This window comes from Salvelinus alpinus, chromosome 9 (genome assembly GCF_045679555.1).
Source record: "Salvelinus alpinus chromosome 9, SLU_Salpinus.1, whole genome shotgun sequence".
Lineage (NCBI taxonomy): Eukaryota > Metazoa > Chordata > Actinopteri > Salmoniformes > Salmonidae > Salvelinus > Salvelinus alpinus.
In genome coordinates, this window is record NC_092094.1 from 4767773 (window position 1) to 4886258 (window position 118486).

General features: G+C 45.6%; 3 protein-coding genes across 3 annotated transcripts; all 3 read right to left on the minus strand.

Moving 5' to 3' along the window:
• Positions 1-8089: 8089 nt before the first annotated feature.
• arpp19b (cAMP-regulated phosphoprotein 19b) lies at positions 8090-10668 on the minus strand. The gene is made up of 3 exons (XM_071415745.1): positions 10419-10668; positions 9705-9827; positions 8090-9442 (listed from the first exon to the last, which is right to left on the minus strand). Exons 1-3 carry the CDS (start codon positions 10479-10481, stop codon positions 9266-9268), a joined length of 363 nt encoding a protein of 120 aa, XP_071271846.1. The 5' UTR covers positions 10482-10668; the 3' UTR covers positions 8090-9265.
• Positions 10669-17460: 6792 nt separating this feature from the next.
• On the minus strand, positions 17461-56100 carry LOC139584189 (protogenin B-like). The gene is made up of 20 exons (XM_071415746.1): positions 55970-56100; positions 54943-55242; positions 45453-45597; positions 44423-44559; positions 43833-44013; positions 43402-43517; positions 42349-42508; positions 41809-42056; positions 38221-38385; positions 37518-37823; positions 35422-35610; positions 31851-31946; positions 31476-31662; positions 29877-30004; positions 27693-27863; positions 26664-26855; positions 25800-25923; positions 25152-25299; positions 22417-22524; positions 17461-22277 (listed from the first exon to the last, which is right to left on the minus strand). Exons 1-20 carry the CDS (start codon positions 56037-56039, stop codon positions 21414-21416), a joined length of 4035 nt encoding a protein of 1344 aa, XP_071271847.1. The 5' UTR covers positions 56040-56100; the 3' UTR covers positions 17461-21413.
• A 15990-nt stretch (positions 56101-72090) lies between these two features.
• On the minus strand, positions 72091-101084 carry LOC139584190 (DNA-binding protein RFX7-like). The gene is made up of 12 exons (XM_071415747.1): positions 100598-101084; positions 99227-99260; positions 95384-95469; positions 91932-91967; positions 91581-91703; positions 89505-89706; positions 86388-86598; positions 85209-85516; positions 81641-81822; positions 77595-79929; positions 75453-77341; positions 72091-74558 (listed from the first exon to the last, which is right to left on the minus strand). Exons 1-12 carry the CDS (start codon positions 100732-100734, stop codon positions 74072-74074), a joined length of 6030 nt encoding a protein of 2009 aa, XP_071271848.1. The 5' UTR covers positions 100735-101084; the 3' UTR covers positions 72091-74071.
• Between the last annotated feature and the right edge of the window lie 17402 nt (positions 101085-118486).

Sequence of the window (118486 nt, forward strand, 5' to 3'; positions counted from 1 at the left end):
TGGTGAGAGCACGTGGTGCGGAGACAGATTCTCGCCACGCCACCTGGTAGGAGCGACCTGTCAGGTAGGACGCAATCCAAGCGTGGGCCGCGCCGGAGATGCCCAACTCGGAGAGGGTGGAGAGGAGGATCTGATGGTTCACAGTATCAAAGGCAGCCGATAGGTCTAGAAGGATGAGAGCAGAGGAGAGAGAGTTAGCTTTAGCAGTGCGGAGCGCCTCCGTGACACAGAGAAGAGCAGTCTCAGTTGAATGACTAGTCTTGAAACCTGACTGATTTGGATCAAGAAGGTCATTCTGAGAGAGATAGCAGGAGAGCTGGCCAAGGACGGCACGTTCAAGAGTTTTGGAGAGAAAAGAAAGAAGGGATACTGGTCTGTAGTTGTTGACATCAGAGGGATCGAGTGTAGGTTTTTTCAGAAGGGGTGCAACTCTCGCTCTCTTGAAGGCGGAAGGGACGTAGCCAGCGGTCAAGGATGAGTTGATGAGCGAGGTGAGGTAAGGGAGAAGGTCTCCGGAAATGGTCTGGAGAAGAGAGGAGGGGATAGGGTCAAGCGGGCAGGTTGTTGGGCGGCCGGCCGTCACAAGACGCGAGATTTCATCTGGAGAGAGAGGGGAGAAAGAGGTCAAAGCACAGGGTAGGACAGTGTGAGCAGAACCAGCTGTGTCGTTTGACTTAGCAAACGAGGATCGGATGTCGTCGACCTTCTTTTCAAAATGGTTGACGAAGTCATCCGCAGAGAGGGAGGAGGGGGGGGGGGGGGAGGAGGATTCAGGAGGGAGGAGAAGGCTGCAAAGAGCTTCCTAGGGTTAGAGGCAGATGCTTGGAATTTAGAGTGGTAGAAAGTGGCTTTAGCAGCAGAGACAGAAGAGGAGAATGTAGAGAGGAGGGAGTGAAAGGATGCCAGGTCCGCAGGGAGGCGAGTTTTCCTCCATTTCCGCTCGGCTGCCCGGAGCCCTGTTCTGTGAGCTCGCAATGAGTCGTCGAGCCACGGAGCAGGAGGGGAGGACCGAGCCGGCCTGGAGGATAGGGGACATAGAGAGTCAAAGGATGCAGAAAGGGAGGAGAGGAGGGTTGAGGAGGCAGAATCAGGAGATAGGTTGGAGAAGGTTTGAGCAGAGGGAAGAGATGATAGGATGGAAGAGGAGAGAGTAGCGGGGGAGAGAGAGCGAAGGTTGGGACGGCGCGATACCATCCGAGTAGGGGCAGTGTGGGAAGTGTTGGATGAGAGCGAGAGGGAAAAGGATACAAGGTAGTGGTCGGAGACTTGGAGGGGAGTTGCAATGACATTAGTGGAAGAACAGCATCTAGTAAAGATGAGGTCAAGCGTATTGCCTGCCTTGTGAGTAGGGGGGGAAGGTGAGAGGGTGAGGTCAAAAGAGGAGAGGAGTGGAAAGAAGGAGGCAGAGAGGAATGAGTCAAAGGTAGACGTGGGGAGGTTAAAGTCACCCAGAACTGTGAGAGGTGAGCCATCCTCAGGAAAGGAACTTATCAAGGCGTCAAGCTCATTGATGAACTCTCCAAGGGAACCTGGGGGGCGATAAATGATAAGGATGTTAAGCTTGAAAGGGCTGGTAACTGTGACAGCATGGAATTCAAAGGAGGCAGGGGAGAAAGAGAGAATGTCCACTTGGGAGGGCAGGGGTGTGTGGTGAAGATATAGGCCAGTCTCTATCCAGAATGGCTCAGCAGGGCAGGGGTGTGTGGTGGAGATATAGGCCTGTCTCTCTCCAGAATGGCTCAGCAGGGCAGGGGTGTGTGGTGGAGATATAGGCCAGTCTCTCTCCAGAATGGCTCAGCAGGGCAGGGGTGTGTGGTGGAGATATAGGCCAGTCTCTCTCCAGAATGGCTCAGCAGGCCAGGGGTGTGTGGTGGGGATATAGGTCAGTCTCTCCAGAATGGCTCAGCAGGCCAGGGGTGTGTGGTGGAGATATAGGCCAGTCTCTCTCCAGAATGGCTTAGCAGGCCAGGGGTGTGTGGTGGGGATATAGGCCAGTCTCTCCAGAATGGCTCAGCAGGCCAGGGGTGTGTGGTGGGGATATAGGCCAGTCTCTCTCCAGAATGGCTCAGCAGGGCAGGGGTGTGTGGTGGAGATATAGGCCAGTCTCTCCAGAATGGCTCAGCAGGGCAGGGGTGTGTGGTGGAGATATAGGCCAGTCTCTCTCCAGAATGGCTCAGCAGAGCAGGGGTGTGTGGGGAAGATATAGGCCAGTCTCTCCAGAATGGCTCAGCAGGGCAGGGGTGTGTGGTGGGGATATAGGCCAGTCTCTCTCCAGAATGGCTCAGCAGGCCAGGGGTGTGTGGTGGGGATATAGGCCAGTCTCTCCAGAATGGCTCAGCAGGCCAGGGGTGTGTGGTGGGGATATAGGCCAGTCTCTCTCCAGAATGGCTCAGCAGGGCAGGGGTGTGTGGTGGAGATATAGGCCAGTCTCTCCAGAATGGCTCAGCAGGCCAGGGGTGTGTGGTGGAGATATAGGCCAGTCTCTCTCCAGAATATCTCAGCAGGGCAGGGGTGTGTGGTGGAGATATAGGCCAGTCTCTCTCCAGAATGGCTCAGCAGGGCAGGGGTGTGTGGGGAAGATATAGGCCAGTCTCTCTCCAGAATGGCTCAGCAGAACAGGGGTGTGTGGTGGAGATATAGGCCAGTCTCTATCCAGAATGGCTCAGCAGGCCAGGGGTGTGTGGTGGAGATATAGGTCAGTCTCAGATGTCTCCCCCCAGTTCTTCTTCATTGTTTCATCGTGTGAATTGTTTTCCCTTTTATTTTTTATTTTGATCAATTCACCATATGTCGCCACTCGCCTGTAGTAAACGTACCGTTAATCTCCCGTCATTTGTTTACATTAATTTCTGTTAATGCATGCATTAATTACAGTAATTTACCCTTCTCATTCTCAGAGTGGAAACGTTGTTTGCAGAGTTCACGGCCCGCTACACTTGTGAGAAACAAGTTTTGGTTTATTTCATGAACATAATTTTTTTACATTGTCTTTTGTTTGGAGTGTGAGCAATGAGCACGTGTCTGGTTTCTCTGTCCTGATAATGTTGAGGGAACATGTGTTTGGTTTCTCTGTCCTGATAATGTTGAGGGAGCATGTGTCTGGTTTCTCTGTCCTGATAATGTTGAGGGAGCATGTGTCTGGTTTCTCTGTCCTGATAATGTTGAGGGAACATGTGTCTGGTTTCTCTATCCTGATAATGTTGGGGGAACGCACGGACCCGAGCACATATAGATAGATGTACCTGGTCTGCTGCTCAGAAATGTAAGACATAGCTTTTTGAACATCCATTGTGAATGATAATATATTAAAACTATTTGAAAAAAATCTTTACAACAATCTGCAACCTCGATAATCACCAATCCTCGGTGTGAAAGCGCAATGGTGACAGCTGACTCATACCAGACCCAGAAACCTGGATAGACGTGCTCAGCGGAAGAGGCATTGAAGCGGTAGATGAGAGACATGGTACCCCTCATGGTGTAGAAGGAGGGGGTGCCTGCCAGTAGGTCCAAGAAGACCCCTATCCTCGATGAATAGGGTGCGTTGATCTCCACCTGGTCTTTACTATGCCGGGCAGAGTAGCTAGATCTCCCGTCAGCAGAAGAGGTTTGCTGTTGTAGCCGATGCTACAGCTGTCCCCGTAGCCTGTCCTCTTGAGGTCCTTGTAGGTGACTCCTATGCAGGCCCCCTTTTCCGCTCCACCTCCCAGTAGTAGGCACCTCCGGACAAGGGATTCTTGCAGAGGACCTGGGGCAGGCAGTCGAACGTTGAGGTACTGTCGGTGTGGTGCTGGGCCACCTCCTTGTTACCTCTAGACTGGTACAGCTGGCAGTAGGTTGTGGTGGTGGGTCACCTCCTTGTTACCTCTAGACTGGTACAGCTGGCAGTAGGTTGTGGTGGTGGGCCACCTCCTTGTTACCTCTAGACTGGTACAGCTGGCAGTAGGTTGTGGTGGTGGGCCACCTCCTTGTTACCTCTAGACTGGTACAGCTGGCAGTAGGTTGTGGTGGTGGGCCACCTCCTTGTTACCTCTAGACTGGTACAGCTGGCAGTAGGTTGTGGTGGTGGGCCACCTCCTTGTTACCTCTAGACTGGTACAGCTGGCAGTAGGCTGTGGTGGTGCTGGGCCTCCTCCTTGTTACCTCTAGACTGGTACAGCTGGCAGTAGGTTGTGGTGGTGCTGGGCCTCCTCCTTGTTACCTCTAGACTGGTAAAGCTGGCAGTAGGTTGTGGTGGTGGGCCTCCTCCTTGTTACCTCTAGACTGGTACAGCTGGCAGTAGGTTGTGGTGGTGGGCCTCCTCCTTGTTACCTCTAGACTGGTACAGCTGGCAGTAGGTTGTGGTGGTGGGCCTCCTTGTTACCTCTAGACTGGTACAGCTGGCAGTAGGTTGTGGTGGTGGGCCACCTCCTTGTTACCTCTAGACTGGTACAGCTGGCAGTAGGTTGTGGTGCTGGGCCTCCTCCTTGTTACCTCTAGACTGGTACAGCTGGCAGTAGGTTGTGGTGGTGGGCCTCCTTGTTACCTCTAGACTGGTACAGCTGGCAGTAGGTTGTGGTGGTGCTGGGCCTCCTCCTTGTTACCTCTAGACTGGTACAGCTGGCAGTAGGTTGTGGTGGTGGGCCTCCTCCTTGTTACCTCTAGACTGGTACAGCTGGCAGTAGGCTGTGGTGGTGCTGGGCCACCTCCTTGTTACCTCTAGACTGGTACAGCTGGCAGTAGGCTGTGGTGGTGCTGGGCCACCTCCTTGTTACCTCTAGACTGGTACAGCTGGCAGTAGGTTGTGGTGGTGGGCCACCTCCTTGTTACCTCTAGACTGGTACAGCTGGCAGTAGGCTGTGGTGGTGCTGGGCCTCCTCCTTGTTACCTCTAGACTGGTACAGCTGGCAGTAGGCTGTGGTGGTGCTGGGCCTCCTCCTTGTTACCTCTAGACTGGTACAGCTGGCAGTAGGCTGTGGTGGTGGTGGGCCTCCTCCTTGTTACCTCTAGACTGGTACAGCTGGCAGTAGGTTGTGGTGGTGGGCCACCTCCTTGTTACCTCTAGACTGGTACAGCTGGCAGTAGGTTGTGGTGGTGGGCCTCCTTGTTACCTCTAGACTGGTACGGCTGGCAGTAGGTTGTGGTGGTGCTGGGCCTCCTCCTTGTTACCTCTAGACTGGTACAGCTGGCAGTAGACTGTGGTGGTGGGCCACCTCCTTGTTACCTCTAGACTGGTACAGCTGGCAGTAGGTTGTGGTGCTGGGCCTCCTCCTTGTTACCTCTAGACTGGTACAGCTGGCAGTAAGCTGTGGTGGTGGGCCACCTCCTTGTTACCTCTAGACTGGTACAGCTGGCAGTAGGCTGTGGTGGTGCTGCGCCACCTCCTTGTTGCCTCTAGACTGGTACAGCTGGCAGTAAGCTGTGGTGGTGGGCCACCTCCTTGTTACCTCTAGACTGGTACAGCTGGCAGTAGGCTGTGTTGGTGGGCCTCCTCCTTGTTACCTCTAGACTGGTACAGCTGGCAGTAGGTTGTGGTGGTGGGCCACCTCCTTGTTACCTCTAGACTGGTACAGCTGGCAGTAGGTTGTGGTGGTGGGCCACCTCCTTGTTACCTCTAGACTGGTACAGCTGGCAGTAGGTTGTGGTGGTGGGCCACCTCCTTGTTACCTCTAGACTGGTACAGCTGGCAGTAGGCTGTGGTGGTGGGCCACCTCCTTGTTACCTCTAGACTGGTACAGCTGGCAGTAGGCTGTGGTGGTGCTGCGCCACCTCCTTGTTACCTCTAGACTGGTACAGCTGGCAGTAGGTTGTGGTGCTGGGCCTCCTTGTTACCTCTAGACTGGTACAGCTGGCAGTAGGTTGTGGTGGTGGGCCACCTCCTTGTTACCTCTAGACTGGTACAGCTGGCAGTAAGCTGTGGTGGTGCTGGGCCACCTCCTTGTTACCTCTAGACTGGTACAGCTGGCAGTAGGCTGTGGTGGTGGGCCACCTCCTTGTTACCTCTAGACTGGTACAGCTGGCAGTAGGCTGTGGTGGTGCTGCGCCACCTCCTTGTTACCTCTAGACTGGTACAGCTGGCAGTAGGTTGTGGTGCTGGGCCTCCTTGTTACCTCTAGACTGGTACAGCTGGCAGTAGGTTGTGGTGGTGGGCCACCTCCTTGTTACCTCTAGACTGGTACAGCTGGCAGTAAGCTGTGGTGGTGCTGGGCCACCTCCTTGTTACCTCTAGACTGGTACAGCTGGCAGTAGGCTGTGGTGGTGGGCCACCTCCTTGTTACCTCTAGACTGGTACAGCTGGCAGTAGGCTGTGGTGGTGCTGCGCCACCTCCTTGTTACCTCTAGACTGGTACAGCTGGCAGTAGGTTGTGGTGCTGGGCCTCCTTGTTACCTCTAGACTGGTACAGCTGGCAGTAGGTTGTGGTGGTGGGCCACCTCCTTGTTACCTCTAGACTGGTACAGCTGGCAGTAAGCTGTGGTGGTGCTGGGCCACCTCCTTGTTACCTCTAGACTGGTACAGCTGGCAGTAGGCTGTGGTGGTGGGCCACCTCCTTGTTACCTCTAGACTGGTACAGCTGGCAGTAGGCTGTGGTGGTGGGTCAACTCCTTGTTACCTCTAGACTGGTACAGCTGGCAGTAGGTTGTGGTGGTCGGCCACCTCCTTGTTACCTCTAGACTGGTACAGCTGGCAGTAGGCTGTGGTGGTGCTGGGTCACCTCCTTGTTACCTCTAGACTGGTACAGCTGGCAGTAGACTGTGGTGGTGGGCCTCCTCGTTACCTCTAGACTGGTACAGCTGTCTAGTACAGCTGTCAAGTAAGTAAAAATAAATAACCACTTTTAGGTTATGAAGATTCCAATAGTCATTTAAAATTAGAAATTGAAAAATAATTGGAAATGTATTATTATTAGAAATAAACTCTGTTTCAACAGTTCGCGGTTCTATTTTGGGAAAAAAATAAGCCAAACATGTGGGATACTGGATTAATCAATATGAAATATTAAAAGAATATTAAAAGAATACATCAATTGTGTTTCGTTCCCCAGTTTCTGTCTTGTGATTTTGTTTGTATGTGTGTGTTTCAGGATGGCTTCCTGAAATTCCCCCAAGCAGCTGATTGGTCGGCCCCATTGCGAATTGGAGCTGACCCCGCCCCCTTCGTCAGGATACAGCTGTATCCCATTAGTCTCCTTCTCCAGCTATAAAAGCCAGTGTTCTGTTGCTCAGATAGAATTGAGGGTTATATTCTATGTTGGTTGAAGCAGAGAGATGATGAGTGTGTTCTGTCTTGGTTGTGGCTGAGAGACAGGTTTTGTTAAGTATTTTTTGTAGCTGCTGATTTGAGGTATGTGTGTGCCAATAGAACTGTGTTTTTGATTCTTGAAATTGTATAATTACTTTTGGATTATTCTGTTTAATTTGTTCCCAGTGGATGAAGGGGAAGGCACCTAGGGAGTGCTTAGGCAAGAGGCCCGCGGGCATACATAACCCGTATTATTCACTGTCTATGCACACTAGGTAAGACCTGGGCGGACCACCCCCTGTATTTTGGTTAGCGCACCGGGTGGTGGGTAGGCAGGTAAGGTAGGAGAGGGGACTTTGACATTTACTTTGGTTCCGTTCAGCCCCTTTTCCCCAAATTTACCATCTGAAGGAATAAATTCCCAGTAAATGGTAAATTCTCTGCCTCTTGTCATCCTTACTCGCACCTACAGTCCCATACCTCTCTCGCTCCACAGGGAGTTGTTGTAGCAGGGTGTTGCGTTCCCTCTTCCTGGAGGTGTGCGTAACAGATGAGCTCATAGAGCCAACCTGGTTCCAGATCAGTGTGTTCTTGCCAGCTCCACTGCGGTCATTTGGCATGACATTTCCATAAGAAGGTGGCAAGAGAGCAAACAGACCAGCACACAGGCTACAGACAGTCACCCAGACTAATAAATAGATGGATTTTGAAGGTAAATGGGCCTGCTTTATTCTCCTCCACGTTCATTGTGTTCTTTGCCAGTGTTGGTCAACTTATACAGACACTACAGCTGTAGTATTACAGCTACTGTGAAATCAGAAAACAAGTAAAACGTCAGCCAAGAGAACAAAGTTAAGTCAAAAACAAAGCTATTGTGCAAAACTATTTTATTTACAAATGGCACAACGTGACTGCACACAGTCAATGCACATGCACACCCTTCAAACCGACACTTCATTTAAAGCGAGTTGCTCGACTACTAAATTACCTGAGTCTCAGATATAGAGGCAGGCAGGCATTCCTAGGCTAGATTCACAGAGGCTGAGTCATCAAAAATGGCATCCTATCCCCTATATATACACCGTGCACTACTTTTGACCAGAGCCTCACAGGTAGTGCACTATATAGGGATCCATTTCAGACAAGCAGAGATTCTCTCACTGGAGTGAGTGAGCAAATATTGCCCAAGAGAAAACAGCGGCTCAAACTGTTAAAGGCCATTCAAGAGGTTTAGATGAGATTCATAATATACAGATGACAGCTACTGTACGATACAGGCTATTTTCAATCAATGCATCAAAAAACAAACATAGCTTTTGGACAGTGGAAGAGGGCATTAGACGGACGGTACCAGATAATTTTGTGTTGTCTAGACGATGACTAAGGTCAAGAAGTTGTCCAGACAGCAGAAATAGATCTGGAACCTGAACAGGAGAGGATTCTAGGACTGATCAAGAATTCTCATCGGTTGGTTCTAGAATATTACCTCATAATTTAAATATCAATGGAAGCTATAGAAGGTAAAACATGTCTAAGATATTGACCTGGCCTCTCCCATACATGGTGATCGGCTATGTACAGTTTACATCAGTCACTACAGTAGATACAGGACACTTTGCAAACATGTGTCCCTTTAAACCAATCATTTCCATCACTATCCAAAGACAGTCATCCTCTGGCAGCAATATTTCTCAGGAGTTTTTCTGCTTGATTCTCAAAAATATTATTTTTCAGAATTCATATAGAGAAGGTGGTGACGGTAATGGGGAAAAAAAGGCGGGCAGAAGACAGTTGTCTAGGAAAGAAGAGAGATGGAGGGAGGGAGAAAGAGAGAGAGGCCCTAACCATTCAATGTTTGCAAATCTGTAAGGTGTAGGTACTGTGGTGGAAGCGACAGCAAGATATATCAAACAATGAGGGGTTAGGGCCAAGAGGTAAAGGAAGTAGGGATTGAATTGGGACTGGCTTGAGAGAGAGAGGAGAGAGAGAGAACGATGGAATGGTAACACCAGAACAGGTCAAATTTCCAAAGCTTCCCTAGTTCCATCAGCCAGCCAGTTTGCTGGCCACGATGGAGGGCTTCCTCTGGGGGATGTCCTGGGGTGTGGGGATGTGGTCCCCGGTAATCTCTGCCTTCTCAGCCGGTGTCACTGCAGGGAGCTGCTGCTTGTTCTTCACCTTAGCCTTGGCCATGTTGTAGTCCCCAGAGTCAAAGAACTTTTGCTGCACAGAGAAAAAATAAATATATAAATAAATCACAGATCAGATATGTTACAGCCTTTACCAAGATGTTTGTCTTGTCCAAGAAAATGAAAACCAATGCTTATATAAAGCATGACAATTATTCCATAACAAAAAATGCATTGCTGTGAAAGTAAGTGAACGTAAAGTGTAAATAACCTAGTTTGCATGTTCAGCCTAACTAGAAGCATCTACAGCTACCAAAGTGTTGTGTTTGTAGGGCACAACCATAGGGCCACATTACCCCTTTCTGAAGCCGTTTCCGGAGCAGGTCAGAGCCCCCAGGCTTGGCACCAAGATGAGGGAACCTGGCCTTCAGTTTCACCTCCTCTGCCTTTTCCGGGCTGAGGACTGTGTCGCCCATCTCCTGTGTTGACAGAACAACACACAATACAGAGTTTAAACACAAATTAATGGGGTTGGGGTGACATGCTATGATGTAATGCCATGTTACCATCATCACAGTTCAGACAGCAACAAAATGTTTTTTGTTTTTTTTCAAACTCGAGGTTGACAAGTCGATTAGCTAAGCTACTGGTTATGATTCTATCAGATCAATGATGGACTTTGATTTGATTCTCCAATGAGTGGGGTTAGGTTACTAGCTGACAACATAGCCTTCTGCTTATCTGCAATGTGGCCCCAAAAAACGTAGCTTTGAGGCATGCATGAACGCAGGCAGACACAATTGTGGAAAACATCTAGCTCAGCTAGATAGCTAGCTACCGGTAAATTGATAAAGCTATCACTGTGTTGCTAACTAGCTAACCACTCATCGTGTAGGTAAAATAATGGTTATGTGCACAGTTCAATGCACGTTGATGATACATTTGAAATAAGTTAAGTTACTAACGTTAACTTAACTAAACTGCTGCTTTGATAGCCAGATTTGACATAACCGTCATGGCTACTAGCAATGTATCATTAACCTAGCTTGTTAGCATCAAAATAATCAAACCTGCTGTTCCTCATGGGATGCCTCCCCGATGGCAGGCCTTGTTCCTTCAATCTCCTCGGACATGGCGAACTATGTAAATATCCAGTTTCCTACAAAAACTGAAGTTTACACCAACAACACTACAGACACACAGCTACTAGCCAGACCGCCTACACAAAAAAAGGCCGTGTGTTTGGACGCTCCCTCCCTTTCTCTCGTGGTGCAGCAGATTGTATGTCGACAGTTTTCTCTCTCTCTCTCTCTCTCCCCCTCATTCTTCTTCTTTAGGGTTTTATTGGCGGACTACATCCCAAAAGGTGTATTTTTACCGCCACCTATTGGGTGGGGTAAGAACTGAGATGCATACTTTTTGGGGCCGTTAGAATATGGAACCAATAAGGGGCCTCCCAAGTGGCGCAGCGGTCTAAGGTACTGCATCACAGTACTTGAGGTATCACTACAGACCCAGGTTAGATCACAGCCAGATGTCACCGGGAGACCCATGAGGCAGAGCACAATTGGCCCATCATCATAGAGGTTTTTAACAATTTTTATTTAACCTTTATTTGACCAGGTAGGATAGTTGAGAACAAGTTCTCATTTACAACTGCGACCTGGCCAAGATAAAGCATAGCAGTGTGAACAGACAACAACACAGAGTTACACATGGAGTAAACAATAAACAAGTCAATAACACAGTAGGAAAAAAAACAAAATGAGTCTATATATATTGTGTGCAAAAGGCATGAGGTAGGCAAAAAATAGGCCATAGGAGTGTAACAGTATAACTTTAAACCGTCCCCTCGCCCTGACACGGGCGCGAACCAGGGACCCTCTGCACACATCAACAACGGTCACCCACGAAGCATCGTTACCCATCGCTCCACAAAGGCCGCGGCCCTTGCAGAGCAAGGGGAAACCCTACTTCAGGTCTCAGAGCAAGTGACGTAACCGATTGAAATCCTATTAGCGCGTACCCGCTAACTAGCTAGCCATTTCACATCCGTTACACTCACCCCCCTTTCAACCTCCTCCTTTTCCGCAGCAACCAGTGATCCGGGTCAACAGCATCAATGTAACAGTACAACTTTACGTCCGTCCCCTCGCCCCGACACGGGCGCGAACCAGGGACCCTCTGCACACATCAACAACTGACACCCACGAAGCGTCGTTACCCATCGCTCCACAAAAGCCGCGGCCCTTGCAGAGCAAGGTGCAACACTACTTCTAGGTTTCAGAGCAAGTGACGTAACTGATTGAAACGCTAATAGCGCGTACCCGCTAACTAGCTAGCCATTTCACATCCGTTACACTCACCCCCCCCTTTCAACCTCCTCCTTTTCCGCAGCAACCAGTGATCCGGGTCAACAGCATCAATGTAACAGTATAACTTTAAACCGTCCCCTCGCCCCGACACGGGCGCGAACCAGGGACCTTCTGCACACATCAACAACGGTCGCCCACGAAGCATCGTTACCCATCGCTCCACAAAGGCCACGGCCCTTGCAGAGCAAGGGGAAACCCTACTTCTAGGTCTCAGAGCAAGTGACGTAACTGATTGAAACGCTAGTAGCGCGTACCCGCTAACTAGCTAGCCATTTCACATCCGTTACACTCACCCCCCCTTTCAACCTCCTCCTTTTCCGCAGCAACCAGTGATCCGGGTCAACAGCATCAATGTAACAGTATAACTTTAAACCGTCCCCTCGCCCCGACACGGGCGCGAACCAGGGACCTTCTGCACACATCAACAACGGTCGCCCACGAAGCATCGTTACCCATCGCTCCACAAAGGCCACGGCCCTTGCAGAGCAAGGGGAAACCCTACTTCAGGTCTCAGAGCAAGTGACGTAACCGATTGAAATGCTATTAGCGCGTACCCGCTAACTAGCTAGCCATTTCACATCCGTTACAGGAGCAAATATTTACAATTTAGCAGATTAACACTGGAGTGATAAATCATCAGATGATCATGTGCAAGTAGAGATACTGGTGTGCAAAAGAGCAGAAAAGTAAATACATAAAAACAGTAAGGGGATGAGGTAGGTAAATTGGGTGGGCTGTTTACAGATGGAATATGTACAGCTGCAGCGATCGGATAGCTGCTCAGATAGCAGATGTTTAAAGTTGGTGAGGGAAATAAAAGTCTCCAACTTCAGAGATTTTTGCAATTCGTTCCAGTCACAGGCAGCAGAGAACTGGAAGGAAAGGCGGCCAAATGAGGTGTTGGCTTTTGGGATGATCAGTGAGATATACCTGCTGGAGCGCGTGCTACGGGTGGGTGTTGTTATCGTGACCAGTGAACTGAGATAAGGCGGAGCTTTACCTAGCATGGACTTATAGATGACCTGGAGCCAGTGGGTCTGGCGACGAATATGTAGCGAGGGCCAGCCGACTAGAGCATACAGGTCGCAGTGGTGGGTGGTATAAGGTGTTTTAGTAACAAAACGGATGGCACTATGAGAAACTGCATCTAGTTTGCTGAGTAGAGTATTGGAAGCTATTTTGTAGATGACATCGCCAAAGTCGAGGATCGGTAGGATAGTCAGTTTTACTAGGGTGAGTTTGGCGGCGTGAGTGAAGGAGGCTTTGTTGCGAAATAGAAAGACGATTCTTGATTTGATTTTGGATTGGAGATGTTTAATATGAGTCTGGAAGGAGAGTTTACAGTCTAGCCAGACACCTAGGTATTTATAGATGTCCACATATTCTAGGTCGGAACCGTCCAGGGTGGTGATGCTAGTCGGGCGGGCGGGTGCAGGCAGCGAACGGTTGAAAAGCATGCATTTGGTTTTACTAGCGTTTAAGAGCAGTTGGAGGCCACGGAAGGAGTGTTGTATGGCATTGAAGCTCGTTTGGAGGTTAGATAGCACAGTGTCCAAGGAAGGGCTAGAAGTATACAGAATGGTGTCGTCTGCGTAGAGGTGGATCAGGGAATCGCCCGCAGCAAGAGCAACATCATTGATATATACAGAGAAAAGAGTCGGCCCGAGAATTGAACCCTGTGGTACCCCCATAGAGACTGCCAGAGGACCGGACAACATGCCCTCCGATTTGACACACTGAACTCTGTCTGCAAAGTAGTTGGTGAACCAGACAAGGCAGTCATCAGAAAAACCGAGGCTACTGAGTCTGCCGATAAGAATATGGTGATTGACAGAGTCGAAAGCCTTGGCCAGGTCGATGAAGACGGCTGCACAGTACTGTCTTTTATCGGTGGCGGTTATGATATCGTTTAGTACCTTGAGCGTGGATTGTACAGCGGAGAAGGTACGGTGGGATTCGAGATGGTCAGTGATCTGTTTATTAACTTGGCTTTCGAAGACCTTAGATAGGCAGGGCAGGATGGATATAGGTCTGTAACAGTTTGGGTCCAGGGTGTCTCCCCCTTTGAAGAGGGGGATGACCGCGGCAGCTTTCCAATCCTTGGGGATCTCAGACGATATGAAAGACAGGTTGAACAGGCTGGTAATAGGGGTTGCGACAATGGCGTCAGAAATAGAGGGTCTAGATTGTCAAGCCCGGCTGATTTGTATGGGTCCAGGTTTTGCAGCTCTTTCAGGACATCTGCTATCTGGATTTGGGTAAAGGAAAAGCTGGGGACGCTTGGGCGAGTACCTGCGGGGGGGGGGGGGTGGAGCTGTTGGCCGAGGTTGGAGTAGCCAGGTGGAAGGCATGGCCAGCCGTTGAGAAATGCTTGTTGAAGTTTTCGATTATCATGGATTTATCGGTGGTGACCGTGTTACCTAGCCTCAGTGCAGTGGGCAGCTGGGAGGAGGTGCTCTTGTTCTCCATGGACTTTACAGTGTCCCATAACTTTTTGGAGTTAGAGCTACAGGATGCAAATTTCTGCTTGAAAAAGCTGGCCTTTGCTTTCCTGACTGACTGCGTGTATTGGTTCCTGACTTCCCTGAACAGTTGCATATCGCGGGGACTATTCGATGCTATTGCAGTCCGCCACAGGATGTTTTTGTGCTGGTCGAGGGCAGTCAGGTCTGGAGTGAACCAAGGGCTATATCTGTTCTTAGTTCTGCGTTTTTTGAACGGTGCATGCTTATCTAAGATGGTGAGGAAGTTACATTTAAAGAATGACCAGGCATCCTCAACTGACGGGATGAGGTCAATATCTTTCCAGGATACCCGGGCCAGGTCAATTAGAAAGGCCTGCTCGCAGAAGTGTTTTAGGGAGCAGTGATGAGGGGTGGTCGTTTGACCGCAGACCCGTAGCGGATACAGGCAATGAGGCAGTGATCGCTGAGATCCTGGTTGAAAACAGCAGAGGTGTATTTGGAGGGCAAGTTGGTCAGGATAATGTCTATGAGGGTGCCCATGTTTACGGATTTAGGGTTGTACCTGGTGGGTTCCTTGATGATTTGTGTGAGATTGAGGGCATCTAGCTTAGATTGTAGGACTGCCGGGGTGTTAAGCATATCCCAGTTTCGGTCACCTAACAGAACAAACTCTGAAGCTAGATGGGGGGCGATCAATTCACAAATGGTGTCCAGGGCACAGCTGGGAGCTGAGGGGAGTCGGTAGCTGGCGGCAACAGTGAGAGACTTATTTCTCGAGAGTTTAATTTTTAAAATTAGAAGTTCGCACTGTTTGAGAATGGACCTGGAAAGTATGACATTACTTTGCAGGCTATCTCTGCAGTAGATTGCAACTCCTCCCCCTTTGGTAGTTCTATCTTGACGGAAAATGTTATAGTTGGGTATGGAAATCTCAGAATTTTTGGTGGCCTTCCTAAGCCAGGATTCAGACACGGCAAGGACATCAGGGTTGGCAGAGTGTGCTAAAGCAGTGAGTAAAACAAACTTAGGGAGGAGGCTTCTGATGTTGACATGCATGAAACCAAGGCTTTTTCGATCACAGAAGTCAACAAATGAGGGTGCCTGGGGACATGCAGGGCCTGGGTTTACCTCCACATCACCCGAGGAACAGAGGAGTAGGATGAGGGTGCGGCTAAAGGCTATCAAAACTGGTCGCCTAGAGCGTTGGGGACAAAGAATAAAAGGAGCAGATTTCTGGGCGTGGTAGAATAGATTCAGGGCATAATGTGCAGACAGGGGTATGGTGGGGTGCGGGTACAGCGGAGGTAAGCCCAGGCACCGGGTGATGATAAGAGAGATTGTATCTCTGGACATGCTGGTTATAATGGGTGAGGTCACCGCATGTGTGGGAGGTGGGACAAAGGTGGTGTCAGAGGTATGAAGAGTGGAACTAGGGGCTCCATTGTAAACTAAAACCATGATAACTAACCTGAACAACATATTGACATTTGAGAGAGACATACAGCGAGGCATAAAGTAATCGCAGGTATTGATTGGGAGAGCTAGCTAAAACAACAGGACACCGGACTACAGCAGTAGCCATAAAACCCCACTCAGACACAGTCCAGGGAAAAACCACCTGTTAAACACGAACTAGCGAAAACGAAAACAATCCCGCACAAAAATCCAAAGGAAATGTCGAGATGAAATACCCCCCCCCCCCCCCCCCCCTAATGTGTTCCCCCCCTAATTAACCAAAATGAAACCAGGTGAAACACAAAACAGACATAACCAAAAGAAAAGGGAAAAGGATCGGTGGCAGCTAGTAGACCGGTGACGACGACCGCCGACCGCCGCCCGAACAGGGAGAGGAGCCACCTTCGGTGGGAGTCGCGACAGTTTCAAACCCCACATGTGCAGATTGTCAACATACAGTATAAACAGTAAAATAAATATGTTTGTGTGTTTATGATTAAATGCTATTCAAATGTCCTGTGAGTCTATATCAGCTTGTAGTGGTCCTACAATACAGTCCTCAAATCCGTATTCAATCTGGAGAGAAACATAGTGGGGATGTATTCCAATGTGCTTTAAAGAGCTACACACCGCCTTAAAGAATTTGGCAGTACGTCCAACCGGCCTCACAACCGCAGACCACGTGTTACCACGCCAGCCCAGGACCTCTACATCCGGCCTCTTCACCTGCGGGATGGTCTGAGACCAGCCACCTGCACAGCTGATGAAACTCTGGGTTTGCACAACCAAAGATATTCTGCACAAACTGTCATAAACCGTCTCATCGAGCTCATCTGCATACTCGCCGTCCTCACCAGGGTCTTGACCTGACTGCAGTTTGGTGTCATAACAGACTTCAGTGGGCAAATGCTCACCTTCGATGGCCACTGGCACGTTGGAGAAGTGTGTTCTTCATGGATTAATCCCGGTTTCAACTGTACCGGGTAGGTGGCAAACAATGTGTATGGCGTTGTGTGGGAGAGCGGTTTGCTGATGTCAACGTTGTGAACAGAGTGCCCCATGGTGGCGGTGGGATTATGGTATGGGCAGGAATAAGCAACAGACAACCAACACAATTGCATTTTATCGATGGCAGAGATACTGTGGCGAGATCCTGAGGCCTGATGTCGTGCCATTCATCCGCCGCCATCACCTCATCTTTCAGCATAATGCACCGCCCCATATCACAAGGATCTGTACACAATTCCTGGAAGGTGAAAATGTCCCAGTTCTTCCATGGCCTGCATACTCACCAGACATGTCACCCATTGAGCATGTTCGGGATGCTCTGGATCGACGTGTATGACAGCATGTTCCAGTTCCAGCCAATATCCAGCAACTTCACACAGCCATTGAAGAGGAGTGGGGACAACATTCCACAGGACACAATCAACAGCCTGATCAACTCTATGTGAAGGAGATGTGTCTCACTGCATGAGACAAATGGTGGTCACACCAGATACTGACTGGTTTTCTGATCCACGCCCCTACTTTTCTTCAGGGAATGTCCTTGCAACATCAGGCAAATGTTTTATTCAAACATTCTATAATCATCAGTACGACTAGAGAGTTTGAGTTATGAAAACATTTGCTGAGAAAGTTTAATTTTCACACAGAACCATTTTTGGTTTGCTGGACAGACTTAGATCCACACATACCAACCAATCCTGTATCTATTGACACTGTATAGTGTATTTTGGTGACATTGAGGTAAAACTATGTCCTCATCTCATCCATATGAACTGAGAATGTTTTTTTTTTAAACACTATCACTGGAATACTTTTTCAGGAAACATTTTTATTCAAATGATGAGACCATCTTGAGAGGATAAAATAATGTGGTTTGTAACACAGAAACACTGTTTGCTTTAATACTTGGGAGAAAGAAATACATGATATGGTAAATATGCATTACAAAAGCAGGAAATTACAACAAAAACATACGTTAAATAGTAGCAATAAAAGGACACATTCAAATTGGTGTCCGACAGGCAGCAAGCTCCCCTAGCCACAAAACCTGTCACCGACGCAGGCTCTGAGAACACAGAGGGGGAAAATAGCCCAGTCTTTTCTTATATCCATCTAAGGCCGTGTCTAGACTTGACAGTTCACGCAGCTTTAGTATTCTGATCATGGAATTCCGAACGGGTCTAAACCAACATTTAAATGTGTCTACCACAGTGTGTCCGGATTCCCCTTTTTCCTGCGCTATATTCAAATGCCAGTCTGCATTCTACAAACGGTGGAATAGGCAGAATATGATAACAACACAACAACTGATGGCAATAGCTAACCTCTCTAGCTGGCCAGCGAGCAACACTAAAGGGATTGCAAAAGGGTTTGCATTACTCTAGCCAAAAAAAAAAGCTTTTCTAAATATTAGCTTGTTGGCTAGCATTTCCGAGGCCAGCAAACACGTTCCTCACACACTAACAATGTATGTTCTCCAACGTTATAATGAAAAAGGCGCCTCTCGATTTCAAAACAAGCTTTCTGGAGACTTATGGGAGGAGTGCTGATGACGTCGCCCACTGTATGCACTTTCGGTAGCCTGATTGTGTCCAGACTGAGGAGAAATCCGCACGCAACGCATCCCTGACCACCTTCTGAAGTGGTCAGCCAGAACTGAACACAATCAGACAACAAAGCGACTTTTGTGCGTCTAGACCCGTCTTTTCAATGCGACGTTCGTATTCTGATAGCAGAAGTCGCATGCAAGTGTCAAGTGTAGACACGACCTAAGAAAAATATGCTTTAACACGAAATAAAACTATCCTAAAATAAACAAAACCATAACAACATGTTTAAAAAGTCCCAAAAGTAAACTTTTAACATCTTTCAGGTGAAATCTCATGAACACGATCCAACTGACAACTGAACACTCTTTGACCTCTCAAGCCACTCAAAACAAAATGGAACTTGGCATCACAATGATTCGACTTTAAAAATGCCTTTTCTAGTTTATCAAAATCCTAGAAACTTATAACACATTATGCAAATACTGTTATGTAAAAAAAATAAAAAAATAAAAAAAAGTAAAACCAAATAACTCATTATTAAACAACATCTTCTTTGGTCAAGATTATTTGCTTTTCAAAGATATAAAACTTGATTATGTTGCTCTTCACACATAGGGGTTATTGATTTGATAGTCAGAATCTTGTGGTATTGTCAAACTGGGGTGTGTAATATAGTAGTAGCCTGCTCCCAGATCTGTTTGTACTGTATAGCCAACTCCTATGGTCATTGTCATGGGTGGCATGCTATACAGCACAAACAAATCCGATACCAGGCTAGAAATATAGTGGATACAAATATACATTTGTCCATCATACAACATTCATAAAAAACGGTATTCATGTGAATTGTGACCACAGGTGATATCAGCTTGATGAATGCATATTCAAAAAGCGAAATGCTTCACCATCCATCCACTATCACTGTCAATACACTTTGTTTGTACAATCTGGTGTGAGACAAACTCCTGTCAGTGTTGGGCTTAATTCCATTCCAATTCAGTAAATTCTGTAAGTTAACTGAAATGTGAAAATTCCCAAATTTCCGCATTGGAATTTCAGTTTACTCCCAGAACTGACTGAATTGAAATGGAACTAGCCCCAACCCTGGAATCTCCTGTGACATCATCCCAAGGATCTATCTGGAGGACCCATCAGTCCTCCCGTCTGATCCATCTGGAGGACCCATCAGTCCTCCCGTCTGATCCATCTGGAGGACCCATCATTCCTTCCATCTGAACTATCTGGAGGACCCATCAGTCCTCCCATCTGATCCATCTGGAGGACCCATCAGTCCTCCCATCTGATCCATCTGGAGGACCCATCAGTCCTCCCGTCTGATCCATCTGGAGGACCCATCAGTCCTCCCATCTGATCCATCTGGAGGACCCATCAGTCCTCCCATCTGATCCATCTGGAGGACCCATCAGTCCTCCCATCTTATCTATCTGGAGGACCCATCAGTCCTCCCATCTGATCTATCTGGAGGACCCATCAGTCCTCCCATCTATCTGAATCCCCCCATCTGAGGAAGTAGACAACTCTTTGGCATCTAATAGCACAGTGTCAACACTGTATTTAGCATCAATGATCTGCTGTACATAGAAGGCAAATGGAGAACACTCGTCTGAAAGACAGAGCACTAAAGCTTTCAACCAGATATAAAAACGTGTCTTGAAAATGTACAATAAGAATTGTATTCAACTCGATAATTCAACGAGAAATATACACACTTGATACGGCAGCAAAATGATTCAGAGGACACTTACAATACTGTACGGCTGTTATGTCACGTGTTCCTACTCTTTCTTTGGTTCTCTGTATCTACAATCATCTGCAAAGCCCTTTTCCACGTAATAAGGACATTTTAAAGCTTTTAAGGTCCGCTGCACTGGAAATGCCAGTTCAACGTTGAATTTTTAGTTACTTGATCTTACTCAAATGGAGACTGGTGATACAGTATCTAATGCACTTCAATGTTAGAACTATACTGAAGATGTTCATCGTTAAAATAACGTAAAAGCTTTTCCGACCTTATAAAAACAACAAATAATTCCAAAAGGAATTTTCACAAATCTTCAAACAAAATTCAGCCTAGTGGTTAGAGCGTTGGACTAGTAACCGAAAGGTTGCAAGATCGAATCCCAGAGCTGACAAGGTACAAAATCCGTTGTTCCGCCCCTGAACAAGGCAGTTAACCCACTGTTCCTAGGCCGTCATTGAAAATAAGAATTTGTTCTTAACTGACTTAACTAGTTAAATAAAGGTAAAATAAAATATTTTAAAAACTCCTGCAGGTAAGACGACATGGCTTTGAAATGTTTTTCAACCTCATTCCCTGAGTTAGGGAAAATAATACTGCACAATATACTCTTAAAATGAGGTAGTAGTATAATACAGTACTGCACAATATATTGTTAAAATGAGGTAGTACTGACAGTGTCAGAGTAACTGAGGTAGACAATCAGCAATGAGGGGGTCACCAACTAAACCCTCTGCTTCAATGGAAGAAAACAATCTACTTAATTATAGAAGTAAATGTATCATAAAGCAATATATTTTTTACATTCTTTTGAACATTCATTGTTGGGTGAGCTTTGGTTTAGGACAGACATTAAGGACTGGTTTCCCAGACAAAGATTAAGCTTAGTTTTGTAAAAAAAAAATTGGGGAAAAAAACACTTCCAATGTCCAATCTTCACTGAATATGCTTTTCAGGATCCCATAACATCCCTTTCACCATTTCATGACAAAGCTTCATCTGTGTGGTGTTTTTTTCTTTGTTGTGCTAACGGGGGGGTTCTCTTCTACACTGTTCAACCAATCCTGTAAATGTGGAGGAGGAGTTAAGATGGAATGTCGACTTGTTAACGTCGAAAAGCGGAAGCCTTCTCTTTCCAGTTCTCCTGAAAACCGGATGCATCCGGTTTCTACCAACCCCGCTTAGGTTGGTGTCTAAGAAATAATCCCTAAAACACAAAGACAAAAACCAGACAGACTGAAAATAAGAATGAAACAGGAAAACAACAACATTCATTACAAATATCTTGAGGTAGACCTGAAGCGAACACCCATTTCCTCCTTAAATCTTCAACTTCCTGATCCCTCTACGTAACAGTATGTTCCTTGCCCAAGGACTTATTTCAGGAGGCAAAGAAGCGAGAAAGGCGGGCTGCTTCAACTGAAAATAAGCCACATTCAGGTTGGGTAACCTATCACCAGGACGGGCCTGCTGACTGGACCAAGGCCTGGGCAGGATAAGCAGCTTCCTCAGCCGAGAGGGAACAGGGATGTGAGGGATGCTGGACGGTGGCCTGGGCAGGATAAGCAGCTTCCTCAGCCGAGAGGGAACAGGGACGTGAGGGATGTTGGACGGTGGCCTGGGCAGGATAAGCAGCTTCCTCAGCCGAGAGGGAACAGGGACATGAGGGATGTTGGACCGTGGCCTGGCCAGGATAAGCAGCTTCCTCAGCTGAGAGGGAACAGGGACGTGAGGGATGTTGGACGGTGGCCTGGGCAGGATAAGCAGCTTCCTTAGCCGAGAGGGAACAGGGACGTGAGGGATGTTGGACGGTGGCCTCGGCAGGATAATCAGCTTCCTCAGCCGAGAGGGAACAGGGACGTGAGGGATGCTGAACGGTGTCATGACCAGGCTGGTGGAGACCATGGTGGTGACGGTAGAGACGTCTCGGTGGCGTCACCTCAGATTCCACTTTAAAACCAGGAAGAAGAATAAGCTTTTCTTCTTCTACCTTCTCTGGAGTTGGGCTGTCATCCAACGCCGACCCGAAGGACGGAGGCCGGGAGTTACGGCCTGAGGTGGCGGTGGACGGGTTGCTCATCTCATTGCTTATCTCTTCGTTGGAGTAGTGACCAGAGTCTCCTGTCTCCTGACTCCCGTCGCTGGTCTCAGTAGTCCCAGAGCTGTTTCCCTCACTAAAGCCCCCGGAGCTCTGTAAGCCCCCTAGTGGACCGAACAGGATATGCAGGCTGGAGGGCTGGAGGGGGGGCGCGCCCTCCTTCTCCTCGTAACACAGAACGGTCTTCCCTGCCTCGTACAGACATGCTCTGTTCTCAGCCTAGAGATAAGGGAGAGGAGAGATATTTGTTAGTTTTGTCATTGTATAACAAATAACCAATAATCAATACTGTAAACTCCATGTTGAAGACTGGTATTGTAATAGCAGCAACATGATTGGTTCATGTCTGAAGACCTACCTGGCTTGTATTTCTATTGTCTCTCTCCGTCTTAAAAAACTGCCATCTCTTACTGCGGTTGATACCGCAGACTGGACCAGCTTCTGTAATCACCAGGTTTGTCCCACCCTGAAACAGAGAGAGAACCAGATTAGAAACAGATAAAGGGGTAGAGTACATTCAGAAAGTATTCAGACCTCTTTGACTTTTTCACACATTTTGTTACGTTACAGCCTTATTCTAAACTGGATTCAATAAATAAAAATCCTCAGCAATCTACACACAATACCACATAATGACCAAGCGAAAACAGATTTATTTATTTTTCTTTCAGATTTACATAAGTATTCAGACCCTTTGCTGTGAGACACGAAATTGAGGTCAGGTGCATCCTGTATCCATTGATCATCCTTGAGATGTTTCTACAACTTGATTGGAGTCCACCGGTGGTAAATTCAATTGATTGGACATGATTTGGAAAGGCACACACCTGTCTATATAAGGTCCCACAATTAACAGTGCATGTCAGAGCAAAAAATAAAGCCATGAGGTTGAAGGAATTGTCCGTAGAGCTCCGAGACAGGATTGTGTCAATGCACAGATCTGGGGAAGGGTACCAAAAATATTTTGCAGCATTGAAGGTCCCCAAGAACACAGTGCTCTCCATCATTCTTGAATGGAAGAAGTTTAGAACCACCAAGACTCTTCTTAGAGCTGGCCGCCCAGCCAAACTGAGAAATCGGGGGAGAAGGGCCTTGGTCAGGGAGGTGACCAGGAACCCAATGGTCACTCTGACGCCGCTCTAGAGTTCATCTGTGGAGATGGTTGTCCTTCTGGAAGTTTCTCCCATCTCTGCAGAACCCCACTAAGCAGGTCTTTATGGTAGAGTGGCCAGATGGAAGCCACTCCTCAGTAAAAGGCACATGACAGGCCGGTTGGAGTTTGCCAAAAGGCACCTAAAGGGCTCTCAGACCATGAGAAACAAAATTGAAACCAAAATTGAACTCTTTGGCCTGAATGCCAAGCGTCGCATCTGGAGGAAACCTAACACCATCTCTACGGTGAAGCATGGTGGTGGCAGCATCATGCTGTGGGGATGTTTTTCAGTGGCAGGGACTGGGAGACTAATCACTAATATGGCTCTGTCATATCCTCACATGGTCTCTCCTATCATTGCTATGCAGACGACACACAATTAATCTTCTCCTTTCCCCCCTCTGATAACCAGGTGGTGAATCGCATCTCTGCATGTCTGGCAGACATATCAGTGTGGATGACGGATCACCACCTCAAGCTGAACCTCGGCAAGACGGAGCTGCTCTTCCTCCCGGGGAAGGACTGCCCGTTCCATGATCTCGCCATCACGGTTGACAACTCCATTGTGTCCTCCTCCCAGAGTGCTAAGAACCTTGGCGTGATCCTGGACAACACCCTGTCGTTCTCAACTAACATCAAGGCGGTGACCCGTTCCTGTAGGTTCATGCTCTACAACATTCGCAGAGTACGACCCTGCCTCACGCAGGAAGCGGCGCAGGTCCTAATCCAGGCACTTGTCATCTCCCGTCTGGATTACTGCAACTCGCTGTTGGCTGGGCTCCCTGCCTGTGCCATTAAACCCCTACAACTCATCCAGAACGCCGCAGCCCGTCTGGTGTTCAACTTTCCCAAGTTCTCTCACGTCACCCCGCTCCTCCGCTCTCTCCACTGGCTTCCAGTTGAAGCTCGCATCCGCTACAAGACCATGGTGCTTGCCTACGGAGCTGTGAGGGGAACGGCACCTCCGTACCTTCAGGCTCTGATCAGGCCCTACACCCAAACAAGGGCACTGCGTTCATCCACCTCTGGCCTGCTCGCCTCCCTACCTCTGAGGAAGTACAGTTCCCGCTCAGCCCAGTCAAAACTGTTCGCTGCTCTGGCACCCCAATGGTGGAACAAACTCCCTCACGACGCCAGGTCAGCGGAGTCAATCACCACCTTCCGGAGACACCTGAAACCCCACCTCTTTAAGGAATACCTAGGATAGGATAAAGTAATCCTTCTAACCCCCCCCCCCTTAAAAGAGTTAGATGCACTATTGTAAAGTGGTTGTTCCACTGGATATCATAAGGTGAATGCACCAATTTGTAAGTCGCTCTGGATAAGAGCGTCTGCTAAATGACTTAAATGTAAATGTGAAATGTGAAATGTAATCAGGATTGAGAGAAAGATGAATGGGAAAAAAGTACAAATCAAATCAAGTTTATTTTATATAGGCCTTCGTACATCAGCTAATATCTCGAAGTGCTGTACAGAAACCCAGCCTAAAACCCCAAACAGCAAGCAATGCAGGCGTAGAAGCACGTACAGAGAGATCCTTGATGAAAACCTGCTGCAGAGCGCTCAGGACCTCAGACTGGGGCGAAGGTTCACCTTCCAACAGGACAACAACCCGAAGCACACAGCCAAGACAACGCAGGAGTGGCTTCGGGACAAGTCTCTGAAGGTCCGTGAGTGACACAGCCAGAACCCGGACTTGAACCCGATTTAATACATTTGCAAAAAACTCTAAAAAAATGTATTTTTCTTTGTCATTATGGGGTATTGTGTGTAGGTTGATGAGGTTGAGAAAATGTAATCAATTTTAGAATAACGCTGTAACCTAACAAAATGTTGAAAAAGTCAAAGGGTCTGAATACTTTCCGAAGGCAAGGTATATGACATAAATACAGTCTCATACATAGACACTCACAGCCTGTGTCTGTGGAGTCATGTCTCACCTCGGCATCAATGAAGTGTGGTGCCATCATGGGCATCAGGGCCTCTATGTTCTCAGCCTGGTGTTCATTGGCCAGGGCCAAACCAGTATGTGGACCATGGGTTCCCTCACCATTCACTATGTCAATTATCTTACAGATGGAAGATTTCCTATTGGAGCAAAGAGTAGAAGTTAAGGGAACAATATGAAAGAACATATTTGAAGAGAGGTCTTTCAAAAATGGCTGATGCATTAGAATGAGTAAATGGAGTATAGTCTGAGAAGAAGAAGAAGAAGAAACAGAAGAAGAAGGAGAAGAAACAGAAGAAGAAACAGAAGAAGGACGAGAAGAAACAGAAGAAGAAACAGAAGAAGGACGAGAAGAAACAGAAGAAGGAGAAGAAGAAGAAACAGAAGAAGAAACAGAAGAAGGAGAAGAAGAAACAGAAGAAGGAGAAGAAGAAGGAGGAGAAGAAGAAACAGAAGAAGAAGAAACAGAAGAAGGAGAAGAAGAAACAAAAGAAGAAACAGAAGAAGGAGGAGAAGAAGAAACAAAAGAAGGAGGAGAAGAAGAAACAGAAGAATGAGGAGAAGAAGAAACAGAAGAAGGAGAAGAAGAAGAAACAGAAGAAGGAGAAGACTATTACTTAGATGGATATTGTGTAAATACCTGGATCTGCCTTTGCTGATGAGGATGATGGTACACATCACTATACAGGCCAGAGCGATGCAGACCCCCACGATGATCCCTGTCATGGAATTCTGCTCTGTGTGGTACAGGTCGTCCGAGAACACTGGAAGACGAGAAATCAGGGCACACTGAGTTATCACATCAATTTAATAACTCTACCTACATGTACATATTACCTCAAATCATTTAATAACTCTACCTACATGTACATATTACCTCAAATAATTTAATAACTCTACCTACATGTACATATTACCTCAAATAATTTAATAACTCTACCTACATGTACATATTACCTCAAATCATTTAATAACTCTACCTACATGTACATATTACCTCAAATCATTTAATAACTCTACCTACATGTACATATTACCTCAATTACCTCGACACCGGTGCCCCCCACATTGACTCTGTACCGGTACCCCCTGTATATAGTCTCCACATTGACTCTGTACCGGTACCCCCTGTATATAGCCTCCAATTTGACTCTGTACCGTAACACCCTGTATATTGCCTCCACATTGACTCTGTACCGTAACACCCTGTATATAGCCTCCACATTGACTCTGTACCGTAACACCCTGTATATAGCCTCCACATTGACTCTGTACCGTAACACCCTGTATATAGCCTCCACATTGACTCTGTACCGTAACACCCTGTATATAGCCTCCACATTGACTCTGTACCGGTAAAGTAAGAGACTATATTCTGTTTAGGGTCATGTTGTCTCCAACTGCAGTATGTTCAAAGTCCAAGACATGACAGGTCCTATGTCTCTCCAGTCCAACAACACTACGACAGTACTCTCCAGTCCAACAACACTACGACATAACTAACCTGTGGTGTCTGAGGAGGAGGAGCCGCTGCCCGAGTGCCTGGGGCTCTTCCCTCTGTGTCTAGAGCCAGGCCCCAGGGCCAGCTCCACAGTAGTAGAGAAGGGCCCGTCTCCCACCTGGTTGGAGGCAGAGATCTTCACCAGGTAGACGTTACCAGGCTCCAGAAGCTCCAGCAGGGCCATGGTGTTACTTCCTGTAGGGGAAAGACAGGACTGGTGTTACTTCCTGTAGGGACAGCAGACAGGTTTTTAGAGCGGACTGGAGGAGAACGCATCATAACACAGCCATTCCCAAAACCCCAGACCCAAATCTTGGATGCACACTGGTCAGATACTCAGAATTTTTTTAATCTGCACTCAACGGACTCAAACAGTAGCTACAACACTCTGCTCTCAAAGCTTTTGCCCAGGCCTGTCTCCAGACCCCCCCCCCCCCCCCCTCCAAAATGTCCACCTGTGTTTACAATTCCTCTATAATATCTGGCTGTCTAACCATCTCACTCATCCCCCCTCTGCAGTATCTGTCAGTATCTATCTGTTCCACTCACCCTCCCTCTGCAGTATCTGGCTGTCTAACCATCGCATTCATCCCCCCCTCTGCAGTATCTGTCAGTATCTAGCTGTTCCACTCACCCTCCCTCTGCAGTATCTGTCTGTCTAACCATAGCATTCATCCCCCCTCTGCAGTATCTTCCAGTATCTAGCTGTTCCACGCATCCTCCCTCTGCAGTATCTGGCTGTTCCACTCACCTTCCCTCTGTAGTATCTTCCAGTATCTAGCTGTTCCACTCACCCTCCCTCTGCAGTATCTGGCTGATCCACTCACCCGCCCTCTGCAGTGTCTGGCTGTTCCACTCACCCTCCCTCTGCAGTCTCTGCCAGTATCTAGCTGTTCCACTCACCCTCCCTCTGCAGTGTCTGCCAGTATCTAGCTGTTCCACTCACCCTCCCTCTGCAGTGTCTGCCAGTATCTAGCTGTTCCACTCACCCTCCCTCTGCAGTGTCTGCCAGTATCTAGCTGTTCCACTCACCCTCCCTCTGCAGTGTCTGCCAGTATCCGGCCAGCCAGGCCCTCTGTGAGGCGTACAGGATGGTGTAGTGCGTCACGGCCAGGTTGTTCTCCGCTGGTTCTCTCCAGGAAACCAGGGCTGTACCGTCCTCAATCAGACTCACCCTCACACCTTCAGGAGGGTGGCTGGGCGCTGATGAACAGAAAAGGGTAATTTGAGTCTCTTAAGCTTAAATGTATCTTGTTCCGTCATCTAGTACAGTTGGCTTTGATTGGTGAGTGTTATTGTGTGCACACGGGTCACTGGTTCTCGGCCCATCTCAAATAAAATAAAATAAAAAGTTTATTGTCGCGTACACAAAGTTATAGCAGGTGTTATAGCAGGTGTTATAGCAGGTGTTATACCAGGTGTTATACCAGGTGTTACAGCAGGTGTTACAGCAGGTGTTATAGCAGGTGTTACAGCAGGTGTTATAGCAGGTGTTATAGCAGGTGTTATACCAGGTGTTACAGCAGGTGTTACAGCAGGTGTTACAGCAGGTGTTACAGCAGGTGTTACAGCAGGTGTTACAGCAGGTGTTATAGCAGGTGTTACAGCAGGTGTTACAGCAGGTGTTACAGCAGGTGTTACAGCAGGTGTTATAGCAGGTGTTATAGCAGGTGTTATAGCAGGTGTTACAGCAGGTGTTACAGCAGGTGTTACAGCAGGTGTTACAGCAGGTGTTATACCAGGTGTTATACCAGGTGTTACAGCAGGTGTTACAGCAGGTGTTACAGCAGGTGTTATAGCAGGTGTTATAGCAGGTGTTACAGCAGGTGTTACAGCAGGTGTTATAGCAGGTGTTATACCAGGTGTTATACCAGGTGTTATACCAGGTGTTATACCAGGTGTTACAGCAGGTGTTACAGCAGGTGTTACAGCAGGTGTTATAGCAGGTGTTACAGCAGGTGTTACAGCAGGTGTTATAGCAGGTGTTATAGCAGGTGTTACAGCAGGTGTTATAGCAGGTGTTATAGCAGGTGTTATACCAGGTGTTATAGCAGGTGTTATACCAGGTGTTATAGCAGGTGTTACAGCAGGTGTTATAGCAGGTGAAGCATAATGCTTATGTTACTAGCTCCAACAGCGCCTGTGAGAATGTCTAGCAAATACAATACAAATACAGAAATAATCAAAATACAAACAAATTTTTTTTCAGAATGAGTCCAACATTCATCTACCCTGATGAAGACAGCTTGGCTGTCGAAACGTTGGATATAATTTTTTTTGCATCTGAGCTCCTAGAGTGTGCGGCTCTCCTTTATATTTTAAGAATGAGTCCGACAACCTAGAGTAGATATATCAGTGTGAACATTGTCTGAATACACAATACAAATACGTGCTGTGTTTAGACAGTAGATCATTTGGAAGAAAATGGTAAATACAGTAGTAGGTATATTAGGATGAGCTATGTTGAGAATACAGTTTATACATAAATGTAACAGTTTTTAACTTTAGTCCGTCCCCTCGCCCCGACTCGGGCGCGAACCAGGGACCCTCTGCACACATCAACAGTCACCCACGAAGCATCGTTACCCATCGCTCCACAAAAGCCGCGGCCCTTTGCAGAGCAAGGGGGACCACTACTTCAAGGTCTCAGAGCAAGTGACGTCACCGTTTGAAAGGCTATTAGAGCGCACCACCGCTAACTAGCTAGCCATTTCACATCGGTTACATAAACACTGAGTCAACAACAGTATATACACAGAATATGAGGTGACCAGTGTGCAATGTAAATGTAATGTAAAGTTTTCACAGTAGTGTAACGACCCTGGATTTATAAGCGCGGAAATCGACTCTGCCGTTCGAGCATGCTTTTGCGGCACAGTACCAGGCCAGAGTACCAGAGCGCACTGGACTTCGGGCTAGAAGGTTGAGGGTTCGAGACCTGCTCCCTGCCTGTTTCATTACAGTATATACACAGAATATGAGGTGACCAGTGTTCAATGACTCTATCTATATTACATGGTGCATTAGTCTCAAGGTGCAGGCCAGAGTACCGGCCGGGTACATCTCAGAGTAGACTGGGAAAGGAAGCTATACTGTTGATGTCACTTAAAGTTAAATAGACTCCTTCATAATGTATAGATCATGAAGGAATCTTTATCCTTGTTTTCCTTGGGAAACGTGACATGATAGTCAGAAGAGAATAAGAGGATTGCTTACCTGCTGGTAGAGTCCTCTGAAAGACAACCATGCTCCAGGGACTGGCCAGTTGGTCGACATGGAGACGCACCACGAACTCATAGCGAGTGTTGGAGTCCAGGCTCTGTATCTGCACACTCTGGTTGGTACTGACGAGGACAAACAGACATCCCAGAATAAATATTAGCAATCATGACAGGTTCAATCAAAAACACTCAGTGTCCATAACAATGTTGCACTTCAGTCTCTTGTCAGAAGTAAAGTGTAAAACTAAATCACCACATGCAATATCAATTTCCATGATCTGAAAAATGACAATGGGATGGGACAATAGCATAGTAGTAAAGTACACTGCAACATGTAAAGTGTTGGTCCCATGTTTCATGAGCTGAAATAAAAGATCCCAGAAATGTACCATATTATTTCTCTAAAATGTTGTGCACAAATTTGTTTAAATTCCTGTTACTGAGCATTTCTCATTTGCCAAGATAATCCATTCACCTGACCGGTGTGGCATATCAAGAAGCTGATTAAACAGCAAGATTATTACACAGGTGCACCTTGTGCTGGGGAAAATAAAAGGCCACTCTAAAATGTGCAGTTTTGTCACACAACACAATGCCACAGATGTCTCAAGTTTTGAGGGAGCGTGCAATTGGCATGCTGACTGTAGGAATGTCCACCAGAGCTATTGCCAGATAATTGAATGTTCATTTCTCTACCATAAGCCACCTCCAACGTAATTTTAGAGAATTTGGCAGTACGTCCAACCGGTCTCACAACCACGTGTTTGGCGTCAAGTGGGCGAGCGGTTTGCTGATGTCAACTTTGTGAATAGAGTTCCCCGTGGTGGCGGTGGGGTTATGGCATGGGCAGGAATAAGCTACAGAAAACAAACACAATTTAATTTTATCAATGGCAATTTTAATGCACAAAAACTACCGTGACGAGATCCTGTGCCCTCATTTATTTTAAGGTTTCTGTGACCAACAGATGCATATCTGTATTCCCAGTCATGTGAAATCCATAGATTAGGGCCTAATGAATTTATTTCAATGGACCGATTTCCTCATGTGAACTGTAACTTGGTAAAATCAATTAAATTGTTGCATTTATATTTTTGTTCAGTATAATAATCTTAGTATTAAAATAGTAGTAAAGTATTCTTCTTCTTCTTCAACAGACCCCAGGATACAGGTATAAACATCCTAAGTATCTTGTAGAAAGAGGAGGAAGGGAACCGTTACTAAGGTACACAATAGTACATTTTGGTAGACAGAAGGTGCTCTTTGGTAAAAGGGGTAAATTGGTCATCAAAAAGAAAGGAGGACCAAGGCACTCCTCATAAAATTAATTATTATAATTATTAAATTTATTAATTAGTATAATTATTATTTATTATAATTATTTATTAATTATTATAATTATTCATTACTATATTTATTAATTAGTATATTTATTAATTAGTATAATTATTACTTAATTATTAATAATTATTATAATTATTAAATATTATTTATTAATTATTAATTAATAATTGGTCCTCTTTTCTTTTTGATGATCCTAAGTATCTTCTTGAACTCGAGCGGTTCTGTTGCAGAACACTGGTCATGAACTCACGTCTGTATGTAGCGTACGGCTGATGCGTTCATCAGGCCCACAGGTGTACAGCGCGCTGTGTAGCTGACAACGTTCCTAGAGGCGAAGGCGGGACGGCTCCACCGCAGGTACACCGCTGACGAGCTGTTAGCCACCGCACTCACGTGGTCCGGGGCTGGAGGGGAGGCCACCGGGTGATCTCGTACAGCTACAAGACACACCCACACACAGATGAAAATAACATTTCCTGTAGAAAATGCGTACGATTGCTTCAGCTGTCGAGAAATATTTTTATGGTAGTGGGAGGTGTGTTAGAGGCCCATGTAGAATTCAGGATGAACAGAAGCTGAAGCAGATCAATAGTAAAGAATTGCTCAGATTTTTCTGTTTACTTACACACACATCCTGGGGTGCTGAGTGTCTGGTCGGCCTGGTAACCATCTCCTACCAGGCTTAATGCCAACAGTTTCACATGGTATTTCCTCCTTGGGTCTGGAAAACAATAAAATGGAATATTAAAAAGTAATTTCTGTTGAAATAAATATTATATTTTCTGCCTATTGTCAACTGACCCACATACGCGTTAAAAACATCGGTGCAAACAAAAGGCACATCTGAAATGGCCATTATCAGTCAAAACATAAGAAATAAATGAAAAGTTAACAAAGTTTGCTTTTTCAGTTAAAGTACGAGCCCCTAAGAGCTGGAGGGCAGACGACCCCTTGGTCTTAGCTGACCGTTCCCTATTCACACAGAGTTCAGTGTCTCCCCCCTTTTTTGACTTCAGAACAGCCTTAATTCGTCAGGGCGTGGGACTCTACAAGGTGTCCAAAGTGTTCCAAAGGGATGCTGGCCCATGTTGACTCCACAGGGATGCTGGCCCATGTTGACTCCACAGGGATGCTGGCCCATGTTGACTCCACAGGGATGCTGGCCCATGTTGACTCCACAGGGATGCTGGCCCATGTTGACTCCACAGGGATGCTGGCCCATGTTGACTCCACAGGGATGCTGGCCCATGTTGACTCCACAGGAATGCTGGCCCATGTTGACTCCACAGGGATGCTGGCCCATGTTGACTCCACAGGGATGCTGGCCCATGTTGACTCCACAGGGATGCTGGCCCATGTTGACTCCACAGGGATGCTGGCCCATGTTGACTCCAAAGGGATGCTGGCCCATGTTGACTCCAAAGGGATGCTGGCCCATGTTGACTCCACAGGGTTGCTGGCCCATGTTGACTCCACAGGGTTGCTGGCCCATGTTGACTCCACAGGGATGCTGGTCCATGTTGACTCCAAAGGGATGCTGGCCCATGTTGACTCCACAGGGATGCTGGCCCATGTTGACTCCACAGGGATGCTGGCCCATGTTGACTCCACAGGGTTGCTGGCCCATGTTGACTCCACAGGGATGCTGGTCCATGTTGACTCCAAAGGGATGCTGGCCCATGTTGACTCCACAGGGATGCTGGCCCATGTTGACTCCAAAGGGATGCTGGACCATGTTGACTCCAAAGGGATGCTGGCCCGTGTTGACTCCAAAGGGATGCTGGACCATGTTGACTCCAAAGGGATGCTGGTCCATGTTGACTACAAAGGGATGCTGGACCATGTTGACTCCACAGGGATGCTGGACCATGTTGACTCCAAAGGGATGCTGGTCCATGTTGACTACAAATGGATGCTGGCCCATGTTGACTCCACAGGGATGCTGGTCCATGTTGACTCCACAGGGATGCTGGCCCATGTTGACTCCACAGGGATGTTGGCCCATGTTGACTCCACTCCTTCCCACAGTTGTGTCAAGTTGGCTGGATGTCCTTTGGGTGGTGGACCATTCTTGATACACACGGGAAACTGTTAAGCGTGGAAAAACCCAGCAGCGTTGCAGTTCTTGACACAAAATGGTGCGCCTGGCACCTACTTTTGCGCTTGCTAGATACTTTATGTCCAAAATTATTCTATATACATTTTGTCCATTTTGACACTGGAATCAATGTTTCTGACTCATATCGATGCCATATCGGCCGTTTTCAAAATGAGAAGTTGATTTTTAGGGCCAATCGCTCTTTAAAAATGCTGCAATTCAATTCAGTGTCTTTCAGTTTAAAACGCACCACACGCTAACCATCTCCTAAATCATGTCGTATTTTAGGGGACCGTTAAGGATTTGTTTTATATCTTGGTGTGAAAGGTTAGGTTCTGGGTATTGACCAGTGGAAAGGGGAGGGGTGTGTGTGTGTGTCCAGGCCTGTTGTTGTGGTGGTGGGGGATGGGGCCAGGAGGCTTGGTGGGAGGCCTGGGGGGCTAAGGGCTGGGGTGCGGGGGCCAGAGGCAGCATTCAGCTGCTAGGATCCAGGGCCCCTGGGACAAGGGTGGGTTGACTAGGGTCAGGCCAAGATAGAACAGAAGGAATCTGGGCTTCAGGACTGTGGGAGAGGAGAGAGTAGACCATTCTATGACATTTGAAATGTCTTTATTCTTTTGGAACTTCTGTATCTATACCCGCCTATACCCAATCTATACCCAATCTATACCTATACCCACCTGTACCCAATCTATAGTTATACCCACCTGTACCCCATCTATAGTTATACCCACCTGTACCCAATCTATATCTATATAGATTTGGTATAGGCGGGTATAGATTTAGATTGGGTATAAGTATAGATTGGGTATAGATCGGGTATAGATTTAGATTGGGTACAGGTGGGTATAGGTATACATATACCCAATCTATACCCAATCAATACCTACACCCACCTGTACCCAATCTATATCTATACCTACACCCACCTGTACCCCATCTATATCTACACCTATACCTATACCCAATCTATACCTATACCCACCTGTACCAAATCTATACCTATACCACCTATACCCAATCTATATCTATACCCAATCTATATCTATACCCACCTGTACCCAATCTATATCTATACCACCTATACCCAATCTATATCTATACCTATACCCAATCTATATCTATACCTATACCCAATCTATATCTATACCTATACCCAATCTATATCTATACCCACCTGTACCCAATCTATACCTATACCCACCTGTACCCAATCTATATCTATAACCGCCGATACCTAATCTATACCCACTTATATCCAATCTATACCTATAACCGCCTAAATCCAATCTATACCTATAACCGCTATATCCAATCTATACCTATACCTGCCTATACCCAATCTATATCTATACCAGCCTATACCCAATCTATACCCAGCCTATACCCAATCTATACCCAATCTATACCCACTTGTACCCAATCTATACCTATACCCGCGTGTACCCAATCTATACCCACGTGTACCCAATCTATACCCACTTGTACCCAATCTATACCCACTTGTACCCAATCTATACCCACTTGTACCCAATCTATACCCACTTGTACCCAATCTATACCTATACCCGCCTATACCCAATCTATACCCACTTAAACCCAATCTATACCCAATCTATATCTATACCCGCCTATACCCAATCTATACCCACTTATACCAAATCTATAGCCAATCTATATCTATACCCGCCTATACCCAATCGATATCTATACCCGCCTATACCCAATCTATACCCAATCTATACCTATACCCAATCTATCTCCAATCTATACCTATACCCGCCTATACCCAATCTATACCCAATCTATATCTATACCCGCCTATACCCAATCTATACCTATACCCAATCTATCTCCAATCTATACCTATACCCACCTATACCCAATCTATACCTATACCCACCTATACCCAATCTATACCCAATCTATACCTATACCCACCTATACCCAATCTATACCCAATCTATACCTATACCCAATCTATCTCCAATCTATACCTATACCCACCTATACCCAATCTATACCCAATCTATACCTATACCCGCCTATACCTATACCTGCCTATACCCAATCTATACCTACTGTAACTATCACTCACCCAGGCCACTGATGGTGTATTCTGTGTCCTCAGGCTGGAGCTGGATGGAGGGCTGTTCTGGTTGGCCCTCCTCATGGTAACAGAGCCGGTAACCCTGGACGACCACGGAGCCTGGAGATGGCTGCCATCGAACCAAGATGGAGGTGCAGTTGAGAGGCTCCAGTTGCTGCAGCAGTGGGGCTGGTGGCACTGTGGGGACACAGGAAGGAGAGTCGGTATGAAGGGGATGATGAAGGACACATACTGGCACCGCTTCAGGCCAGGGCACGTAGAGGCCGATTCAGATTTTAGGAGTTCACGTCTGTCCTACGGACATCTTGTAACGTCTGCTTCCAACTCACACCCTCAAAACACATAGATCCCCTGAACGCAGCTCACTCTCCAGATCCCAATCACCTGAATTCTGATCACCTGTTCACACACCTGTATGTCATTATCACCCACTATTTAGTTCAGTTCTTTGCACCCCATCACTGTGAGGTATTGTTTGTTTTGTGACACACGTCTTTCAGAGCTCTGTTTTTCCCGTAATTTACTCCTCCCGTGTATGATAGTTTTTGCCTGCCTCACTAACGATGTCTTTTTGCCTATTCCCTGCCTGTACTTTAGCCTATCGGATTTCCTGTTATCTACATATTGCCTGATCTCCCGGACTACGTTACTAGCCTTTTCCCTGCCTGTACTGTTGCCTTTGGACCCCCTGTGTATGACCTTCTGCCTGCCCCTGGACCCAGCTACCTGCCTCCCCCTGTTGTATGACCTGCTGCCTGCCCCTGGACCCAGATACCTGCCTCCTCCTGTGTATGACCTTCTGCCTGCCCCTGGACCCAGATACCTGCCTCCTCCTGTGTATGACCTTCTGTCTGCCCCTGGACCCAGATACCTGCCTCCTCCTGTGTATGACCTTCTGCCTGCCCCTGGACCCAGATACCTGCCTCCTCCTGTGTATGACCTGCTGCCTGCCCCTGGACCCAGATACCTGCCTCCTCCTGTGTATGACCTTCTGCCTGCCCCTGGACCCAGCTACCTGCCTCCTCCTGTGTATGACCTGCTACCTGCCCCTGGACCCAGCTACCTGCCTCCTCCTGTGTATGACCTGCTACCTGCCCCTGGACCCAGCTACCTGCCGCCTCCTGTGTATGACCTTCTGCCTGCCCCTGGACCCAGATACCTGCCTCCTCCTGTGTATGACCTTCTGCCTGCCCCTGGACCCAGCTACCTGCCTCCTCCTGTGTATGACCTTCTGCCTGCCCCTGGACCCAGATACCTGCCTCCTCCTGTGTATGACCTTCTGCCTGCCCCTGGACCCAGCTACCTGCCTCCTCCTGTGTATGACCTTCTGCCTGCCCCTGGACCCAGCTACCTGCCTCCTCCTGTGTATGACCTTCTGCCTGCCCCTGGACCCAGCTACCTGCCTCCTCCTGTGTATGACCTTCTGCCTGCCCCTGGACCCAGCTACCCGCCTCCTCCTGTGTATGACCTTCTGCCTGCCCCTGGACCCAGCTACCCGCCTCCTCCTGTGTATGACCTTCTGCCTGCCCCTGGACCCAGCTACCTGCCTCCTCCTGTGTATGACCTTCTGCCTGCCCCTGGACCCAGCTACCTGCCTCCTCCTGTGTATGACCTTCTGCCTGCCCCTGGACCCAGCTACCTGCCTCCTCCTGTGTATGACCTTCTGCCTGCCCCTGGACCCAGGTACCTGCCTCCTCCTGTGTATGACCTTCTGCCTGCCCCTGGACCAGGTACCTGCCTCCTCCTGTGGTCCTATACATTAAACACCTGCTGCGAGTTGCGCTTGAAAACAGCTCTCTGTCTCCCTTCATGTTCACATCATTACAGTAGCCTGACCAAGCAGATGTGGACCGGACTACATCATTACAGTAGCCTGACCAAGCAGATGTGGACCTGACTACATCATTACAGTAGCCTGACCAAGCAGATGTGGACCTGACTACATCAATACAGTAGCCTGACCAAGCAGATGTGGACCTGACTACATCATTACAGTAGCCTGACCAAGCAGATGTGGACCTGACTACATCAATACAGTAGCCTGACCAAGCTGGATCACCCTATCAGGCTGTGATGTTAGTTACCTTTATTACTGGAGGTTTTGGGAGTGCGGTGGGAGGTCCAGGAGGAGGGTTTACACCACCCCACCCTGGTGGCTGCAGCGATCCGGAGAAGGTAGATGGTATCAGGCTGAAGGTCACCGAGGAGGTACTGGGTGTTGTTCTGGGCCAGCTCCACAGACAGAACCGTGGCGTCTGCAGCCGTGCGGTAGGAGAGGCGGTAGGCCCAGATGTTACCACGGGACAGTTTGGTGGACAGGGGTTGCCACGACACCTGGATGTCTGTAGGGCTGTAGCTGGTCAGACTGAGCTCTGGGCTACGCAAGGGCACTGAGGGAACAGGAAGAGCGAAATCATATACATCATTATATTTTAGTCATTTAACAGATTCTCTTTTCCAAAGCGACTTCCAATCAGTGCATCAACTAAACTAGATAAAACAATCACATAATATGTTTAACATCATTACAAAGGTAAAAACCTTCTTCAGAAGAGCCACTATCTGAAAAATCATGCGAGTGAAAATGTATATTCAATATAATAAATAGTAACATAATAATACATTGACTCACATCGTTTACCTGAATATTAGCTCAATATTATCTCAAATGAAGTGAGTTAGTGACAGGAATCATTAAGTCCCTGTCCTCTACTGCTCAATTCAATTCAATTCAAGTATATTTTATTGGTGTGAAGAAAGTATACAAATGTGTATGGCCCTACTCACCGTCCTCCAGAGTGTGTTGACAGACCTGGTCAGACATGCGGCTAGCTCCCATCGGCATATAAGCCACAATGTAGAAAGAGTAGTTCCAGGCTGGCTCCAAGTCATCTATGATGTAGCTGGTCGTGTCGTTGCCAATCACTGCCTGATACTCCTCATTGTTTAGTCCTGGAACGGATAGGGAGCAGATGAAAAGCATAGATTTAACGTAACGTGTAAGATGCCTCAAATGTAGGGCTCCCTTTAAAAGAGGAATTACCTCAATGGGACCTGGTTAAATAAAAGAGAATTAAAATGAATTAAAATAGATATAAAAAGACCAGAGATCTTCATAACCCTGTTGTATATAAACAAATTGGATTCACTGTTTGGGGTAAACTACCCAGCAAACCAAAATTGGTTCTGTGAACGTTGCTCTCACATTTTGTTTGCGACAGTATGCTCAACATATGTGTTATTACATTACCTGGAAACCTAATTGGAACATTTGGGGAATGTTCTGTGGGTGGTTGATACAGAAGTTGTGCACAATATTATAGTTAATGTTAGGATAAAATTCTACGGATATTTCATTTAAAAACATTGTTTGAATGTTTTTTGGGGATGTTATCATCCTAACGTTAGATAAAACCTTAACTATAACTTGTAGTCAAAGGGCTACCCACCACCCTTGAAACAGAACTGGAAAATGGCAACATCATTTTGTAGATAATTGTAATTAAGTTGAAGAATTTGTGATCTACAACTTGTAAAAATTGCAAATTAATTAAATATTATATATCAAAAGGGTACAATTTCGAAATCATAGCCCATTTTGGGTAATTTCCCCTAGCAACATTATGAGGTTGCCATGTTAAATCTTGGTTACCATCGTTACACACATTCCATTGTCCATGTTTGCAAAAAGAACGTATGTACCGGACCGGAGGAATCCCAAAATAATGCGAGATAAGAAGCTGTTGAAACACGCTAAATAGCAACAACAAAACAATCTCAGATGCCAGAACAGTATTTTATTTAGTTGTCGGGACCCTTGCATGTTTTGAGAGCAGTGTAAGCTAGCAAACGTTGACCTGTCTTTAGTTTGGCTAGCAGGAAAGAGCAATGATGGCCCTTGTAGGCGAAGTACAGCTGCCCAAAGGGCCTTATATTAACCGAGACGTTCTGTGAGCCAGTGTGCAACAAAAGTAACCAAAGTGAAACTGTGTTTTTGATGCTAAATATCATAACTTTGATTAAAGAAAAAAAATGTATGTGCAACTTTTACAAGTTTTGAATCATTCATCCTCATAACACTATATACATAATGTTGCAGTTCAGTTTTCTGGGTCACGAAAAACACATTTTTGGTAGGTGGCCCTTGGACTGTTACAGGGAATCTTAGCTAATGTTCCGGGAATGTTTCTGGTTTGCTGGGTAGTCTTTCTGCTAATAGTCTCTCTTGCCCCTCAGATTTTCTGTAAACATTGACCTAATGCAGAGCAGAGTCACATTCCCTGTGACATGTCTTTTCTGCCCACAGGCCTCAAACAGTCCTAACCTGTGACATGTCTTTCCTGCCCACAGGCCTCAAACAGTCCTAACCTACGACATGTATTTCCTGCCCACAGGCCTCAAACAGTCCTAACCTGTGACAATTATTTCCTGCCCACAGGCCTCAAACAGTCCTAACCTGTGACATGTCTTTCCTGCCCACAGGCCTCAAACAGTCCTAACCTGTGACATGTATTTCCTGCCCACAGGCCTCAAACAGTCCTAACCTGTGACATGTATTTCCTGCCCACAGGCCTCAAACAGTCCTAACCTGTGACATGTATTTCCTGCCCACAGGCCTCAAACAGTCCTAACCTGTGACATGTCTTTCCTGCCCACAGGCCTCAAACAGTCCTAACCTGTGACATGTATTTCCTGCCCACAGGCCTCAAACAGTCCTAACCTGTGACATGTATTTCCTGCCCACAGGCCTCAAACAGTCCTAACCTGTGACATGTATTTCCTGCCCACAGGCCTCAAACAGTCCTAACCTGTGACATGTATTTCCTGCCCACAGGCCTCAAACAGTCCTAACCTGTGACATGTCTTTCCTGCCCACAGGCCTCAAACAGTCCTAACCTGCGAGTTAAAGAAAAACATTTTGTTTACTTTTGTCTGTATCCACTTTTTAAGAGTGTTTTTTTTTTTAGCAACTGTCAGCAATTATTGTTGTTTAAAATGTCAGTTAACTAATGTTTGTAGATGATCTTTTGATTAAAAAAACATGAGCTGGCGCACACTCAGAAAAATTCGTTTGTGTGGAGGTGCTGACTAATGCTTCGGGGCATCACGTTTCTGCATCACTGTGACTTCCTGTCTCCTTGTGGACCCTTGTAGACGGTCTCCTTGTGGATCCTTGTAGACGGTCTCCTTGTGGACCCTGAGGAAGGCACAGTGATGTCGAAATGTTGGTAAATACCCATTAAATTGCTGGGAGTTTATATATTGAGTGTGTGACTTTATTTTGATAGTTTGTAGATTATCTTCTAACATTACAAGTGTTTGGAGGTCTGTTTGGTCTGAAGTAGTAGACAGAGTAAGTCCTATTTCAAAACCATTATATCAGGCTTAAAGAAAATGGTGTCCTGTCCCTTTAAGAGCGAGAGCGGTGTGGTTGAGAAGGTTGAGGGTGGACAATGGCACGCCGTGGCTGTTGTTATTTTGGAGCGTTGGCCATTCTTCCTGTTTAAACCTCGACCTCGCCGTGGCGACAACAGATGGCCTCCAAGTAAAGCTGGTCACACATTAGACTACTAGAGGTGTAGAGGTTAGAGCCCTGCCTGCCTCCATCACCTATTGAGGTGGACTGGACTCCCTTTCACTCCTTTCAATAGCTTCTTAGTGAAGTTCAACAAGTTCAACCACAATTTGCAACACTTCTCGGTGATCTTTGGCGCATGTAATATATTGGTACAAAATAAAACATGTTTAAATGTAATTATTTTCTGAACAGAAAAGATGAATGTATGAAGAAGAAAAAAAACTTTTCCACACCTCTGTTATTCTCGCCAGTGATTTCTTTAGAACGCCCACATATCAAACAATATTTGAATTGTCATCATGTTTTAACCAGGAAGTCCCTTCAGATAAATCATCTCTTTTCCTAGAGAGATCAGATAGCTGTGGCTTGTGGACATTCCTTTTTGTCATCTATCCTTGTAAGACTACATGCTAATTTCTCCCTCTGTCTTTACTCCTGCCTTCAGCCTTCATGTAGTGTACAGAGTATGTGATGACTTATGTCAGCATTATACAGATGTGGGATCTTAATTTGATCACTATTTTGTTGCTGAGAAGGAAATGCAAACTTGCAATGTTTTTGAGGTTTAAAAAGGCTTCTAAAGTTTGTAATTTCCACTTTGAAACTTCAGACTTGATTTGCCCTAACAAAATATATTTCAACCCTTACAAAAATGTCCATTAATTAGAATCCACATAATAATAATTATTGTTGCTGCAAGATTATTTTCCTGCTGTAGCAAACTTGCTCAAATTAAGATCGTACATCTATAATAGGACATTATAAAGGCTCATACACGCTTATAACAAGTCATTTACCCTCAGCCTTCATGTAGTGTACAGAGTAAGCAATGACTTTATCAGCGTTGTAGATGGGTCTCTCCCAGGCCAGTAGGATGGCTGAGGAGGAGATGGTTTCAGCGTGGATGTTCCTGGGCGCGCTGGGCCGGTCCTCAGACATCACCACGATGAGGCGTGCCAGGGACAGAACACTGCCCTGGTCGTTCTCCGCCACACACTGATAGATGGCATCATCCTCCGGGGTGATCTGAGTGATCACCAGTTTACTGTGGAGGGAAACACAGACTTAGTGAACATCGAGTACAATCAGGAAATGGGGGGGGGGGGGGGGGTTCTCCCAATTCCCCTTTATACAGTTTTTATTATGTATACATTGTGATTAGGTTTCTTCAAATTTATTGTAGGGCACTAGTACTACAATCTCTTCTTGTTATACTGAAACTGTGAAGTTTTGTAATCCAAAAGAAAATGAAATAGCTAAATCTATTTTGATTTGTTTAGGGATAAGTGGTGAATTGTCTAATAAGTTTAATAAGGTGGAATAAGTTAAGGTTCTACCTGTTGTACATCTTGATTCTGCCGTTCAGGTGCACCTCCTCTCCATTTTTCAGCCAGGTGATGCGAGGTGGGGGCACACCCTGAGCCTGGCACATGAAACGGGCAGTGCCAGCTCTGGGACGAGTCTGGCTCTCTGGCCTCTCCACCATGGACGGAGGCTCTGGAGGGACATAACAGGTAGATGAGGTTAGTTTCCCCCTATAACGTGTAGATGAGGTTAGTTTTCCCCTGTTAACGGGTAGATGAGACTAGTTTCCCCCTTTAATGGGTAGATTATGTTAATTTTCTCTTTAGTTTCCGCCTTTAAAGTGTAGATGAGGTTAGTTTCCCCTTTTAATGGGTAGATGAGGTTAGTTTCCCCCTTTAACGGGTAGATGAGGTTAGTTTCCCCATTTACCGGGTAGATAAGGATAGTTTCCTGCTTTAGTTTCCACATTTAATGGGTAGATGAGGTTAGTTTCCCCCTTTAGTTTCCCCATTTAACGGGTAGATGAGGTTAGTTTCCACCTTTAACGGGTAGATGAGGTTAGTTTCCCCCTTTAACGGGTAGATAAGGATAGTTTCCTGCTTTTAACGGGTAGATGAGGTTAGTTTCCCCCTTTAACGGGTAGATGAGGTTAGTTTCCCCCTTTAGTTTCCCCCTTTAACGGGTAGATGAGGTTAGTTTCCCCCTTTAGTTTCCCCATTTAACGGGTAGATGAGGTTAGTTTCCCCCTTTAACGGGTATATGAGGTTAGTTTCCCCCTTACTTAATAAATCTCTTTGAGCGTCTGGAAAAACGCTATTCAATTCCATCCAAAACATACACGGATGATGGTTGAGGTCAAAGACAATATAACAGTGTGATGTCTGTGGGTCCAGTACTCTACATTGTAGTCTGAAATCACATATATTGGAGCAATGAATAAGGGCATACGATTCTGGAATCCGAGACATAGATTTAAGCCAGTACTGGACAACAACAACAACAAAAAACACTTTCAATGAAGATTATCGACTGAGCAGGCTTATTCTGTTGTGCAGGAAGGAAATGTACCCAAGTATTGTACCCACCTAGCACGGTGAGGTTGGCAGCAGCGATGGTGTAGTTGCGTGTTCCTGGTGTGGTGGCTCTACAGAGGTAGACTCCATTGTGCTGAGGCTTCACATTACTGATCAAGAGGTTCCCACTGACAAAACCACATCAAACTTGACTTGACACATTTGAAACACATTTTTACCGTTAAACACACTTCTACCGTTAAACACACTTTTACCGTTAAAACAAACACCGTAGTAAAAACAAAAGAACATAAAACACAACAAATGTCTTAAAAAATTACTAATACAACCACTGATTAAAGGCCAAGCTAAATAGGACAGTCCATTAAGGTACAGTCAGCCACGAACGAAGTAAACAGCAGTATTGGGGGGGCGAAACGTCAGATCGCTGATTCTCAGTCTAAGCGTGATTCAAAAACATCCATGGTGTATATCTGTCATACCTGCCCAGCACCCTGGCATTGTACACATCAATGGGTTTACTGTCGACTCGGCTCCAGGATATGATGGGTCTGGGGTTGCCCGTAGCAATACACTCCAGAACCACAGTGTGGTGGAGGGACACCGTCACGTTCTGGGGGCCCGCTATGATTTGGGGCCTCTGACGGGGCTTAGGGCCAACACCTGAAACAGATAGGACGACCAAGACACATGTCAAGTAAGCATTAAAGCAATAAACAACGTTTCTATGTACAGTAGTATAAAAATATACCAGGAAATGGAGGGGTGATACAGTCGTCCATAGGAGAAATACACAGATTCAAATCAAATCAAATTTATTTATATAGCCCTTCGTACATCAGCTGATATCTCAAAGTGCTGTACAGAAACCCAGCCTAAAACCCCAAACAGCAAGCAATGCAGGTGTAGAAGCACGGTGGCTAGGAAAAACTCCCTAGAAAGGCCAAAACCTAGGAAGAAACCTAGAGAGGAACCAGGCTACGAGGGCTGGCCAGTCCTCTTCTGGCTGTGCCGGGTGGAGATTGCTTCCTTTATTGAATAAATGTGGTGTTGACAGTTTATTCTCAATCACCTGGTTCGATAACGGAGAGCGTTGCCTCGCTGCTCTTGACGCGGTTGCCGATATTGGTGGCCACACAGCGGTACTTCCCAGCATCCTCTAGCTGGACATTGTGGATCTGGAGAACTCCGTTGGGCAGAACTGTGATTCTATAGAGACATGGTACAGTCAGTGATAGTTAGTACCAGGACGTGATAGAACAGTATAATAGATAGTGATGGTCAGGACCTGATAGAACAGTATAGTGGATAGTGATGGTCAGGACCTGATAGAACAGTATAATGGATAGTGATGGTCAGGACCTGATAGAACAGTATAGTGGATAGTGATGGTCAGGACCTGATAGAACAGTATAATAGATAGTGATGGTCAGGACCTGATAGAACAGTATAGTGGATAGTGATGGTCAGGACCTGATAGAACAGTATAGTGGATAGTGATGGTCAGGACCTGATAGAACAGTATAATAGATAGTGATGGTCAGGACCTGATAGAACAGTATAGTGGATAGTGATGGTCAGGACCTGATAGAACAGTATAATAGATAGTGATGGTCAGGACCTGATAGAACAGTATAGTGGATAGTGATGGTCAGGACGTGATAGAACAGTATAATAGATAGTGATGGTCAGGACCTGATAGAACAGTATAATGGATAGTGATGGTCAGGACCTGATAGAACAGTATAATGGATAGTGATGGTCAGGACCTGATAGAACAGTATAATGGATAGTGATGGTCAGGACGTGATAGAACAGTATTAACACAAACCCCAAAAAGCGATGAGATTCATGTAAAATCAAGAGACAAATGCAGTCTTGTATATTGAATTGTACCATAACATAAACAACAGGTAACATATCAATACCATACTGGTATGATTTGATTTGATTTGTTAAAACTATACAGCTATGAGTGGAATGACAAATGCTTCTTGACCACAGCTCGTGTAAGTAAGCATGGTCCAGCTGCAGACCCTAAACATCGCTTGTAGAACCTTTCACGTGAAAACACATTTTGCCCCGATATTCAAACACTGTACCTGTCTGTCTCCAGCGGTAGTGTGCTTTGGTCTAGCTCCCAGGTCACGCTGGCAGGAGGGTTAGAGGTCACCTGACAGGTGAACCTGGCCACGGAACCCTCAGTCACCTCCAAAAGCACGGGATGCACCACGAACGGTGAGATATCTGGAAGGCACAATGAAAGACCAATTAGCTACGGGACACAGCACACAGTCTGGCCAAAGGAAGCAGTGGTTACTCCGTCTAGTATTGACTCTCCACAACACACAGTCTGGCCAAAGGAAGCAGTGGTTACTCCGTCTAGTATTGACTCTCCACAACACACAGTCTGGCCAAAGGAAGCAGTGGTTACTCCGTCTAGTATTGACTCTCCACAACACAGTCTGGCCAAAGGAAGCAGTGGTTACTCCGTCTAGTATTGACTCTCCACAACACAGTCTGGCCAAAGGAAGCAGGGGTTACTCCGTCTAGTATTGACTCTCCACAACACACAGTCTGGCCAAAGGAAGCAGGGGTTACTCCGTCTAGTATTGACTCTCCACAACACAGTCTGGCCAAAGGAAGCAGGGGTTACTCCGTCTAGTATTGACTCTCCACAACACACAGTCTGGCCAAAGGAAGCAGTGGTTACTCCGTCTAGTATTGACTCTCCACAACACAGTCTGGCCAAAGGAAGCAGTGGTTACTCCGTCTAGTATTGACTCTCCACAACACAGTCTGGCCAAAGGAAGCAGGGGTTACTCCGTCTAGTATTGACTCTCCACAACACACAGTCTGGCCAAAGGAAGCAGGGGTTACTCCGTCTAGTATTGACTCTCCACAACACAGTCTGGCCAAAGGAAGCAGTGGTTACTCCGTCTAGTATTGACTCTCCACAACACAGTCTGGCCAAAGGAAGCAGGGGTTACTCCGTCTAGTATTGACTCTCCACAACACAGTCTGGCCAAAGGAAGCAGGGGTTACTCCGTCTAGTATTGACTCTCCACAACACAGTCTGGCCAAAGGAAGCAGGGGTTACTCCGTCTAGTATTGACTCTCCACAACACAGTCTGGCCAAAGGAAGCAGGGGTTACTCCGTCTAGTATTGACTCTCCACAACACAGTCTGGCCAAAGGAAGCAGGGGTTACTCAATGTAAGACTCAATGTATTTCTACCAACGAGGCTCAATGTATTTCTTCCCACGAGGCTCAATGTATTTCTGCCCACGAGGCTCAATGTATTTCTACCAACGAGGCTCAACGTATTTCTGCCCACGAGGCTCAATGTTCTAAACTGCCCTTAGAACACACAGACTGCCCTTAGAACACACAGACTGCCCTTAGAACACACAGACTGCCCTTAGAACACACAGACTGCCCTTAGAACACACAGACTGCCCTTAGAACACACAGACTGCCCTTAGAACACACAGACTGCCCTGAGAACACACAGACTGCCCTGAGAACACACAGACTGCCCTGAGAACACACAGACTGCCCTGAGAACACACAGACTGCCCTGAGAACACACAGACTGCCCTGAGAACACACAGACTGCCCTTAGAACACACAGACTGCCCTGAGAACACAGAGACTGCCCTGAGAACACAGAGACTGCCCTGAGAACACAGAGACTGCCCTTAGAACACACAGACTGCCCATAGAACACACAGACTGCCCATAGAACACACAGACTGCCCATAGAACACACAGACTGCCCATAGAACACACAGACTGCCCATAGAACACACAGACTGCCCTTAGAACACACAGACTGCCCATAGAACACAGAGACTGCCCATAGAACACAGAGACTGCCCATAGAACACAGAGACTGCCCTTAGAACACACAGACTGCCCTTAGAACACACAGACTGCCCTTAGAACACACAGACTGCCCTTAGAACACACAGACTGCCCTTAGAACACACAGACTGCCCTTAGAACACACATAGAATAACCAGGGAGTTGATGAGTTCTAGAAGCAAATTGGTGCAACATATTCAAATGTATTTATTTACTTTACCATTAAGTCCAGGTGAGGCAGTTAAGAACAAATGACTGACTGGAAGGTCTGTAGGACCTAACCATTTAAAAACGTTTCTCTGATGAACTTGTTATCAAGTGTTTCACAAAACGACTACATTGATTTCAACAACTTTGCTTGGGAATTTGAATATTCAGCTTTCAGTCTAATTGTTTGAAGATATGAGGTCAAGTCTGTCAAATCCTGACGTTGATAAATATGATCTGAACCCACGAGGGAGTTTGATACATCTCAGTCATCACGATCTTGTCTTTGAGCCAATCAGCTGTGCAGCTGGTCAGATCAATAGACCAATCAATAGATCAATGGGAGAATGGCATTGAATGATGATTGGTCATAAATTAACACGAATCAATGGGCTGGCTCTCAGGAGATAAGGCTTTAGGACTGCTGATAGATGAAGAAGGAGGCGGAGGAAGAGGAGGACGAAGAGGAGAAATATAAATAATAAAAGTATGATAATGATTCATCACAGAGATCTTCAATAACGAATACTAGAAGGTTCTGTCTGTCTGACCATTGAGTACGTAATACAAACACAATGTGTCATCGGAAACAACAGAAACTGATGTAGTGTCCATTTGAGTCAGGATGGCTGAGTGATGAGCTCAGCCACGTCCTGCAATTAACTAGGAATCTTTCCATGCGCATACCCTAAAACTCACAAATCCACTGTAAACATATAGGTACCATAGGCAATGTGTTCACCCTTCAATATGTGTGTTTTTAGTGATAACACATCTGACCCTTCCCCCCTCAGTCACAGGACCAATATCATGTTAAAGACCCCAGTCACAGGACCAGGCCAATACCATGTTAAAGACCTCAGTCACAGGACCAGGCCAATACCATGTCAAAGACCCCAGTCACAGGACCAGGTAAACACCATGTTAAAGACCACAGTCACAGGACCAGGTCAATACCATGTTAAAGACCCCAGTCACAGGACCAGGCCAATACCATGTTAAAGACCTCAGTCACAGGACCAGGCCAATACCATGTCAAAGACCCCAGTCACAGGACCAGGTAAACACCATGTTAAAGACCCCAGTCACAGGACCAGGTCAATACCATGTCAAAGACCCCAGTCACAGGACCAGGTAAACACCATGTTAAAGACCACAGTCACAGGACCAGGTAAATACCATGTTAAAGACCACAGTCACAGGACCAGGTAAATACCATGTTAAAGACCACAGTCACAGGTCAATACCATGTTAAAGACCACAGTCACAGGTCAATACCATGTTAAAGACCCCAGTCACAGGACCAGGTCAATACCATGTTAAAGACCACAGTCACAGGACCAGGTCAATACCATGTCAAAGACCCCAGTCACAGGACCAGGTAAACACCATGTTAAAGACCACAGTCACAGGACCAGGTCAATACCATGTTAAAGAACACAGTCACAGGTCAAAACCATGTCAAAGACCCCAGTCACAGGACCAGGTAAACACCATGTCAAAGACCCCAGTCACATGACCAGGTCAATACCATGTCAAAGACCCCAGTCACAGGACCAGGTTAATACCATGTTAAAGACCACAGTCACAGGACCAGGTCAATACCATGTTAAAGACCACAGTCACAGGACCAGGTCAATACCATGTCAAAGACCCCAGTCACAGGACCAGGTCAATACCATGTTAAAGACCCCAGTCACAGGACCAGGCCAATACCATGTTAAAGACCCCAGTCACAGGACCAGGTCAATACCATGTTAAAGACCCCAGTCACAGGACCAGGTCAATACCATGTTAAAGACTCCAGTCACAGGACCAGGACCAGGTCAACACCATGTTAAAGACCCCAGTCACAGGACCAGGTCAATACCATGTCAAAGACCCCAGTCACAGGACCAGGTCAATACCATGTTAAAGACCCCAGTCACAGGACCAGGTCAATACCATGTTAAAGACCCCAGTCACAGGACCAGGACCAGGTCAAAACCATGTTAAAGAACACAGTCACAGGACCAGGTCAATACCATGTCAAAGACCCCAGTCACAGGACCAGGTAAACACCATGTTAAAGACCACAGTCACAGGACCAGGTCAATACCATGTTAAAGACCCCAGTCACAGGACCAGGTAAATACCATGTTAAAGACCACAGTCACAGGACCAGGTCAATACCATGTTAAAGACCACAGTCACAGGTCAATACCATGTTAAAGACCCCAGTCACAGGACCAGGTCAATACCATGTTAAAGACCACAGTCACAGGACCAGGTCAATACCATGTCAAAGACCCCAGTCACAGGACCAGGTAAACACCATGTTAAAGACCACAGTCACAGGACCAGGTCAATACCATGTTAAAGAACACAGTCACAGGTCAAAACCATGTCAAAGACCCCAGTCACAGGACCAGGTAAACACCATGTCAAAGACCCCAGTCACAGGACCAGGTTAATACCATGTTAAAGACCACAGTCACAGGACCAGGTCAATACCATGTTAAAGACCACAGTCACAGGACCAGGTCAATACCATGTCAAAGACCCCAGTCACAGGACCAGGTCAATACCATGTTAAAGACCCCAGTCACAGGACCAGGCCAATACCATGTTAAAGACCCCAGTCACAGGACCAGGTCAATACCATGTTAAAGACCCCAGTCACAGGACCAGGTCAATACCATGTTAAAGACTCCAGTCACAGGACCAGGACCAGGTCAACACCATGTTAAAGACCCCAGTCACAGGACCAGGTCAATACCATGTCAAAGACCCCAGTCACAGGACCAGGTCAATACCATGTTAAAGACCCCAGTCACAGGACCAGGTCAATACCATGTTAAAGACCCCAGTCACAGGACCAGGACCAGGTCAAAACCATGTTAAAGAACACAGTCACAGGACCAGATCAATACCATGTTAAAGACCCCAGTCACAGGACCAGGTCAATACCATGTTAAAGACCTCAGTCACAGGACCAGGTCAATACCATGTTAAAGACCCCAGTCACAGGACCAGGTCAATATCGTGTTAAAGACCCCAGTTACAGGACCAGGTCAATACCATGTTAAAGACCCCAGTCACAGGACCAGGTCAATACCATGTTAAAGACCTCAGTCACAGGACCAGGTCAATACCATGTTAAAGACCACAGTCACAGGACCTTGTTGCGGGCCGGGCTCCTGCAAGCTGACTTCGGTCATCAGTGTTAAGAAGCGCGGTTTGGCGGGTCATGTTTCGGGGGACGCATGACTCGACCTTCCCCTCTCCCGAGCACTTTGGGGAGTTGCAGCGATGAGACAAGATCGTAATTGGATCGAAATTGGGAAGAAAAAGGGGGGTGTAAAAAAAATATATATATACAGTGGGGAGAACAAGTATTTGATACACTGCCGATTTTGCAGGTTTTCCTACTTACAAAGCATGTAGAGGTCTGTAATTTTTATCATAGGTACACTTCAACTGTGAGAGACGGAATCTAAAACAAAAATCCAGAAAATCACATTGTATGATTTTTAAGTAATTAATTTGCATTTTATTGCATGACATAAGTATTTGATCACCTACCAACCAGTAAGAATTCCGGCTCTCACAGACCTGTTAGTTTTTCTTTAAGAAGCCCTCCTGTTCTCCACTCATTACCTGTATTAACTGCACCTGTTTGAACTCGTTACCTGTATAAAAGACACCTGTCCACAACCTCAATCAAACAGACTCCAACCTCTCCACAATGGCCAAGACCAGAGAGCTGTGTAAGGATATCAGGGTTAAATTGTAGACCTGCACAAGGCTGGGATGGGCTACAGGACAATAGGCAAGCAGCTTGGTGAGAAGGCAACAACTGTTGGCGCAATTATTAGAAAATGGAAGAAGTTCAAGATGATGGTCAATCACCCTCGGTCTGGGGCTCCATGCAAGATCTCACCTCGTGGGGCATCAATGATCATGAGGAAGGTGAGGGATCAGCCAGAACTACACGGCAGGACCTGGTCAATGACCTGAAGAGAGCTGGGACCACAGTCTCAAAGAAAACCATTAGTAACACACTACGCCGTCATGGATTAAAATCCTGCAGCGCACGCAAGGTCCCCCTGCTCAAGCCAGCGCATGTCCAGGCCCGTCTGAAGTTTGCCAATGACCATCTGGATGATCCAGAGGAGGAATGGGAGAAGGTCATGTGGTCTGTTGAGACAAAAATAGAGCTTTTTGGTCTAAACTCCACTCGCCGTGTTTGGAGGAAGAAGAAGGATGAGTACAACCCCAAGATCACCATCCCAACCGTGAAGCATGGAGGTGGAAACATCATTCTTTGGGGATGCTTTTCTGTAAAGGGGACAGGACGACTGCACCGTATTGAGGGGAGGATGGATGGGGCCATGTATCGCGAGATCTTGGCCAACAACCTCCTTCCCTCAGTAAGAGCATTGAAGATGGGTCGTGGCTGGGTCTTCCAGCATGACAACGACCCGAAACACACAGCCAGGGCAACTAAGGAGTGGCTCCATAAGAAGCATCTCAAGGTCCTGGAGTGGCCTAGCCAGTCTCCAGACCTGAACCCAATAGAAAATCTTTGGAGGGAGCTGAAAGTCCGTATTGCCCAGCGACAGCCCCGAAACCTGAAGGATCTGGAGAAGGTCTGTATGGAGGAGTGGGCCAAAATCCCTGCTGCAGTGTGTGCAAACCTGGTCAAGAACTACAGGAAACGTATGATCTCTGTAATTGCAAACAAAGGTTTCTGTACCAAATATTAAGTTCTGCTTTTCTGATGTATCAAATACTTATGTCATGCAATAAAATGCAAATTAATTACTTAAAAATCATACAATGTGATTTTCTGGATTTTTGTTTTAGATTCCGTCTCTCACAGTTGAAGTGTACCTATGATAAAAATTACAGACCTCTACATGCTTTGTAAGTAGGAAAACCTGCAAAATCGGCAGTGTATCAAATACTTGTTCTCCCCACTGTATGTTTTTTTTTGTAACATGAGAAACATCTTGAAAACAATGGAACCATGGAATGTAGGCCTAGGTCCTCACCACCCAGAGCCAACTACCCTGGGGTCTGCTAAGATTATCTAAATGCCCACCCATAGATAAGAGCCCAGGCCATCCTCTCTGGCGGGGGTTTCTGCCGGTGGTTGGGGTCAGCCATGTTGAGGGGTGTGGCCTGGGCAGCAGACTACTCCACTAATATGGTCAGCCCAGCCTAGCTTTGTCGTAAACAGCAGATCAATGGACAGGTCAGACTGCACAAAGGTTCCCTTAAAGAGGGCAGGGTTCAAACCCAGCCCCCCCCCTGTCCATCCAATTTCAGCTCAAATTGGGGGGGGGAGACCCGGTCGGATCGAAGACTGTTATCGGTCTGGTCATCTATTGTCTACCAAAAAAGAAATGGGACTTGTTGGGACTTGTTTTTATGTTAGTTGTTTTGTATTCGAATATGAAACAATGTTGCTGCAGTATGACTGTAAAGATGAGGACGTAGTGTGATGTCATAGAGCATGTTGCTCTATGACATCAGTGGTATAGCGATGACTGTTATCAAACTGAAATCAGACGTAATAATAATAAACATCACAGAACTATTGTAGCTTTCCTTTCCTGAGCTTTTTTTCAGACGTTTGATAATATAACCTAGTCACCCGCATGACAGATCGGGCATAGTCTATACATACATAGAACAATAGAGTTTCCCTTGACAATGATAGTGAGTGTGGGAGAGGTCAGCGACTGGAGAGCCACTGAAAGGACCAACGGACTAGTGAAAGGACAGAGGACAGCAGGACAGGGCAACCCCCAGGCCCAGCACAGAGCTCAGAGCAGGCCAGGCCAGGCGGTGACATCACAAAGCCTTTCCCATGCAACCCTTGACCTCTCTGGGCCTCTGGGACCGATGGGGAGCAGCAGAGAGAAAGAGAGATGCCCCTCCTCCAACCTTTGCCTCCCCAACCTCCATACAGCTGGCCAAAACCTTTAACCCTTTAGGAGCCACGCTCATCATTGCCAGATCTAACAACTATTATCAAAACTTACAATAAACTGAGAAACATTGATATTGGTGTTGCTTTTGATAAACAAGGAATATGTGAAACTTATAATATCGCCCCATCCCTAAATTATGTCCTACAGGAAAATATTTAAAAAAATATCCTTCCCAAAAGATAAACCAGACTAAACTAAAGCCAACCCCTGTGGTTGTGTGTCTAAGAACTGGCCTGGTGATGCTAAATAGACCATAGATCTGGACAGATGTCCTGTCCACTGAGATGTGGACAAACTAATGCCCTGCAACAGAGTATTTTATTTAAGGCCAGTCAGGAACAGTCAGGGCGAGTCAGGAACAGTCAGGGCCAGTCAGGGCCAGTCAGAGCCAGTCAGGAACAGTCAGAGCCAGTCAGAAACAGTCAGGGCCAGTCAGAAACAGTCAGGGCCAGTCAGGAACAGTCAGGGCCAGTCAGAAACAGTCAGGAACAGTCAGGAACAGTCAGGAACAGTCAGGGCCAGTCAGGAACAGTCAGGAACAGTCAGAGCCAGTCAGGAACAGTCAGGAACAGTCAGGGCCAGTCAGGAACAGTCAGGAACAGTCAGGGCCAGTCAGGAACAGTCAGAAACAGTCAGGAACAGTCAGGAACAGTCAGGGCCAGTCAGGAACAGTCAGGAACAGTCAGGGCCAGTCAGGAACAGTCAGGAACAGTCAGGAACAGTCAGGAACAGTCAGGGCCAGTCAGGAACAGTCAGGAACAGTCAGGGCCAGTCAGGAACAGTCAGGGCCAGTCAGGAACAGTCAGGAACAGTCAGAAACAGTCAGAAACAGTCAGGGCGAGTCAGGAACCGTCATGGTCAGTCAGGAACAGTCTGGAACAGTCAGGGACAGTCAGAAACAGTCAGGGCGAGTCAGGAACAGTCAGGGCCAGTCAGGAACAGTCAGGGCCAGTCAGGAACAGTCAGGACAGGCCAGACAGAGGGCTAAAAGTGACAGACAATCACACAGAGAGAGCACTGGTCTACACTGACAATGAACCAACACAAGAACACGGCAGACTGACTGATCCCATTTTCCAGGAAATTGTGTGTGTGTGAAAGTGTGTAGGCCTGTGTGTGTGTGTGTGTGTGTGCGCGTGTTTCCATATTACTTTTCCTAAATTACACATATAACCTATTAACCTGAGTATTTAATTATCTTTCAGACTGTCCATCAGTACTTAATTGATCTTTCAAAGTAGTAAAAAAAACAAAAAACAAGTCTATAACTCCACAAGAAGCTTTTACCACCAATAAGGAGAGGCCTGTCCACTTCCTGAAACACTGGACAGCTTCTAATGACATGGAAACTTTACCGAGGAAAGCTTTAGAGGACTTTTCTCAATAACATGTTTGTGTGTATTACAAAAGCTGTTGTTGTTGTTCTAGAGCATTCTACATACAACCTGCAATGATGTGTTTGATATACCTTTAAGCGGTATATACAATGTATGCTTTTCCAATGACACATTGTATTTACCTCATGATCCATACTTACTTGTGATAGTCAGTCGTGATCTTTGGCTTAATATGGCTCCATATCTATTCTGAGAGAGGCATTGATAGAACCCTTTGTCTGACTCCGGTCCGTCTCTCCTGACCTCGGGTATGTACAGTGATCCGTTGGCCAGGATCTGGAGCCGGGTGCTCTCCGTAACCCTGACTCCATTCCTCAGCCATCTGATGGTGATGGGAGGCTGTCCGTGGGCCACACAGTCCAGGATCACTGGATCCCTGGTTATTACTACAACATCACTGGGTTCTGTGATGAAGGAGAGCTCACTGAAACAAAAAACACCTGGAAATGGAAAGGAGAGGGGACCGTTAATGAGATGGAAGGAGGAGGAGGAAGGATGGAGGGATGGATGGAGAGGAAGGCATTGATATGTTAGGCCTGTCCTGTCAGGTATGTGGGACTCTATCGGGCCCTTATGTAATTGCACAATACTTGCTTGGTTATCATAGCAGTGTATTATAGTAGTGTATAGCTTTTAGTGTAACGTTCTCTACCTATTCATGTATTCCCTGATAAATACATCATAAATAGAAAGAAAAATAAATAACTCAGATACAGTGCATAGCCTAGTTTTTGCTCAGGCTTCTTGGTATACAATATAGTGTTGATGAGACCAAAAACAATATACTAAATTGTCGTTTTGAATTGGGAAAAATCAGTTAATTTGAATATTTGAATGCATGGTTCTGGTCCATGAAGGAAAACAATCACAGCCACTCAAGTCAGTCACTCTAATCCTCTAAACGTAATGTAATCATAGCATTTTACACAGAATATTAACTTTTTTTTCCCCTTTTAAATTATAAACTATATTATTTTTCTCGTGCATCCTTTTTTCCCCCGGTATATTATCCGCCCAAAAGGTTGTGGCTACATCCTGTGGTCATCCGGTCTGGTACGGTTTATGTCTGGTCACACACACACACACACACACGGACCTCAAACTCTCTTGCAGTTGCAAAGAATTACTGACACAGAAAAGATACAGGAAGAAAACAAATTACTTAACCTGATAGTTGAATAAACAAAACAAAACACAGCAAACAATGCTGGTATCGATTCCTTTTGAAAATCGCCATTTATTCCGATTGTCCTGTCATTCTATAAAGGAGGACCGCCGTTCCCCATCGTGCTGCGAGCCTCCCCAAATAACGAATGACACCGGCGCTGCAACAACTCCTGAGACTGACTCCGGCTGAGACCCCTCCCCCCTGACGGCGCATGCGCTACTTGAGCCAAGCTTTAATCGAGGGGCGCATGTAGTGGGTTTCCACCAGTGGTTCCCAAACTGTGTGGCGAGGGGTCGGCGGGTGGGCCGCGAGGGTGGGCATGTACAGTACCAGTCAAAAGTTTGAACACACATTCCAGGGTTTTTCAGTATTTGTACTATTTTCTACTACATTGTAGAATAATAGTGAAGACATCACAACTATGAAATAACACATATGGAATCATGTAGTAACCAAAAAAGTGTTAAACAATTAAAAATATATTTTATATTTGAGATTCTTCAAAGTAGCCACCATTTGCCTTGAAAGGTTAAATAACATTTCAAAAAGTTAAAACAATTGCTTTGCTTTGCACACTCTTGGCATTCACTCAACCAGCTTCATGAGGTAGTCACCTGGAATGCATTCCAATTAACAGGTGTGCCTTCTTAGAAGTTAATTTGTGGAATGTATTTCCTTCTTAATGTGTTTGAGCCAATCAGTTGTGTTGTGACAAGGTAGGGCTGGTATACAGAGGATAGCCCTATTTGGTAAAATACCAAGTCAATATTATGGCAAGAACAGCTCAAATAAGCAAAGAGAAACAACAGTCCATCATTACTTTAAGACATGAAGGTCAGTCAATATGGAAAATTTCAAGAACTTTAAAAGTTTCTTCAGTTGCAGTCACAAAAACCAGCAAGCGCTCTGATGAAACTGTCTCTCATGAGGACCGCCACAGGAAAGGAAGACCCAGAGTTACCTCTGCTGCAGACGATATGTTCATTAGAGTTAATTGCACCTCAGATTGCAGCCCAAATAAATGCTTCACAGAGTTCAAGTAACAGACGCATCTCAACATCAACTGTTTAGAGGAGACTGCGTGAATCAGGCCTTCATGGTCAAATTGCTGCAAAGAAACCACTACTAAAGGACACCAATAATAAGAAGAGACTTGCTTGGGCCAAGAAACACGAGCAATGGACATTAGACCGGGGGAAATCTGTCCTTGGTCTGATGAGTCCAAATTGGAGATTTTTGGTTCCAACCGCCGTGTCTTTGTGAGACGCAGAGTATGATCTCCGCATGTGTGGTTCCCACCGTGAAGCATGGAGGAGGAGGTGTGATGGTGTAGGGGTGTTTTGCTGGTGACACTGTCTGTGATTTATTTAGAATTCAAGGCACACTTAACCAGCATAGCTACCACAGCATTCTGCAGCGATACGCCATCCCATCTGGTTTGAGCTTAGTTCCACTATCATTTGTTTTCCTACAAGACAATAACTCAACACACCAACAGGCTGTGGAACCAAGGAGAGTGATGGAGTGCTGCATCAGATGACCTGGCCTTTACAATCACCGACCTCAACCCAATTGAGATGGTTAAGGATGAGTTGGACCGCAGAGTGAAGAAAAAGCAGCCAACAAGTGCTCAGCATTTGTGGGAACTCCTTCAAGACTGTTGGAAAAGCATTCCAGGTGAAGCTGGTTGAGAGAATGCTAAGAGTGTGCAAAGCTGTCATCAAGGCAAAGGGTGGCTACTTTAAAGAACATAAAATATGTTTTGATTTGTTTAACACTTTTTTGGTTCCTACATGATTACATGTGTTATTTCATAGTGTTGATGTCTTCTCTATATTGTACAGTCATGGCCAAAAGATTTGAGAATGACACAAGTATTAATTTTCACAAAGTCTGCTGCCTCAGTTTGTATGATGGCAATTTGCATATACTCCAGAATCTTATGAAGAGTGATCAGATGAATTGCAATTAATTGCAAAGTCCCTCTTTGCGATGCAAATGAACTTAATCCTCCCAAAACATTTCCACTGCATTTCAGCCCTTCCACAAAAGGACCAGCTGACATCATGTCAGTGATTCTCTCGTTAACACAGGTGTGAGTGTTGACGAGGACAAGGCTGGAGATCACTCTGTCATGCTAATTGAGTTGAAATAAAAGACTGGAAGCTTCAAAAGGAGTGTGCTGCTTGGAATCATTGTTCTTCCTCTGTCAATCATGGTTTCCTGGGCTTCACAGGCAAGGATATTGCTGCCAGTAAGATTGCACCTAAATCAACCATTTACCGGATCATCAAGAACTTCAAGAAGAGCAGTTCAATTGTTGTGAAGAAGGCTTCAGGGCGCCCAAGAAAGTCCAGCACGCTCCAGGACCGTCTCCTAAAGTTGATTCAGCTGCGGGATCGGGGCACCACCAGTACAGAGCTTGCTCAGGAATGGCAGCAGGCAGGTGTGAGTGCATCTGCACGCACAGTGAGGCGAAGACCTCAGACTGGGGCGAAGATTCACCTTCCAACAGGACAACGACCCTAAGCACACAGTCAAGACAACGCAGGAGTGGCTTCGGGACAAGTCTCTGAATGTCACTGAGTGGTCCAGCCGGAGCCCAGACTTCAACCCGATCGAACATCTCTGGAGAGACCTGAAAATAGCTGTGCAGCAACGCTCCCCATCCAACCTGACAGAGCTTGAGAGAATTTGCAGAGAAGAATGGGAGAAATTCCCCCAAAATAGGTGTGCCAAGCTTTTAGCATCATACCCAAGAAGACTCCAGGCTGTAATCGCTGTCAAAGGTGCTTCAACAAAGTATTGAGTAAAGGGTCAGAATACTTACGTAAATGTGATATTTCAGTTTTTTTTTTTTTATACATTTGTACATAATTCTAAAAATCTGTTTTTCTTTGTCATTATGGGGTATTGTGTGTAGATTGATGAAAAAAACTAACAATTTAATCAATTTTATAATGAGGCTGTAACGTAACAACATTTGGAAATTGTCAAGGGGTCTGAATAATTTCCGAATGCACTGTACGTTCAGATTTTTAATACATTGTAATGCTGCATGATGCGATTCTAATGATCATTTGAAAAAATCCGCTTGAAAGGCATTAGCTCTGCTTTGTTATTTGCGCAGGCTGTACACTCTTCACTAGTCTCTCATTCACAATTTGACAAGCACTTGATAATGCCTCGAATTTCACTGCCACATCTCCTTTGTTGACGTAGAATAATCCATGCCTTTTGCAGCCAGTGGCCGTGTTGTACCCTTGTCCCGGAGTACTGCTTTTTGGCCTTCTCCCTGAGTGCTGCACGCTCCTAAGCACCTCTCATTCACATGGCTCTCCATCATATGATTGGGTCTTTCTCACAGGCTACAAGTGAAGACAGACACATCGGAGACCCAACTGCGTGTGTGTCCTTATCCAATTCCGAGGTGCAAATTGAAGATATTGAAAGAACTGTCCACATTTACTTTTTGTCAGCCAAACAAAATGAGTAGGCCGAACGAAGAGCAAAAGCATTAGCCTATGTCAATATACTATCCCCCATAGTACAAAAGTCGACCTATTCTATTCTTTGCGAGAAATAAGTATTCCAAACATATTCTGGGACAGTTGTAGGATGCAATAGATCCCAAATTAATACAACCACTAGCATCAAAACAACTTTATTACGCAATGTGGCTGACTCAACAAATCAGAACGTTTAGCTCAAAATGTTGATAAACTATTAGGCTATTTCTTCACATTATAAGCACAGCAATGCGCACACGGCAGTAGGCTATAAGCGCAAACCCGCAAATGTGATTATGCACGTAATGCTTTTATTATAAAGGTGCATCTTAATGGTGAAAAGTATCTTCCCCAAACTTGAAACTCACGCGTTGCTTATGTATCCCAGTTAGGCTCTACACCCCTTGTAAAGAGGATTAATGTGCTTAATTTGTGCTTAAAGGTATTTGGCCACTTTAGTTGTGATACAAACCTTATCAAAACATATAGCCCTATGGGCTAGGCTACATGAGGTGTGACACTAACCTTATTAAAACATATAGGACTATGGGCTAGGCTACATGAGGTGTGCGACTATGATTTGAAAAAGTCGCCCAAAAAAAGGAAGTTTCTTATGCTGGGCATCATTCACGAGTGATAATATATAATTCACAAGTGATAGGCTAATATTGTCACCCATCACACTATTATTGATTTAATCTTGTCTTTATTTACTCAATAAATTATGTGTGACATTTGTTTAGATTTAGAATGGACCATTATCATGCACCTGTATCAAAACAGGGGGGGGGATGCATTTAAATAGCGAATGGAGGATGCTTTTCCCGTGGTTTATTTTCATGCCAGCCAGGAAGGTAGGCTATACTCCTGTTGTAAAGATAAGCAATGTGCTTAATATTAGGAAAGTTGAGAAATAAATATAGTAGGCCTAGCCTATAGAAATCTGATGGGATCCTCCTCTTTTTAGTAGTGGCCGCAATTGCATAGCCTAGAGAAATGTTGCGCAACATGAGCTCATAGGCTCTCATGAAGAGTTTGATTAGATTTTCGACTTACATTAGTCATGGTAACTAGGCTTCTCCAAGTTCTGATGCTGCTGATGGCATCAGAGCTTGGAGAAGCCTAATTACCATGACTAAATGGTCACATGGAATTTGACTGCCTTCACGACTTGTGACCGTCAGTGTGGCTGAAATACGTTCACCGCAACAGCCCTACTTGTGCCCATAGAAATAGACTTGGTGCGTGCGTGTAGTTGGTGACCCGGGATGTTCCCCAATGCTGCACCATATGATATACAACAATTGCTGGCATCACCATATATTTGTTAGATGTGGTTTATGGATTTAGCAAGCAGTTACCAAAGACCAATGCGTTGATAAAAAAAACCCTGGTGATCAGGTCCCTATATGAAACAGCTCTGAAACAGCTCTGCTCTGTTTGACCGTAGAACTTGGTAATTGTGAGGAGATATTGACGGTGGTAGCCAGTCAGCTGGCTTCCTACATTAATTCAGCTGTTGATCCAACCCGGCCACCATGGACCTGGAGTGGCTATGACTTTTGCCAATGACCCTCCTCCCTCCTATCCCCTTAACCCTTTCATCCCTCCACCCTCATTCGATGACCACACAATAGGCTCCAGCTGTGAGGTTGAAATCAGCTGTGATGTGGTCAGCTAACAAAATCCAATCTCTCTTTCTCTCTCTACTCTCTACATAGGCAAAGATTAAATCTAGACATTTTGTCTTACCTTACACTTGAGAAAAATACTTTATTCATTGGTTTATTTATGTGTTTTGTCCCCTTTTTACCATATCATTACAAAAAAAAAGCTATAGCCTGCCTAGTTACAAGAAATATCCTCTCTATGCAAATGAAACATTAGGACAGAAAACCAAGAGGGATTAGGCTATAGTAGAATTAACACAAATATTTGTATGTATTTATTTATTTTGTTCACTACAAACATTTGCAAAAGCTACCCAATGGGCACAGATGTTGATGTACATTTGGTTAAGTTATCAACTAACCTGAATTCAATGTGAAAATACCCCCAAAAAATTCACCATGTGATTGGATTTAGGTTAAAGTGGATTTAGGTTAACGTGGATTTAGGTTAAAAGTTGATTTAGGTTGAAAGTTGATTTAGGTTAAAAGTTGATTTAGGTTAAAAGTTGGATGAAAAAAATAAGTAATTCTCTTGCGTGGATTATTTATTTCAAATACAATCAGTTTTCCACGTTCATTCAACGTCGTCATGACAACTAATTTCTTTTTTGAAATGACATGGAAACAACGTTGATGCTATCCAGTGACCCAATTATTACTGAACAAAAATATAGACGCAACATGTAAAAGTGTTGGTCCCATGTTTCATGAGCTGAAATAAAATGTCCCAGAAATCTTCCATATGCACAATTTTTTTCTTCTCTCTAACCTTTAAGGGCACAAATGTGTTTAGATCCCTGTTAGTGGGCATTTCTCCTTTGTCAAGATAATCCATCCACCTGACAGGTATACCATATAAAGAAGCTGATTAAACAGCATGATCATTACACAGGTGCACCTTGTGCTGGGGACAATAAAAGGCCACTCTAAAATGTGCAGTTTTGTCACACAACACAATGCCACATATGTCTCATGTTTTGAGGGAGCGTGCTATTGGCATGCTGATTGCAGGAAGGTCCACCAGAGCTGTTGACAGAAAATGTCATGTTAATTTCTCTACCATAAGCCGCCTCAACGTAATTTTAGAGAATTTGGCAGTACGTCCAACTGGCCTCACAACCACAGACCACGTGTAACCACGCCAGCCTTGATCTGACTGCAGTTGGTAGTTGTAACCGACGATGGCAATTTGAATGCACTGAGATACTGTGACGAGATCCTGAGGTCCATTGTCATGCTATTCATCTGCCGCCATCACCTCCTGTTTCAGCATGATAAAGTACAGCCCCATTTCTCAAGGATTTGTAAACAATTTCTGGAAGTTGAAAATGTCCCAGTTCTTCCATGGCCTGCATACTCACCAGACATGTCACCCATTGAGCATGTTTGGGATGCTCTGGATCGACTTGTACGACAGCATGTTCCAGTTCCCACCAATATCCAGCAACTTCGCACAGCCATTGAAGAAGAATGGGACAACCTTCCACAGGCCACAATCAACAGCCTTTAAATATAACCTTTATTGAACAAATTCTTATTTACAATGACGGCCTACCGGGGAACAGTGGTTTGATCAGGGTGCTTTGATCGGGGTCAGAACGACAGATTTTTACCTTGTCAGCTCGGGGATTCGATCCAGCAACCTTTCGGTCCAGCAACCATACTGGCCCAACGCTCTAAAGGAGATGTGTCACGCTGCAAGAGGCAAATGGTGGTCACACCAGATACTGACTGGTTTTCTGATCCAAGCCCCTACTTTTTATTAAAGGTATCTGTTACCAACAGATGCATATCTGTATTCCCAGTCATGTGAAGTCCATAGATTTAAGGCCTAATTTATTTATTTCAATTGACTGATTTCTTTATATGAACTGTAACTCAGTAAAATCGTTGAAATTGTTGCACGTTGCGTTTTATATTTTTGTTCAGTGTATATGAAATGTTGGCCTAGATAAAGTGCATCATTAAGAGGGGACGGCAGGCAGCTTAGTGGTGAGAGCGTTGGACTAGTAACTGTAAAGGTTGCAAGATCAAATCCCCCGAGCTGACAAGGTAAAAATCTGTCTTTCTGCCCCCTGAACAAGGCAGTTAAACCCACTGTTCCCCGGTAGGCCGTCAATGAAAATAAGAATTTGTTCTTAACTGACTTGCCTTGTTATTTAAAAAAAGATTGCTTGTGAGCTTGAACTGTCAGTAAAGGAAATTTCTAATATGGTCTTAAACACCCGGACATAATGAGATGGAGTGTGCAGTGTAATTATATATTGATTAGAGAGCTGACCATTGATTGATTTAATCATATCTGCCCCCACTTCAGTCAAAGCTCAAGACCAATAGTCAGGATAACGCTGTTCGATAATCTCTTCTGTATTCATTCATTTACAAATATGCTCTGTTTCATTTAAAGGTTTCGTAATGCAAGTGAAATCAGTACAGCCCATCTGTTAAGGTTTTTGAATCAGAACCTCAACATCTCCCCTTTACTTGATGTTTTAATGCTGTCTAGAAACAGTTAAAGGGGTATTTTACTTTAAAAAATAAATAAATTCATATTCAAAAGGAGTGCCTACATTATTCACCACCCTGGACAGGTGTGTGTTGTTAAACTACATCTGTTATCATAATCCTCATTCGTAGAGTGCCTGCCCTCTCCACCACCCTGCACAGTCCCTGGTAAAAGCATACAGACCTAAAGGTGCTGTTTATATACCTGTTTGTAGTATTGTATCATTCATTCCCTGTTCAAATCGGGCCACTTATGTGCCTAAAATGGCAGTGTTGGGGAAAATACTCGGACAATATAGTTTACTAAGTCACCCACTACCTCACACCAGAAGAATTTTAAGCTACACTAAAGCTACCCTTAAGAAAAATATAGTTTACTTAACTAAAGTTACTTTGATAAAGTAGTTTACTACTTTGTGAAACTACTTTGTGAAAAAGTATCATATCTCAATCTGAAAATGTCATAGAATACAAATTGCAAGAACAGATCTGGAGTCAGATGTTAACAGAATGTGTAATTTAGCCTATTAGAGAAAGGGAAAGGGGGATACCTAGTTAGTTGTCCAACTGAATGTATTCAACTGAAATGTGTCTACCGCATTTAAACCAACCCCTCTGAATCAGAGAGATGCGGGGGGCTGCCATAATCGACATCCACGTAGTTAGCTACACCGCTACATGGTAAAACAGTAGTGTGTAGTTCCAGTAGTTAGCTACACCGCTACATGGTAAAACAGTAGTGTGTAGTTCCAGTAGTTAGCTACACCGCTACATGGTAAAACAGTAGTGTGTAGTTCCAGTAGTTAGCTACACCGCTACATGGTAAAACAGTAGTGTGTAGTTCCAGTAGTTAGCTACACCGCTACATGGTAATAAAAAATTAAAAAACTACTGAAAACACGACCTAGATTTTGAATTCAGTTCAACTACCACCAAGCTACATCAAAACATAATTAAATTACTAGTTAAACTTTATGTAGTTCACTACTCCCCAACACTGCTAAATGGCACTGTGTGGAATTCATATAGAATTGACCAATATCGAGAGCAAGGAGAGATGAGTGTGCAACTTTTTTCTTCATGTGTATAGTTAATTTTCCTTCAGTCAGCATCTCAGCTAAGGGGTGTGTTCTATATTGCTCTAAGTCATTGATTGGAATACATGCTGCTTGAACAACACTGTCACTGTGTGGAGGCACAGCACAGTGACAAGGCTCCTCACTCTCAGGGTCAAGAGTCAGAGGTCAGGGGTCAGGCTGGGCGAGGTCATGATCAATAGGAGTAAAGGTCATTAACATGTCATAAATACGGTGGAGGGCCTGGGAACGGAGAGACAAGACCAACAGACTTCTTCCTGATTGGTCGAGGGGATTTGTGTGGGGGAAGAGGGAGGCCCCTCCCCCCCAGTTAACCCAGGAGCCATCCAATGGGCTGACTTGACCTCTAACCTTTTTAGGGGTAGGGGCTTGAGGTTGACCCCCAGCTCTGCCATATTGTCAATGCAAAAGAACAATCGGATACAACATCTACAGAGCATTCAGGAAAGTATTCAGACCCCTTTACTTTTTTCCACATTTTGTTACGTTACAGCCTTATTCTAAAATTGATTAAAGAAAAATGTTTCCTCATCAATCTACTCACAATACCCCATAATGACAAAGCACATTTTTGCAAATGTATGAAAAATAAAAAACTTAAATATCTTATTTACATAAGTATTCAGACCCTTTGCTATGAGACTCTGAGAAACTGAGCTCAGGTGCATCCTGTTTCCATTGATCATCCTTGAGATGTTTCTACAACTGGATTGGAGTCCACCTGTGGTAAATTCAGTTGATTGGACAGGATTTGGAAAAGTACACACCTGTCCCACAGTTGAAAGTGCATGTCAGAGCAAAAACCAAAGCCATGAGGTCGAAGGTATTGTCCGTAAAGCTCAGAGACAGGATTGTGTCAAGGCACAGATCTGGGGAAGGGTACCAAAACATTTCTACAGCATTTATGGTCCCCAAGAACACAGTGGCCTCCATCATTCTTAAATGGAAGACGTTTGGTACCAGCAAGACTCTTCCTAGAAATGGCCGCTCGGCCAGAGTTCCTCTGTGGAGATGGGAGAACCTTCCAGAAGGACAACCATCTCTGCAGCACTTCACCAATCAGGCCTTTATGGTAGAGTAGCCAGACGGAAGCCACTCATCAGTAAAAGGTACATGACAGCCCACTTGGAGTCTCAGACCATGAGAAACAAGATTGAACTCTTTGACCTGAGTGCCAAGCGTCACGTCTGGAGGAAACCTGGCACCATCTCTACAGTGAAGCATGGTGGTGGCAGCATCATGCTGTGGGGATGTTTTTCAGCGGCAGGGACTGGGAGACTATTCAGGATCAAGGGAAAGATGGAAGGAGCAAAGTACAGAGATCCTTGATGAAAACCTGCTCCAGAGTGCTCAGGACCTCAGACTGGGGTGAAGGTTCACCTTCCAACAGGTCAACGACCCTAAGCACACAGCCAAGACAACGCAGGAGTGGCTTCGGGACAAGTCTCTGAATGTCTTTGAGTGGCCCAGCCAGAGCTCGGACTTGAACCCAACCGAACATCTCTGGAGACCTGAAAATATCTGTGCAGCGACGCTCCCCATCCAACCTGGCAGAGCGTGAGAGGATCTGCAGAGAAGAATGGGAGAAATTCCCCAAATACAGATGTGCCAAGCTTCATACCCAAGAAGACTCAAGGCTGTAATCGCTACCAAAGGTGCTTCAACAAAGTACAGAGTAAAGGGTTTGAATGCTTAAGTAAATGTGACAATTCAGTTGTTTAAAAAAAAATAAAAAAGCCAAAATTTCTAAAAACCTGTTTTCACTTTGTCATTATGGGGTATTGTGTGTAGATTGATGAGGGGGGGGAAAACGATTTAATCCATTTTGGAATAAGTCTGTAACGTAACAAAATGTGGAAAACGTCAAGGGGTCTGAATACTTTACAAATGCACTGTATAAAGAAAGTGGGAGAAATGTTTAAAACTTCGGATAAAACTCATTACAAAAAAAGATAACACAGAGAACCTTCTCAGTAGGCTATCATATATAGTGTTGTCACTAGAGGCCAGTATTTCATCAGTACTATATCTATGAGTTTGAAATAGAATACAGTGGATCTTCAAATTTACCATTTAAAAATGAAGCAAACACGACGAAGAGCAACATTCTATAAAAAAGTTTATTGGCTTTACAAAACCACTTTAAAAATCTCACCGGTGAGCACTTTCCATTGAAAAAGAAACATGAACGCTTTTGTTTTGCCATATTAACAAGCTACTTGTACATATGACGCAGTACACCACACAACAACAGAGAGAGAGAGAGGAGCTTCTTCTACTGGTAGGAATGAACAGGATAGACAAGAGTCAAACTGAGTTTGGTTCTGGCTCAGGGTCAGTCGGAACTCACAACGAGTCACTGCTAGATGGAACCTTAGAATCAGAACAATTCATTCTAATTCTATAGTTGGAACTCGTCTAAAGATGGAGGAGAATTTTCCTTCATTCAAAGATTAAATTCAAATATCAGTGCCTTATAATATAATGCCACAAAATCAATTAAAAAAAAATCTTTCCAAATGCTACATTTTTTAAAAAGTATGCAAAAAAAATAAAAAAATAACAGTCAGTCATTAACGAAACATAGAGAATTATCTTAACTTATATTAAGTAAACAGCCCACAATGTAAAGTAATGTAACTTACTGTAATTAAGTTAACTACAGTAGCACTGCCAGTCAGGTACACAGAACCAGCCCAACTTACTGTAATTAAGTGAACTACAATAGCATTGCTAGTCAGGTACACAGAACCTGCCCAACTTACTGTAATTAAGTTAACTACAATAGCACTGCCAGTCAGGTACACAGAAGCTTCCCTTACCATAACAGACAGCGGTTACCTTACTGAATGTGCATCTGAAATGGAACCCTATTCCCTATATAGTGCACTACTACTGTCCGGACCCGGTCAAAAGTAGTGCGCCATATAGGGAATAGGGTTCTATAGGGCTCTGGTCTAAAGTAGTGCGCCATATAGGGAATAGGGTTCTATAGGGCTCTGGTCTAAAGTAGTGCACTATATAGGGAATAGGGTTCTATAGGGCTCTGGTCAAAAGTAGTGCACTACATAGGGAATAGGGTGCCATTTTGGTAAGCACTTTTAGAATAGAAAGTAGTCAAATAGAACTGATCAACACATGCACGCCTACGTATTACAGTCACCCATCAACATAATGAAGCACGTCGGTGTTTAAAAGGTTTTTTAAACATGACATTTTTCCTCAAAACTTGGATTATATTCTCGTGGATGAGAATGATTAAATCTCACTGAGATTATTATTATTAATGCACATATTTGCTACAAGACAATTATAGTGGAGTCATTTTCTACATGACAATTCTTAAAATGTTTACTTTTTTTACAGTAAGGACGAACGAAGGCCCGTAGCAACAACAACAACAACAACAACAACAAAATATACAAAATATTTTTTATGATCTTAAGGTAATTAAGATCATAAAAAATATTTTGTATATTTTGTTGTTGTTGTTGTTGTTGTTGCTACGGGCCTTCGTTCGTCCTTCCATCGTTACATTTGTCCGTTATGAGGTTTATGTGACAAAGCTATGTTTCATATCATAAACATGTAGTGAAATAAAATGGAACCTCATTGACACGTCTTTCCTCATAGACACGTCTTTCCTCATAGACACGTCTTTCCTCATAGACACGTCTTTCCTCATAGACACGTCTTTCCTCATTGACACGTCTTTCCTCATAGACACGTCTTTCCTCATAGACACGTCTTTCCTCATAGACACGTCTTTCCTCATTGACACGTCTTTCCTCATAGACACGTCTTTCCTCATAGACACGTCTTTCCTCATTGACACGTCTTTCCTCATAGACACGTCTTTCCTCATAGACACGTCTTTCCTCATTGACACGTCTTTCCTCATTGACACGTCTTTCCTCATAGACACGTCTTTCCTCATAGACACGTCTTTCCTCATAGACACGTCTTTCCTCATAGACACGTCTTTCCTCATAGACACGTCTTTCCTCATTGACACGTCTTTCCTCATAGACACGTCTTTCCTCATAGACACGTCTTTCCTCATAGACACGTCTTTCCTCATAGACACGTCTTTCCTCATTGACACGTCTTTCCTCATTGACACGTCTTTCCTCATAGACACGTCTTTCCTCATTGACACGTCTTTCCTCATTGACACGTCTTTCCTCATAGACACGTCTTTCCTCATAGACACGTCTTTCCTCATTGACACGTCTTTCCTCATTGACACGTCTTTCCTCATAGACACGTCTTTCCTCATTGACACGTCTTTCCTCATAGACACGTCTTTCCTCATTGACACGTCTTTCCTCATTGACACGTCTTTCCTCATAGACACGTCTTTCCTCATTGACACGTCTTTCCTCATAGACACGTCTTTCCTCATTGACACGTCTTTCCTCATTGACACGTCTTTCCTCATAGACACGTCTTTCCAGTGTTTCCCCTTAAAAGGTTCTGAGCACAACGCCTATAGAATCGATGACGTCACAGAAATGTATGCAACCGGCTAATATCTCATACCACTACTCATCTGTTTTGTTCTTGTCAATAAAACCATGCGATTGTTCTCTTTCAAAGCACACATCAGAGACCTATTATTATAATTATCTTTTTGAAAAGAAAAGTCAAAACACAGCAGCAAACCAGAGACCAAACGGACAGCGTTACTTTTACAAATACATCGATGAGCCAGAAATTCCAACACACAATATCTTCCCCATTATCTTCACTATTATAGATCTGTTTAAACTTTCTATTTTTTCTCTCTCTCAAATGGAACATAGATTTTATTAACTAGAATGATGGACATAAAAGTGCGTTTTTCATCGTGATACAACACATTTCTATGTATCTATCCTATTTACAAAATTAATGAGGCTTTAGTTTGATTATGACTTTTACAACAATAGCCAAAATTCAAGCAAATCATCCTACTGTTATAAATTGCATTCGGGAAAGTATTCAGACCTCTTGACTTTTTTTAAACATTTTGTTTTACGTTACAGCTTTATTCAAAAATGTATTTAATTGTTCCCCCCCCCCCCCCCCCCCCTCGTCAATCTACACACAATATCCCATAATGACAAAGCAAAAACAGTAAAAAAAATATATAAAAAAGTTTGCTAATTTATACAAAATTAAAAAACTGAAATATCACATTTACATAAGTATTCAGACCCTTTACTCAGTATTTTGTTAAAGCTCCTTTGACAGCGATTACAGCATCAAGCATTCATGGGTATGACGCTACAAGCTTGGCACCCCTGTATTTGGGGAGTTTCTCCCATTCTTCTCTGCAGATTCTCTCAAGCTCTGTCAGGTTGCATGGTGAGCATTGCTGCACAGATATTTTCAGGTCTCTCCAGAGATGTTCGATCGGGTTCAAGTCCGGGCTCTGGCTGGGTCACTCAAGGACATTCAGAGACTTGTCCCGAAGCCACTCCTGCGTTGTGTTGGAAGGTGAACCTTTTCCCCAGTCTGAGGTCTTGAGCGCTCTGGAGAAGGTTTTCACCAATGATCTCTCTATACTTTTCTCCGTTCATCTTTCCCTCGGTCCTGAATAGTCTCCCGGTTGTTGAGCAACTTCGAGCGTCTGAATACTTATGTAAATACTTGCAAAAATGTTTAAACACCTGTTTTCGCTTTGCCATTATGGAGTATTGTGATGTCATTATGGGGTATTGTGATGTCATTATGGGGTATTGTGATGTCATTATGGGGTATTGTGTGTAGATTGCTGTGGATGTGTTTAAAAAAAAAATTTTTTTTAGAATAAGGCTGTAATGTAACAAAATGTGGAAAAAGTCAAGGGGTCTGAATACATTCCGAAGGCACTGTAACTGGCTGGCTAGCAGTGATTGTTTCAACAACATGCTCTTTGGCCCAGTGTTGCCTAAGCAACAACAAGGACCTCAGCCATTTACATACTTCACATAGATTTTTGCAGCTTTTCGTCTTTTATACGTATGCGTCCCAAATGGCATTCTATAATCAGTGGTTCCCAACTGCGATCCTCCAGTATCCCCGCCAGTACATCTTTTTATTGTGGCCCCCAGGACAAGCCAAACTAATCATCAAGCCACTTGACGAGTTGAATCAGGTGATTTTTGTCCTGGGCTACAATAACAATGTGTTGATGTTGGGAGTGCTGGAGGACCGTAGTTGGGTCACACTGGGCTATACAGTGCACTGCTTTTGACCAGAGCCCTATGGAACCCTATTCCCTATATATACAGTGCACTGCTTTTGACCAGAGCCCTATGGAACCCCTCCACTATAAAGGGAATGGAGTGCCAATTGGGACGTAGACCCCAGTTATATTTGTTTTCTCTTCACTGATAACATAGTCACTAATAGTGAATGGATGATTTTAAATCCCATGTATAACAACCTCTTATACAAACCTTATATAACTTCTACTAACGTAAAAGTACGTTCATTTAAACAACAGCTCTTCTTTGGTATGGAAATAAGGCTGGATCTCCGGAAAGGCAATAACCAAACACGACTCGTAACTAGATCTCATGTTGACATCATCAAAATCCAGAAACCAAATCTTACAGCTACGGTATCTATGCAGCCTCTGTGTTGCCTTCAGTTACACATTTAACCATCACCATACCATTTATATGGGATACATCACAGATGGTACCCTGTTCCCTATACAGATGGGCTCTGGTCTAAAGTAGTGCACTATATAGGGAATAGGGTTCTATAGGGCTCTGGTCTAAAGTAGTGCACTATATAGGGAATAGGGTTCTATAGGGCTCTGGTCTAAAGTAGTGCACTATATAGGGAATAGGGTTCTATAGGGCTCTGGTCTAAAGTAGTGCACTATATATATAGGGAATAGGGTTCTATAGGGCTCTGGTCTAAAGTAGTGCACTATATAGGGAATAGGGTTCTATAGGGCTCTGGTCTAAAGTAGTGCACTATATAGGGAATAGGGTTCTATAGGGCTCTGGTCTAAAGTAGTGCACTATATAGGGAATAGGGTTCTATAGGGCTCTGGTCTAAAGTAGTGCACTATATATATAGGGAATAGGGTTCTATAGGGCTCTGGTCTAAAGTAGTGCACTATATAGGGAATAGGGTTCTATAGGGCTCTGGTCTAAAGTAGTGCACTATATAGGGAATAGGGTTCTATAGGGCTCTGGTCTAAAGTAGTGCACTATATAGGGAATAGGGTTCCATTTAGGACACAGCTGTAATATATTTTTTTCAACCCTGGGAGTAACACTCTGTTCACTGAAACGTGTGACCGCCTGTCCAACATTATTCTCCATCTACAACTGATAATAAGTAAGGGCACACAGCATGTGGTTTGTTTTTATACAGTATGGATGCCTCAAGTGACACTGCAAATAACAAGAGAATCATAAGAAAAAGTATTGAAAACATTATCACAGTTTAATTAGCTGCCTTGATATGAATGGTGAAGCTCTGGATGGTTCTAGAATTATAGAATCGGTTTCTAGAATTATAGAATCGGTTCTAGAATCGGTTCTAGATTCTATGCACTACTGAATAGTATTATGCACAGTCTGTCTGTAGAGATGGCGTAAGGCCTTGGAGATTGGAAAATAAGGCAGCCAATGTTTGTTGTTGCTTCCCTTTCCAGGAGTGTCACATTGGTTCTTCACCAATCCAGCTCATCTTCCTCATCTTCAAAATTCCTCTCATCTCTTCCTAATTGAACAGTACAAGTAGTATTTATAGACTTTGACATTTAAACTGTTCAGATATGAACTAGTATGCCATTGATTTGGTATCAATATGATGCATGATGGAGATGTCTTAAATTCAGCACCTGGTAGCTTCTGGATGCTACCTGTTTAGTATTCGGACTTGGTAGGCAAATTTACTGCTAAAATGTCATGTGTATGTTATTAAGTTGTCTTCTAATGTTGTATTTTTCTGTTTGGATTCACCTTTGAAACACACTAAAACAGGATACTACATCCTACAGCAAATATGTGCGATTGTGTGATTGTGTGATTTTGCGCCAGATGTCCTATTCGTTAGATGATTTCTGAATAAAACTATTGCATTATTGAATGAGTACACACAACATAGGAAGATATGGTTTTACTGTGTGGTGTTCAGTATACTGTACCTTGGGAAATCTACCCCTTATAACAAGGACCCCTACTCCATATAGTGCAGGACTCTTGATCAGAGTCCTGGGGTAGCATGTCAGACACAGTCCACGTCTCACTGACCACGTCTCACTGACCACGTCTCACCGACCACGTCTCACAGTCCACGTCTCACTGGCCACGTCTCACTGACCACGTCTCACTGAACACGTCTCACTGACCACGTCTCACTGGCCACGTCTCACTGGCCACGTCTCACTGACCACGTCTCACTGGCCACGTCTCACTGGCCACGTCTCACTGACCACGTCTCACAGACCACGTCTCACTGACCACGTCTCACAGACCACGTCTCACTGACCACGTCTCACTGGCCACGTCTCACTGACCACGTCTCACTGAACACGTCTCACTGACCACGTCTCACTGGCCACGTCTCACTGACCACGTCTCACAGTCCACGTCTCACTGGCCACGTCTCACAGACCACGTCTCACTGACCACGTCTCACTGACCACGTCTCACTGACCACGTCTCACTGTCCACGTCTCACAGACCGCGTCTCACTGACCACGTCTCACAGACCGCGTCTCACTGACCACGTCTCACAGACCGCGTCTCACTGACCACGTCTCACTGACCGCGTCTCACAGGCCACGTCTCACTGTCCACGTCTCACTGTCCACGTCTCACTGACCACGTCTCACTGACCACGTCTCACAGTCCACGTCTCACAGACCACGTCTCACAGACCACGTCTCACTGACCACGTCTCACAGTCCACGTCTCACAGACCACGTCTCACAGACCACGTCTCACAGACCATATCTTCACTCACTTGAAATGTACTCATTGATGATTTCATAGGAAGATGAAATTAAGTGGTAATGTATTGTGATTCAGATATTTTAACAATAAAAGTGATATAAAAACAAGAAAAATTAGGAGAGATTTCCAGGTTAGGCTGGCACTTTTCACTGGACAAACGGCCGAGAGTCCAGAAGTTTTTTTCTCTCCTGACAAAACAATAAAATTAAAATAAAACATAAATAAATGTATTTTTTTTTAAGCCAGTCTGTATCTGAATTGATACCCTAGTCCCTATATTGTACACTGCTTCCGACTAGGGCCAATAGACAAAGAACCGTAGTAAACTACATAAGGGAAAAAGCTTCCATTCGTTCACACACAATAACAACATTAGCCCAACATCTCTACGGTAGTAGGCTGGTCTTGGCTCTCCAGCCAGTCGAACGAGGAGTTCACAGTATCACTACATATCTGCTGAAACAGAGGGTCGTTCTTCAGCTCTTCCAGTGTGGCGTCTTCGTACTGTTCTTGCTGCTGATTGGACGGATCGAACAGCAGGTCGGCGTCCAACGTGTTCAGGTCTGTGATGCTACTGGAGAGGTCGGAGGTCAGCCTGATGTCGTTGGTGAAGTCGGACGCCACAGCCGCGTTGAGTTCCGAGGCCACCTGACCAACCAGCTGAGAGCTAGGGTTGAGGCCTTCAGCGTGGACGTTGAGACCGTCGTCACCTAACAGGTCTTTAACAGTGTTGTTGAAGTCTAGCTGTTGTTGTGCCTTGTCTTCTTCATCCTGTTGTTGTTGCTGCTGCTGGGTGGTGATGGGCTGGAGGAGTTGGAACCCGGCATGGGCCTGGGGAATCTGGAGCTGGGCCTGAGGACTCTGGAGCTGGGGGTGGGGACTCTGGAGCTGTGGACTCTGGAGCTGGGCCTGGGGAATGTGGAGCTGGGAGTGGGGACTCTGGAGCTGGGAGTGGGGATTCTGGAGCTGGGGGTAGGGACTCTGGAGCTGGGGGTGGGGACTCTGGAGCTGGGGGTGGGGACTCTGGAGCTGGGGGTGGGGACTCTGGAGCTGGGGTTGGGGACTCTGGAGCTGGGGGTGGGGACTCTGGAGCTGGGGGTGGGGACTCTGGAGCTGGGGACTCTGGAGCTGGGGGTGGGGACTCTGGAGCTGGGGGTGGGGACTCTGGAGCTGGGAGTGGGGACTCTGGAGCTGGGGGTGGGGACTCTGGAGCTGGGGGTGGGGACTCTGGAGCTGGGGGTTGGGACTCTGGAGCTGGGGGTGGGGACTCTGGAGCTGTTGACTCTGGAGCTGGGGGTGGGGACTCTGGAGCTGGGAGTGGGGACTCTGGAGCTGGGGACTCTGGAGTTGGGGGTGGGGACTCTGGAGCTGGGGGTGGGGACTCTGGGGCTGGGGACTCTGGAGCTGGGGACTCTGGAGCTGGGGACTCTGGAGCTGGGGGTGGGGACTCTGGAGCTGTTGACTCTGGAGCTGGGGGTGGGGACTCTGGAGCTTGGAGTGGGGACTCTGGAGCTGGGGACTCTGGAGTTGGGGGTGGGGACTCTGGAGCTGGGGGTGGGGACTCTGGAGCTGGGGGTGGGGACTCTGGAGCTGGGGGTGGGGACTCTGGAGCTGGGAGTGGGGACCCTGGAGCTGGGGGTGGGGACTCTGGAGCTGGGGGTGGGGACTCTGGAGCTGGGGGCGGGGACTCCGGAGCTGGGGGTGGGGACTCTGGAGCTGGGGGTGGGGACTCCGGAGCTGGGGACTCTGGAGCTGGGGACTCCGGAGCTGGGGGTGGGGACTCTGGAGCTGGGAGTGGGGACTCCGGAGTAGCCTAGCCTGGGTTTGTAGTAGCTGGGGATGGAGCTGTCCTGAGGCCTCCTGAAGCTCCTGGATCTGCTGTAGCTCCAGGTCCACATCCTCACCGCCAGGGCCTGATTGTGCTTGGTTGAAGCTCATCTCCCCCCCGCCTCCTCCGGTACTGGTGAGGTAGCCCCCGTGCTGCTGGAGCTCGAAAGAGGCATGGTTGGAGCTGACAGTCTGCAGCTGAGACTGATGGGCGTTCCCTCCTCCATCTCCTCCAGCGGTGAAGCCCCCAGGGGCAGTCTGACTCTGAGACTGGGTCTCCAGCATCTGGGTGAGGTTCATGCGGGCGGTATAGTTGGAAGGGAGGTTGTTGATGCCCAGGCCCCTCACAGCGTCGTTCACGTCAGAGTCCATCTTACTCAGGAGGACGTTGGTGATCTTAGTGGCATTACTCTGGTTCTGTCCCTGGATGCCCTGCATCTCCACAACGCTCTGCATCATGATGTTTAAGGGCACCGATTGGCTGCGCTGGGCCATGCTGTGGAGGTTGCCGCCCACCGATTGGCTGTCGGACAGGATGCTGAGTATTTCCTGTGAGGTCATGGGGGAACTAAACTGCGAGACAACCAATCGAGTGGTAGTGCCGGTGCCGGAGGTTGTGACGGTACCAATGGTTGTGTCGGTACCGCTGAAGGTCATCTGACGCACGGCGGGGCTGACGCTGCGACAACGGAACGTCCCGCCCCCTGATGACAAGGCTCCACCCTTGCTGTCCAGAGGGGCGGGCACAGCGAAGCTCTCGTCCTGTTTGGTTGCCGTGTTGGTGGGTGTGGTCGATACGCTGGTCAACTGCTGTCGCACCGGAGAGATGAGTGTGAGATGCTCAAAATGGCTACCGTCCTGCTGTCTGGACTGGGCCTGGAAAGATTGGCCGCTGTGGCCCGGGACAGCGAAGGCGTGCGGCTTACGGAAGTGATCGTCCACTAGATCCTGGTAACTAGGCAGGAGTCCACCAAGGCTGTGGTTCGAGATGGATAACCCAGACCCTGGCCCTGCTCCGACTTCTCCAGTAGCTTCAGTACCACTACTGTTGTAGCGGTTGTTGATCCACTCCAGTTTAGCCTTGTCTGGGTGCGTGGCCATGGGTCTCTGCATGGGCTTGATGGGACTGGAGGAGACAGACATCACGGAGGCATCGTGGTAACCCCCTGTCATGCTGGAGTTGATAGGGGTGAAGGCAAACGGGTTCCTGCACTCCACCGGGCTGGGCGGGATGCCGCTAGAACAGTTAGACAGAGCGCTTATAGGGGTGTGTCGGCCTCCTAGAGGCCCCTCCACGGGCGTGATAGGGGCCATGCTGTGATGGCAGCAGGGGCTCTCTCTGGTCAGCCCGTACCCGCCGAGAGTCATCTCCGTGGGGGTAGGAGTTGGAGTCAGGGTGGGGGTTGGGGTGGGGGTCTGGATGGGGGTTGTGCTGCTATGGGCAGACTGGTAGAAAGAGGAGCTACCCCCCTGGTGGTGGGTGTTGAGGATGGGCCCCTGAGGGCCCCCAGGCAGGCCCTGGAGAGACATATTATCCACACAGCTACTGAACAGCGGCTGGAGGCCCTTCAGCTTCATCTGTTCTTCCATCTGTACCAGTTCCTCTACTATGCTGTCCTGGGTCATATCATCATCGTTAAATGAGAAGTAGTCCATGGTGGAGCCGTGCTGGGAGGCTGAGGAGGTAAAGTCCACCATCTCCTGGTGAAGGCCAGATAACTGATCAGAGGAGGCTGAGGTCTGGGACATGATGTTGGAGAGTTGGTGTTGGTCGGTAGAACCCAGGGGCTGCTGCTTGGTGTGGTCTGCTGCTATCTAGAATAGAGTGAAATAGAACAGAACTTTATTGACAATCAGAGGAGGAGGGACAATGTTTTATTGGTATCACCCTACAAGGATGATTTCAAAAACATCAAATGACATTTTAATAAGCAATGTGTCCGATCAATTGTTATAATATTGTGGAATGACACTTTAACAAACTTTTGTAAACTAAACAAATGAAAAATAGTTCGCCTGATATACTGTACTAAAGACCGGCACATAGTGGGTCATAATAAGTACTCACAGTCTGAGTGAAGACCTGTTTCTGCAGCTCTTCCAGATGTCCTAAGGCTGACTCTTCCAACATTGTGCTATTCATGTTCCCCATCACAGAGACAGAGTGTTGTTGTGCCCCTACCGCCATCGCAGAGACAGAGGCCTCAGAGTGTTGCTGTGCTCCTACCGCCATCGCAGAGACAGAGTGTTGTTGTGCTCCTACCGCCATCGCAGAGACAGAGGCCTCAGAGTGTTGTTGTGCTCCTACCGCCATCGCAGAGACAGAGTGTTGCTGTGCTCCTACCGCCATCGCAGAGACAGAGGTCTCAGAGTGTTGCTGTGCCCCTACCGCCATCGCAGAGACAGAGTGTTGCTGTGCTCCTACCGCCATCGCAGAGACAGAGGTCTCAGAGTGTTGCTGTGCTCCTACCGCCATCGCAGAGACAGAGGCCTCAGAGTGTTGCTGTGCTCCTACCGCCATCGCAGAGACAGAGGCCTCAGAGTGTTGCTGTGCCCCTACCGCCATCGCAGAGACAGAGGTCTCAGAGTGTTGCTGTGCCCCTACCGCCATCGCAGAGACAGAGGCCTCAGAGTGTTGCTGTGCTCCTACCGCCATCGCAGAGACAGAGGCCTCAGAGTGTTGCTGTGCTCCTACCGCCATCGCAGAGACAGAGGCCTCAGAGTGTTGTTGTGCTCCTACCGCCATCGCAGAGACAGAGTGTTGCTGTGCTCCTACCGCCATCGCAGAGACAGAGGCCTCAGAGTGTTGTTGTGCTCCTACCGCCATCACAGAGACAGAGTGTTGCTGTGCCCCTACCGCCATCACAGAGACAGAGGCCTCAGAGTGTTGTTGTGCTCCTACCGCCATCGCAGAGACAGAGTGTTGTTGTGCTCCTACCGCCATCGCAGAGACAGAGTGTTGCTGTGCTCCTACCGCCATCGCAGAGACAGAGTGTTGTTGTGCTCCTACCGCCATCGCAGAGACAGAGGCCTCAGAGTGTTGCTGTGCTCCTACTGTCCCTGCTGTGATCTGCTGTAGTAAGGCCTGTTGCTGCTGTTGTTGCTGCTGTTGTTGCTGCTGTTGTTGTTGTTGTTGTTGCTGTTGTTGTTGCTGCTGTTCAGACACTGTGGTGGTGGTTGTACCAGAGGCTTCAGTGGTGGTGGTGTGACTGCTGACAGTGCTGAGACGTAGAGTTAGAGAGGACTGGTCTTCCTGTTTCACTAGCAGCAACGAGGAGGACGTGGGCTTCACACTGCCAGTCTGAGAGGAGAAGGAGGAGATCTCTGCGTTTGTGACGGGCGAGTCGGACAGCGCCAGGATCTGCGTGGGCACTAGGTGTTGTTTCACCGTCACTCGACAGGGGGCGCTCTCTGGTCGGGCGGGGGTGCCTTGTCTGGCTGGGACCCTCTTGGCGGCGGCGGGAACCCCTGGTTTGGGGTCAAAGGTCACACCTAAAGGTTGCTGGGAGATGAAAACACGCTTCACAGGGATCACGTGGGTGGAATCCAGACCAGGGCCGGTTCGCTTCCGGGGACTCTTAGAACCTGACGCACAGGAGGAGGAGTCTTTAGCAGACAATAGGGTAACAGCCGATAAGCCATTGGACGAGGAGGACTTTCCGCTGACGTTAGGAGCGTTCTGATTGGCCGAGGGCACAACAGTCAGATAAAAAGTACTTTCTTGGTGACAGGTGGTGGCAGTGCTGCTGTTATTATTGCTGTCCTGCTTGGTCTCTACCCTAATAGTCGCTGCATTGGTGGCAGAGGTGGGAGGGGAGCTAGAGGAGGGGTAGCTTTTGGTCCTGTCGGCCACTCTGTCAGGTCCCGGTGAGCATATGACCAGGAGCGAGGGTTCGCTGGACGCTCGGTACTTAGTGGCCCTCTCTGGACCCTTGGACCCACCGGGGGACTTCTGTATGGTGCTCCGTTTATCAGAGTTAGAGCCCGGGGTATTGTCAGTGATGATGGCCTCAGGAGCCACTGTGGGAGTAGGGGTGGAGGCTGGGGCGCCAGGCCGTACTACAGGGCACTGTGGGATGGCTGGGGCTGGGGGGCCTCCCTGGCTCTGTCCCTGTTGCCGGACCTCCTCTAGGGCAGCGATGGTGGTAAAGGTGGTGGTGGTGGTGGTTCCCACCCCGGCCGAGGCTGAAGCCGGCCTGAGGACCATACTGTTACTGCTGGTACTGATAGTGTTGCTAGGGGTCAGGGAGACGGCGGTCATCTTGACCACGTTGACGTGGGAGCTGAACTGGGGCTGGATCACGTGGTGGGTCTTCATGGGGCTGTTGGTGATGAGTAGGGTGGGGGGCGAACGCAGGGTGATGCCCCCCGTGGCAGAGGGCTTGGGGAGGATCTGGGGGTACCTGTGGCGTCAGGAGATGGAAATAAATTATTAACACAAACAAAGACAACTGAACTTTATAGGGCTGGTTTCTTGGACTAAAAAACATGATCAATGGAGAATGTTCCTTGAATTAGCTTTTTAGCTACAAGGGCTATGATGGTAGGGATGCTACTGTATTAAAGGGTTCTTCGGCTGTCCACATAGGAGAACCCTTTGAAGAACCCTTTTTGGTCCCAGTTAGAACCCTTTTGGGTTCCATGTAGAACCCTTTTGGTTCTAGATAGAACCATTTTGGTTCCAGTTAGAAGTTAGAACCCTTTGGTTCCAGTTAGAACCCTTTTGGTTCCATGTAGAACCCTTTTGGTTCCAGTTAGAAGTTAGAATCCTTTGGTTCCAGTTAGAACCCTTTTGGATTCCATGCAGAACCCTTTCCACGGAGGGTTGTAAGAATTTTTTGAAGATAAATACACAACGCAGAGGACGAGAGGTCAATACAGTACTAAAGGTCAAGAGGACGAGAGGTCAATACAGTACTAAAGGTCAAGAGGACGAGAGGTCAATACAGTACTAAAGGTCAGGAGGACGAGAGGTCAATACAGTACTAAAGGTCAAGAGGACGAGAGGTCAATACAGTACTAACGATCATTGGAAATAGTTTTTTTTTTCTGTAATAGGGGATTAATGATCAATGGGTCAGAGACATGTGAGGAATTTCAGTCTGGGACTCATAGCTACATGGTAAGTTCTCATTGGTCCAAATTGTTAATACGTTGAGCCTGAAATAGGATACTTGTTATTTGGCTATTGGCCCAGTTTTATTACAAGGAATTCTAATTGGTCAACCACAGGCTAGGGTTGGGTTATAAAACTACATCCTGTCACTTTGTTCACTGGAGATAATCACTGAGGAGAGAATCACTGAGGAGAGAATCACTGAAGAGAATCACTGCAGAGAATCACTGAGGAGAGAATCACTGAAGAGAATCACTGAAGAGAATCACTGAGGAGAGAATCACTGAGGAGAGAATCACTGAGGAGAGAATCACTGAGGAGAGAATCACTGAAGAGAATCACTGAAGAGAATCACTGAGGAGAGAATCACTGAGGAGAGAATCACTGAGGAGAGAATCAACGAAGAGAATCACTGAGGAGAGAATCACTGAATAGAATCACTGAAGGAAATCACAGAGGAGAGAATCACTGAGGAGAGAATCACTGAAGAGAGAATCCCTGAAGAGAATCACTGAAGAGAATCACTGAGGAAAGAATCACTGAAGAGAGAATCACTGAGGAAAGAATCACTGAAGAGAGAATCACTGAAGAGAATCACTGAGGAAAGAATCACTGAGGAGAGAATCACTGAAGAGAGTCACTGAAGAGAATCACTGTGGACAGGGGAGAATCAACATCTACCTCTCAGCATAACATCCATGATTTGTCCTCTTTGAATGAACCTATTTTTCTCCCCCTGATTTGCTTTGGGGTCTGTGTTATTGAAGAGTAACATCAACTGCTAACAGGGTTCTACCAGGAACCAAAAAGGGTTCTACCAGGAACCAAAAAGGGTTCTCATATGGGGACAGCTGAGGAACCCTTTAGGAACCCTTTTTACTAAGAGGGTGGGCTTAATCTGTGTCCGGAAAACCGGCCCATAGTGTATTTAAAAGTATCCTATAGAAATAAAATCTATTATTATGATAAATGGTGATGATGATGATTCTCATTATTACCTGTGCCTAGCCAGGCGGTCTCCCACGGGGCTGGCTGAGATGTTCTGGGGCGTTTTAGGGGACTGTCTGTGGGTCAGAGACTGGGTGTGGGTGACCACTTGGAAGTTGACCGTCGGCAGGACCTTCCCCTCGGCGGACCCCACCGGGCTAGGGGATGTCATCAGCTGCCTGCTCCTCTGGACCTGCCGGGGGACACGCACAGTGGGAACATGTTAGACAACGGCCGCTTGTAACGCCAAAGGGTCGGGGGTTCGATTCCCGAGGCCACCCATACGTAAAATGCATGCAGTGTGACTGTAAGTCGCTTTGGATAAAAGCATCTGTTAAAAGATCTAGATTATTGTTATTATTACTGGTGAAGAAGGAAGTAACACTCCTCAGGCATGAAATATGGGCCCAAGGTCATGTAGTTCTGGGCCCAAGGTCATGTAGATCTGGGCCCAAGGTCATGTAGATCTGGGTCCAAGGCCATGTAGATCTGGGCCCAAGGTCATGTAGATCTGGTCCCAAGGTCATGTAGATCTGGGCCCAAGGCCATGTAGATCTGGGCCCAAGGTCATGTAGATCTGGTCCCAAGGTCATGTAGATCTGGGCCCAAGGTCATGTAGATCTGGGCCCAAGGTCATGTAGATCTGGTCCCAAGGTCATGTAGATCTGGGCCACTATTCAGAAAGCCTCTCAGAGTAGGAGTGCAGATCTAGGATCAGTTTAGCCTTTTATATCATAATAAATAAGAGGACAGATCCTAGACCAGGACTCCTACTCTGAGACGCTTGATACATACTGCCCCGGTCTCAGAGGAGGAATGCAGATCTAGGATCAGTGTTGCCTGGAGCCCTTTACACTCTTACCCTTATAGGGGTTGAAAATGGCAGATACATACCGCACAGGACAAGAAGTTGCCCCCATCTCTCCCGCTAATTGAGCAATTTTTGCAACTTTTTTGTTGTCTAAGTGAGGGAAATGCTGTAAATTAAGAGAGGGTTTAGTCTCTGGGATTAGGGCCCCGTCTAGTTTCTGGGATTAGGGCCCGGTTTAGTCTCTGGGATTAGGGCCCGGTTTAGTCTCTGGGATTAGGGCCCGGTCTAGACTCTGGGATTAGGGCCCGGTCTAGTCTCTGGGATTAGGGCCTGGTCTACTCTCTGGGATTAGGGCCAGGTCTAGTCTCTGGGATTAGGGCCCGGTCTCTGGGATTAGGGCCCGGTCTAGACTCTGGGATTAGGGCCCGATCTAGTCTCTGGGATTAGGGCCTGGTCTCTGGGATTAGGGCCCGGTTTAGTCTCTGGGATTAGGGCCCGGTTTAGTCTCTGGGATTAGGGCACGGTCTAGTTTCTGGGATTAGGGCCCGGTCTCTGGGATTAGGGCCCGGTCTAGTCTCTGGGATTAGGGCCCGGTTTAGTCTCTGGGATTAGGGCCTGGTCTAGTCTCTGGGATTAGGGCCCGGTCTCTGGGATTAGGGCCCGGTCTAGACTCTGGGATTAGGGCCCGATCTAGTCTCTGGGATTAGGGCCCGGTTTAGTCTCTGGGATTAGGGCCTGGTCTAGACTCTGGGATTAGGGCCTGGTCTAGTCTCTGGGATTAGGGCACGGTCTAGACTCTGGGATTAGGGCCTGGTCTAGTTTCTGGGATTAGGGCCTGGTCTAGTCTCTGGGATTAGGGCCCGGTTTAGTCTCTGGGATTAGGGCCTGGTCTAGTTTCTGGGATTAGGGCCCGGTCTAGTCTCTGGGATTAGGGCCAGGTCTAGTCTCTGGGATTAGGGCCCGGTCTCTGGGATTAGGGCCCGATCTAGTCTCTGGGATTAGGGCCTGGTCTCTGGGATTAGGGCCCGGTCTAGTCTCTGGGATTAGGGCCCGGTCTAGTTTCTGGGATTAGGGCCTGGTCTAGTCTCTGGGATTAGGGCCCGGTTTAGTCTCTGGGATTAGGGCCTGGTCTAGTCTCTGGGATTAGGGCCCGGTCTAGTCTCTGGGATTAGGGCCAGGTCTAGTCTCTGGGATTAGGGCCCGGTCTCTGGGATTAGGGCCCGGTCTAGACTCTGGGATTAGGGCCCGATCTAGTCTCTGGGATTAGGGCCTGGTCTCTGGGATTAGGGCCCGGTCTAGACTCTGGGATTAGGGCCCGGTCTAGTCTCTGGGATTAGGGCCTGGTCTCTGGGATTAGGGCCCGGTCTAGACTCTGGGATTAGGGCCCGGTCTAGTCTCTGGGATTAGGGCCCGGTCTCTGGGATTAGGGCCCGGTCTAGACTCTGGGATTAGGGCCCGGTCTAGTCTCTGGGATTAGGGCCCGGTCTAGTCTCTGGGATTAGGGCCCGGTCTAGTCTCTGGGATTAGGGCCCGGTTTAGTCTCTGGGATTAGGGCCTGGCAGTATGTCCTGCTCCGCCGACTCATTGAAGTAGAAATCTTCATCCAAATCGAGGTTAGTGATCGCTGTTCTGATTTTGGAAACAATGGAATCAACATTATGTACATAAAAAAGTTACGGTCAGTGCCAAAAAAGACACCAAACAGCAGAATTGTTCAGGAGCTATCCATCGCAGCGCCATTCTTGACATTCAATAAACTGTTGCCTTATTTTTCCTTTTAATACTGAGCATGTCGTCTAAAAGCAGTATCAATCTTGTCTGATCTGTGTGTGTATCTGTGTGTGTATCTGTGTGTGTGTATCTGTGTGTGTGTATCTGTGTGTGTGTATCTGTGTGTGTATCTGTGTGTGTATCTGTGTGTGTATCTGTGTGTGTGTATCTGTGTGTGTGTATCTGTGTGTGTGTATCTGTGTGTGTATCTGTGTGTGTATCTGTGTGTGTATCTGTGTGTGTGTATCTGTGTGTGTGTATATGTGTGTGTGTATCTGTGTGTGTGTATCTGTGTGTGTATCTGTGTGTGTGTATATGTGTGTGTGTATCTGTGTGTGTGTATCTGTGTGTGTATCTGTGTGTGTGTATCTGTGTGTGTATATGTGTGTGTGTATCTGTGTGTGTGTGTATCTGTGTGTGTATCTGTGTGTGTGTATATGTGTGTGTATCTGTGTGTGTGTATCTGTGTGTGTATCTGTGTGTGTATCTGTGTGTGTATCTGTGTGTGTGTATCTGTGTGTGTGTATATGTGTGTGTGTATCTGTGTGTGTGTATCTGTGTGTGTGTATCTGTGTGTGTGTATATGTGTGTGTGTATCTGTGTGTGTGTATCTGTGTGTGTGTATATGTGTGTGTGTATCTGTGTGTGTATCTGTGTGTGTATCTGTGTGTGTATCTGTGTGTGTGTGTATCTGTGTGTGTATCTGTGTGTGTGTATCTGTGTGTGTGTATCTGTGTGTGTATCTGTGTGTGTGTATATGTGTGTGTATCTGTGTGTGTATGTGTGTGTGTATATGTGTGTGTGTATATGTGTGTGTGTATATGTGTGTGTGTGTATCTGTGTGTGTATCTGTGTGTGTATCTGTGTGTGTGTATATGTGTGTGTGTATCTGTGTGTGTATCTGTGTGTGTGTATCTGTGTGTGTATATGTGTGTGTGTATGTGTGTGTGTATCTGTGTGTGTGTGTATCTGTGCATACATATGTTATCCCATCGTACCGTGATGGGGCTGGGGACAGCTGCCACCACAATACCAATGGTAGGTTGTGGTGAGAGCAGAGCTGGACTTCCACAGGGGATAGCTGGCCCTGGGGTGCTGGCCTCGGTCCTCCTGGCCTGGTTCTGTCCCTGGGCCTCTCCAGGCAGGGGGGACTGGAGCTTCTGCTCCTGCTGTTTCTTCTGGATCTTCCTCTGGAGCTGCTGCTTGGCGTCCACCGACGGAGAGGCCAGCGTCTTCACCTGCGGCTGGAAGGACGAGGCCTCGGACGTGGGCACGAACGCAGAGGTTGGCGTGGGCGTCTTCAGACCTGGTGAGATATACAGATGAGAAAAGAGATTTCTCAACACGCCTGAGAAATGGTTTTAAAAGTTGTTGAATCAACTACAGTTTGATACACGAGCAAGAATCACAACTTCGTTCCCATCAACAGCCCTAAACCTAGCCCCGTTACCTGTGGGTGCCCGCTTAGCCTTGCCATGGACTTGGTCCCAATGTAGTGACCGTTGAGTGACTGTTGACTGTGGCCATCAACAACACCCAATACCGTCTCTACCAACATCCCCATTAGCCATGCCTACCTATAGATTCCATACCACCATCCCAATTAGCCATGCCTACCTGTAGCTTCCATACCACCATCCCAATTAGCCATGCCTACCTGTAGCTTCCATACCACCATCCCAATTAGCCATGCCTACCTGTAGCTTCCATACCACCATCCCAATTAGCCATGCCTACCTGTAGCTTCCATACCACCATCCCAATTAGCCATGCCTACCTGTAGCTTCCATACCACCATCCCCATTAGCCATGCCTACCTGTAGCTTCCATACCACCATCCCCATTAGCCATGCCTACCTGTAGCTTCCATACCACCATCCCAATTAGCCATGCCTACCTGTAGCTTCCATACCACCATCCCAATTAGCCATGCCTACCTGTAGCTTCCATACCACCATCCCCATTAGCCATGCCTACCTGTAGCTTCCATACCACCATCCCCATTAGCCATGCCTACCTGTAGCTTCCATACCACCATCCCAATTAGCCATGCCTACCTGTAGCTTCCATACCACCATCCCCATTAGCCATGCCTACCTGTAGCTTCCATACCACCATCCCCATTAGCCATGCCTACCTGTAGCTTCCATACCACCATCCCCATTAGCCATGCCTACCTGTGGGAGTCCCAGTCATGACGGTGATGGCAGCCATAGACTTGGTTCCTATGTAATGACTGTTGAGCAGGAAGCGGGCCAGGTCCTCCACGGCATCAAACTGTCTGCTGAGGACCTTCTGAGCCCACTCACACACCAAGCCACAGGCCGCTGAGCGCATCTCGTCCTCTGCACTGGGAGACTGGCCCGACGACGGCTCCATCGGCTCACACTGGGGAGAAGAGGGTTAAGTAGGGGAAGAGGTCATATATGATATCCTGTCTGGAGTTTGGGGAAGAGGTCATTCAGATATGATATCCTGTCTGGAGTTTAGGGAAGAGGTCATTCAGATATGATATCCTGTCTGGAGTTTGGGGAAGAGTTCATTCAGATATGATATCCTGTCTGAAGTTTGGGGAAAAGGTCATTCAGATATGATATCCTGTCTGGAGTTAGGGGGAAGAGTTCATTCAGATATGATATCCTGTCTGGAGTTTGGGGAAGAGTTCAGATGTGATATCCTGTCTGGAGTTTGGGGAAGAGGTCATTCAGATATGATATCCTGTCTGAAGTTTAGGGAAGAGGTCATTCAGATATTATATCCTGTCTGAAGTTTAGGGAAGAGGTCATTCAGATATGATATCCTGTCTGGAGTTTGGGGAAGAGGTCATTCAGATATGATATCCTGTCTGGAGTTTGGGGAAGAGGTCATTCAGATATGATATCCTGTCTGGAGTTTAGGGAAGAGGTCATTCAGATATGATATCCTGTCTGGAGTTTGGGGAAGAGTTCATTCAGATATGATATCCTGTCTGAAGTTTGGGGAAAAGGTCATTCAGATATGATATCCTGTCTGGAGTTTGGGGAAGAGTTCATTCAGATATGATATCCTGTCTGAAGTTTAGGGAAGAGGTCATTCAGATATGATATCCTGTCTGAAGTCTGGGGAAGAGGTCATTCAGATATGATATCCTGTCTGGAGTTTGGGGAAGAGGTCATTCAGATATGATATCCTGTCTGGAGTTTGGGGAAGAGGTCATTCAGATATGATATCCTGTCTGGAGTTTGGGGAAGAGGTCATTCAGATATGATATCCTGTCTGGAGTTTGGGTGGATTTACTAGGAATGAGATCAATTCCATTTAAATTCAGATCTAAACTGAAATTCAAATTCTCAATGAGATTTGGAATTGGATTATCAGTTTACTTCCTGAATTGAAATGGAACTGACCCCAACCCTGATGACATGAAACTGACCCCAACCCTGATGAAATGGAACTGACCCCAACCCTGATGAAATGAAACTGACCCCAACCCTGATGAAATGGAACTGACCCCAACCCTGATGAAATGGAACTGACCCCAACCCTGATGAAATGAAACTGACCCCAACCCTGATGAAATGAAACTGACCCCAACCCTGATGAAATGAAACTGACCCCAACCCTGATGAAATGAAACTGACCCCAACCCTGATGAAATGGAACTGACCCCAACCCTGATGAAATGAAACTGACCCTAAACCTGATGAAATGGAACTGACCCCAACCCTGATTAAATGAAACTGACCCCAACCCTGATGAAATGAAACTGACCCTAAACCTGATGAAATGAAACTGACCCCAACCCTGATGACATGGAACTGACCCCAACCCTGATGACATGGAACTGACCCCAACCATGATGAAATGGAACTGACCCCAACCCTGATGAAATGGAACTGACCCCAACCATGATGAAATGGAACTGACCCCAACCCTGATGAAATGGAACTGACCCCAACCCTGATGAAATGGAACTGACCCCAACCCTGATGAAATGGAACTGACCCCAACCATGATGAAATGGAACTGACCCCAACCATGATGAAATGGAACTGACCCCAACCCTGATGAAATGAAACTGACCCCAACCATGATGAAATGGAACTGACCCCAACCATGATGAAATGAAACTGACCCCAACCCTGATGACATGGAACTGACCCCAACCCTGATGACATGGAACTGACCCCAACCCTGATGACATGGAACTGACCCCAACCATGATGAAATGGAACTGACCCCAACCCTGATGAAATGGAACTGACCCCAACCCTGATGAAATGGAACTGACCCCAAACCTGATGAAATGGAACTGACCCCAACCCTGATGAAATGGAACTGACCCCAACCCTGATGAAATGGAACTGACCCCAACCCTGATGAAATGGAACTGACCCCAACACTGATGAAATGGATCTGACCCCAACCCTGATGAAATGGAACTGACCCCAACCCTGATGAAATGGAACTGACCCCAACCCTGATGAAATGGAACTGACCCCAACCCTGATGAAATGGAACTGACCCCAACCCTGATGAAATGGAACTGACCCCAAACCTGATGAAATGAAACTGACCCCAACCCTGATGAAATGGAACTGACCCCAACCCTGATGAAATGGAACTGACCCCAAACCTGATGAAATGAAACTGACCCCAACCCTGATGAAATGGATCTGACCCCAACCCTGATGAAATGGAACTGACCCCAACCATGATGAAATGGAACTGACCCCAACCCTGATGAAATGAAACTGACCCCAACCCTGATGAAATGGAACTGACCCCAACCCTGATAAAATGAAACTGACCCCAATCCTGATGAAATGGAACTGACCCCAACCCCTGATGAAATGGAACTGACCCCAACCCTGATGAAATGGAACTGACCCCAACGCTGATGAAATGAAACTGACCCCAACCCATGATGAAATGGAACTGACCCCAACCCTGATGAAATGGAACTGACCCCAACCATGATGAAATGGAACTGACCCCAACCCTGATGAAATGGAACTGACCCCAACCCTGATGAAATAGAACTGACCCCAACCATGATGAAATGGAACTGACCCCAACCCTGATGAAATGAAACTGACCCCAACCCTGATGAAATGGAACTGACCCCAACCATGATGAAATGGAACTGACCCCAACCCTGATGAAATGAAACTGACCCCAACCCTGATGAAATGGAACTGACCCCAACCATGATGAAATGGAACTGACCCCAACCATGAAATCTACATGTACTTACTCTGAAATGATTATGGCCACTTCCTGGCTAAAAAAAAAGAGCCATCATGTAAACTTACCCCGTCGTCTGATTTTTGTAAGTCCAAGTTGGGCAGAGAAGGCATGTGAACAAAAGCTTTCTTCCTCAGTCCACTATAACAGTATTTAGATTTGCCCCTCATGCCCAGGCGGCGAGCCTTCATGTTGGGAAAGACATGCTTCATGATCTTCCCAAAGTCTGCAGCACTCAGTGGGTGGTAGGCAAGACTGTCACAGTAGCTCCTGAAACACATTCACAACATGATAGACATGACTTGTATTAATACAATATGATAGACATGACTTGTAATACAATATGATAGACATGACTTGTATTCATACAATATGATAGACATGACTTGTATTAATACAATATGATAGACATGACATGTATTAATACAATATGGTAGACATGACTTGTAATACAATATGATAGACATGACTTGTATTAATACAATATGATAGACATGACTTGTAATACAATATGATAGACATGACTTGTAATACAATATGATAGACATGACTTGTATTAATACAATATGATAGACATGACTTGTAATACAATATGATAGACATGACTTGTATTAATACAATATGATTGTCAGGTTTTGGCCAAGACTGTTCGGGTTTTGGTCACTAGATGTCCCCATTGCACCTTTTTTGTACCTTTTGTTTTTCTTGCTCTATTATTGTTTGCACCTGTAGGTCATTCCCTTGTTAGTATTTAAACCCTGTGTGTTCCTCAGTTCCTTGCTCAGTGTTTGTAAGTTAGCACCCAGCCCCAGCCCAAGCCTTGTTTTATATAGAGATTTCTCTTGTTGGATTTTCCAGAGGTTCTCTGGTTTAGTTCTTGTGTATTATTTGAGTAGTCTTTTGAGGTTTGTTTTTCCCTGCTGTTTTTTACCACTTTGTGGAGTTTCTTTTGTATTTTGGAGGATTTCCATTTTGTGCCTCTTGGCTTTATTTTTGGACATTGTGGATTTAGTTTCTTTGCCTGAAGATTTTGTTCTTTAATTAAACCACCATCTCTAGTACTGCTGTGTCTGCCTCATCTTCTGGGTTCTGACGATTATTAGTGACTGTTTCTCGCACCGGGTCCTGACAATGATAGACATTACTTGTAATACAATATGATAGACATGACTTGTAATACAATATGATAGACATGACTTGTAATACAATATGATAGACATGACTTGTAATACAATATGATAGACATGACTTGTATTACAATATGATAGACATGACTTGTATTACAATATGATAGACATGACTTGTATTACAATATGATAGACATGACTTGTATTACAATATGATAGACATGACTTGTATTACAATATGATAGACATGACTTGTATTAATACAATATGATAGACATGACTTGTATTAATACAATATGATAGACATGACTTGTAATACAATATGATAGACATGACTTGTATTAATACAATATGATAGACATGACTTGTAATACAATATGATAGACATGACTTGTAATACAATATGATAGACATGACTTGTAATACAATATGATAGACATGACTTGTATTAATACAATACAATCTGTACATGTTGAGTTATTCCTAACCACTGTTGCCCCTGCATTGCTTGCCATCTCTGGTGTTTTAGGCTGGGTAACTGTTGATGTGAAAAGGGCTTTATAAAATACATTTGATTGACAGAAAGAAACACACTAAAGTTAAATGATTCTCCAGTGAATATAAGATAAACAAATATAATAAATGTAAACGTGGCAAATAAACTTAAAACTTTTGAACTAGAACTTGGATGATTTTCCTATCGACGATTTTGGCACAAGGCACATTCATCAATCCATTCCTTCAACCGGACAAACCACTACTAATACACTCAACGGCCGCTGTCCCAGACAGTTTAAACCTAGTCTAGGAAGCACTTTCGATGGAGATTCTGTGCTGAGAACCCAGGTAGGGTTGCAACATTCCAGTACCTTCCCTCAAAAATAACCAGGTTTTTCAGAAATCCTGGTTTGGAGGATTTAAGATTTTTTTTTGCTTATTCCCTTTTGATTCCTGGAATCTTCTAACCAGGATTTCCTGGAAAACCTTTTGCAACCCTAATGTACAGGCCATACTCACTTGTACTCGTCGTACACCTCTTGCTTTGGCAGTGATGTCTCAGGGTGCTCCTCTAGGTGATTCCGGATCCAGTTGAAAGCGTACATCTGCTGTGTTCGACTGGACGACATGCCACTCTGGTCACTGAAACGGTTAAAGTCAACACCGACACAAACAGGTTAGTGGTGAAACGACCCGGAAACTGATACGTTCTTGTGATGTGTGTTTGACCTTGAAAAGACAAGGCAGTGTGTAAAGAAAGACGGTCTCCGGTTTTGTTTGGATTTCTTTCAGGGAATAGTGTGTGTGTGTGTGTGCGTGTGTGTGTGTGTGTGTGTGTGTGCGTGCGTGCGTGTGTAATGTAGTAAGTACCATAGTCCAGGAGTGGAGGCTCTCTGGTTCTCAGTCCTAGTGATGTTGCAGTGTTGAAGAGTTGAGGTAATGGATGGACAAACAGACAAAGATGGAGTAACAAATTAAGAAACACGGAAAGCTGGATATAATAGCAAATCAATCATTATACTAGTAGCGCTTCATAATCGTACGAATAAACATTATATGAGCAGTCATAAGCATCAGATCACAATACAGAGACTGCAGTGTTGAATATTGATGCAAAGGAATTGTATAGATAGGTTTTTCCCCCAAAATGCACTGAAATATTAGTCGAATGAATGCATCCTGCTTGTAGAGCCCTGCACGGGCATTCGTTTTAAGCCCCCGCCCACCCATGCCTGGGAAGTTCAGGACCTACCCTACCCAGGCCTGATTACTTCTGCCAAATTTAAGAACCCTGCCCGAAATCCGAAATAACGTCCTCTTTTTTAGTAAATCCATGAGCTGCTCCTCTCTGTCTGTCACTAGCTCCCTGCGCGCAGCTCGCTCTGCATGCGCTCTGCTCATGGCGGCTCTGAGTCTGTGAGTAACCGTAGCAACGGCTCCCTGCGCGCAGCTCGCTCTGCTCACGGCGGCTCTGAGTCTGTGAGTAACCGTAGCAACGGCTCCGCTTGGGCTCTGCTCCGCTCAACGAAGAGACACCAGAAAGCAGTTAGCTGTTAGCTACTTTTCATTACTCTAAACTCGGACAAAAAATAACCTCTTCTGTCTTGTATTTGACGAGGCTGAAGCGCTTCTGACACCATGTTAATGATCTTAGTCAGATATGACTGTACTGCAGCAGCAGAGCACGAGCGAATGGCTCAGCTTCAAAATGTTACTGATCAATTTAGTTTTAAACGAGCCCTGCCGGTACCCTAGTTATTGATGAAAAAATAGGCCCTACCCGACCCTAACCGGATGTATAATGTCGTGGCCTGTCGGGCTCGGGTCGGGTAGCAGCACTCTACCTGCTTGTGATCAAAAAACAGCCGGGTAAAAACATATCTGGAAACGCCAAAAATAAAATGGCCATAACAGTTTGTAACTTCCTGCTCAACAAACAGAAATATAGGCTACAAAGTGCAATGAGAGAATATATTATAAAATATAGGATACAAAGTGCAATGAGAGAATATATTATAAAATATAGGATACAAAGTGGAATGAGAGAATATATTATAAAATATAGGATACAAAGTGCAATGAGAGAATATATTATAAAATATAGGATACAAAGTGCAATGAGAGAATATATTATAAAATATAGGATACAAAGTGCAATGAGAGAATATATTATAAAATATAGGATACAAAGTGCAATGAGAGAATATATTATAAAATATAGGATACAAAGTGGAATGAGAGAATATATTATAAAATATAGGATACAAAGTGCAATGAGAGAATATATTATAAAATATAGGATACAAAGTGGAATGAGAGAATATATTATAAAATATAGGATACAAAGTGCAATGAGAGAATATATTATAAAATATAGGATACAAAGTGGAATGAGAGAATATATTATAAAATATAGGATACAAAGTGGAATGAGAGAATACAGTGCCTTCAGGAAGTATTCACACCCCTTGACTTTTTCCACATTTTGTTGTGTTACAGCCAGAATTGAAAATGGATTACATTTAGATTTTTTTGTCACTAGTCTACACACAATAATGTCAACGTGGAATTATGTTTTTTCGAAATTTTTACAAATGAATTACAAATAAAAAGCTGGAATGTCAATAAGTATTCAACCCATTTCTTATGGTAAGCCTAAAAAGCTTCAGGAGTAAAACATTACTTAACAAAAGTCACATAATAAGTTGCATGGACTCACTCTGTGTGCAATATTAGTGTTTAACATGACACCCCACACATACAATTATCTGTAAGGTCCCTCAGTCGCGCAGTGAATTTCAAACACAGATTAAACCACACAGACCAGGGAGATTTTCCATTGCCTCGCAAAGAAGGGCAGCTATTGGTAGATGGGTCAACAATGACAAAAAACGTACATTGAATATCTCTTTGAACATGGTGAAGTTATTAATTACACTTTGGATGGTGTATCAATACACCTAGTCACTACAAAGATAGAGGAGTCCTTCCTAACTCAGTTGCCGGAGAGGAAGGAAACTGCTCAGGGATTTCACCATGAGGCCAATAGTGACTTTCTGTGATAGAAGAAAACTGAGGATGGATCAACAACATTGTAGTTACTCCACAACACTAACCTAAATAACAGAGTGAAAGTAAAGAAGCCTGTACAGAATACAAATATTCCAAAACATGCATCCTGTTTGCAGCAAGGCACTAAAGTAATACTGCAAAAAATGTGGCAAAGCAATTTACCTTTTTATCCTGAATACAAAGTGTTATGTTTGTGGCAAATCCAATACAACACTTTACTGAGTACCACTCTCAATATTTTGAAGCATAGAGGTGGCTGCATCATGTTATGGGTATGCTTGTAATCGTTAAGGACTGGGGAGTTTTTCAGGATAAAAAAGAAACGGAATGGAGCTAAGCATTGGCAAAATCCTAGAGGAAAACCTGGTTCAGTCTGCTTTCCACCAGACACTGGGAGAAGAATTCACCTTTCAGCAGGACAATAACCTAAAATCCAAGGCCACATCTACACTGGAGATGCTTACCAAGAAGAAAGTGAATGTTCCCGAGTTAAAAGTTTTGACTTAAATCTGCTTGAATATCTATGACAAGACTTGTAAATGGTTGTCTAGCAATGATCAAAAAACTATTTGACAGAGCTTGAAGAATTTTCAAAAGAATAGGCAAATGTTGCACCATCCAAGAGTGGAAAGCTCTTAGAGATTTACCCAGAAAGACTTGCAGCTGTAATCACTGCCAAAGGTGATTCTAACATGTAATGACTCAGGAGGTTGAATACTTATTTGCTCAAGATATATTACTGTTTTATTATTCATGTTTAAATTATTATTATTATTTTTTTTTTTTACAAATGTTAGAATTTTTCTGCCACTTTGACTTTATAGAGTATTTTGTGTAGATCGTTAACAAAATATGACAATGAAATCAATATGAATCTCGCTTTGTAAAACAACATTTGTTAAAAGGCAAAGGGGAGTGAATACTTTCTGAAAGTATATATATGTATATATATGTATATATATATGTATGTATATGTATATATATGTATATATATGTATGTATATGTATATATATGTATGTATATATATGTATATTATAAAATATAGGCTACAAAGTGCAATGAGGTACAGCTAAATGGTTCTGTACGGCTCAGTTGGTAGAGCAAGGCCCTCGCGATGCCTGGACTGCGGGTTTGATTCCAGGTACCACCCACACAAAACATTTAGTCTCCTTGGGATAAAAGCATCTGCTACATGACATATATATATTATTATTAATAAATGAGAGAAAAAGGAGAAACAAGAAGTTACCTTTTATCATTGCCATTGCTGGGACCAGAAGGCAACTTCAAGTAGAGGTAGAGTTTTTCGATGTCTGTAAACTTCTCAACATCTTGCTGTAAAATGAGAGGTAGTAGAGAGGGGAAACAAAACATGTAGTACTGCTTCACTGTTGCCAGTTACGACCTACTTTAGTTGAATGTACTGCTTTTTAAAAAATATATATATTTTACCTTTATTTAACTAGGCAAGTCAGTTAAAGAACAAATGATTATTTTCAATGACGGCCTCCCGGGGAACGGTGGGTTAACTGCCTTGTTCAGGGGAAGAACTACAGACTTGTACGTTGTCAACTCGGGGATTCAATCCTGCAACCTTTCGGTTACTAGGCCAACGCTCTAACCACTGGGCTACACCTGGCGCCCCAATGTACTGCTTGTAGTTACAGGTAACTGCCAAAATAAAGGAAACCCCAGCATAAAGTGTCTTAATAGGGTGTTGGGTCACCACAAGCCAGAACAGCTTCAATCCACCTTGACATAGATTCTACAAGTGTCTGGAACTCTATTGGAGAGAAATTCCATAATTTGGTGATTTGTTGATGGTGGTGGAAAACACAGTATCTCGGCAGGTAGCCTAGTGGTTAGAGCGTTGGGCCAATAACCAAAAAGGTTGCTAGATCGAATCCCTGAGCTGACAAGGTAAAAAAAAAAAAATGTTGCCCCTGAACAAGGCAGTTAACCCACTGTAGGCCGTCATTGTAAATAATTATTTGTTCTTTAACTGACTTGCCTAGTTAAATAAAGGTTAAATAAAAAAAATCTTCCAGAATTGTTCAACAGTGTTGAGATCTGGTGACTGCCATGGCGTACTGTTTTCATGCTCATCAAACCACTCGTGCCCTGCGGATAGGGGGCATTGTCATCCGACAGGGCCATAACTACGGTAGCCAAAATCATCGACTTCCCAGCTATTTTTTTATACATGACCTTAAGCATGATGGAATGTTAATTGTTCAATTAACTCAGGAACCACACCTGTGTGGAAGTACCTGTGTTCAGTATACTTTGTATCCACCATTCAATCAAGTGTTTCCATTACTTTGGCAGTTACATGTCAGTCTTTCTAGATAAGACTAAAATGTCATGTAAATGTGGTTATCATGATAATCAAAACACTACACATGTTGCTGGCTCACTGACAACCTGTATTTGATTCCCACTACACATGTTGCCGGCTCACTGACAACATGTATTTGATTCCCACTACACATGTTGCTGGCTCACTGACAACATGTATTTGATTCCCACTACACATGTTGCTGGCTCACTGACAACCTGTATTTGATTCCCACTACACATGTTGCCGGCTCACTGACAACATGTATTTGATTCCCACTACACATGTTGCCGGCTCACTGACAACATGTATTTGATTCCCACTACACATGTTGCCGGCTCACTGACAACCTGTATTTGATTCCCACTACACATGTTGCCGGCTCACTGACAACATGTATTTGATTCCCACTACACATGTTGCTGGCTCACTGACAACCTGTATTTGATTCCCACTACACATGTTGCCGGCTCACTGACAACATGTATTTGATTCCCACTACACATGTTGCCGGCTCACTGACAACATGTATTTGATTCCCACTACACATGTTGCCGGCTCACTGACAACATGTATTTGATTCCCACTACACATGTTGCTGGCTCACTGACAACCTGTATTTGATTCCCACTACACATGTTGCTGGCTCACTGACAACCTGTATTTGATTCCCACTACACATGTTGCCGGCTCACTGACAACATGTATTTGATTCCCACTACACATGTTGCTGGCTCACTGACAACCTGTATTTGATTCCCACTACACATGTTGCCGGCTCACTGACAACATGTATTTGATTCCCACTACACATGTTGCTGGCTCACTGACAACATGTATTTGATTCCCACTACACATGTTGCTGGCTCACTGACAACCTGTATTTGATTCCCACTACACATGTTGCCGGCTCACTGACAACATGTATTTGATTCCCACTACACATGTTGCTGGCTCACTGACAACATGTATTTGATTCCCACTACACATGTTGCTGGCTCACTGACAACCTGTATTTGATTCCCACTACACATGTTGCCGGCTCACTGACAACCTGTATTTGATTCCCACTACACATGTTGCTGGCTCACTGACAACCTGTATTTGATTCCCACTACACATGTTGCCGGCTCACTGACAACATGTATTTGATTCCCACTACACATGTTGCCGGCTCACTGACAACATGTATATGATTCCCACTACACATGTTGCCGGCTCACTGACAACATGTATTTAATTCCCACTACACATGTTGCTGGCTCACTCACTGACAACATGTATATGATTCCCACTACACATGTTGCTGGCTCACTCACTGACAACATGTATATGATTCCCACTACACATGTTGCTGGCTCACTCACTGACAACATGTATATGATTCCCACTACACATGTTGCCGGCTCACTGACAACATGTATTTAATTCCCACTACACATGTTGCTGGCTCACTCACTGACAACATGTATATGATTCCCACTACACATGTTGCCGGCTCACTGACAACCTGTATTTGATTCCCACTACACATGTTGCCGGCTCACTGACAACCTGTATTTGATTCCCACTACACATGTTGCTGGCTCACTGACAACCTGTATTTGATTCCCACTACACAACAGACGACACCCCACCTCCTTTTCAATTGGTTTCTAAAGTTTTCATGAATGTCATCACTTCCTTCTCTATTTGCCTCTTTGTTGTTAAGGGAAGCGATACTTATGAATGAGATGAGAGTTGTCAGCCAATCAGCGGAGAATAAAATAGCAATTTACTGGATTCCACCACAACCTGCTTGTTAGCCACCGCCTGTCACAGTCTTTTCTAAACAATTTAGGCTAGCTATAGTCTGCTTTCATTCTATTATGATTGGCACAAGTAGGGCACACATATTAAATGGGTCATCATATCAGTAAGGCTTATTACCAGGATTGTGTTCATTAAGCACACAAAGAGAAAAAAAATGGACTGACATTGTAAGGAACTACCTGGACTTGTCCAATAAGAATCGAATGGTTTTTTTGCATTTCGTTGAAAACCATTTTGCTATGGTTGTGCCCTGATGAACACGACCCAGGTTAAGACTTTGTGTATGATGATGATGACACAGCGTACCATTATCAAGCCAACACCAGACCAGACCAGACCAGACCAGAGACATGATCTTAGCACTCATTACTCTGAGACACGGGCCCGTGGTGACAGGATGAACAGACCAGACAGACTGTCATGCTCTCCATGTTGACACAGACAAGCTACTGTAGATATAGTAATAATAACACATTCAGTGATCCCTTCAGGGTTTGGGGTCAATTCCATTTCAATTCCAGTGAATCCACAAAGTAAACAAAACTCCCGATTCCAATACCAAAATGTCCTGATTGTGAAAAGAATTTGAAATTTCAGTGTCCTTCCTGAATTGGAATTTAAATGGAATTGACCCCAAACCTCGATAGCTTATCAGCCTTATGACATCATTATGAAGGCTCATAACTACATGCTTATAACCCGCATTATACCTGCGGTATATACCTCATTTAAATAAAGTTGTTACTGAAACACAGTTGTACTAGCAATTTCTGGTAATTCTCTTGACATATTCTTCAAAAACCCACAAGGAAATCGAAATTATCACTAAATTGGTGCATTCCGGTAGATTCCCGGCACCTTTGAACTAGTCTAAAGTCTTGTTTTTCACTCTGCATCTAAGACATAAACTGATATCTATCTATGACAATCACAACTACTCACCAATATGTTGTCCACTTTTGACTGGACAGATTTGCTACAGTGAGAGAGAGAGAAAAATAGAGAGAGAGAGAGAGAGAGAGAGAGAGAGAGAGAGAGAGAGAGAGAGAGAGAGAGAGAGAGGAGAGAGAGAGAGAGAGAGAGAGAGAGAGAGAGAGAGAGAGAGAGAGAGAGAGAGAGAGAGAGAGAGAGAGAGAGAGAGGGGGGGGGAATAGAGAAAGAGAGAGACAGAAAGGGAGAGAGATAGAGAGAGAAAGAGGGAGAGAGAGAGAAGGGGGAGGGAGAGGGGGGAATAGAGAAAGAGAGAGAAGGGGGGGAGAGAGAGAGGGGGGAATAGAGAGAGAGAGAGGGGGGGGGGGGACAGAAAGGGAGAGAAAGTGGAAAAAGGCAGTAGCATTACAAACATGTTCTCAGGTCAGTACAAGCCCTCAATTCCACACAACAGCATGTTGCGTTTACATCATAGCAATAGAATCTAGAAGGGGACCCCGAGGCCCTATGGCCTACCTACACCCTATTCACTTGTGATAGGATATGATAGGATGTGATAGGGTTATGATAGGATGTGATAGGATGTGATAGGATGTGACAGGATGTGATAGGATAGGATAGAATATGACAAGATATGATATGATAGGGGTATGATCGGATAAGATTTGATAGGATGTGATAGGATATGATGTGATAGAATATGACAAGATATGATAGGCCTAAGCAACGTGGTGGATATCCCACCTAGCCACGGTAGTTGTATAACTATCTAGGACAGGTCTCATCAACAAGAATACGGAACAGTCCATGTTGTGCACAAACACTGGATTCAATGGCATTATGGGTAATTTATGTCATGGACATATAGCTGGCTAATCATACTGCAGTCTTATGACTATCATTGGGCCTCCCTTGAATATGCATGCATACATGTAGCTAGCTAGCTAGCTATTACACACACATTACATTATCAATGTTAGCTAGCTAGTTGTCATGTTGTAGCTAGAAAGCTACAGTGTGTGTGTGTGTACAGCCAGCTATTTCACTGTCTGTAAAATTGGCTAGCTATCTAGGCTAACTAGCAGCAATCATTTCACAACCAGCCCCACAGCCTAGCAAGGAGAGATGACCAATATTAGCTAGTTAGCTAGCTAACAAACTAAACGCAATTAATATTCTACTACTAGCTAGTTAAAAACACATCATTTTAGTTAGCTATTAGCTAACTACATATTGATTAGCTAACGAATCCAATAGCTAAGTGAGAGCGAGTTCCTGATCTGTCATCATGTTGTACCTGTGCAGCACCGTGGCTAATTTATAAGCGAGTGAAGTGTGTATAGAGTGTGTGTGCATTGGCCAATGCATTGCTACATGTCTTACCAAATTGAATTCTTAATTTTGTACTGCAACGCATTGGCCTCAGGGCCCTGGAGTCCTGGTACTAGCGTTGGAAGAGAGCCCAATCCCGAGTTGGGCTTCAGCTGACCAGGTTGTTGTCGTTCATCTTCATCAGCCATCACGACGATATTCTCATTGGGGGGAGGGTGGGTTTGGTCCGGGGGGTTTAACAAGTAGGCCTAATTCTATATGCATTGATATAGCGCTGCATCCCTGGCTGTGTTGCTGTGCATGACGCCGGAGCGGAGTACCCACCGTTTGATGATGAGGAGCGTATAATCTCTGAATAACCATCCACCCCTTTAGCTAGGTTAATAACCTACTGGATCGACGACAGACCATGTCGGTTAAGACTATGATTTGACTGCACTTGAAATGTATAAAAGAAAACAAAACGGCATGCGGGAATTTAAAAAAAGTTATTATTTAGCAGAGAGAGGCTTGCCACTGCCGCAATCAGCGAGCGCGCCTGCAGCAGGCTACGGCTCGAGAGGCGCAGGCGCAGTAACTGATGGAATGGAAGGAAACTGACAATATAATTCCGCCCAGATACAGCATCAATGTTTCGTTTATTAAATTGATAATAACAGTATAGTAACTGTATAATGACCGTTGTAATAACATTATAATAGCAGTATAACATTATAATAAGAGTATTTGAACAAAGTCTTTACCAGTGGTGGGAAAAAGTCCCCAATTTTCATTCTTGAAGTTTTCTCTCTAAAACGTGTAGTTCATTTAATCTGATTGTCATAAGGTTCCATGACTTTGTCCACACAGGGCATCTGAAAACACAACATACATTTGGATGATTTTCATTACATTTTGGGTGTTTTATTTAACTTTTGTACACCTGTGGTGTTCCCGGTCAAAAATGACCAGTCGTTAGAAATGAATGGGCGAGACTACAATTAGTGTATAAAATTGAGTTCAGGCACATGCCCATTCATCAGATGGACACACTTCCTCTCCCAGACCCCCACATGCATGTGTGTGTGTATGTGTGTTTGTGTGTGTGCTCAAACACACATGCATATGTGGGGGTCTGGGAGAGGAAGTGTGTCCATCTTGGCTTCCTTTCTCCAATAGAATCTTTCCTCCACGGGAAACAGACCTGTTGGCATTCTCACAAACAATCGCAACATTGTTTCAATAATATATAGAACTTTTCTCACAGCTCTGGTATATAAAGCTTTTTCTTGCTCACAATTCATTCTGTGGCAGCACAATGACCAAACGATATACTGTATGTGAGGCTCTTGATCAGGTAGCCTAGTGGGGCGACAGGTAGCCTAGTGGTTAGTGTTGGGTCAGTAACCGGAAAGGTTGCTAGATTGAATCCCCGAGCTGACAAGGTAAAAATATGTTGTTCTTCCCCTGAACAAGGCAGTTAACCCACTGTTCCTAGTCTGTCATTGTAAATAAGAATTTGTTCTTAACTTACTTGCTTAGTTAAATAAAAAAAATCATATCTTTGATCATGATGCTGGTGAGGAGGAGTGAGTCCTTGTTAAACAAAGTAGTCTGTGATAAATAGCACAATATGTTTCATCTGAGTATTTGTTATAGTCAAAATAATCCATACTTTATGCTTTTTTAAACTCAAAAACGAGTCGTATGAGCTTAGGTCAATGAGGCCTACAGGCCATAAATAGCAAATAGAAGTTCAAAACTTGTAATGTTCACAAGAATTTAAGTTGATAAAACGATCTAACACAACATTAGGTTGTATTATTATGGATTTATAATCAGCTATAATGGGGCGGCCATTTTGGACCCGGAACGCAGAATTAACTAACATGAAACAAACACAGCAGGAGGCTTAATAGAAAATGACTCAAGTAAAAGTGAATGTCACCCAGTACAATCATACTTGAGTAAAAGTAAAAAAGTATTTGGTATAAAATATACTTAAGTATCAAAAGTTAACGTAATTGCTAAAATATACTTCAGTATTAAAAGTTAAAGTATAAATCATTTCAAATTCCTTATATTAAGCAAACAAGATGGCACCATTTTCTTTATTTAAGAACTTCATTTACAAACAAAGCATTTGTGTTTAGTGAGTCCGCCAGATCAGATGCAAGAGGGATGACCAGGGATTTTCTCTTTACGTGCGTGAATTGGACTATTTTCCTGTCCTGTTAAGCAGTCAAAATGTAACTAGTACTTTTTTGGTGCAAAGTAAACTGTATCGAGTAGAAAGTACATTATTTTCTTTAGGAATGTAGTTGTCAAAAATATAAATAGTAAAGTAAAGTACAAATACCCCAAAAAACTACTTAAGTAGTACTTTAAAGTAATTTTTCTTTACACCACTGGTCTTTACTTAACCCAAGCTAATGTGAAACCAACAATTATTTCCACTAGTTCTTGAATGTTTTGCGAACAGAATTAGGACGAACCGTAATGTTACGGGAGTTATATTGTAATCGATTCAATTCAGTATACATAACGGCACATGCAAAAAACATATACGCTTTATTCACACAGAAATTCAAGTATTACTAACTTTACTGTCAATAAATGTAGCTAGGCAGGCTGAGCTAATTACATATTTTATTGGTCCAATATTGCCATCTTTTTGTCAACTCTGGTGTTGCAGTTTCTTCCTTTATTGTCATTATTACAGTAGGCCAGTAAGGGGCACTATTCCTTAAAATTATGCCCTAGTGCCCCATGGGCTGTGATTGGAGACATTGACGTTGCTCTGTGTAGGATGACTCTGTGGTCACATAGCACTTGTTTCAAGAGTAGGGGTGTTAACCCGGTGTCGTGGCTAAATTCTTCAACTAACCCTCGTACAACCAAGACCTAATCCTCCAATTGGCTCGTTCATCGCCTCTCATCTCCCCTGTCCCTCCAGGTTGTTCACGTAAATGAGAATATCCTGTGTTTTCAGTCAACCGTTGGTAGAATATAAGGCGTACGTTTATTTATATAAAATCTTCCAAAAAGTTGTTTTCTTGTTGTTTTTTCACTCTCTTTGTGATTCCCTGTTCCTTCATGGGTTTTCTCTATGTATTGACTTCCCTGTCATCAATCTCCTGTCACTTCTCATCTGAGTCAAAGCAGAGAGGAGAGAATGTCATCTGATCGTTTGTTTTGTCCATTTGTCCTTCAGGTTATTTTGGTTATTTCATTTGTAACGTTCCAGAATCCTCTTCCTCAGGGCAATCTGCATGTTTCCATTCATGCACAGCACCTCTGACAATCCCATAACATACATCATATCTTTGAAAGACCGATAAACTATTTATAAATAGTGTACGTAAATAAGTATTGATGACATGTATAATGGTTTATAACACCGTTATAAACATTTATAAGCACTTACCAACGGCTTATCAATTAACATGTTTTTATTTATTTAACCAATCACTTTTTTTTTGTCTTTCTGTTTATTGATTATCTTATTCATTATTTATAAAGAGTCGTGAACACGTGAAACAAACTAATCGATAGTGTGACTGTGTCTTCATCCAAAATGGCACCCTACATTGTGTTCCCTATGTAGTGCACTACTTTTGACCAGGCCACATAGGGAATAGGGTTCCATTTGGCACACATTCCATTTGTAACCTTGGTAACCGGTAAAGGAACCAAAAATCAAATCAAACTTTATTAGTCACATGAGCCGAATACAACAAGTGTAGACCTTACCGTGAAATGCTTACTTTACAAGCCCTTAAACCAACAGTGCAGTTCAAGAAGAGTGAAGAAAATATTTACAAAGTAAACCAGGTCAAAGTGCTGCATCGGGTATGGTGCTCATGCTAATGGCTAGCTTAGCCACCCCCTGAACGGCTGGAGCTGTGTTTCTCAGTGGTCATTCTAACTCTGGTAGATCTGTAACCTTAGTTCACACGCAGCAACTTAATGAAAATATTTCTTGGTCTCTTGGGAAGTCTGAAAGAAGCATAGTGCAGCCATAAAATGTCTTTACAGGAAGCTCGAGGAAATTATTTTGAGCTATAATCTTGTCATTTTTTTTCACTACAACTTTGACATTTTGGAGAAAAGTGAAGAGGGGCATCTCCATCACACATCTAATTAATGTTGCATTGCCTAGCAACTGGTAATGGACGTGTCCATGGCAGCTCAGCCAACCCGAATGGCTGTTTTCCTTCATGTTTTTTTTTACTAGAGAGATCTATCTAACTAGGTGTATCTGAGGCAAGGCTGAGGGCAACACAGGGCAGGGGTCAATGTGCTGCTAACACACTACTTCTAGTCCTGCTTCTCTGATCGTCTTACCTACTACCCCCACCACATCCTCATCCTCTGGTACTGGCCCAAAGGGCACCCTATTCCCTATATAGTGCACTACTTTAGACCAGAGCCCTATAGAACCCTATTCCCTAATATAGTGCACTACTTTTGACCTGGGCTCAATGGAAAAGTAGGGCACCAGGTAGGGAATAGGGTGCCATTTGGGACACAGCCCAAGATTAGCTTGTTGTTGCCGAGGACTTAGATTGAGCCACACACTGTACATTCACTAGAGCCACGCCAGGTATCAAACACCAACTTTGACGAGGGCTATTTCTTCTCACACTCCTACATGTTCATTTAAAATTGTAATTGAGATTTATCTGACTGTTACAACATGTTTTTTATTACAAATATCTGGTTCAGCATCAAACAACAACAAAACAATTTCAGAAACGTATTATCAGGGCAGAATATAAAATGTCCCGGGCAAGAGACCGATGTACACACACACACGCACGCAAACACGCACGCAAACACACACGCACGCACACACACACACGCACGCAAACACACACGCACACACGCACACGCACGCACACACGCAAGTGCACATACACACGCAAGTGCACATACACGCGCACGCACACACACACAAGTGCACAAACACATGCAAGTGCACATACACACGCAAGTGCACGCACACACATACGCACACACACACACACGCACAAACACACACACACACATCTGAGCTGAAGGACCCAGGAGGAAATATATACACTCTCCTCACCCTGGCCTTTGCATCAGTCTTTGTTCATTACAGTATTTTGACAACCAGGTGATTATTCAATCAAGCAATGCAAATGTTAATGGTTTCCTATTTGCATATCTGTGTTTTCCTTTTGTTGAAATGTCATTGATTATGACAGTCTACAATGATGAATGCCACTCCTGGTGCACTCTGATATGTATAATTAACCATTAAGAGGGAGGCGAAGAGAGGCAGGAGAGGAGAGAGGGAAGAGAGAGATGAGGCGAAGAGAGGCAGGAGAGGAGAGAGGGAAGAGAGAGATGAGGAGAAGAGAGGCAGGAGAGGAGAGAGGGAAGAGAGAGATGAGGAGAAGAGAGGTAACTAGAAAAGGTGGCCTCTAAAATGAAAAAGTGAAGAATAATAAGATATGCCCTTTAAATATTAAACAAACCTTTCATCTTCATGATCATGTGTGATTTGACAAGGCCTAACTAGCCTATCTTCCTGGCTGCAGCGAGCAATGTACAGGACCAGGAGAAGAAAGACCTCTCTGATGAGAGTAGGCTACCCGTCCTGTTGGGGGAGGACGCAGAGAGCTGTGGGTTGGCAGCGCACTACATTGCTGCCTGCCATAAGATGAGGGACAGTGTCTGACAGACCAATCAACCTGCACATGTCTTCTACTGTATGTTTATTGTTATTGTTGAATGTATGGTTATTTTGACCCTTGGTTATTGTTGTTACTGTTTTTGATCCTCATTTGTATTTTTATATTGTAAATATCCAAAATAAGCTTTGGCAATATGTACATTGTTACATCATGCCAATAAAGCAAATTTAATTGAATTGAGAGAGAGAGAGAGATTAGACAGGCCTACAAGAAGAAGAAAGAAAGAAAGAAAGAAAGAAAGAGAGAGAGAGAGAGAGAGAGAGAGAGAGAGAGAGAGAGAGAGAGAGAGAGAGAGAGAGAGAGAGAGAGAGAGAGAGAGAGAGAGAGAGAGAGAGAGAGAGAGAGAGAGAGAGAGAGAGAGAGAGAGAGAGAGAGAGAGAGAGAGAGAGAGAGAGAGAGAGAGAGAGAGAGAGAGAGAGAAAGAGAAGAGAGAGTAGACAGGACTACATGGTGACCAGATGGTGACATTCCACATGACCAAACTAATCAATCAGCCTGCTGGGACCCAGGTGCAGTCCCCCCCCCCAAGTCCCCCCCCCCCCCCCCCCCCGGGTACTAACACATGGGCACCACACCACTAATAATGGCACCCTGGACACTACGTTTGCCACATGGCTGTGTGTGTGTGTGTGTGGCTGTGTGTGTGTGTGTGTGTGTGTGTGTGTGTGTGTGTGTGTGTGTGTGTGTGTGTGTGTGTGTGTGTGTGTGTGTGTGTGTGTGAGAGAGAGTGTGTGAGAGAGTGTGTGTGTGTGTGTGTGTGTGTGTGCGTGTGTGTCCTGCAGTGCCATGGCTGATGACATCAAAGTTTCCCACCAGAGAGCAACAAGCACAGCGTCTGAAACGCCACTAGAACAGAAGGGCGGTGCTATGGAAGTACGTCAGAGCCAGGGTCTCCCATAAAAATATAATAACACACACACACACACACACACACACACACACACACACACACACACACACACACACACACACACACACACACACACACACACACACACACACACACACACACACACACACACACACACAGCCACACACAGCCACACACACACACACACACACACAGCCACGCACACACCGCACACGCACACACACACACACACACACGCACACACACACACACACACACACACACACACACACACACACACACACACACACACACACACACACACACACACACACACACACACACACACAGACACACACAAACACACACACAGCCACGCACGCACACACCACACACACACACAGACACACACACACACACACACACACACACACTGACACATGCTGTACATAGACAGAGCGACAGACACACACACACACACACACACACACACACACACACACACACACACACACACACACACACACACACACACACACACACACACACACACACACACACACACACACACACACACACACACACACACACACACTGACACATGCTGTACACACACATACACAGCCACGCACACACCACACACATGCACAGAGACACACACACACACACACACACACACACACACACACACACACACACACACACACACACACACACACACACACACACACACACACACACACACACACACACACACACACACTGACACATGCTGTACATAGACAGAGCGGCACACACACACACACACAGCCACGCACACACCACACACATGCACAGAGACACACACACACAGAAACACACACACACACACACACACACACACACACACACACTGACACATACTGTACATTGACAGACACACACACCCACGCACACACACACACACGCACAGAGACACACACACACACACACACACAGAAACACACACACACACACACACACACTGACACATGATGTACACAGACAGAGCGACAGACACACACACTTTACTTCAGTGTGTCAGTCTGTGTGTCAGTCTGTTTTGGTACATGGCATATCATTTCTTTCCCCTTTCTGGAACCCTTTTGAATGGAAACAAGCACTTGTCCTCCACCCTGAATCAATGGCCAATGACACCAGAATATCCCTATTCACAGTCAATCCCTCTCCTTTAATCTCCAGTTAGTTAAAGATAATGTTGACAGTCAGAGACATGCACTGACCCAGTGACCCAGTTTACAGCCGCAGAGTACACATGTTGCATAGAGATTCAAGAGACAGGAGACTCAGGAGACTCAAGAGACAGGAGACTCAGGAGACAGGAGACTCAGGAGACAGGAGACTCAGGAGAGTCAAGAGACAGGAGACTCAGGAGACTCAAGAGACAGGAGACTCAGGAGACTCAGGAGACTCAGGGGAGACAGGAGACTCAGGAGACTCAGGAGACAGGAGATTCAGGAGACTCAGGAGACTCAAGAGACAGGAGATTCAGGAGACAGGAGACTCAAGAGACAGGAGACTCAAGAGACCGGAGATTCAGGAGACTCAGGACTCAAGAGACAGGAGATTCAGGAGACAGGAGACTCAAGAGACAGGAGACTCAAGAGACAAGAGACTCAGGAGACTCAGGAGACAGGAGACTCAAGAGACAAGAGACTCAGGAGACAGGAGACTCAGGAGACAGGAGACTCAGGAGACAGGAGACAGGAGACCCAGGAGACAGGCGACTTCGGAGACTCAGGAGACAGGAGACTCAGGAGACAGGAGACTAAGGAGACAGGAGACTAAGGAGACAGGAGACCCAGGAGACAGGAGACCAAGGAGACAGGAGACTCAAGAGACAGGAGACACAGGAGACCTAGGAGACAGGAGACTCAGGAGACAGGAGACCTAGGAGACAGGAGACTCAGGAGACAGGTGACTAAGGAGACAGGAGACTAAGGAGTCAGGAGACTAAGGAGACAGGAGACTAAGGAGACAGGAGACCCAGGAGACAGGAGACCAAGGAGACAGGAGACTCAAGAGACAGGAGACTCAGGAGACAGGAGACCTAGGAGACAGGAGACTCAGGAGACAGGAGACTCAGGAGACAGGAGACCCAGGAGACAGGAGACTCAAGAGACTCAGGAGACAGGAGACCTAGGAGACAGGAGACTCGGGAGACAGCACACCCAGGAGACTCAGGGACAGGAGACTTAGGAGACAGGAGACTCAGGAGACAGGAGACCTAGGAGACAGGAGACTCAGGAGACAAGAGACCCAGGAGACAGGAGACTCAAGAGACAGGAGACTCAAGAGACATGAGATGCAGGAGACAGGAAATTCAGGAGACATGAGATGCAAGATACAGGAGACCTAAGAGACAGGATACTCGGGAGACAGGAGACTCAGGAGACTCAAGAGACAGCAGACCCAGGAGACTCGGGAGACAGGAGACTCAGGAGACAGGAGACTCAGAAGACAGGAGACTCAAGAGACAGCAGACCCAGGAGACTCGGGAGACAGGAGATACAGGAGACAGGAGACTCAGGAGACAGGAAACTCAGGTGTCTCAGGAGACAGGAAACTCAGGAGACAGGAGACTCAAGAGACAGGAGACTCAAGAGACCGGAGATTCAGGAGACTCAGGACTCAAGAGACAGGAGATTCAGGAGACAGGAGACTCAAGAGACAGGAGACTCAAGAGACAAGAGACTCAGGAGACTCAGGAGACAGGAGACTCAAGAGACAAGAGACTCAGGAGACAGGAGACTCAGGAGACAGGAGACTCAGGAGACAGGAGACAGGAGACCCAGGAGACAGGCGACTTCGGAGACTCAGGAGACAGGAGACTCAGGAGACAGGAGACTAAGGAGACAGGAGACTAAGGAGACAGGAGTCCCAGGAGACAGGAGACCAAGGAGACAGGAGACTCAAGAGACAGGAGACTCAGGAGACAGGAGACCTAGGAGACAGGAGACTCAGGAGACAGGAGACCTAGGAGACAGGAGACTCAGGAGACAGGTGACTAAGGAGACAGGAGACTAAGGAGTCAGGAGACTAAGGAGACAGGAGACTAAGGAGACAGGAGACCCAGGAGACAGGAGACCAAGGAGACAGGAGACTCAAGAGACAGGAGACTCAGGAGACAGGAGACCTAGGAGACAGGAGACTCAGGAGACAGGAGACTCAGGAGACAGGAGACCGAGGAGACAGGAGACTCAAGAGACTCAGGAGACAGGAGACCTAGGAGACAGGAGACTCGGGAGACAGCACACCCAGGAGACTCAGGGACAGGAGACTTAGGAGACAGGAGACTCAGGAGACAGGAGACCTAGGAGACAGGAGACTCAGGAGACAGGAGACCCAGGAGACAGGAGACTCAAGAGACAGGAGACTCAAGAGACATGAGATGCAGGAGACAGGAAATTCAGGAGACATGAGATGCAAGATACAGGAGACCTAAGAGACAGGATACTCGGGAGACAGGAGACTCAGGAGACTCAAGAGACAGCAGACCCAGGAGACTCGGGAGACAGGAGACTCAGGAGACAGGAGACTCAGAAGACAGGAGACTCAAGAGACAGCAGACCCAGGAGACTCGGGAGACAGGAGATACAGGAGACAGGAGACTCAGGAGACAGGAAACTCAGGTGTCTCAGGAGACAGGAAACTCAGGAGACAGGAGACTCAAGAGACAACAGACCCAGAAGACTCAGGAGACAGGAGACCTAGGAGACAGGACACTCCAGAGACTCAGGAGACAGTAGACCTAGGAGACAGGCGACTCAGGAGATTCAGGAGACAGGAGACTCAGGACACAGCAGACCCATGAGACTCAGGAGACAGGAGACCTAGGAGACAGGACACTCCGGAGACAGGAAATCTAGGAGACAGGAGACTCAGAAGAATCACGAGACATGAGACTCAGGAGACTCAGGGGACTCAGGAGACTCAGGAGACAGCAGACAGGAGACAGAAGACTCAGGAGACTCAGGGGACTCAGGGGACTCAGGGGACTCAGGAGACAGCAGACAGGAGACAGGACACTCAGGAGACTCGGGAACAGGAGACAGGAGACTCAGAAGACTCAGGAGACAGGAGACTGAGGAGACAGGAGACTCAGGAGACAGCAGACAGGAGACAGAAGACTCAGGAGACTCAGGGGACTCAGGAGTCAGATTAAGACATCAGGGGTGCATCCCAAATGACACCCTAAATAGTGCACTACTTTAGACCAGGGCCCTATGGCACCCTATTCCCTATATAGTGCACTACTTTAGACCAGGGCCCTATGGCACCCTATTCCCTATATAGTGCACTAGTTTTGGCCAGGGCTCATAGGACTCTATGTATGGAATAGGGTGCCATTTGGGACTCAGACTAGACTCAGACTCAGACATCAAAGGTGTGTGGAACCAGCAGAAGCTATAAACAGGCTTATTGCACCTTGAATGGAAAAGGGTTGTGAGGAACCACAAACCAGTATAGGACATTAGGCTATTGGCTGGTTTGTGGCTTAACTTGAATGGAACAGTGTTTAAAGGAAATGAGATGAGGGTCCAATGGACCGCAGACCCACCCTCGTATTAGAGTTTATAGGTCCTTGGGTCATATTTATTCATAGCTGTTTTTTAGGTAATGATTGTCTAGTTTCCTCACACTACCATCTATACTGGTTAACTATTTGTTATGCCTGTGTGACAAAGCCAATTTCTACACCAAGGCAAGCAGACAAATCTCATCTCATCTTTTATCTCACCATCTTGTGGGAATGAGCAACTATAACATTCTATGAAATAGATTAGCAAAAATAATAACACAGACACTGTCAACACTCCCCAATAGCAGAGTCACTGTCAACACTCCCCAATAGCACAGTCACTGTCAACACTCCCCGATAACACAGACACTGTCAACCCTCCCCAATAGCACAGTCACTGTCAACACTCCCCGATAACACAGACACTGTCAACACTCCCCAATAACATAACACAGACACTGTCAACACTCCCCGATAACACAGACACTGTCAACACTCCCCAATAACACAGACACTGTCAACACTCACCAATAGCACAGTCACTGACAACAGTCCCCAATAGCACAGACACTGTCAACACTCCCCAATAGCACAGACACTGTCAACACTCCCCAATAGCACAGTCACTGTCAACACTCCCCAATAACACAGACACTGTCAACACTCCCCAATAGCACAGTCACTGTCAACACTCCCCAATAACACAGACACTGTCAACACTCCCCAATAACACAGACACTGTCAACACTCCCCGATAACACAGACACTGTCAACCCTCCCCAATAGCACAGTGACTGTCAACACTCCCCAATAACACAGAGACTGTCAACACTCCCCAATAGCACAGTCACTGTCAACACTCCCCGATAACACAGACACTGTCAACACTCCCCAATAACATAACACAGACACTGTCAACACTCCCCGATAACACAGACACTGTCAACACTCCCCAATAACACAGACACTGTCAACACTCACCAATAGCACAGTCACTGACAACAGTCCCCAATAGCACAGACACTGTCAACACTCCCCAATAGCACAGACACTGTCAACACTCCCCAATAGCACAGTCACTGTCAACACTCCCCAATAACACAGACACTGTCAACACTCCCCAATAGCACAGTCACTGTCAACACTCCCCAATAACACAGACACTGTCAACACTCCCCAATAACACAGACACTGTCAACACTCCCCAATAGCACAGTCACTGTCAACACTCCCCGATAACACAGACACTGTCAACACTCCCCGATAGCACAGACACTGTCAACACTCCCCAATAGCACAGACACTGTCAACACTCCCCAATAGCACAGACACTGTCAACACTCCCCAATAGCACAGTCACTGTCAACACTCCCCAATAACACAGACACTGTCAACACTCCCCAATAGCACAGTCACTGTCAACACTCCCCGATAACACAGACACTGTCAACACTCCCCAATAAGACAGACACTGTCAACACTCCCCAATAGCACAGTCACTGTCAACACTCCCCAATAAGACAGTCACTGTCAACACTCCCCAATAGCACAGACACTGTCAACACTCCCTAATAGCACAGTGCCTGTCAACACTCCCCAATAACACAGGCACTGTCAATACTCCCCAATAGCAGAGTCACTGTCAACACGCCCCAATAGCAGAGTCACTGTCAGCACTCCCCAATAAGACAGACACTGTCAACACTCCCCAATAGCAGAGACACTGTCAACACTCCCCAATAACACAGACACTGTCAACACTCTCCAGTAAGACAGACACTGTCAACATTCTACATCGTAGAATATTATGGAATGAAATAACACATATGGAATCATGAAGTAACCAGAAAAGTGTTAAACAAATCAAAATATATTTTATGTTTGAGATTCTAAGAACCTTGGCGTGATCCTGGACAACACCCTGTCGTTCTCAACTCCCCAATAGCACAGTCACTGTCAACACTCCCCAATAGCACAGACACTGTCAACACTCCCCAATAGCAGAGTCACTGTCAACACTCCCCAATAACACAGACACTGTCAACACTCCCCAATAGCACAGTTACTGTCAACACTCCCCAATAGCACAGTTACTGTCAACACTCCCCAATAACACAGACACTGTCAACACTCCCCAATAACACAGACACTGTCAACACTCCCCAATAGCACAGTTACTGTCAACACTCCCCAATAACACAGACACTGTCAACACTCCCCAATAACACAGACACTGTCAACACTCCCCAATAGCACAGTTACTGTCAACACTCCCCAATAACACAGACACTGTCAACACTCCCCAATAACACAGACACTGTCAACACTCCCCAATAACACAGACACTGTCAACACTCCCCAATAGCACAGTTACTGTCAACACTCCCCAATAGCAGAGTCACTGTCAACACTCCCCAATAACACAGACACTGTCAACACTCCCCAATAGCACAGTCACTGTCAACACTCCCCGATAACACAGACACTGTCAACACTCCCCAATAGCACAGTTACTGTCAACACTCCCCAATAACACAGACACTGTCAACACTCCCCAATAGCACAGTCACTGTCAACACTCCCCAATAACACAGACAATGTCAACACTCCCCAATAACACAGACACTGTCAACACTCCCCAATAGCACAGTTACTGTCAACACTCCCCAATAACACAGACACTGTCAACACTCCCCAATAACACAGACACTGTCAACACTCCCCAATAGCACAGTCACTGTCAACACTCCCCGATAACACAGACACTGTCAACACTCCCCAATAGCACAGTCACTGTCAACACTCCCCAATAACACAGAGACTGTCAACACTCCCCAATAGCACAGTCACTGTCAACACTCCCCGATAACACAGACACTGTCAACACTCCCCAATAACATAACACAGACACTGTCAACACTCCCCGATAACACAGACACTGTCAACACTCCCCAATAACACAGACACTGTCAACACTCACCAATAGCACAGTCACTGACAACAGTCCCCAATAGCACAGACACTGTCAACACTCCCCAATAGCACAGACACTGTCAACACTCCCCAATAGCACAGTCACTGTCAACACTCCCCAATAACACAGACACTGTCAACACTCCCCAATAGCACAGTCACTGTCAACACTCCCCAATAACACAGACACTGTCAACACTCCCCAATAACACAGACACTGTCAACACTCCCCAATAGCACAGTCACTGTCAACACTCCCCGATAACACAGACACTGTCAACACTCCCCGATAACACAGACACTGTCAACACTCCCCAATAGCACAGACACTGTCAACACTCCCCAATAGCACAGACACTGTCAACACTCCCCAATAGCACAGTCACTGTCAACACTCCCCAATAACACAGACACTGTCAACACTCCCCAATAGCACAGTCACTGTCAACACTCCCCGATAACACAGACACTGTCAACACTCCCCAATAAGACAGACACTGTCAACACTCCCCAATAGCACAGTCACTGTCAACACTCCCCAATAAGACAGTCACTGTCAACACTCCCCAATAGCACAGACACTGTCAACACTCCCTAATAGCACAGTGCCTGTCAACACTCCCCAATAACACAGGCACTGTCAACACTCCCCAATAGCAGAGTCACTGTCAACACTCCCCAATAGCAGAGTCACTGTCAGCACTCCCCAATAAGACAGACACTGTCAACACTCCCCAATAGCAGAGACACTGTCAACACTCCCCAATAACACAGACACTGTCAACACTCTCCAGTAAGACAGACACTGTCAACATTCTACATCGTAGAATATTATGGAATGAAATAACACATATGGAATCATGAAGTAACCAGAAAAGTGTTAAACAAATCAAAATATATTTTATGTTTGAGATTCTAAGAACCTTGGCGTGATCCTGGACAACACCCTGTCGTTCTCAACTCACATCAAGGCGGTGACCCGTTCCTGTAGGTTCATGCTCTACAACATTCGCAGAGTACGACCCTGCCTCACACAGGAAGCGGCGCAGGTCCTAATCCAGGCACTTGTCATCTCCCGTCTGGATTACTGCAACTCGCTGTTGGCTGGGCTCCCTGCCTGTGCTATTAAACCCCTACAACTCATCCAGAACGCCGCAGCCCGTCTGGTGTTCAACCTTCCCAAGTTCTCTCACATCACCCCGCTCCTCCGCTCTCTCCACTGGCTTCCAGTTGAAGCTCGCATCCGCTACAAGACCATGGTGCTTGCCTACGGAGCTGTGAGGGGAACGGCACCTCCGTACCTTCAGGCTCTGATCAGGCCCTACACCCAAACAAGGGCACTGCGTTCATCCACCTCTGGCCTGCTCGCCTCCCTACCTCTGAGGAAGTACAGTTCCCGCTCAGCCCAGTCAAAACTGTTCGCTGCTCTGGCACCCCAATGGTGGAACAAACTCCCTCACGACGCCAGGTCAGCGGAGTCAATCACCACCTTCCGGAGACACCTGAAACCCCACCTCTTTAAGGAATACCTAGGATAGGATAAAGTAATCCTTCTAACCCCCCCCTCCCCCTTAAAAGAGTTAGATGCACTATTGTAAAGTGGTTGTTCCACTGGATATCATAAGGTGAATGCACCAATTTGTAAGTCGCTCTGGATAAGAGCGTCTGCTAAATGACTTAAATGTAAATGTAAAATTCTTCAAAGAAGCCACCCTTTGCCTTGATGACAGCTTTGCACACTCTTGGCATTCTCTCAACCAGCTTCACCTGGAATGCTTTTCCTACAGTCTTGAAGGAGTTCCTACATATGCTGAGCACTTGTTGGCTGCTTTTCCTTCACTCTGTGGTTCAACTCTTCCCAAACCGTCTCAATTGGTTTGAGGTCGAGGTCGATGATAGTTTTGATGTCTTCACTATTAATCTACAATGTAGAAAATAGTAAAAATAAAGAAAAACCCTGGTTGGTAGTATGTAGTTGGTAGTTGGTAGTATGTAGTTGTTAACACTTTATATCACAAGTGATGTTGTCTTTATATATGACAGTACAAATATGCCCAGGTATTTACTTCTAAACTACATGTTAAATGGGCATTACAGTAATAACAGCCTGCTATGTGGCTACGGGCTGTGCTTGTGCAGGTAAGCATAAGCTGAGTGGGAGCCAAACCAAGCTTTGGTGGTTAGCGCGCAGGACAGGTCAGGACAGGACAGGTCGGGACAGGTCAGAGAGCCTCTTAGGCTCCTTCCTCCTCCCCGTCTTCCTCTCCCTCCTCTTAGGCTCTTCCAGTAGGTCAGTGTTACAGAGGAGACACCTTCCTCCTCCCCCTCCCTCTCCTCTTCCTCCTCCTCTTCCTCTTCAGTAAGTCAACCTGCCTGCCAGCCCAGGCTAACATGCAGACAGTACCCACTGGGCACAAATTGGATGAATCAACATAGTTTCCACGTCATTTCAACATTTTTGTTGTTGTTGATGTGATGACATTCAATGTGAAAAATTGATTGGATTTACAAAAAAAGTCATTAACATAAAAAGTCGTCAACATAAAGACATTTCAGGAATTGTTGTCTTTTTCCACCCAACTACATTATTGCTGATTTCACAATGAATTCACATTAGTTGACAACTCAATGAAATGTAAATTAAAACTAGACGTTGAGCTGACAGTCTGTGGTCAGTGGGTAAGAGCCAAAAACGGATTAGAGATCACAGGAAAAACCGCTTGGTTGTGTGGCATTTACTCAATGCTTTAGCACCTGACCCAGACAGCGACTTTATAAATGACCTTACTCCAGGCAGCCACCAGCGTCTCCCGGGTGGAACCTACCCAGTCACACGTGCCTAGAAGTTAAGAAGCCCAGGTCAGGGCAGGTCTGCCTTGGGGATATGGGTCAGACAGTCAGGGGAGGGAGAGAAGGGAAGACTCTAATGTTTACTCGGAACTATTACCTCAGTAGTTGGAGACTAACCTCGATTTTGAGAAAGGTCAGAGTGTCCACATCCAGGAAGTGATTGAAATTATCCTCTGTTTATTCCATTCTGTTTTGTTCTGTTCTATTTGTTTTTCTTATTTCTGTATATTCAGTTGTTGTTTTCAAGGATTTGAATGTGATTCGTTTACTGCGGTAATATTGATTGGAATGCAATGGTTGTGCCGTGGTGGTAGACCATATTCATGTATAGTGGATTTTTTTGTTGTCGGTTACCTTGGATCTGGGTGTGTTTTGGGGGGGGGGGGGGGGGGGGGGGTTGAAAGATATAAGCATTATACGTGGATGCTTTCAGTAAATTGTTACCGAAAGTCCCTCTTCTGTTTCTTAAAATATGTTTTTAAAAACTCCATCTCCTACTGTTTGAAAGAAATCCTATTATATAATAGTCTGCCAAATCAACACTGTATTAGATTACAGCCAAATCAACACTGTATTAGATTACAGCCAAAACAACGCTGTATTAGATTACAGCCAAATCAACACTGTATTAGATTACAGCCAAATCAACACTGTATTAGATTACAGCCAAATCAACACTGTATTAGATTACAGCCAAATCAACACTGTATTAGATTACAGCCAAATCAACACTGTATTAGATTACAGCCAAATCAACACTGTATTAGATTACAGCCAAATCAACACTGTATTAGATTACAGCCAAAACAACGCTGTATTAGATTACAGCCAAATCAACACTGTATTAGATTACAGCCAAATCAACACTGTATTAGATTACAGCCAAATCAACACTGTATTAGATTACAGCCAAATCAACACTGTATTAGATTACAGCCAAATCAACACTGTATTAGATTACAGCCAAAACAACGCTGTATTAGATTACAGCCAAATCAACA

Bases quoted from the DNA above. Each gene is read 5' to 3' on its own strand.
- arpp19b (XM_071415745.1), bottom strand. From the start codon at position 10,481: ATGTCCGAGGAGATTGAAGGAACAAGGCCTGCCATCGGGGAGGCATCC. The intron at 9,828-10,418 runs GTTTGATTATTT...CTGTCAACACAG, and splicing joins CATCCCATGAGGAACAGCAG to GAGATGGGCGACACAGTCCT. The intron at 9,443-9,704 runs GTAATGTGGCCC...TTCTCTGTGCAG, and splicing joins GGAAACGGCTTCAGAAAGGG to CAAAAGTTCTTTGACTCTGG.
- LOC139584189 (XM_071415746.1), bottom strand. From the start codon at position 56,039: ATGGCGATTTTCAAAAGGAATCGATACCAGCATTGTTTGCTGTGTTTT. The intron at 45,598-54,942 runs GTAAGTATGGAT...TGTGCCTTCCAG, and splicing joins ATCACGACTGACTATCACAA to ATATCTCACCGTTCGTGGTG. The intron at 27,864-29,876 runs GTAAGCAATCCT...TCTGTTCATCAG, and splicing joins TCAGAGGACTCTACCAGCAG to CGCCCAGCCACCCTCCTGAA.
- LOC139584190 (XM_071415747.1), bottom strand. From the start codon at position 100,734: ATGGCTGATGAAGATGAACGACAACAACCTGGTCAGCTGAAGCCCAAC. The intron at 89,707-91,580 runs GTGAGTATGGCC...AATGTGTTTCAG, and splicing joins GAGGTGTACGACGAGTACAA to GAGCTACTGTGACAGTCTTG. The intron at 79,930-81,640 runs GTAATAATGAGA...CTGACGCCACAG, and splicing joins GACCGCCTGGCTAGGCACAG to GTACCCCCAGATCCTCCCCA.